Below are 143,074 nucleotides of genomic sequence, written 5' to 3'. Positions count from 1 at the left end.
GCCTGAAACGTTGATAGAGAAACCACCAAAGCCACAGTAACTGAGGCCACACTATGAGGTCAGCCTCTTTTTCCCCCCAGGTCTTTGAGGTGACAGTTTAGACAGGAGGTAGGAATCTTGCTAATGAAAGGAGAGCCTCACCTTCAATTAAGGCGTCACCAGAGTGGGAAATTCATCAGCCCTGGTGATGGTGACTTACGCCACACTTGAGCCTTGCAAGTCCAGGATGACACAACCCAAGGCAGAAACCATGAAATTAGAACAAAGGTCTAAGTAGTAAGCAGATCTGGGAGTTCCATCCAGGTGAGCAGGGCTGTTGCTCAGCTGGTGAGCCTGCCCCGCCATGGAGACTCAGCGCTAGAGTGAGAACCACATCTGCTCACACCAGGGGCCCGAACCTTGCTAACCCCACAGAGGGGGTTCTCACAGCCAAAAGCTCTTGTGACTCTTCCAATAATAGCAACTCCCGCCCAGCCCCTTCTCTCCAAGAGCAGGGCTTCTCAAACCACATTGTGCACATGAATCAGCTGGGATGTTATTAGAATGCATCTTAAGGCCACGGCTCATGCCTGTAATCCCAACATTTTAGGAGGCTGAGGCGGGAGGATCACTTGAGGCTAGGAGTTTGAGACCAGCCTGGGCGATGTGGGCACAAGACCCCGGTCTCTATACAGAAATATTGGTTTTTAATTAGCAAGGCATGGTGGTGTGTGCCTGTAGTCCCAGCTACTCAGGAGGCTGAACCAGGAGGATCGCTTGAACCCAGGAGGTCCAGGCTACTGTGAGCCATGATCATACCACTGCTTGGCAACAGGAAAAAAAGAAAAGAAAGAAATACAGCTTAAGCTTTAGTGGGTCTTGAGATTCCACATGTCTGACAAGCCCTCCATGGATACAGCTGGTGAACAACGAGGGCCTTGACTTTCCTTGGGCCCCACAGACACCTTGGGTTGCCCTTCACCAGGTAGACCTGGGAACCCTGATCAGTTTGTACTCCAAGATTTAGGATTCAAGCAACCAACAGCACAACTATAAACTGGATCCCTCATGATTTCTTTGGAGGTTGAGGGGAAAGGGTAGGATACAAAATGAATTAAACAGAAACATTTGTGGCAGGATAACTTATTGTAAGGTGATTTTTTTTTTTTTTTTTTTTTTTTTTTTTTTTTGAGACGGAGTCTTGTTCTGTCACCCGGGCTGGAGTGCAGTGGCGCAATCTTGGCTCACTGCAACATCCGCCTCCTGGGTACAAGCCATTCTCCTGCCTCAGCCTCCCAAGTAGCTGGGACTACAGGCATGCACCATCACGCCCATCTAATTTTTGTATTTTTAGTAGAGACGGGTTTCACCATGTTGTCCAGGTTGGTCTCAAACTCCTGACCTCCGGTGATCCTCCCACCTTAGCCGCCCTGAGTGCTGGGATTACAGGCATGAGCCACTGCGCCAGGCCTTTTTTTTTTTTGACAAAGTCTCACCCAGGATAGAATGCATTGGCACAATATTGGCTCACTGCAATCTCTACCTCCCAGGTTCAAGTGATTCTCATGCCTCAGCCTCCCAAGTAGCTGGAATGCGCCATCATATCCGGCTAATTTTTGTATTTTTAGTAAGGACAAGGTTTCACTATGTTGGCCAGGCTGGTCTACAACTTCTAACCTCAGGTGATCTGCCCACCTTGGCTTCCCAAAGTGCTAGGATTACAGGTGTGAACCACCATGCCTGGTCGCAAGGTGAATTTTTTTTTCTCCCAGCATACTGCCCTTTCCCCAACACACACACACCCTTTTCAGGTAGCAAGACCCTTTGATGTCTTCTTGCCACAGAGATTTTTAAATTTCAACTAATTTCAGAAGTCAGGCGCGTTTCTTTAAAAACAGAGGGCTCCGGAGGGCTCCATCCTCTCCTATCACTCCTACTCCTCACTCCCAGTTTCAGACATCCCTACTGATATTTAGGTAAAGGTATTTTAAAAGAGAGATGTTTGCAGGATCATGTTGGATTGGCTCTTCCTTTCTTTTATTAAAAATATATAAGCCGGCCAGGCTTGGTGGCTCATGCCTGTAATCCCAGCACTTTGGGAGGCCGAGGCGAGTGGATCACCTGAGGTCAGGAGTTCAAGAACAGCCTGGCCAACATGGGGAAACCCCATCTCTCCTAAAAATACAAAAATTAGCCAGGTGTGGTGGTGTGTGCCTGTAATCCCAGCTACTCAGGAGGCTGAGGCAGAAGAACCGCTAAAACCTGGGAGGTGGAGGTTGCAGTGAACCAAGGTCATACCACTGCATTGCAGCCTGGGTGACAAAGCAAGACTCTGCCTAGATACATATATATGCACCCAGGGTGTCAGGGGGGCAGAGGGGACAGTGGCTGCCCCTTCCCATCTTGTATAAGATGTAGTTACAGGGTGGAGGTAAGTAGTGACAGCACCAAAGGGAAGCTTGGGGGTCTTCAGTCTCCCCATTAACTTCACCAGGACCCCTTCCCCTAATCCCTGAGCATAGCTAACCACAGTACTCTGGAGATGTGGATCTCAGCGCACGAGGGGAGATTCCCTCCCACAGGGATGAGCCCTGTACTGGGGAGCAGGGGTGTGCTCTCCACTGAGGCAGCTGGGCAGGGCTGAGCTCAGAGGGGCTTCCGGCTGCACCCAGCTCCTGTCTCAAGCACACTGTTCCTGGAAGCAGCCCCCACAGACTCCCAGGACCCAGAGATCAGGACTCCCAGTATCAGAGACCATGGCATGGAAATGCGGGGCCCCTACCCCCAACTTTGGGTGAGTTTCCCATCGTGGTGACACGACACCTGGGAGGGGGAGGGGCCCTAAAATTACTGAAGAGGAATTTATGGCCACCTCTCTAAGGGAGCTTGGGGATCAGACCTAGGGAGTATCAGTAGCATTTTAAAAAGTGGTATCATACCTCCTGCATATACTTAATGATATTCAATATTTAGGAATGCATTTCCTTTTTTTTTTTTTTTTTTTTTTTTGTGAGACTGAGTCTTGCTCTCCACCAGGCTGGAGTGCAATGGCATGGTCTCGGCTCACTGTAACCTCCACCTCCCGGGTTCAAGCGATTCTCCTGCCTCAGCCTCCTGAGTAGCTGGAATTACAGGCGCGTGCCACCACGCCCGGCTAATTTTTTTGTATTTTTAGTAGAGACAGGGTTTCACTGTGTTAGCCTGGATGGTCTCGATCTCCTGACCTCGTGATCCGCCTGCCTCGGCCTCCCAAAGTGCTGGGATTACAGGCGCGAGCCACGGCGCCCCAGGAAGGCATCTACTTTTAAAGTAATATACATACTATAGCTTAGCAACACATTATCAAATAAATTATTTGATGAAAAATTGCAAAAGGTTACCATCTGTGAAAATAATCTCCCAGTACTGTTTCTTAGTGGAGCTCTCCTGGTCTTAACTATTCTAGACTGGGAAACATTGGTTTGTCCCTGAGCAAACTGCACTCCCTGACATTTTTTGAACATTAAAAAAATATATATCGCAAAAGTTTTGCACATTATACAATTCATTCATTATTCAGTAAACTCTTTACCTTGATCCTTTTTTCAAAGTGTTAAAATTCTGAAGTATCTGTAAAATAAAAATACCTTTAAATTGTATTTATCTATTATTTTATTTTATTTTTATTATTTTTAGAGACAGGTTCTCGCTCTGTTGCCCAGGCTGCAGTGCAGTGGTACCATTATGGCTCACTGTAGCCTCAACCCCCTGGGCTCAAGCAATCCACCCACCTCAGCCTCCTGAATAGCTGGGATTACAGGCACACGTCACAAGCCCAGCCAATTTATTTTTTATTTTTTATTTTTTATTTTTGTAGAGACCGGGTCTCACTGTGTTGCCCAGGTTGGTCTTAAACTCCTGACCTCAACCGATCCCCTCACCTCAGCCTCTCAAAGTGTTGGGATTACAGGCATGAGCCACTGTGCCCTGCAAAAATACCTTTAGGTGCCATCTAGACTGGGTGTCACCTATTGGTGTCTCCACTGCATGCAACTCTGCAGAGGCAGTCATTCATGAGCTATGCTCAAACCTTTGCCATCACTGCTGCCAATGCCCTTTCCCAAGGAGGTAGATCTGAGAAACAGAGGGAGATCCTTAGACATGGTATTCAGGAGGAAAACAAAATGCAACAGAAAAGCTGCTTTCTCGTGCTTTCCTCTTTGCTAAGACTGGCTCCCTTCAGGCCCCTCCTTCCGTGAGTAAGAACAGAGGCGGGTTCTCTCTTTTGTTCTAGGTACAGTCATGGGAGAGATGCTGCCTCTTCCCCAAAGGCACAATAGCACCAATATTTGAAGAGTCAGTGATAGACGATTTCATCAGAAAGTTTTGGCAACAGAAACTAGCGAACGACTTATTTGGAAACAAAATGGAAAATAGGAAAATCCAATCAGCTCATTGATCACCAGGGAGAAAAAAAATGAACGTGTGTTTCTTGTATCTCAGCCTGCTCTAAAAGATGAAACTGGAATGCATTTCAGAAAGCAGCAAAGATGTGAGTATGGAAAACTAAAGCACTATGATAATTTGATAGTGCAATTTTCCTTTGTGGATTTCCTGTAGTGACCAATATTAATATAATAGGAGTTAACATCCACTGGGTACTTATTACATATTAGCATTTTCTATGGTATTTTATTAGGTTACAGAACAACCCAATAAGGAAAGTGATTCACCCAAAGTTTTGAGTGATTCACCCAAAGTTTTATGGCTAACAAAGCTCTATTCCAGCCCGGGCGCCATAGTTCATGCCTGTAATCCCAACACTTTGGGAAGCCGAGGCAGGCAGATCTCTTGAGGTCAGGAGTTCAAGACCAGCCTGGCCAAAATGGAGAAACCCTGTCTCTACTAAAAACATAAAAATTAGCCAGATGTGGTGGCGTGTACCTGTAACCCTAGCTACTCAGGAGGCTAAGGCATGAAAATGACTTGAACCCAGGAGGCAGAGGTTGCAGTGAGCCGTGAGCACGCCACTGCACTCTAGCCTGGACGACAGAGTGAGACTCCATCTCAGAAACAAAAACTCCATTCCAGCTTGGGCACCTCTCTCCAGGCCCTCACTTCCAACCCAGAACACACTAGATTCCAGAGTGAAACCCAGTCGCCAGCCTGAAGCTGGCATTCAGGTTGCACTTCTCAGGGAACTCAAAGGTTGACGTGAGAATTTTCTGCTTTCTTTGTTTTGAATCAGGGCCTCTGTCGCCCAGGCTGGAATGCAGTAGCAAGATCATGGGCTCACTGAAGCCTTGACCTTCCTGGGGTCTAGCGATCCTTCCACCTCAGGCTCCCAAGTAGGTGGGACTACAGGCATTCCACCATGCCCGGCTAATTTTTGTATTTTTGGTAGAAACAGGGTTTCACCGTGTTGCCCAGTCTGGTCTTGAACCCCTGGGCTCAAGAGATCCTCCCACCTCAGCCTGTCACAGTGCTGGCATTACAGGTTTGAGCCACTGTGCCTGGCCAGTGCAGGCATTTTCTCCTTGGCCTATATCAGCTTGGTGGAGCTAAGAGCATTATTTTCTCCTGATGAAGAGCTAAGCCTCTGGGCAGAAGTTGAGCAGCCCAAGCAAGGTCAAAAAGGGAATGAATGGTAGAGATTTTCTGGTCTCAGACTGCAAATTCCCTCTGTCTAAGTGAACTACCCCAAAAGGCACAAAAAGAAAACAGAAATGTACCCTCTTGCTCCAAAACCATTCTCCTGGCTTTCTCAGCCCTTTATGGGCCATCTCAGCCCTTTATGTATTTTTGTTCTTATTTTTTTTGAGACAGGGTCTTGCTCTGTTGCCCAGGCTGGTGTGTAGTGGTGCCACCGTAACTCACTGCAGCCTCGAAATCCTGGGCTAATGCAATCCTCCCACCTCAGCCTCCTGAGTAGCTGAGACTACAGGCACACACCATCATAACCTGCTAACTTCTAAAACTTTTTTGTAGAGATAGGGTCTTGTGGTGTAGCCCAGGCTGGTCTCAAACTCCTGGTATAAAGTGATCCTTCTGCTTTGGTCTCCCAAAGTGTTGAGATTACAGGTATAAGCTACTATCCCCTGCCTCATCTCAGTCCTTTAAAGATGCATCAGAGGCTCTACTAGTCTTTAGAAACCAGTGTGTATAGTGGTGTGTGTGTGTATGTGTTTTGCAACGGTGACAGAGTTGGGGAGTGAGGGCAAAAACCAAGGAATTCAATCAACTCAATAGAGAAAAACATTACAACACTGACAAGGTAGCAGCAGGGCCAGGTGGTGGCTCACGCCTATAATCCCAGTACATTGGGAGGCCAAGATGGGTGGATCGCTTGAGCCCAGGAGTTCGAGACCAGCCTCGGCAACATGGCGAAACCCCATCTCTACTAAAAACACAAAAATTAGCCAGGTGTAGTGGTGCGAGCCTGTAATCCCAGCTATTCAGGAGACTGAGGCAGGAGAATCGCTTGAACCCGGGAGGGAGAGGTTGCAGTGAGCCAAGATCATGCCACTGCACTCCAACATGGGTGACAAAGCGAGACTCGGTCAAAAAAAAAAAAAAAAAAAAAAAAAAAAAGAAAGAAAGAAAATGTAGAAGCCAGATGAGACTAGGTTGCCATAGCAACCATTTAACTGACATTTTCATTTTCCCAGCATTTGTTCTGGGCAGGTGTGGGCAGACACGTGTCTTCAGGGATGTGCAGGGATGAGGGTGTGTCTGTTTTCCCCATTAGTCTTCATAATTGGAGGGGTTGGTCCTGCTCCTAGACAAGGCCTTGGGAATCGGGTCTTTAACAGTGCACGGAAAACCCCCTGTCTCAGAACATCCACACAGGCAGAGCCAACCTCACCGTGTAAAGGCAGTGGAGGTGATGGTGAACTTGCTTGCTGTGTGGATGGGACGCTGAGGCTCAGGTGGAGAGCCATACAGAGTGGCCTTGGCAGAGCCCAGCCCAGACCCAGGTCAGCTAACTCCTGGTGGGCCACACTGGCTTGAAACCACACTGGCTTGCTGAACCAGGGTCAAGGAGCTGGGGTTAGGGGAAAAAATATAAGATGAGGAGGAAGCATAGCACAGCTTAAATCCATCAAGAGTGCAGAATCACCTTTCATCTTCTGAAGGAGCAACTGTTTTCTGCACCAAACCACACAATGCAAGCAAATCTGCTGCCAAAGAACAAAGAGAAAAATGCAGGGAACAAGCCGCCTCCCAAGCCTCGCAGCCGGGGATGGAATTAAACTCGAATTCACCTGCAAGAGCAGCGGATGGTTCAGCTACAAACCGCCTCCAGGCAGCCTCTGAGATTCAGAATTCATGCACCCTGCAAACTGCACAGCATATACTAGTGGCAGCCCTGGCTGGGTCCTCGCAGCCACGCAATTTTTGAGGATGACACACATGGAATACTAAACACATCCCGGGAGTTCCAGACACAGCCACCTGGTTACAGCCCGGCCTGCTCTTGTCTGCAGCAATTTTTCTCAAAGGCGCGGCTTCATACACATCTATTACCAAGCACATGTAGACAAGACGGTGTTCGGAAAGCACAGCCCTGAGTGGGAAACAGGAGCCATCAGCAAATCATTTTCACAGGGAAAGGAAAATCTTTAGGTGGAAAATATTGCTTTGGGACTTCCCCGGGAGGAAAAAACGAGCTGAAATTGCTGTGGTGTTGCAGCTTCCATTTTCCAAAAAGCAAAATGCTTCTAAGAAGACCATCAGGGTTATGCTTGATCATAGCTTTGCTTAATCCATTTCTTCACGGGTTTTGCCCTTGTCATCTTTGCTTCCTGAACCACTCCTGCACCTTAGAGTCACCACAAATCCTATCCCATAAAAATCTGTAGCGTCTCTGCGTGTGGAAATCAAACAACAAAAAGGCACCGCCGTGTGGAGCTGCGTTACGCTTTTGGTGGAAAGATGACGTGGATGAAATGACCCCTGGGAAACGTTGGGAAGGCCTGACTAGCAAGGTGCAGAGTGGGGGATTAGTGGGGAGATACACAGGACCTCTTACTAAAACTGAGAATAGCATTCTGTTAAAGAACCCTTATTGTGAGGCTGGGCACAGTGGCTCATGCCAGTAACACTGTAACATCAGCACTTGGGGAGGCTGAGGTGCGAGGATTACTTGAGGCCAGGAGGTCAAGGCTGCAGTGAGTTATGATCAAGCCACTGCACTTCAGCCTGGGTGACAGAGGGAGACCCTGTCTCTAAAAAAATTAAAAATAAACCATATTTGGGGTGATGATATCCCTCCCCTAAAATAATAAGGATTAGCTGGGCACAGTGGCTCAAGCCTGTAATCCCAGTACTTTGCGGAGACCAAGGCAGGAGGATCCTTTGAGCTCAGGAGTTCAAGACTAGCCTGGGCAACATAGGGAGACCTCGTCTCTACAAAATGGAGAAAACAAATTCCAGGCATGGTGATGCACACCTGTGGTCCCAGATACTTGGGAGGCTAATGTGGGAAGATCACTTGGGATTGGGAGGTGGAGGCTACAGTGAGCCATGATCATGCCACCGCACTCCAGCCTGGGTGACAGAGTAAGACCATGTCTCAATAATAATAATAATAAAGATTATTTATAAATGTCTCTGTAACTCAAACACCCCCTCAAAAAATTTCTATAAATTGGAGACCTCACCCATCATCGTTCTCTTCATTTTATTTTAAATTTCATTGAAATTTATCCTAAAGCACTTCCTATGACTTGAAAATACAGGCATTTTGGCTAATATTATTATTCATTGCTTTACATTTGAATGTAATAAACGTATCAGGTTTATTTATCTGAACTTAAATCTAAGTTTTAGTGTATTTTTTCCCCCTGGATCTAAAATTCCATCATCCTTGAGCAACTCGTAGTTGTCAATTTGACAGCTTCTCCACTATTTTAAGCATTTTCCTGTTCATCACCATCCACTTCCATTGACAGCTCCACTCTCCGCTGCCTAATAGACTCCTGGAACTACTCCTCAAATTGGATTGTCCCCTCACTGGCCCATTCCTCCCCAGCCTTCCCAGTCTCAGTAAATGGCCGCAGTTGCTCTAGTCAAAAAACCTAGCTTAGCCAGCCGAGGTGGCTCACACCTGTAATCCTAGCACTTTGGGAGGCCAAGGCAGGTGGATCACCTGAGGTTAGTTCAAGACCAGCCTGGCCAACATAGCAAAACCTCGTTTCTACTAACAATACAAAAATTAACCAGGTGTGGTGGCACGCACCTGTAATTCCAGCTACTCGGGAGGTTGAGGCAGGAATATCACTTGAACCTGGGAGGTGTAGGTTGCAGTGAGCTGAGATCGAGCCACTGCACTCCAGCCTAAGTGACAGAGAGAGACTCTGTCTCAAAAACAAAAACCTAGCTTGCCAGACACAGTGGCTCGTCCTATAATTCCAGCTACTAGGAAGGATCCTTGAGCCCAGGAGTCAAGACCAGCTAGGGCAACATAGCAAGACCCTGTCTCTAAAAAATAAAAGTTAAAGGCCGGGCGCGCTGGCTCACGCCTGTAATCCCAGCACTTTGGGAGGCTGAGGCGGGTGGATCACCTGAGGTCAGGGATTTGAGACCAGCCTGACCAACATGGGGAAACCCCATCTCTACTAAAAATACAAAATTAGCCGGGCATGGTGGTGCATGCCTGTAATCCCAGCTACTCAGGAGGCTGAGGCAGGAGAATCACTTGAACCCAGGAGGCAGAGGTGGCGGCGAGCCGAGATCTCACCACTGCACTCCAGCCTGGGCAACAAGAGCGAAACTCCGTCTCAAAAACAAAAGTTAAAATAAACCTAGCACAGGTTCTCTCCCTCCTCACCCCAGCTGTCACCAAGTCAAGTGGGTCCTACATGCAAGACAATGTCAAACCTGGCCACCTCCCACATTTGTCTCAGATGTCTTTGGAAGCCTCCTCACTAGCGGATACTAGGCTTCCTGTGTCCACACTCTGGCCTTCTGGCAAACCTCCTCCACCAGGCAACCAGAGGGACCTTGTGAAGGCACAACTTCAACCCTGTCATGTTCTCCAGTCTCTCCTTCTGCAAATATTTGCACACCTACTCTGGGCAGCGCTGTTCTAGCCCTTGCTGGACCTTGCATTATCGGCAGAGAGAGAACAATAGACAAAAATGAAAGAGTGAAATTTAGAGTGTGGTAGAGGACCATAAGAGTGGTGGAGAAAAATAATTCAAAGGAGGACATGGAGGGATGGGTGGCTGAATTTTTTCCAGCTCTTTAAGTAGGGAGTTGTCATTTCTAGTAGGGTGGTCGAGGAAGGCCCTGCTGAAAGGGGTATCTGAGACCTGAAGGAGGTAGAGAAGTGATCCATAAAACACCCAGAAGAGCTGCCACCCTCCTAAAGTTCCCTGTTACATTAAAATGAAACCCAGGCCAGGAGCAGTGGCTCACGCCTGTAATCCCAGCACTTTGGGAGGTTGAGGTGGGTGGATCGCTTGAGGCCAAGGAGTTCAAGACCAGCCTGGGCAACATGGTGAAACTCCATCTCCACTAAAAATACAAAAAGTTAGCCGGGCGTGGTGGCACGTGCCTGTAAACCCAGCTTCTTGGGAGACTGAGGCAGGAGAATTGTTTGAAGCCAGAAGGTGGAGGTTGCAGTGAGCTGAGATCGTGCCACTGCAGTCCAGCCTGGGCAACAGAGCAAGACTCTGTCTCAAAAACAAAAACAACGACAACAACAAAACCCAGAATGAAACCCAAACTCTTTCCCATCACCCATGAGACCCTACAGTATTTGCCATCGGCCTCTCAAATGCGCGCTGCCCTCAGTTCCAGCTCTCAAGCTGCACAAGTCTCTTGTGTCTGTCGCATGCCAGGCCCTCCCCATTTCAAGGTCTTGGCTCTGGCTGTCCCCCTGTTGGGGACACCCCATCCACCCCACTACACAGCCCCCATCCCCACCTCCTCCCCTATTCTCAAGGGTGGCTCCTGTCTTTCTACCCTTAGGCCTTAAAAATGTCACTTCCTCAGAGAGGCCTTCCCTGACCACCCCCACCGGCCATCTCCTGCCTTCTTCCTGAGTTTGAATCTCCTCATGCTTCCTTAGCCAGGCATGGTGGCGCGCACCTGTAATAGGTCCCACCTACTCCAGAGGCTGAGGCAGGAGAATTGCTTGAACCTGGGAGGTGGAGGTTGCAGTGAGCTGAGATCGTGCCACTGCAGTCCAGCCTGGGCAACAGAGCAAGACTCCGTCTCAAAAAAAAAAAAAAAAAAAAAAAAATCTCCTCATGCTTCTTAGCGCGTCTGAAATGATCTTGTTCACAAACTGCCTCCCCCACCTGGAATGCAAGCTGCAGGGGGTCAGAAATGTGCTGGCTGGACCAGGGTCAGAGCTCCCTGTGTCTGGAACGGTATGGAGTGGACATTCACTGCATATTTATGGAGTGAAGAAATCAATCCATCAAGTAGAACTAGATAACAAAGTTGTAAATAATTCATGCAGTCCAGTGCAGCAGAGCGGGAAACACTCAACAACTCACATCCAAGGCCAGCCTCGGGCTCCCACCATTGTATCAACAATGAGAACAACCATAGCAGCAAACATAATTCAATAATAATTCAATAATTCAATTTCGTGACTCAGTAACACTGTGCAGTCAGACTAACAACCTGGGCATTGACTCAAAGCCCCTGTCGTTTGCTTTCTCTTTTCATCCCATAACAACCCATTATTATATTATCTTATTATAACAACCTAATAATAGCCCATTATTCTCATTTTAATAGGTCCAAAAACTGAGGTTTAGGAGATGTTTTGTGACTGAGAGAGTTCAGATCCCAACCCTAGGCCACACAATTGTGTTCAATGTCCTCTAAATAAATATCATTGAGCAGCCGGGCACAGTGGCTCATGCCTGTAATCCCAGCACTTTGGGAGGCCGAGGCAGGCAGATCACCTGAGGGACAGGAGTTCAAGACCAGCTTGGCCAACAAGATGAAACCCTGTCTCTACTAAAAATATAAAAATTAGCCAGGCGTGGTGGTGCAAGCCTGTAATCCCAGCTACTCGGGAGGCTGAGGCATGAGAATCACTTGAACCCAGGAGGCAGAGGTTGCAGTGAGCCGAGATCACACCATTGTACTCTAACCTGGGCAACAAGAGTGAAATTCTGTCTCAAAATAATAATAATAATAATAATAAATATAAATGTAAATAAATAAATCAATAAATATCATACAGCACCTACTCTGTGCAAGGAACTGTATATAAAAGAAACTCACAGGCAAATCAGGGAAAAATATTTCAGATAAAAGGATTTTCAATTAATTCTGAACCACTTGACAGAGATTCAACTACGAGACAATCAGAATGTGAACACTGACTACCCTTTATTGGGCACTTCCTGCCAAGAAGGCCTTGGGCCATGCACCTCACCTGCCTCGCCTCATCACTACTTACTGTTGGCCCATTTCACAAAGGAGGAAACTGAGATAAAGGCTGGTCCAGTGACTTGCTCAAGGCCCTTGCCAGGAACTGATGGTGCTGGGTTCTGATGCCCTGGTGCCCTGGCTGCATAGACACTCATCATTAGAAAAATGGGGTGCTCAGCCTGTCATCCCAGAACCTTAAGAGGCTGAGACAGGAGGATCACTTGAGCCCAGGAGTTCAAGACTAGCCTGGGCAACACAGTAAGATCCCACCTCTACCAAAAATAAAACACAAACAAAATCCCTGGTGCTCAGTGAGACAGATCTAGGCAGTTGGCAGGAGCTTCTGAGAGTATAGAAAATACTGGAAATACCGGCCGGGCGCGGTGGCTCAAGCCTGTAATCCCAGCACTTTGGGAGGCCGAGACGGGCGGATCACGAGGTCAGGAGATCGAGACCATCCTGGCTGACACGGTGAAACCCCGTCTCTACTAAAAAATACAAAAACTTAGCCGGGCGAGGTGGCGGGCGCCTGTAGTCCCAGCTACTCGGGAGGCTGAGGCAGGAGAATGGCGTAAACCCGGGAGGCGGAGCTTGCAGTGAGCTGAGATCTGGCCACTACACTCCAGCCTGGGCGACAGAGCGAGACTCCGTCTCAAAAAAAAAAAAAAAAAAAAAAAAAAAGAAAATACTGGAAATACCTAAATTGAATAATCTTCAGACGTGTTTGCAAGGCCTAAAGGAAAATGTCTATACTCCACCCTGGAGATGTTTCTTTCCTTGGCTGGCCATGGTGACTCACGCCCATAATCCCAGCACTTTGGGAGGCCAAGGTGGGCAGATCACTTGAGGTCAGGAGTTCCAGACCAGCCTGGCCAACATGGTAAAACCCCATCTCTACTAAAAATACAATGATTAGCTGGGCATGGTGGTGCACACCTGTAATCCCAGCTACTTGGAAGGCTGAGGCAGGAGAATTGCTTGAACTTGAGAGATGAAGGTTGCAGTGAGCAAAGATTGCACCACTGCACTCCAGCCTGGGTGACAGAGTGAGAATCCATCTCAAAAAAAAAGAAGTTTCTTTCCTTGATCTAAAGGCAGTGTAGGCTGGGTGCAGTGGCTCACGCCTGTAATCCCAGCACTTTGGGAGGCTGAGACGGGTGGATCATGAGGTCAGGAGTTCGAGACCAGCCTGGCCAGCATGGTGAAGCCCCATCTCCACTAAAAATACAAAAATTAGCTGGGCATGATGGTGTGCACCTGTAATCCCAGCTACTTGGGAGGCTGAGGCAGGAAAATTGCTTGAACCCGGGAGGCGGAGATTGCAGTGAGCCAAGATCTCACCATTGCACTCCAGCTTTGGGTGACAGAGCAAGACTCAGTCTCGGGAAGAAAAAAAAAAAAAGGCAGCGTAAACCTATCAGCAAGGTCTGGTGCAGGTCCCTTACCTGAAAGCCATAGCCTCGTGTCTCTGAGATCAGGATGCTCCCTGGGGAGGGGGATTGGAGTTCAGCAAGAATATCTTCATTGGAGGTGCTGGGGCTGCGCCAGTGCCAGCTGGGGGCCTCCTCCTGGCCTGTGCTAGGGTCTCTGTCCCACTCTCTCCACCGCCCCCTCCGCAGGCCCCAGGTGTTTGAACAAAGCCACACCAGGGCTGGAACTACAAACATGGCAGCCCGCAGCCCATCCCACTCGGACAGTCTACGGGAGCACAGTCTTCTACACTGGAGCCCACAGCAGCCTGTGCCCTGGAATTTTCTGCTTGGTTCACCAATTCCTAGCTGGAGCCTGCAGCGGCTGTGGTGTCGAACAAGGCAGGCATTCAGTCATTAGTTCAGCAATTAAAAGGCTTAGAGGACAGGATCTTTAGCTTCCAGGGACCGACCCAGGTTACCAGCAAGGTTCTTGAAATGATACCCTTTGGGTTCTTTAGCCAGTGCGTCTCCTCTGCAGCCCATATGGTCTTGAGAAGAATTAGAATTTTTATAGCAGGGAGACAAAAATTAAGTGAACTAGACTCCTGATATCCAAGAGGGCATTCAAGATGTCCACACTGGAAGTTTGATTTTCATTCACCACAAATCTGGTTTCTCCTTCAGCCTTCTCATCCCAGCTAATAGCAACTGCACCCTTTCAGTGACTCCGTGCAAACTCTGCAGGCATCTTGTTATGACTCCTGCCAGCACTACCTTCAAATATTATCCAGAATCTGCCCACTTCTCACCATCGCCAGTGTCCCCACAATCCCTCCCTGGACTCTTGCGATAGTCCTTGACCCGCTGCAATCATCTCAACTCAGCAGCCTGAGTGACCCTGTTAAAACCAAAGCCAATCACATCACTCATCTGCTCAAAGCCGTCTGTGGCCCCCATAGCGCTTCAAGTAAAAACCAAGGTTTTGCAGTGGCCCTCAAGCCCTCTCTGCTCCAAACCTCCTATCCCTCCCGACACCTTTGCTCTGCTCCTAAAATCTGCCAGACACCCTTAGGGCCTTTGCATGGGTTCTTCCACCTTGGACACTCTTTCCCCAGATATCCACAGGGCTCCCTCTCTCCCTCCACACCTGCTCAGGCACCTGTTCCTCAAGGAGACTCTCCCTGATCTCCTTAGTTAAAAATCACAACCCACTCCTCATCTTCCACCTCTGCCCCAAACTCTTTACACCCCTTACTCTGCTATTTGATTGGTTGGTTGGTTTTTGTTTTATAGTCTTCGCTCTTAACACCTTCCAACAGACAAAATGTCGATGTATTTTTGTGCCTATTATTTATTCCGTTTTCCTCTGTGAGGGAGAGTCACCTCTGAAAGGTGGAGATCCTTTTCTATATTGTGTGCCAACATCTCCCGGGCACTGGTAGAGTCTGACACTTACAGGGGGTTCTGTAAAGTTTTGTGAAAGGAAGGGGCTGCCCCAGAGCTGTGGGGTTTTTGTCAAAACAAAGATGAGAAAGAGAACAGATCAGAGGAAATGCGTTTGACTTCCCCGCCCCTCAGGAGATGAGATGAGGGAAGAGTAGACAGGGCAAGGGGCCTGGAGACCCACCCCTGTCAGACACTTACAAACCTGTGCCCACTCCCTCCCCACCAGAGCAGGAAGGGGCTGGACCTCCAGGGGCTGGTGGTAGCCAGGTAGAGGGAGAATTCCACCCTGTCCCTGGGTTGGGTTGGGCAGTAGAGGACCACACCCTGGGTGTGGCCCAGACAGCACTGTGGGGCTCCTGGTTCCAGACCTGAAGCCAGGCGGGGAGAAGCAGACAAAGCCATGAGATACACAACCTTTCCCTACCTGTGGCCTCCCGGCTGCCTCCAACCTGGACACAGGGCTTTGCAAGCTTTCTAAATGAGAATCCTGATTGCTGAAGAAGGCGGATGGTGGAGGGTGACCCTAACAGAAGTGAGCTCTCTGCAGACACTGGAATGCAATGTTCTGCTGGGAAACCCAGCCACCTGGGCGGAGATGCCTGGACGGCACTGTTCAACCCAACAGGTGCAAATTCTCATGTTAAACCCTTTAAGGAAGCTGGTCACAGATAGCCCATCCTCCCTCTTTTCTCCCCCACTCCATCTGGTTGTTAACAAGAATGAGAAAAGCAGATTAGAAGTGTCACCCCTGCAGCTGGTTCAAGGCTGTACAACCAATCCACTTTCATTTCATTCTGACAGGTACAATTTCTTTCCCAAACACTCAGGTATTGAGTTTTGAGAAACCTACTTATATTAATTTCATGAGCTTGACTGTGACCTGGGATAACCCTTTTATGAGCAAAACAAATAAATGACCTATAAAAAGAAGTTTGTTTTCCTTTGTGATTCTGTGATATAAGAAATATATTTAGGCCCGGTGCAGTGGCTCACGCCTGTAATCCCAGCACTTTGGGAGGCCAAGGCAGGCAGATCATTTGAGGCCAGGATTTCGAGACCAGCCTGGCCAACAAGGTGAAACCCCATCTCTACTAAAAATGCACAAATTAGCCAGGTGTGGTGGCGAACACCTGTAATCCCAGCTACTCCAGGGGCTGAGGCATGAGAATCTCTTGAACCCGGGAGGCAGAGGTTACAGTGAGCCAGATGGTACCACTGCATTCCAGCCTGAGGCAACAGAGCAATGATTCTGTCAAGGAAGAAAGGAAGAAAGGAAGGGAAGGAGGGAAGGAGGGAGGGAGAGGGAGGGAGGGAGGGAGGGGAGGGAGGGAGGGAGGGAGAGGGAGGGAGGGAGGGAGGGAGGGAGGGAGGGAGGGAGGAAGGCAGGCAGGCGGGCGGGCAGGCAGGCAGGCAGGCGGGCAGGCAGGCAGGCAGGCAGGCTGGCTGGCTGGATGAGGTGGCTCACACCTGTAATCCCAGCACTTTGGGAGGCCGAGGTGGAAGGCTTGCTTGAGCCCAGGAGTTTGAGACCAGCCTGGGCAACACAGTAAAAATCCTGTGTCTATAAAAAATAAAAATTTTAAAAAATTGTAGGACATGCAGCTGGTGTCACAGAGAATTGATTGGTGTGGGGAAGAAACCACACACATTTGGTGTTAGGAGTGTTCTATGGATAGAAAAAGATTAGAGATTCTACAAACTGATTCTGTCAGTCTGTGGAATTACACACATACACACACACACACACACACACACACAGAGCCCAATTTTCTGTTATAAGCAGGGGAGGTGAGTCCTGAAAGAGATATGCAGATGGTATAAATGCATAAGAGAACATTGAGACTTTTCTTTCCCTTTGGCCTTATTGTTCAAGAATATATTTTTAGATTAAGTCCAGATGCCAGATGAATTTTTGTTTTGTTTTGTTTTTTTTGTTTTGTTTTGTTTTTTGAGACCGAGTCTCACTCTGCCGCCCAGGCTGGAATGCAGTGGCACAATCTCAGCTCGCTGCAACCCCTGCCTCCCAGAATCAAGCAATTCTTGTGCCTCGGCCTCTCAAGTAGCTGGGGCCACAGGCGCACACCACCACATCTGGCTAATTTTTGTATTTTTGTAGAGATGGGATTTCACCATGTTGACCAGATGGGTCTTGAAATCCTGACCTCAAGTGATCCACCTGCCTCAGCCTTCTAAAGTACTGGGATTACAGGTGTGAGCCACCATGCTTGGCCTGGATGCCAGAAGAATTATTTGCAAAACAATTTTTAAATACTCTGAGAAATTATTGTTGTAGCATCTTTGTAAAGAAGCCAAAGTTTTATTATTGTTATTTTCCGTCTAGTGCCTTGAAGTTGCCATACATTTTGGAGATTCTATTAAAGCTATAAGCTCGTTTTGTTCAGATGAACATTCATTTGTTTTTATGATCAAGCAAACAGAGAGTGGTTTAACTGACTTAAGAAGGACCACACGGAAAGCCGAAATCCAGGACCAGCATCAAGATGCCAGCATGGAGACCCTGTGTGGTGGCTCATCCCAGAATTCTGGGAGGCCGAGGATTGCTTGAGGCCAGGAGTTCCAGACCAGCCTGCACAGTGTAGCGAGATCCCATCTCTACAAAAGCTTCTAAAAATTAGCTGGGCGTTGTGGTGCATACCTGTAGTCCTAGCTATTGGGCAGGCTAAGTCCGGAGGATGCCCTGAGCCCATGAATTTGAGGCTGCAGTGAGGTGTGACTGAGCCACTGCCACTCCAGCCTGATGGACAGAATGAGATCTGTCTCAAAAAATTAAAATTAAAATTAAAAGATGCCCATAGGAATCTAATCTCCAATTCTGTGTGCAGACTACTAAAATGTCTCTCTTGCTAAAAGGAAGCCCTAAGAATGGCTACACAGGGTTTTTAAAGATTTAGCATGTCTTAGGACTCACTATGTGTGACACCTTCAGGCAGCCATAACAAAAAACTAGAGGTTTTCTGTAAATATATGAATAAAAATAAGGAATTTAGATTCCCTGGCAACTATGACCTTAAACTTTGTTTTCAAGGTGAAAAATATTCACATAAAATTAAGCTTTATGAGAACATTTCTATGATGATTTAATTTCTTCTCTCATCCCCAGTTCCACTTAAACACTAATCCTAGAATCCTAAAACTGTTCTTCCTGTAGATGTCATGGTAAGTACCACACTTTTTATGTGCTTTTCCATGAGCAGAGAACAATAGTAGCTGAGTGATCAGACAGTACAGAGATTAGCAGAGGAGTTAGTAAGAAGCTTTAGAGGTTTATATCTGTGGCTCTACTTGTCTAAATTTAAGCCTTTTTGGAGACAGAAACCCAGTTAACCAATTTAAGGCAACAACCATAACAGTTTCTTGATAATTGGTGATCTCAGTAGAAAGGGTACGTTGTAAATAAACAAAGCAATGAAACCCAGATTTCATTCATCCATGTATCCCCTACAGACCAGTTTAATGGAGATAAATTACCTTGTAGATAATGACAATGCAAACTTAACACACATCAGATCGATTGAGACAAACTGCTGTGTGTGTGTATCTGTGGCGGCCTTTACTTTGTTATCACAGATTTAGTTATTCTAAAACCCTTATTAAGTGCTCTGTGGGTTCATGGTGGCACTTCTCTAAAAATCTAAAAGTCAATATAGTCTTTTAAATTACAGAGTTGGTGCCCTTTGTCTTATGAAGGGAAGGAGAACATAAACTCACTGCCTCTAGAAGATATGGGTAGAGGTGTTTAGTAAATAGTTAATGGGTCCAGGTGGCTCATGCCTGTAATTCCAGCACTTTGGGAGTCCGAGGCGGGAAGATCACCTGAGGTCAGGAGTTCAAGACCAACCTGGTCTTGAACCACCACGCCTGGCTAATTTTTGTATTTTTAGTAGAGACGGGGTCTTGCCATGTTGGCCAGGCTGGTTTTGAACTCCTGACCTCATGTGACCTACCTGCCTCAGCCTCCCAAAGTGGTAGTCCTACAGGAGTGAGCCACCACGCCTGACCACAAGAATGGGTCTTTTTCATACATTGTACTGAGTTCTCTGCAGGCCCTTCCAGTGCTTCAGCTGTGGGAAGTTTTCCTGTGTTGTTTCATTGATATTCTCTGCCCTTTCTTTGTTCTCTCTGGAATTCCTTGAAATTGCTGATTTGATTTTAACTCCTTTCCCTTCCCTCCCTCCCTCCCTCCCTCCCTTCTTTTTTTTTTTTTTTTTTTTTTTTTTTTTTTTTTTTTTTTTTTTTGACAGGGTCTTGCTTTGTTGCCCAGACTGGAGTGCAGTTGTGCAGTCATATCTCACTGCAGCCTCAAGCTCCTGGGCTCAAGCCATCCTCTCACCTCAGCCTCCTGAGCAGCCAGGATTACAGGAGTGTGCCACCACACCCGGCTAATATTTTTTTAATGTTTTGTAGAGACAGGGTCTCATTATGTTGCCCAGGCTGGTCTCAAACTCCTGGGCTCCAGTGATCCTCCTGCCTTGGCCTTCCAAAGTGTTAGGATGACCAGTGTGAGCCACCATGTGTGGCCTATTATTTTTCATCTCTCTCTGTTTGTTCTAGTTCCTGGGAAATTTCCTCAACTTCATCTTCCAATCCACTTACTGATTTTTCCCCTCACATTAAAAACAGAGATTTTTCTTGTGTTTGTTTTATTTTATTTTTCCTTATCGCTGGGAATATCTGGAGATTTTTTTGGTTTTGAATATTCATTTATCCAATAGCATTTCAAGAGTGTAATTGCCTCTTGTCTCTGAAACTATTACAATATTCGTTTGTTCTTTCTTTTTTTTTTTTTTTTTTTTTTTTTTTGAGACAGAGTCTTGCCCTGTTGCCAAGGCTGGAGTGCAGTGGAGCAATCTTGGCTCACTGCAACCTCCGCCTTCCAAGTTCAAGTGATTATCCTGCCTCAGTCTCCTGAGTATCTGGGATTACAGGCATGTACCACCACACCCGGCTAATGTTTGTTGTGTGTGTGTGTTTTTGTTTGTTTTTTTTTTTTTCCGAGACACAGTCTTGCACTGTCACCTGGGCTGGAGTGCAATGGCGCAATCTTGGCTCACTGCAACCTCTGCCTCCCAGGTTCATGCAATTCTCCTGCCTCAGCCTCCCAAGTAGCTGGAATTACAGGCACACACCACCACCCAGCTAACTTTTTGTATTTTTAGTAGAGACGGGTTTTCTCCACGTTGGCCAGGCTGGTCTCAAACCCCTGACCTCAGGTGATCCTCTCGCCTCAGCCTCCCAAAATGCTAGGATTACAGGTGTGAGCCACACACCCAGCTCGTTCTTTCCTTTTTTTATTTCTTCCTTTCTTTCTTTCCCTAGATGTCTATTTTGTCTCTTTTTTCCTGCTTATTTTATTTTGGTCTCACTTTCACTTTAGAGACAAACTGTGGGATTATCCTTGGCTTTCTGTTCATATTTAAGATGAGACACTAACAGTCGGTCGGACCTATATGTGGGGGTGGCGCTTGTGACTGGAGGACTTTGCTGTAGGGTGATGGACCGGGGCCTTGGAGCACTCATTGGAGGATCCTCATTGTCAGTTTTATTAGTTCCTTTCTCCAGAGCTGATCTGTTTCCCCAGAAGTGAATCACCCCATCTCCTGCCGCATCATCAGCTGTAACCCTGGCTGCCAATGTTCGGAGACCTCAGAGAGGGCAGAAGGCCAGAGGTCTCAGTGTTCTGAGTGAGTTTCGCGTCATCCCTGGGTTTCGGGTGTGGTGCTTCTTCAGCTCCCACCTCTGGGCCACGTGTTCTGAAATCCAGATTCCTTAACACCTTTTGTCTACTGTTCTGTTCCTTTTCTATTCTCTTTACCCTTGTGGGTTTTTACTTTTTAAATCCTTTACAATCATTTCATTTGGGTTCAGGAAGGGATGGAAATGAATGCAAATATTCTGTCTTCAACTAGAAGTCCTATACATTAATATTTTACTTCAAGAGGTTTAGTTCAAAGCACATCTAGATTAGGAGTAAAAATTGTTCTGTAAGCCCCAGTGAGCCAAACTAGGGAGACTAAAGGAACCTATTTAGCAAAAAGATTCTATATTCCACTTAAAGGGATCAAATAGCAATTCTAAGTAGACTGTCAAAAGCTAAATATGTATATTGTAATTCCTACAGCAATTTTAAAACTTTCTTTGTAGAATTTCATTTTTGTATAGGAGAGAGAGAAATTTTTTGTAAAGAACTAAAATTAGTATGCTATAGTATATTTCTTTGTATAGAATCACTATATAAAGAAATATATACCTAGAAAATCCTGAAGACAAGGAAAACAAGTTAAAACAATTTTAAAATAAGAAATATAATCAAAACCCAATAGATAAATTAAAATGGTATACTAAAAGTATTCAAATAATCTGCCCGGGCATGGTGGCTCACTCCTGTAATCCCAGCACTTTGAGAAGATGAGGTGGGTGGAACACCTGAGGTCAGGAGTTGGAGACCAGCCTGGCCAACATGGTGAAACCCTGTCACTACTAAAAATACAAAAATTAGCTGGGCATGGTGGTGCATGCCTGTAGTCCCAGCTACCTGGAAGGCCAGGGCAGGAGAATCACTTGAACCCAAGAGGCAGAGGTTGCAGTGAGCTGACACCATGGCACTGCACTCCAGCCTGGGTGACAGAACGAGAATCCATCTCAAAATAAAATCAAATAGTATTCAAATTATCTAAGAGAGGATAAGAAAGGGCAAACAGAAACAACAAATAGAGGGAACAAACAGAAAACAATTCAATGGTGAACCCAAATTCAAGCATATTAATAATCACGTTAAGTGTAAATAGTCTAAATATACCAATTAAAAGACAGAATGTTTAATTTTAAGTTTTAATTTTATTTATTTTTGAGACAAAGTCTCGCTCTGTCACCCAGGTTGGAGTGCAATGGCACGATCTCGGCTCACTACAACCTCCACCTCCCAGGTTCAAGCGATTCTCCTGTCTCAGCCTCCTGAGTAGCCGGGATTACAGGCACACGCCACCATATCCAGGTAATTTTTTGAATTTTTAGTAGAGATGGGGTTTCACCATGTTGGCCAGGCTGGTCTCGAACTCCTGACCTGAAGTGATCTGCCCACCTTGGCCTCCGAAAGTGTTGGGATTACAGGTGTGAGCCATCGCACATGGCCTTAATTTTTATTTGATTATTATTTTTTGAGACTGGGTCTCATTCTGTCACCCAGGCTGGAGTGCAGTGGTGTGATCATGGCTCAATGTAGCCTCGACTTCCCAGGCTCCAGCAATCCTCCCATCTCAGCTTCCTGAGGAGCTGGGACCACAGGTGCACACCATCATGCCCAGCTAATTTTTGTATTTTTGGTAGAGATGGGGTTTCACCGTGTTGCTCAGGCTGGTCTCAAACTCTTGAGTTCAAGTGATTCACCTGCCTCACCCTCCCAAAATGCTGGGATTGCAGGCATGAGTCACCATGCCCAGCCGGAAATTGTTAAATGGAATTTTTTTAAAAACTCAACTCTGTGATGTCTATAAGAAAATCCACTTTATATGTAATGATATAGGTATGTTAAAAGTATAAAGATGGGGCCAGGTGCAGTGGCTCATGCCCATAATCTCAGCACTTTGGGAGGCCGAGGCAGGCAGATCACTTCAGGTCAGGAGTTTGAGACCAGCCTGGCCAACATGGCAAAACCCCATCTCTACTAAAAGTACAAAAATTAGCCAGGCATGGTGGCATGCACCTGTAGTCCTAGCTACTGAGGCAGGAGAATCACTTGAACCTGGGAGGTGGAGGTTGCAGTAAGCTGAGATCATGCCACTGCACTCCAGCCTGGGTGACAGAGCAAGACTCCGTCTCAAAAAAAAAAAAAAAAAGAAAAGAAAATTACCACAGATATAAACGTGAGCAACACCATCAATCAACTGGATCTAATTGACATTCCTGGAATATTCTACCCGAGAACAACAGAATATACATTCTTTTCAAGTGCCCTGGGTCATAAACCAAACCTCAACAAATTTAAAAGAAATTAAATCATATAAAGTTATTCCCTGACCACAAAGGAATTAAACTAGAAATCAACAGAAAAGTATCTGGAAAATCTCCAAGTGCTTGAAAGTTACACAACACACTTCTAAATAATCTGTGAATCAAAGTGGAAGTTTTGGCCAGGCACAGTGGCTCACACCTGTAATCCCAGCACTTCGGGAGGTCAAGGTAGGAGAATCATTTGAGGCTTGGAGTTTGAGATGAGCCTGGGCAACACAGCAAGATGCCATCTCTACAAAGAACAAAAATTAAAAACAAAATTTAAAAGGTGAAAGGGGCCCCCCGCCCTCTTCTATTTTTCTTTTCTCTCTCTCTTTTTTTTTTTTTTTTTTTTTTTTTTTTTTAAAGACATGGTCTTGCTCTGTCGCCCAGGCTGGAGTGCAATGGTGTGATCTTAACTCACTGCAACCTCTGCCTCCCAGGTTCAAGTGATTCTCATGCCTCAGCCTCCTGAGTAGCTGGCATTACAGGCATGCTCCACCACACCCGGCTAATTTTTGTATTTTTAGTGGAAATGGGATTTCACCACATTGGCCAGGCTGGTCTCAAACTCTGGGCCTCATGTGATCTGCCTGCCTCGGCCTCTCAAAGTGTTGGAATTACAGGCATGAGCCACCGCACCCAGCCAAAAAGTGAAAGTTTGGATGGAAATAGGAAAATATTCAAACTGAATGAAAACAAAAGTACAACATATAAAAATTTGTGAGATGCAGGTAAAAAGTACTTATCAAATGCTTATCTTAGCAGAGAAAAAAAGCTAGATTTCTACCCTAAGAAACGATCATAAGAACAAAATAAATTCAAAGCAAGCAGAAGCAAAGAAATTATAACTTTAAGAGCAGAACTTGACCAGGTGTGGTGACTCAGGCCTGTAATCCTAGCACTGTGGGAGGCCAAGGCGGGTGGATCACTTGAGGTCAGGAGTTCAAGACCAGCCTGGCCAACATAGCGAAACCATGTCTCTACTAAAAATACAAAAATTAGCTCAATGTGGCGGCACACACCTATAGTCCCAGCTACCAGGGAGGCTGAGGCAGGAGAATCACTTGAACCGGGGAGGCAGAGGTTGCAGTGAGCTGAGATCATGCCACTGCACTCCAGCCTGGGTAACAGAGTGAGACTCCATCTCAAAAAAAAAAAAAAAAAAAAAAACTAAACTAACAACAACAACAAAAAAACAAAAACATTAAGAGCAGAAATTAATAAATGGAAGTGGAAATACGGCTGGGCGCAGGGGCTCATGCCTGTAATCCCAGCACTTTGGGAGGTTGAGGTGGGAGAATCACTTGAGCCCAGGCATTTGAGACCAGCCTGGGCAATACAGCAAGACCCTGTCTCTACATAATTAAAATTTAAACTAAAAAAAAAAGTCTGGGCACAGTGGCTCATGCTTGTAATCCCAACACTTTGGGAAGCCAAAGTGGATGAATTGCTTGAGCTCAGGAGTTTGGGACCACCCTAGGCAACATGGTGAAACCCTGGCTCTACAAAAAAATACAAAAATTAGCTGGCATGGTGGCACACCCCTGTGGTCCCAGCTATTCAGGAGGCTGAGGTGTGATGATTGCTTGAGCTGGGAGGTGGAAGTTGCAGTGCATTCCAGACTGGGTGACAGAGACCCTATTTAAAAAAAGAAGGAAGGAAAGAAAGAAAAAGAAAAAGAAAAAGAAAAAGAAAAAGAAAAAAAGAAAAAGAAAAAAAAAAGAAAAGAAAAGAAAAGAAAAGAAAAGAAGGAAGGAAGGAAGGAAGGAAGGAAGGAAGGAAGGAAGGAAGGAAGGAAGGAAGGAAAGAAAGAAAGAAAGAAAGAAAGAAAGAAAGAAAGAAAGAAAGAAAGAGAGAGAGAAAGAGAGAGAGAAAGAAAGAAAGAAAGAAAGAAAAGAAAGGAAGGAAGGAAGGAAGGAAGGAAGGAAGGAAGGAAGGAAGGAAGGAGGGAGGGAGGGAGGGAGGGAGGGAGGGATAAAAAGAATAGAGAAAAACCAGTAAACCCAAAAGCTGCTTCTTTGAAACAATCAATTAAAAGTGCTAGCTAGACTGACAAAGAAAAAGAGGGAAGACAGAAATTACCAATATCAGAAGGGAAGAGTGTATATAATAAAGACCTCACAGATGTTAAAAGGATAATAATGAAATATTACAAATAACTCTGTGCACGTTAGTTTGACAATTTAGATGAAATGGACCAATTCCTTAAAGCCACAAACTACCAAAACCCACCCAAGAAGAAATAGACAGACTAAATAGTCCCGTTATCTGTTGAAGAAATTGAGTTCATAGCTAAAATCCTTCCAAACAACAAAACTTAGGTCCAGATGGTTTTCCTGGTGAATTCTACCAAACATTTCAAGAAAATATAACACCAGTTGTTCACAATCTCTTTCAGAAAACAGATCAGGGAACACTTCCTAACTAATTTTGTGAGCCCAGCATTACCCCAATACCAATGAATCTGACGGATTGCTGTTTATTAGTAATGCCTACAACTGACCACATATCACAAAATCCACCCGCAAAAGATACAGCAGTGCTTTAACTCCAAGGCAGAGCAGCACAGGCCCACTCTCCCTGTGTGTTGTGTGTCTTCCAAGGATCTTCAGAGAAGGATATATTCTTCTGGTTTCTGCCAACATCCTCAGGAAGGTGTAAACGTGAAGGTCAGGAATCGCCATATGTAAGATACTGGCTTCTTCTTTAGCACAGCCTGTTTCCAAACCTTGTTCCAGGTCCCCTGACTTCAGCTTGGCCTTCTGAGACTCTTAGCCCATTTCTGACTTTCGTAAGTCTCCCAGAACCCCGTAAAACTTTTCTTTTTTTTTAAAATCATACTTCAAGTTCTGGGATACATGTGCAGAACGTGCAGGTTTGTTACATAGGTATACACGTGTCATGGTGGTTTGCTGCACCCATCACCCCGGCATCTACATTAGGTATTTCTCCTAATGCTATCCCTCCCCTAGCCTCCCACCCACTAACAGGCCCCAGTGTGTGACGTTCCCCTCCCTGTGTCTGTGTGTTCTCATTGTTCAACCGCCACTTATGAGTGAGTACGTTCAGTGTTTGGTTTTCTGTTCCTGTGTTAGTTCGCTGAGAATGATGGTTTCCAGCTTCATCCATGTTCCTGCAAAGGACATGAATTCATCCTTTTTTATGGCTACATAGTATTCCATGCTGTATATGTGCTACATTTTCTTTTTCTTTCTTTTTTTTCTTTTTTCTTTTTTTTTTTTTTTGAGACAGAGTCTCTCTCTGTCGCCCAGGCTGGAGTGCAGTGGCACAATCTCGGCTCACTGCAACTTCCACCTCCCTGGTTCAAGCAATTCTTCTGCCTCAGCCTCCTGAGTAGCTGGTACACGCCACCATGCCTGACTAATTTTTGTATTTTTGGTAGAGACGGAGTTTCACCATGTTGGCCAGGCTGGTCTCGATCTTCTGATCTGTGATCCACCTGCCTCAACCTCCAAAAGTGCTGGGATTACAGGCATTAGCCACCGTGCCTGGTCCCACATTTTCTTTATCCAGTCTATCATTGATAGGCATTTGGGTCGGTTCCAAGTCTTTGCTACTATGAATAGTGCTGCAATAACTTTCTTTCTTTTTTTAACTTTCCTGATACTGCAAAGAAATTTAGCTTCTTTTAGTCTAAGAGCCTCATTGCAACCCAAATGTCCATTATATGTCTTCCCGGGCGCAGAGCACTTTGCCCCTAGGAGAAGCCTTCCCTTCCCCGGAACACAGAAGCAGCTGAAGCCAATTTTAGTTTTTTGTTCTATTTTTGCTTTTTGTTTTGTTTTGATTTTTTCTTCCTGTCTAATTTCAGTAATAGCAGAAAGACATCCAATATAAAGTCCATGAACCATTTATAGAAAATTAAAGTGCACATCATGACAGCCAGCGTTGTCTTTCTCTGGAGTTCTGCTCCAGGTGTATAATTGCATGTCATTAACTTTCTATAGCTCACTAATTCACAAACATACCTTTTTTTAACCATCCCCTCCCTTAACAAATTTAAATTTACATAATTGAGGCTGGGTGCAGTGGCTCACACCTGTCATCCCAGAACTTTGGGAGACTGAGGTGGACGGATCACTTGAGGTCAGGAGTTCAAGACCAGCCTAGCCAACACAGTGAAACCCTGTTTCTACTAAAAATACAAAAAAAAAAAAAATTAGCTGGGCGTGGTGGCACATGCCTGTAATCTCAGCTACTCAGGAGGCTGAGGCACAAGAATAGCTTGAACCTGGGAAGTCAAGGCTGCAGTGAGCTGAGATCACACCACTGTACTCCAGCCTAGGCGACAGAGTGAGACTGTCTTAAAAAATAAAAAAACAAAATACATAATTGAATTCACAAAACAAATTTAATTTCTATGTATATGAAGACAGACAAATGCAAAGAAAAATATTCTATGAAGTATTCTTTGGTTTTATAACAAAAAAGGCAAACAGATACTTTTTACATTCTTCTTGTCTTAATGTAATACATAGGACCATACCCACCTCTTTATTTGAGAAAGTATTTGAACAGTTTCTATTCTGGAGGATTAGAGATTTCCTTGAAGCCATGACTACCCTACAACTTTACACTGTGGTGGGCAGCAAAAATAATATTGTGCCTGATCCCAAAGAGGAGACACAAGCCTTTCCAGAAATGTCTACACCAAAGACACACACCAAAAATAGTTTACTAATGTATATTCTCAGCTTGAGTATGTTGTCTGCTTCCACTTCTAGACTTAAGAAAAGGCCGCGTTCCTCACCCTCCTTCCTCCAGCATTTGCTTCATGCAGTTAAAATGGAATGAATGACTTTAGTTAAAGCATAAAAAGAGTCTCACTAAGGAGATACTAATTATAGCTGTTTTCACAAAGCTCTCAGAAACTCCAGCAGGGGGCTCATTCATTCCTGCTGAGCTGCTACAGACCCTGAGATTATGTTGTCTACATCAGCCTTAGAAATTTCCCACAGGCAACACTTCTCCCACACCCGCGGAAGTCATACACCAGTTACAGTGGGAGGGCAACTGTGTAGGTCACTACAAACGGAACCATTAGTTTCATCTCCATGTTCCCCACAAACATTTAAAATAAAATCAAGGCCAAATGCAGTGACTCACACTTGTAATCCCAGCACTTTGGGAGGCTGAGGCAGGCAGACCACTTGAGGTCAGGAGTTGGAGACCAGCCTGGCCAACATGGTGAAACCTTGTCTCTACTAAAAATACAAAAATTAGCCAGGTGTGGTGGTGCATGCCTATAGTCTCAGCTACTCAGGAGGCTGAGGAGGAAGGATGGCTTGAACCCAGGAGGCAGAGGTTGCAGTGAGCTGAGATTGCGCCACTGCACTCCAGCCTGGGCAACAGAGTGAGACTCTGTCTCAAAAATGAAATAAAATAAAAACAAGCGGGGCAGATGGAGCTCCCTTAATTCCTCCCTAGGAAATTCTATAAAGGCAGAGTAAAATTTAGAAAATCAAACTGGGGCAGTGGCTCACACCTGTAATTCCAGCACTTTGGGAAGCAGAGGCAGGTGGATAACCTGAAGTCAGGAGTTCAAGACCAGCCTGACCAACGTGGCGAAACCCCATCTCTACTGAAAATACAAAATTAGCTGGGCATGGTGACATATGCCTGTAATCCCAGCTATTCAGGAGGCTGAGGCAGGAGAATCGCTTGAACCTGGGAGGAGGAGGTGGCAGTGAGCCAAAGATCATGCATTGCACTCCAGCCTGGGCAACAAGAGTGAAACTCTGTCTCAAAAATTTTTAAAAATTTAAAAAAAGAAAATCAAACTGGATATCCAAATGATAATTAAATTACGTATGTTCATTCATTACCACTGCTGTTACCAGAAAATGGGTCTTGTCCCAGACTCCAAGAGTGGGCTCTTAGATCTCACTTTCTCGGGAAAGAATTCAGGGCAAGTTGCAGAGTACAGCAAAGTTAAGATAGTTTGTTAGAGACTATTATGGAGTAGGGCTTCCTCAGAAAGCAAAAGGAGGAATGCCCCTACTTTAAAATTTTTATTTATTTATTTATTTATTTAGATACAAGATCTCACTCTGTCACTGAGGCTGGAGTACAGTGGCACTATCATGGCTTACTATAGCCTCAATTTCCTAGGCTCAATCAATCCTTCCACCTCTGCCTCCCAAGTAGCTGAGCTACAGGTACACACCACCATGGCTGGCTAACTTTTGTATCTTTTGTAAAGATAAGGTTTTTTCATGTTGGCCAGGCTGGTCTTCAACTCCTGAGCTGAAGAGATCCATCCATCTCAGCCTCCCAAAGTGCTGGGATTACAGGCGTGAGCCACCATGCCTGGCCAAGAATGCCTCACCTTAAACATAGTGCTTGCTTATATAGGTTGTTAAGAATAGCATACTTCATTACAAAGACTTTTGATCAGCTTGTGACGGGCTATTAGTATTGTTATTTTCCTATGTTACTACTGATTTCCACAAGAATTTATGTGTGTACTATTATCTTTAAAGTAAAATCTATTCTTAAACTAAGAATGCTTTTTGTTCTTGAAATATTGGGACGTTTCCATAAGTTCTGGGTCTTTATTTGGTAAGTTAGCATCATTAACTCATCCCCTCAACCATAAATATCTTGTGACCAACAGTGTCAACCCCCTGGGAATGCTGCCCAGCAGGATTGGCTTTACTTAGCCTTTATTCAAGATGGAGTCTCTCTGGTCAGGACATCTCTGACACTATTAACCTTCTATCTCAATGTCTTTCCCTCTCTCACCACGCAACCTTAGATAATTAATTTGTTAATTACCAATCTCATAAATGAAACAATGCTGACCAGGGCAAATGGCTGGTCTGGATGTTCCCAAGGATGTATTGCAGGCGGCAGGAAGGACGATGGACCCAGCATCCACTTTACCCGGGGACGATCATAAAACAATTTGCACCATGGTACTGAGGGCCAGAAGGCCAGAAGACAGCCATGTGATCAAAATAATCTTTCCTAGGCCGGGCGCGGTAGCTCACACCTGTAATCCCAGCACTATGGGAGGCCAAGGCAGGTGGATCACTTGTGGCCAGGAGTTCAAGACCGGCCTAACCAACACGGCAAAACCCTGTCTCTACTAAAAATACAAAAATCAGCCGGGCGTGATGGTGTGCACCTGTAATCCCAGCTACTTGGGAGGCTGTGGCACGAGAATCACTTGAACCTGGGAGGTGGAGGTTGCAGTGAGGCAGGATTGTGCCACTGCACTCCAGCCTGGGCAACAGAGTGAAACTCTGCCTCAAAATAATAAAAATAATAACAATAATGTTTCCCACAGGTAAAATATTTTCAAGCGGAAGGAGTGGAAGTACTAGCCAGTCATATATATAGATCATCAAGGAATAAGGATGAGCTTCCGGAAGCGAATTCTGGCAGCTGGGCTTACCTGCTACTCCCTGGGAGCTTTTTGGCGCCTTTATTATTATTATTATTGTTCTTTAATTTTCTGTCCTGAATAGCTGGGACTACAGGTGCACACCACCACATATGGCTACTTTTTTTTTTTCTTTTAGTACAGACAGGGTCTTGCCCAGGCTGGTCTCAAACTCCTGAGCTCAAATGATCCTCCCACCTCAGTCCCTCAAAGTGCTGGGATTACAGGTGTGAGCCACCGTGCCTGGCTGAGATTTCATCAAGCTACTTAGAACATCATGCAACTTAGAATTTATGAATTGTTTATTTCTGGAATTTTCCATTTAATATTTTTGGACCTTGGGGCCTAACCAACACGGCAAACCCTGTCTCTACTAAAAATACAAAAATCAGCCAGGCGTGATGGTGCGCACCTGTAATCCCAGCTACTTGGGAGGCTGTGGCACGAGAATCACTTGAACCTGGGAGGTAGACGTTGCAGTGAGGCAAGAGGGTTACTGAAACCTCAGAAAGCAAAACTGTGGATAAGAGAGGATTACTATACTGCCATAAAGTTGCATTTTTAAAATAATTTCAAACATTGTATCCAAGTAATATGTGTATTCAATTAAAATTTCATCCCTTCAGTGTTTTATAAGTAATTCAAATACCAGAGTGGTAACCATCTTCTAGGAATATTAGCTACAATCCCAATCACTGTTTTTCAAAAAGATGTTGTCAGTCCTGCTCCTGAAATTTCTCTCCAACAGGTCTCCTCCTCCCATTCCCACTGCCCCAACCCAGCCAGGCCCTTACCTCGCACTGCTCCGGGACGCCAGCCTCCAATCTGAGGCTTTCCTGGTGTCTGGGCTTCCATGCAGCTGTCAGAGTGTTCTTCCTGAAAAGAAACTCCATCCATGCCATTTTCCAAGCAATACGCTTTACTGGGTTGTCCTGTAGCCTTCAGGATAAAGTACAGATTCCTAAGCATGACACCTCGGATGAAGTATTTTCCAGTCTGTTCCCTCCTTTCCAGATTACCACCTGCCCCTTTGACCCTGCCCTTTGGTCATTAGCTACAATCAGCTGCTCTCTCCAGCAAGCCTCACTAGCTCTCCAAGCCTTCCCCCATGATGCTCTCTGCCCGGACTGCCCTTCCTCCTGTTCCTCTGCCTACAAGATCCGACGTGCCCTTCAGCCTCCAATGTTAGTTCACCAAAATCTTCCCTTTGAATTACGAATGCAGCTGGCTGCAAACTCCTCCAAGTGACCAGAGTGTCCTATAATCACCTCTATGATAGCATCTTTGATTTAGGGGGTGATTTTTCTTTTTTTCTTTTCTTTTCTTTTTTTTTTTTTTTTTTTTTTTTTTTTTTGCATTTCTGAATTTCCTAAGAGAATGTGAATTCCTAGAATCCTAGGAATTCTCATCTGATTTTTATTCCCAACATAGCACCATGCAAAGCAAAAAGTAGGTACCCAATAACTGCTTTTGGAATGAATGAATGAATCAATGAATGGTACCATGCAGCTGCCAAAGTGCTTTCTGCAAAGCAACTCTGACCTTGTTGCTCTCTGAGCTGTGCTCCTTCCTGGGTGATGAGGTAACACTGGAAGCTATTAACAGATAAGAGAGAAAAAAAAAGGAGGGGAGAGATCTCTGGGGCTCTGACAAATTACTTATTTTCACTGAGTTTCTGTTTCCTCATTTGTAAAACAAAAGTGCTGCCCGGATGAGCTCTGAAGGCATCTTCCAGTTCTCAAATTCCAGCCTGCTTGGCTCCCAAACAACTTTCCTGGAGTCTCTGGCAGCTATAACCCAAGTCTTAGCACCATCTAGTGATAAACAGGCACACAGCTGGGAGGGAAGGCCGGGGAGTGGAGAGGGTGGATAAGAGAAGGAATGCCAACCTTAATTATATTATGAGCTGGCAAGGAATTAGGTCAAACCTGCAAATACGAAGTTAAAACTAAGAGGCCTAACTTTATCCTGGGGATGGAATAACTAATTAGCTTCAGAACATGGATGAAGTAGACAATTATAGAATGCCTGAGACATGGAAAAGACAATAAAACAATTCCTGTGTACCCTGGCCCTCTGGTTCTTTTATCAATTTACTGCTTGTTACTGTAATTAAAGTTTTCTTGGGAGGACATGTGCTTTTGAAGGGCCTATGGCATGGGACTCTAATAACTCAATAAAACCACAAATTTATTAAGAATATATATGTATTTTTCAAATTTCTTCTTATTTATTTATTTATTTGAGACAAGGTCTTGCTCTGTTGTCCAGGCCGGAGTGCAGTGCCATGATCATGGCTCACTGCAACCTCGAACCCCTGGGCTCAAGCAATTCTCCCACCGCAGCCTCCTGAGTAGTGAGGACTACAGGGATGTGCCACCATGCCCAGCTAATTTTAAAATTTTCAGCCAGGCACGGTGGCTCACGCCTGTAAATCTCAGCATTTTTGGAGGCTGAGGCAGGTAGCTCACGCAGTCAGGAGTTTGAGACCAGCCTGGCCAGCATGGTGAAACCCCATCTCTACTAAAAATACAAAAATTGGCTAGACATGGTGGTGTGTGCCTGTAATCCCAGCTACTCAGGAGGCTGAGGTAGGAGACTCTTACCCCGGGAAATGGAGGTTGCAGTGAGCCGAGATCCTGCCACTGCACTCCAGCCTGGGCGACAAAGCGAGACTGTCTCGAAAAAAAAAAAAAAAAAAAAAAAAAAAAAAAAAAATTCTTTTTTTCAATAGAGATTGGGGTGGGGGAGGTCTCACCATGTTTTGCCCAGGTTGGTCTTGAACTCCTGGCCTCAAGCGATTCTCCCACCTTGGCCTCCCAAAGTGCTGGAATTACAGGTGTGAGCCCCAAGTTCAACCTCTTTACCTTTATTGGAGTATAATAAGACCAAAATATAACTAATTAACACTATAGGAAATAAGGATAATTCTGAGAGAAGCAGCAAAACAGTAATAAGATACTAGTGTCCACATTCTTTTCTTTAAAACCTGCAGACCTACACATTTTTATTAACCTAATATTTGCTAAATGACTTTCTAGTTGCCAAAAAACAAGAATCAACAAATCAACTGAACAAATGACAAAAGATAAACAATTGAGCATTGAGTAACAGAAACTATGTTGAGATTTTGCTATAATCTGTCCCCAGGGCTGTCCTGAGACCATTTTCTGGACAAAGCACACATGTAAAGGGGTAGGTACTTTATAGATACATTGAGCAATAAGGGTCCTTAGGCCAGGTATGGTGGCTCACGCCTGTAATCCCAGAACTTTGAGAGGCTCAGGTGGGAGGATCGCTTGAAGCCAGGAATTTGAGACCAGCCTGGACAACAAAGCAAGACCACATTTCCATAATTTTTTTTTTTTTTTATTAGCCAGGCATGGTGGCGTGCACCTGTAGTTCCAGCTACTCAGAAGGCTGAGGTGGGAATATCGCTTCAGCGCAGGAGGGTGAGGCTGTAGTGAGCTATGATTGCACCACTGCACTCCAGGCTTGGTGACAGAATAAGACACTATCTCAAAATAATAATAATAAAATAGGCTGGCGCGGTGGGTCACGCCTGTAATCCCAGCACTTTAGGAGGCCAAGGTGGGTGGGTCACCTGAGATCAGGAGTTCGAGACCAGACTGACCAATATGATGAAACCCCATCTCTACTAAAAATACAAAAATTAGCTGGGCGCAGTGGCACATGCCTGTTGTCCCAGCTACTAGGGAGGCTGAGACAGGAGAATTGCTTGAACCCGGGAGGCAGAGGTTGCAGTGAGCCGAGATTATGCCACTGCACTCCAGCCTAAGCGACAGAGCGAGACTCCGTCTCAAATAATAATAACAATAATAATAATAATAATAATAATAAGGACCTGTGAGTGGGGAGCAAGTGAAATCAGTCCTACATTTAGGCCATTTCTAAAGTGAGATTCCATTGTAATGCATAATTACATTTGCAAGTCGTAATAACCTATGTCTGCATGTACGTTACCTTATAAACCTGTTCTTACTCATCATACCTCTTTGGAGTCTAATGGAATCTGTGTAACCATTTATTGACTGATACATTATATATGCAGTAATGATTATTGCATAACCCCAAGAACACAGAGAGTATAAACCTGAAACTGGACCATTTTACTGCAGTGCCATATTTTCCAAACCCAAAATAAGGCCACTTGTACTGACAAGAATGTGCATACAACAAAAGGAAAACGAGGTCTGATAACACACAGCACCTCCAGGTGATTTCTCCCTTGGCACATTTATAACCTAGAAGTGTTTGAAAGAGGAAGAAACTGCAGAGGGAAAAAGCAAGTCAGCAATTTTTTTTTTTTTTTTTTTTTTTTTTTTTTTTTTTTTTTGCCTGGAGTCAGAATCCAACGGTTGGGTTTTGGAGACTTTGAAGGAAAGTCTCCAAAGCTTTGAAGGAAAACGATGACTTGCTGGGCAGGTGCGTTTCAGACACTAACAAACATGAAAAAATGTAGGGAGTTATGGGTGATAGACTCATGAGACAGGTCTGTGCCTGATTTTTCTATTTTACCTGCTATTAACTATATGCCTCAACCTGTAAGCTTACAGATGCATCTCTTTTATGGCTGATACAGTTACATAAAGAATGATATGTTTCATTTGGATAAACTCAATTTTATCTGAAAAATTCAAAAGCATTTCAAACATACAGAGCTGAAAAACAAACTTTTTTTTTTTTTTTTTTTTTTTGAGACAGGGTTTTACTCTGTTACCCAGGCTGGAGTATAGTGTCGTGATCGCAGCTCACTACAGCCTCTACCTTCCAGGCTCAAGGGCTCAAGATATCCTCCTAGCTCAGCCTTCTGAGTAGCTGGGACTACAGGTGTGTGCCAACAAGCCTGGCTAATTTTTGTATGTTTTGTAGAGATGGAGCCTCAGTACGTGTTGCCCAGGCTGGTCTCAAACTTGTGGGCTCAAGCAATCCTGCCCTCCCAAAGTGTTGGGATTACAGGCATGAGCCATCGCACCTGGCCAAAAAACAAATTTTAAACAAATAATAATTTTTAGTTATAATAATGCTTAAATAGGTAACCAAAGTACTTCAGGAGGTGATCCATTAGCCCAGAGCAAAGCCATCAGCTTCATCATAAAACCTTGGCAAAGAAAACACCTGCAATTCATTTCATGCCTTGTGATTTAAAATATATTACATTAACGTGAAAAATTATCTTCTGAACTCGCACTCATTGAAATGTAAATGTGCCCTCCTTTCCCCACGCCCCCGCCACTTCCCCATTTCATCCTGAAATTCCATTTGTAAATTCTGTACATCCAGAGATGCTGTAGTCATTACCTCGTTTTTTGTTGATAAGTCTTCTCTGCCTAGAGGTTTTTATAGGAGTTATTTTTCCTGTAATGAATACTCAGCAATTCAGGCCCGTCTTTTCAGCTGGCTGGATGCTAGTGTCCCTTGATTAATGGACCTGCCAACTCGATGAGGTGATACCACACCAACAAAAGCTCATCCTAGAAAATGTCACCTCTTATCCTGGTTGCCCAAGCACTTCTGTTTTATGAGCTTTGTGTGCCTCCCAGATGTGCCTAGTATTTCATTTTTGGCTTTGTTAATAAGAAGACAAGTTAGATGGAAGCAGGTAATTGGATTATTTAATGCAGTAGAAAGAATTTCTTTTGTTCAAATAATGTGCTTCATATGATAGACTATTTTTTTTCTATTTTTCATTCCTGTCAGCTAAACTGCTAGTTAACCATTTAAATCAATGTATAGGTCGATACAAACAACATTCTTTTTTCTGCCTGGAGATAAAGCCTTACAGTAAGAATTGTTTGAGAAGAAAAAAAAAAAGTCCTCAAATAAAAATATTTTGCTTTTTAAAAAATTTGCTTTAATAAGACAAAGACATGGAAACCCTAGTTAAAAGTTAAAGTTGTATACTTTGGTAGCAAATTTGGCTTCTACATTTTTTTATAGAGACAGGGCCTTACTATGTCGCCCAGGCTAGAGTGCAGTGGCGTGATCTCGGCTCATTGCAACCTCCACCTCCCAGGTTCAATCGATTCTCCTGCCTCAGCTTCCCGAGTAACTGGGATTACAGGTGCCTGCCACCATGCCTGGCTCAAATTTTTGTATTTTTAGTAGAGATGGGAGGGTCTCAGTATGTTGCCAAGGCTGGTCTCGAACTTGTGGGCTCAAGCAATTCACCCATCTTGGCCTGGCAAAGTGCTGGGATTATAGGCATGAGCCACTGCACCCGGCCTAAAAAATATATATTTTGCTTTAATAAGATAAAGACATGGAATCCCTAGTTAAAAGTTAAAGTTATGCCTGGGCATGGTGGCTCACCCCTGTAATCCCAGAACTTTGGGAGACCTGAGGCAGGCAGATCACCTGAGGTCGGGAGTTTGAGACCAGCCTGACCAACATGGAGAAACCCTGTTTCTACTAAAAACACAAAAATTAGATGGGCATGGTGGCAGGTGCCCATAATCCCAGCTACTCTGGAGGCTGAGGCAGGAGAATCGCTTGAACCTGGGAGGTGGAGGTTGCAGTGAGCCGAGATCGTGCCATTGCACTCCAGCCTGGGCAACAAGAGTGAAACTCCATCTTAAAAAAAAAAAAAAAAAAGTTGTGTACTTTGGTTTTTTGTTTGTTTGTTTGTTTTGTTTGTTTTGTTTGTTTATTTGGAGACAGGGTCTCACTATGTTGCCCACGCTGGAGCGCAGTGGCTATTGATGGGCATGCTCAGGACACACTGTACCCTTGAACTCCTAGGCTCAAGTGATCCACCTCAGCCTCCCAAGTAACTGGGGCTACAAGTACAGGCTCCAGGTCCAGGTGCATGCGCTTTTTATTTATCATTATTATGGCCTAAGATGGTTACTGAATGTACTTTTTATGTTGTTGATAAGATTCCATTTCTTTTTTTTTTTTTCTTTTGAGACAGAGTTTCACTCTGTTGCCCAGGCTGGAGTGCAATGGTACGATCTCCACTCACTGTAACCTCCGCCTCCCAGGTCCAAGCAATTCTCCTGCCTCAGCCTCCAGAGTAGCTGGGATTATGGGCACCTGCCACCACACCTGGCTAATTTTTGTGTTTTTAGTAGAAACGGGGTTTCCCCATGTTGGTCAGGCTGGTCTCAAACTCCTGACCTCAGGTGATCCACCCACCTTGGCCTCCTAAAGTGCTGGGATTACAGGCATGAGCCACCGTGCCCGGCCATATTCCATTTCAGTAGAAGAATCCTAACTCTCAGATTGTAAATAGACAAAATTATGTGCTACTCCAAGCTTCTGAATAAAACATTCTTAAGAAATTACTCAGGGCCAGGCGCAGTGGTTCACACCTGCAATCCCAGCACCTTGGGAGGCCAAGGCCAGAGGATTGCTTGAGTCCAGAAGTTTGAGCCCAGCCTGGGCAACATAAGGAGACCCCTGTCTCTACCAAAATTTTAAATATTAGCCAGGCATGGTGAAACGCGTGTCTATAGTCCCAGCCAATTGGAAGACCGAAGTGATCGTTTGAGCCTGGGAGGTCAAGGTTGCAGTGAGCCATGAATGTGCCACTGCGCTCCAGCCTGGGTGACAGAGCAAGACCCTGTCTCTAAAATAAATAAATACATAAATAAAGTAACCATGGAGCAGAATAAATTTCAAGGGGATTATGAAGACTAATGATCCCAAAGTTATAAAACAATGGACTGCTCCCAAAAAGGTATTCCACAATTTGAATAAAGGAAAGTACTTATGTAAGCACAAAATACCACGCTGGGGCCCTAATAAAAGAAGGAAACTTAAAAAAAAACAAAAACAAAACAAAAAAAAAAAAAACACTTCTTTCAATGCCTAGGGGGATATATGCAAAATATAGGCCTCAAAAGAAACAAAGAGTAGAGCATGAGTATATAATTTCCATAACCATACAAATCTAAAATGTAATAACATTTTTAAGAAAGGGTGGGCCAGGCGAGGTGGCTCACACCTGTAATCCCAGCACTTTGGGAGGCAGAGGCAGACAGATCACTTGAGGGCAGGAGTTCGAGACCAGCCTGGTCACCATGGTGGAACCCCATGTCTACTAAAAATATAAGAATTAGCCAGGTGTGGTAGTGCAAGCTTATAATGCCAGCTATTCGAGAGGCTGAGACAGGAGAATCGCTTGAACCTGGAAGGCAGAGGCAGAGGTTGCAGTGAGCTGAGATTGTGCCACTGCACTCCAGCCTAGGCGACCAAGTGAGAGCTTGTCTCAAAAAAATAAAAAATAAAAAAAGGAAATAAAGAAATAAAAGAAAGAGAACATAAGCCCAGAACCAAGACAGCTAGACACAGCGTCCAATGGAGAGGAGGCTCTGAGGTCTTCCAGGGCTGGCAGAGGTGCATCAGCGTGGCCAAACACAAGGACCAGAAGGCTAAGAGAGAAGCAAGGACATCCAGGTCCCATACATACCAAACTTGACCAACATCAAGACGAAATGTCCAAAACCCAATTTAAAAAACCAGTGGGCCGGGTGTGGCGGCTCACGTCTGTAATCCCAGCATTCAGCAGTTTGGAAGGCTGAGGTTGGTGGATCACCCAAGGTCAGGAGTTTGAGACCAGCCTGGCCAATATGGTGAAACCCTATCTCTACTAAACATACAAAAAATTAGCTAGCTGAGTGTGGTGGCAGGCACCTGTAATCCCATCTACTCGGGAGGCTGAAGTAGGAGAATCACTTGAATCCAGGAGGCAGAGGTTGCAGTGAGCCAAGATCACGCCACTACATTCCAGCCTGGGCAACAAGAGTGAAACTCCACCTCAAAACAAAACAAAACAATGACTAAGATAAATTACTAGAGGGAGTTATAAAAAAAAAAAAAAAAGACAACATATGAGGTGTTGACAATATCATTCACAAACATTCCAATGGTAATGAGAACAACAGTATGCGGAAAGCATAAGTAATAAGACACTCAATTGAATGTAGTATGAGAAAACCATACTTCAAACCATGTTGAACACATCACAGAATGCAGCTTCCTAATGCATGGAATATAGGATTTAAGCCAGCCGGGCTTGTTGGCTCATGCCTGTAATCCCAGCACTTTGGGAGGCAGAGATAGGCAGATCACTTGAGCCTAGGAGTTTGAGACCAGTCTGAGCAACATAGTGAGACCCCATCACTACAAAAAAATACAAAAATTAGCCAGGCGTTAATTAGGTGGCGCGCGCTTATAGTTCCAGCTATTTGGGAGGTGGGTGGTGGAGGGATCACTTGAGCTCGGGAGTCAGAAGTTGTAGTGAGCTGAGATCACCCCATTGCACTCCAGCTTGGACAACAGAGTGAGACTCTATCCCAAAAAAAGGAAAAAAAGAAAGAAAAAAAGATTTAGGCAAGCCGTCAGAAGAAACCAAAGTTTATAATACAACAAAACATTGAAGAAATGCAGTCTCTATAGCTGACCACTGCCTCGTTTTGTTATATTGTCCTAAAAGAGTAATTGCCTCTAATTGTTCTAGAGTGAATCTTCTGCTAGGTGTTATACAAACACTATAAAGAAATTGCTAATGAAATCTGTCAATAGAACTAAGAAAAAAAAGAAAGACATTGCTAAGTAGAACAATTCTAAATCCTCAAACATGCATAACTCTGAGCGCTGTTAGTTGTCTCCCTCAATGTCATATCAATTTGCTGACAAATTAATAAGATAGCCTCATTTTTTTTCATATTAACAATCTCATGCAGATATTTTTAGGGTCCTGCTCATTAGAACTGGGTAGATGCCCTTTCACTTCCTTCTAAGCAAATCTGAGAAATTCTGTGATTCAACAAGCATTATTCTTTGTTTCAGTTTATTGTGTTTAGAGGCATTACTCATATCTGGAGGAATTATCCCAGATTGCAATGGATAATTCAAATCTGAATCATACCAAGGTTCTAATCCCCTTTTCTAGTCTTCAAATAGTGCTTTTCTTTTTTCTTTTTTTTTCTTTTCTTTTCTTTTTATTTTTTCTTTTCTTTCTTTTTCTTTCTTTTTTTTTTTTTTTTTTTTTTTTTTGAGACAGAGTCTTACTCTGTCTCTCAGGCTGGAGTGCGGTGATGCGATCTTGGCTCACTGCAACCTCCGCCTCCCGGGTTCAAGTGATTCTGCTACCACAACTTCCGGAGTAGCTGGGACTATAGGTGTGTGCCACCATGCCCGGCTAAAAGTAGAGACAGGGTTTCACCATGTTGGCCAGGCTGGTCTCAAACTCCTGACCTCATGTGATCCACCCGCCTCAGCCTCCCAAAGTGCTGAGATTACAGGTGTGAGCCACCACACCCAGCCCAAAAAGTGCTTGTCCATGGTCATCGTGCAATGCTCCTGTGGAGTGATTAGAAATAAAAGACCTACAAACACATTCAGTTGTATCCTTTCAAGTAAATTTAGATTCAGATGGAATGCAAAGTATTATCACTGGTGCAAACTTTTGTGGCTCATACTTCCTCCTGGCAGCTTTGTTTGTTTGTTTGTTCATTTGTCTTTTGTGGGTGCTGTTCATGACTAATTTGCCAAAAGTCATCTAATATATTATCATATTATCCTTCATTGAATTGAGGCCAATCTAATTTTTTTTTTTTTGAAACAGGGTCTCTCTCTGTCCCCCAAACTGGAATGCAGTGGTGCCATCACAGCTCACCGCAGCCTCGACTTCCTAGGCTCAAGCGATCCTCCCACCTCAGCCTCCTGACTGGCTGGGACTATAAGCATGTGCCACCACCCCTGGCTAATTTTTGTTGTGTATATATTTGGTGGAGATGGGTTTTCGCCATGTTACCTATACTGGCATCGAACTCCTGGGCTCAAGTGATCCTGCCACCTCGGCCTCCCCAAAGTGCTGTGGTTACAGGCATGAGCCAGCGCGCCTGGCCCTGATTTTAAAACTTATTACTTATATTTGACTTATACATGGAAGTTTTCCATGGTATCTGAATTATTCTTTTGAACCTGTCTGGAAACACTTCATGTCACCCCCTCCTCTACCCACTTTTCATTAAGGAACAAAACACTTGATTTCAGAAATTTGGAAATGTGGCCGAGCACGATGGCTCACGCCTGTAACCCCAGCACTTTGGGAGGCTGAGGCGGGTGGATCATTTGAGGTAAGGAGTTCAAGACCAGCCAGGCCAACATAGTGAAACCCCATCTCCACTAAAAATACAAAAATTAGCCCGGCAGTAGTGGCGCGCGCCTGTATTCCTAGGTACTCTGGAGGCTGAGGCAGGACAATTGCTTTTGTCTGGGAAGCTTAAGTTGTGGTGAGCTAAGATGGCGCCACTACACTCCAGCCTGGGCGACAGAATGAGACTGTCAAAAAAAAAAAAAAAAAAAAAAAAGGAAGGGAGGGAAGGAGGGAGGGAGGGAAGGGAGGGAGAGAGAGAGAGAGGGAGAGAGGGAGGGAGGGAGGAAGGAAGGAAGGGAGGGAGGGAGGGAGGGAGGGAGGGAGGGAGGAAAAAAAAAGAAATTGGAAATGTGAAAGGTGGGGGCCAAGGAAGGCAGGAAGGGAGGGAAATAAATTTGGAAATGTGAAAGGTGGAGGCCCAGTCTCCCGAGACTCTTGATAACGCCTTCTGGAGCCATTTGTCTAGTTAACTGCCTTCATCAGAAAGGATCCTAAAGCTTCTCTCGCCTCCCTCCGGGAGAGGGCCAAATGGCCACAGCCGGGCCTAGGTCTCTAGGCTAGCTCCAAAGTGCGGGGAAGACTCCGGCACTGTCTCCCTAGGTATTTACATGTCAAAGTGAGGAAATCCCAGAACTTGAAGACCCCTCCAGGTGGTTAAAGCTGAGACACCCGGGGCTATCTAGTTCTGGATGAGGCTTTATTTACATATCAAAGAGCTGGGGTTAGGTTTCGGGCCCATTAAGTTTCCAAGGAGACCCTTTCAAAAAGGGAGGGGAATAGCTACCTCCTTCGCCTTTATAAGCAGGGAAACCTTGTCCTTCATCTATGGAGTGTCCGGCTACTTGCATAGGACATTTCCTGGCCAGGAGTAAGGCTTAAGGGGAGGCTGGGAGTGGGGGCTATGTACTTATTATTTGCTAAAAGGTAATTAATATGAAATCTGTCTCTGATCCCAAACACCTGTGTGTGTGCATTCAGGATAGAATTAATAAAGATAAATATTTAAAAACCATTGGCAGGCCAGACGTGGTGGCTCACATCTGTAATCTCAACACTTTGGGAGGTCAAGATGAAAGGATTGTTTGAGTCACGGAGTTCGAGACCAGTCTGGGAAACATAGGGAGACCCTCCCCCGGGACTTGTCCCCTCCACCTCCCCATCCCCCATCTCTACAAATAATTAAAAAAAAAAAAATTAGCCAGGTGTGGTGGTGCGTGCCTGTGGCAGGAGGATCACCTGAGCTCTGGAGTTCGAGGCTGCGATGAGCTGTGATTGAACCAATGTACTCCAGCGTGGGTGACAGAGCAAGACCCTGTCTCAAAAACAAAAATAATGAAACACTGACAGGCTGGACATGGTGGTACATGCCTCTAATCCCAGCAAGGAGGCAGAAGGATTGCTTGAGGCATGGAGTTCTAGACCAGTCTGGGCAACATAATGATACCCCATCTCTATAAAAAACAGAAACCACTAACAGCAGCCTGGGGTGGGTGCTTTCCCTCTTCCTCCACCAATCATGACTGACTCTGGAGAAGGGGGGTGCCAGGATAGCTCTGGCCCAAGGTTGGCCCTAGAGGCTGTAGCCCTAATTGCTCTGGGCCCAAGACATTCATCCTCACCTTGCAGAATTGCCAGATAAAATACCGGGCACCAAGTTGGATTTGAATTTTGGATAAATAACATTTTTTTTAGCCTAAGTATATCCCAAGTATTGCATAAGACATACTTAGGCTTTAAAAAAAAACACACACACACACACACACTTAATTTTTTATCTGAAATTCGAATTTACGTGGGCTTTCTGTATTTTTACTTGCTAAATCTGGCACTCAACCATGGTGACCAGGGAAGAGGACCCCCTGGAGATGCCAACACCTTATGCCCATTGAAAGAATAATATAAGGGCTGGGAGCAGTGGCTCACGCCTGTAATCCCAGTACTCTGGGAGCCCAAGGTGGCTGGATCACTTGAGGTCAGGAGTTCGAGACCAGCCTGGCCATCATGGTGAAACCGCATTTCTACTAAAAATACAAAAACTAGCTGGAAATCACTTGAACTCGGGAGGCAGAGGTTGTAGTGAGCTGAGATGACGCCACTGCACTCCAGCATGGACAACAGAGCAAGACTCCATCTCAAAAAATAAATAAATAAAATAAGGGCACTCAGGCCTTCTTTCTCTTCATTTCGGAAGAGATATTGAAGGAGATAGTGCTCAGGATGTTGAATCTAGGAAATGTTACGCTACAATTTTTTGGTTACGGTGAGTTTATTAAACATCCTTTGAATCTTCTTCTTTTTTTTTTTTTTTTTTTGTTTTTGACAGAGTCTTGCTCTGTCACCCAGGCTGGAGTGCAGTGGCATGATCTCAGCTTACCACAGCCTCCACCTCCTGAGTTCAAGCAATTCTCCTGCCTCAGCCTCCCAAGTAGCTGGGACCACACACGCGTGCCACCATGCCCAGCTACTTTTTGTATTTTTAGTAGAGATGGGGTGTCAGCATCTTGGCCAGGCTGGTCTTGAACTCCTGACCTCATGATCCACCCATCTCAGCCTCCCAAAGTGCTGGGATTACAGGCATGAGCCACTGCACCCGGCCCTGAATCTTCTCATAACAACCTGGAACGATTATTTTCTTCCTCCCAACTTAGAGATGAAACACCTGAGGCCAGAAAGCAACTAGAACAGTGCTTGGCACAAAGAAAGAATTTTTTAAAAAAATATTTATTCAATGAATGAAAGTTACCCAGGTACGACTGCACTGCAGGTTGGTGGCAGAAGCAGAACAGTGGCCTTCGGGGTCTTTTCTCATGAGACTGTTTCTGTCTCTAGCCAAGGTGCTGATTCCCTGAGAATAAATCCCTTTGCCTGTCTTAAGTATGAATTTCCTCATCTATTATTTGGGTCTGATCATTTGCTTCATGATCACGCAGCAGCGTGGACAAGACTAACCGAATGGGAAAAAGGTTTCCAAAGCCCTAAAGCACGGTCACCTTTGTTCTCAGTCCAGTAGTAAAAGGCAGCAGCAAGGCAGGGTGTCCAAAGGGTTGTTGATGAGGAGGGTTCTGTCCCAGGGCGCTTCGCTGTGGTGTCAGGACAGGGAGGGAGCCGGGGAGTACCTAGGGGGCATGAGGCTTGATGCTCCAGTTCTCCTTGCTGGTGAATCACTCTCTCGCATTGGGCTGGCCATCCACAGACAGGTGTTTTAATTTCATCGTGGTCAAAACAGCCCCCTCAGCCGGGCATGGGGGCCCATGCCTGTGATCCCAGCACTTTAGGAGGCCAAAGTGGGTGCATCACCTGAGGTCAGGAGTTCGAGACTAGCTGGCCAACATGGTGAACCTCTACTACAAATACAAAAATTAGATGGGAGTGGTGGCAGACACCTGTAATCCCAGCTACTCAGGCGACTGAGGCAGAAGAATCGCTTGAACCTGGGAGGCGGAGGTTTCAGTGAGCTGAGACCGCGCCACTGCACTCCAGCCTGGGTGACAAAGCGAGACTCTGTCTCACAAAACAAAACAAAACAAAACACCAACCAAACAAACAAAAAACAGCCCCCTCTCTCCTCTAATCCCTTTTCTGAGGGGATCTTCCTGAGGTCGGGATTTAGAAACCACAAGTACCTATGCTAGAGCAAAAGTCACACCCAGAATGGGTGGCCTAGATCGTGAGTTTTAAATAATCAGGAAATTCCCAGAAGTACTTTTGTCTGCATCGGTTAGGTTTCTTTCATTGTGAACAACAGAAACCAACTCTGACCAACTTAAGCAGAAGGAAGATATACAGGGTAGCTTGTGTCATTGAAGGAAAGTCGACTAGGCCAGGAAGGGCAAGAACATAGGAGTAACAAGAACCTGAGCAGCAGGAACTCACGTCCAGTGTGATCAGGGGGCTGAAGTTTTGAAGTTGTGATGCATCTGTTCCCATTTTCTTTTTTTTTATTTTTATTTTATTTTATTTTATTTTATTTTTTGAGACAGGGTCTCATTCTGTCACCCAGACTAGAGTGCAGTGGCACAATCTTAGCTCCCTGCAACCTCTGCTTCCTGGGTTCTACCAATTCTCATGCCTCAGCCTCCCGAGTAGATGGGATTACAAGTGTGAGATACCACATCTGGCTAATTTTTGTATTTTAAGTAGAGACGAGCTGGGCATGGTGGCTCATGCCTGTAATCCCAGCACTTTGGGAGGCCGAGGCGGGCAGATCATCTGAGGTCGAGAGTTCGAGACCAGCCTGACCAACATGGAGAAAACCTGTCTCTATTAAAATACAAAATATTAGCCAGGCATGGTGGCGCATGCCTGTAATCCCAGCTACTCGGGAGGCTGAGGCAGGAGAATCGCTTGAACCCAGGAAGTGGAGGTTTCGGTGAGCCGAGATCACGCCACTGTACTCCAGCCTGGGCAATAGGAGCGAAACTCTGTCTAAAAAAAAAAACTAACTAACTAAAAACAAAGTAGAGACGAGTTTTCACCACATTAGCCAGGCTGATCTCAAACTCCTGACCTCAATTAATTAGGAGTTCAAGACCAACCTCAGCCTCCCAAAGCACTAGAATTACAGGCACGAGCCACTGCACCCGGCCTCATTTTCTTCCTTTCCTTCTCCATTTCATTGCTGCTTTTACATTTTTAAAAATAATTATTTTTAAAATTGTTTTTAATGTATTTATGTTTGAGACAGGGTCTCACTCTGTCACCCAAGCTGGAGTGCAGTGACACACTTATGGCTCATGGCTCACTGCAGCTCTATCTCTTTGGGTCAAGCAATCCTCTCAACTCACCCTCCCTAGTAACTGGGAGCACCACAAAGTCTGGCTAATTTTTGTATTTTTTGTAGAGACAGGGTTTCGCCTTGTTGCCTAGGCTGGTGTTGAGCTGCTGGGCTCAAGTAATCTGCCCACCTTGGCCTCCCAAAGTGTCGGAATTACAGGTGTGAGCCACCACACCTGGTCTCTTTTTTTTTTTTGGACAGAGTCTTGCTCTGTCGCCAGGCTGGAGTGCAGTGGTACCATCTCTGCTCACTGCAACCTCTGCCTCCCAGGTTCAGGTGATTCCCCTGCCTCAGCCTCTCGAGCAGCTGGGACTACAGACACGCACCACCATGCCCGGCTAATTTTTTTTTTTTTTTTGTATTTTAGTAGAGATGGGGTTTCACCATGTTGGTCAGGATGGTCTCAATGTCCTGACCTTGTGATCCGCCTGTCTTAGCCTCCCACAGTGCCGGGATTACAGGCGTAAGCTACTATGCCCAGCCGCACCTGGCCTTTTTTTAGAGACAGGGTCTGACTCTGTCACCTAGGCTGGAGTACAGTGGCACAATCATAGTTCACTACAGCCTCAAACTCCTGAGCTGGAGTGGTTCTCCTGCCTCAGCCTCCCAAGTAACTGGGACTAGAAGAGTGCACTACCATGCCCAGCTATTTTTTTATTTTTTATTTTTTTGTAGAGACGGGGTCTTGGTATGTTACCCAGGCTGGCCTCAAACTCCTGGGCTCAAGTGGTCCTTTTGCCTCAGCCTCCCAAAGTGCTGAAATTATACCATGCCTAGCCCATTTCACTGTTCCTACATCAGGATGTTTTCAGCTGCAGGTAACAGAGACAATATGAATGGCTTTAAATAATAAAGATATTTCATTCTCTCATATAGTGAGTAGTCTGAACACGCGTGGTTTCAAGGTTGATTTGGCAGCTCACACATGTCACAGGCTGCCTCTCTCCAATTTTTGGCTGTTCAGTCATGAGATGGCTGCTGCAGCTCCAAATACATTCTCACTTCAGTATCCCAGGCAGGAGAAGGACAACAGCAACAGAGCGCTTTCCATACTTGATCAATTCACAGGTTGAAACTGGGTCACACCTAGCTACAAAAAAGTCTGGAAAGGCAAGAATTAGGCAAAAAAGAACAGAGAGCAGTGATTGGCTTATACCAGGGGCTTCATCTTCTGGGGATGGGCATGCTGCTGTCCAAAGCTAAATCAGGGCTCTGTTAGCAAGGGAGGAGTGGGCCATCCTTCTTAAGATTCACCTTCCCAGCAAAGAGAGCCAACGGGCCTGGCTTAGGTCATTGTGTTGGAGTCACTACACATGACTGAAAGGTAATCTTCCAAAAGGGGAAGCAGAATTCTGGGGCTAGAAGAAGAGAGACGGAAGCTGAGTGCACAAAAGACATCTTTACCTCCTTCAACCACTGACCATTTCAGATACTGCGTAGTATCGCGACCCGGCCAGGACAGGCTATATCACCTGTGGGAACCAGTGCAAATAAAATGCAGGACCCATGGCTCCAAACTTATTCAGAATTTCAAGCACAGAGCGCTTCTGGACACAGAGTCCTATGTGACTGCACAGGACACAAGCCCACGAAGACAGCCCTGGGCCTAGCCCAGAACTGGAGTGATTGCCCCAAGGAGAGTAAGCCTTGCTGGGGTGTTTTAGGGTCTGTTTTGTTATAAAATTGGGTTAAATCATTAATTGATGGTAGGGAAATCTGCGATTTATATTGTTATAATTAACATGTGTCCAGTCCTTTGTACAAACACTGTTAAAGAGTCAAGAAAAGAGGTGATCAAAGCCCTCTGTGTGTATAACCCTAGGCAGAGTCAGAGTTCCGAGAAGACAGAGCTATCCAGAGGCTTCCAGTCTACACCAACTATCAGAGTAAGAGGGGTGGTGCGTTGCTTTTATTCCTCATGCCCACTCAAACTTGGCAATTTCAGTCTATTACTTAATTATCACGGTGGCCCTGTGTGACTCAAAGTATTATATCCATCTTATAGATGAGATCATTGGGGCTCAGAGAGGTCCATGGTGTATGATCAAACTGGGATTGGAAGCCAGGCAGTCTGAATCCTTGCGTCCATGTTTATCAGCACTGTGCGTCATTGAACAAATCTAATGGGCTGGGGAAATTGTAAGTTGTCTTATAATAGATGAGATGGCACAGACATAAAGGGGCTTTTAACTTGAAGGGCTTAGAGTCCTAGAGGCCATGAAGTCTTTTGGGTTTTTTGTTGTTGGTGGTGGTTTTTTTTGAGACTGAGTCTCACTCTGTTGCCCAGGCTGGAGTGCAATGGCACGATCTCAGCTCACTACAACCTCTGCCTCCTGGGTTCAAGTAATTCTCATGCCTCAGTCTCCAGAGTAGCTGGGACTACAGGCGTGAGCCACCATACCTGGCTAATTTTTGTATTTTTAGTAGTGATGGGGTTTCATCATGTTGACCAGGCTGGTCTCGAATTCCTGACCTCAGGTGATCCACCCACCTCAGCTTCCCAAAGTGCTGGGATTACAGGCATGAGTCACCACACCTGGCCCTATTTTTTCTTTTCTTTTTCTTTCTTTTTTTTTTTTTTTGAAACGGAGTCTTGCTCTGTCACCCAGGTTGGAGTGCAATGACACGATCTCGGCTCACTGCAGCCTCCGCCTCCCAGTTTCCAGTGATTCTCCTGCCTCAGCCTCACAAGTAGCTGGGATTACAGACACCCGCCACCACACCCAGCTAATTTTTTTGTATTTTTTTAGTAGAGACGGGGTTTCACCATGTTGGCCAGGCTGGTCTCGAACTCCTGACCTCAGGTGATCCGCCTGCCTCAGCCTCCCAAAATGCTGGGATTACAGGCATGAGCCACTGTACCCAGCCTGTTTTTTCTTTTAATAGAGTTGGAGTCTTACTATGTTGCCCAGGCTGGTCTTGAACTCCTGGGCTCAAGCAATCCTCCCACCTCAGCTTCTCAAAGTGGCCATAGAGGTTTGATAAGAATATCATTCCAGCAATAGGAATGCAGGATGGATTAGAACCAGAAGGATGTCCGTAGGACATTTGCTAGAGTGCCTGGGCCAGGAAATTTACATAGTTTTTCTCACAAAGGTGTCTGTCACCCATGGCTGATTTCTGAAATGAATCCTCAAGCCAGGAACGTTTGTCTAAATACTTTAATTAAATGCATTGTAATATGAAAGGCAGAGTGTAAATAAAGTGTTCATGTTTACTAAGAAAACAGACTAAAATATTCCAGGTAGCTGAACACACTTTGATAATAAAATTTGAAACAGCTTCTTGGTTTTCATTCTATTTAAAATATTTATGTAGTTAAAAAAATATTGGCTATTTGTTTTCCATCTAAATGCAGGAACTGCTGAGACATTTTAAATAAGTAGAGATTGAACATACATAAATAAGGGTCCTGTTTCAGCTACAGAATTATAATGCTTCTAAGCTGTTCCATTCATACCTCAGCAAACAACCAGTCCAATTCAATTTGGGGAAGAATGCCAGCCTCAAATTCAATTTATGTAATAACTAAGTTTTGTGAAAGTACTGCGTTAAAGGAGTTATCTCAGCCAAATTAAAACACTGCAAATCTCATTTCAAAATCAATTTTCTTTCCAGGACAATTCTTGGGAACCTCAAGAATCTCTTGCTTTATATCATAAGGAGTACATATTCAAGAACTGATATCTAAAAGAATAAGTACATTCGTATAAAAAAGATTCCTTATAAAATAGGATCTCACAGGGAAGGTGCTGTTGAAGCATTTTGCCATTTACTGAAAAGCAATGTGTTTGTTAGCACATCTGAAACACTTGCTAATGGTGGAAGCATTCTCTGTGCTTCGATCTTAGACTATGTGGTACAAATATACAAATAGTAAATGGAGACGAAGGAAAAATAACTGCCTAAACTTGCAGAGTTCCCCCATTTAAAAGATATTTACCAGTGAAATTATGTCTGCACAAGATTGTTTTATTGCAGCATTATTTTTAACAGTGTAAGATTGGAAACAACACAAATGCCCATCAATGGGAGAGTGGTTTAAATGTTATCATACATCCATACAACAAACTAGATTGCTGTCACCAAAAAACAAGCATGCTCTTTAAGGATAGGGAACCATCTCCAAAGTAAATTAAGTGAAAAATAACAGTGGTTCTAATATGTGTTACCACTTCTGTTAAAATTAAAAAGGAAGGGAAGAAGCAGTTACATATTTCCTTGTATAAGCATAAAATAACTCTGAAATGATACAGGAGAAACTGTTAACAGTGGTTGCTTCCAGAGAGGGAACCAAGGAAGCTGGGTACCAGGGCAGGATGAAGAATTTTTATTGGATATCCTTTTGTACCCATGTAAATATGTTATTGTCTATTAAAATACATTTTAAAAGCTTTTTTTTAAAAAAAAAAAAAAAAAGGAAAATAATAAGGTCAATCACTATATTCAATGTGATGATTACCCGGATCATGTGACAAGCCATCAACTAGACAAATCTGTTTGTGACTCTGGGATTTGGAAATGCTTAGACCAGCCTGGGGACTCCCACATTCTTTCAATTTTCTGCAATGGAAATGAATGTTGTTTTTAGTGGATGGACAAATACATATAGACATTTGCAAACCTTAAAGGCCTCTGAGCAGCTCACGTTTTCCTGTAATTTTATATAAAATGGGCAGGACCTATTGGAATTCCAGGTCCTTTATGTTCACTGTTGCAGGTGGAAACAAATGGCCTAATACTAGAATGCTAGATTTTATTTTTAATCACTCACTCCCCCAAGAGCCATTCAGTATGCAAATAAAATCCTCTCGATAAATATTCATTCCCTGAATGATCCTTTTTTCTTTCTTTCTTTCTTTTTTTTTTTTTTTTTTTTGTCTGAATCATAAAAGCAACATGACATGATCTGGAAAGCTTTAGGGAATGTAAGTGCTGTCATCAGCTGGGAGATTTCATTTTCTAGGATTAATTGAAGTTGCTGCCACCATCTCTACAGCGAGAGTGTCAAAAGTGAGTAACGGACTGATCCCTGCTGGCGAATGGGGTTTCTCAGGATGATAGGCAGAGGATGCTCCTACCGGGCTGTCCTCCTGGCAGAGGCAGAAACGCTAGCAGTCCCTGGCCAGTAAGTCCATTTCCCTTCTATTTGTTCTGAGATAATGGCATTGCACTGGAATTGAATAGAGTCTGAGGAAGATAAGCACTAACTACCCTAATGGGCATCCAGCCCCCTAGTGTGATTGCCCGCAAAAGAAAACAGTGTCCCAAGCTCAGCTCAGAACCAGGCAATTCTCAGCTGAACAGCTCGGCTGCCCTCCTTTCTTTGTTTCTTTGTTTGTGTACGTTGTTGTTTGCTTTTGTTTCTGCTACTGTTTTGTAGAGATGGGGTCTCAACACGTTGCCCAGGCTGATCTTGAACTCCTGGTCTCAAACAATCCTCCCATCTCAGCTTCCCAACGTGCTGGGATTGCAGATGTGAACCACTGTGCCTGGCTATCTTTTAGTTCTTTGAGACAAGGTCTCACTGCGTCCAGCTCACCACAGCCAGAAACTCCTGGGCTCAAGCCATCCTCCTGCCTCAACCTCTCCAGTAGCTGGGACTACAGGTGCACACCACCACACCTGCCTATTTTGTTTTGTTTTGTTTTTGTTTGAGATGGGGTCTCGCTATGTTGCCCAGTCTGCTCTCCAACTCTTGGCCTCCAGTGATCCTCCTCCTTCGACTTCCCAAAGCACTGGGATTATAGGCATGAGCCACCATGCCCGGCCATGAAGTATTTTCTATCCTTGAAATGTGTTAGACAAATTCCTGAGGGGAAACCCCACACATTCAATAACCCTTTACTTTTTCAACAAAGCTTCCCATATATTGGAGCCTCATTTTATCCCCCACCCATGAACTTTAAAAGTGGAACATCATTTTGTTCTTAAAAAAAGGAACAGTCAGGAAAAGGCTGGGCTCTCAACTGATACTGAGAGCTCAGGGACTGGAACACTTGATGAAATGTGTCGAGCTCAGGCCCAGCCCGCGAGGAGCTGAGTCGGGGCTGGCGTACTGGCAGGGCGGTCAGAGCTGCAGCCACTGAGGCCACGACTGCGGAAAAACATCTCCTCTTGGGCCGTGGGGGAAGCTGGGGCGCAGGGGCGCAGCGGGCATTGGGGGCACACCTGCCGGAACTGCGCGTGGGAGCCGCCTCACCACACCTTACTCCACCTTCTCCTCCTTTTCCTCCGGCATCTCCACCGACAGGATCTGCTCGCCGGGCTCCGGGCCTGGGCTCATGCGGATCCTTACCGAGTGCTCCTCAGGCTGGGCCGCCCCCTCCTCTTCTCCCTCGGGCCTCCCAAGGGAGGCAGGCGGTGGAGAGCGCGGTGGAGACCCCAGGGGTTCGGGGGGCGTCTGGGGCGCGGGTGGGTCGGGGGTGGCCTCCTTTGGGGGCGTGGGCTGGTCTAGGGCGGCCGAGCCTTCCTCTCCCTTGGCGTCTTGCGAGCTCTTGGCCTGGAATCCAGAAAGGGTGGCTCCTGAGGCACAGACTCTGGGAGGGGTCTTGGAAGGGTCTTGGACACCTCCCTGTTCCAGCCTTTTTGGGCCCCCAAAGAGGACAGCGGAACACAGAGCGGGTGAAATCTAGTGGGTGGGGTGGAGCCGCATGGGGGTTATTTAGGAGAAACAAAGTACATTATGGGGAAGTGTACAGATTAAAAGTCCCGGTTGGATTTCATGGAAAGTCTTGGCATGTCTTAGATCTAGGCTGTGGGGCTGGAAGCTGGGATGAGGCTGTTGTTTCAAGCACAGGGCCCCTCCCCCGAGCTGCTGAAGCAAGCCAGGCAGTGACTCTGAGGGAGTACCCACAAGGCCTCTGCAAAGGCTGAACCATCTGTTACCAGGGATGGGCACTCCTGGAGTGGATGAAAAGAACTCCAAGCAAACAGGGTAAAAAGTGATGAGGGGAGAGGCTGCTGGGGCTGGGCCCCCTTTCTGGAAGGTCTCAAAGGTTGAGATCTTCAGGGATAGCCTAGGACTGGGTACCCCTGGTATTGGGCTGCGCTGACGCTGTATGTGGAGACTTGATGGATACCTCCAGCCTCCAGCCTGTGCTGCCTCCCACAAGCGATGGCCATGGGCTTCGCATCAGTAGGGGACTGGGTAATTAAACCAAGCCTTTGTGGATACCTGTGGCCCCTCCCACTCTGCCTGATCCCATCTCTGCAAGGAAGGAAACTGGAGAGGGAGCAGCCCCCAGAGGAGGCTGGAATGATCCTCAGCTGCCCAAGACCCGTGTGAAGTGGTGCTTGTGAGTTTCAAGTGAGAGCAGTCAACGTGCTTGTGTGAAGAGACCTGCGCCATTTGCTCAAGTCGTAGGATATTGAAAGAAAAAAATGGAGAGGGGGCAGCCAAAATGCTCCGAGAGCCCAAGGCCTCTCTTGGGATATGCTTCCCCTTCTGTCTCAGTATTTCTGTATGTTTTGGTGCCCCTGTCCCACCCTTCCCTGTTACCCTAAACTCTATTCCTTTCCTTTCCTTTCCTTTCCTTTCCTTTCCTTTCCTTCCTTCCTTCCTTCCTCCTCTCTCCCTCCCTCCCTCTCTCTCTCTTTTTTCCTTCCTTCCTTCTTTCTTTTCTTTTCTTTTCTTTCTTTTTCCTTCTTCTAAGACCGAGTCTTGCTCTGCCACCCAGGATGGAGTGCAGTGGTGTGATCTCAGTTCAGTGCAACCTCTGCCTTTGATCAAGCAATTCTCCTGCCTCAGCCTCCCAAGTAGCTGGGATTACAGGTGCATGACACCATGCCTGGCTAAGTTTTTGTATCTTTAGTAGAGACCGGGTTTTACCATGTTGGCCAGGCTGGTCTTGAACTCCTGACCTCAAGTGATCTGCCCGCCTCGGCCTCCCAAAGTGCTAGGATTACAGGGGTGAGCCACCTGTGCCCAGCCCACCCTAAACTCTTGACAACGCATTTCCAGGGCAGGATGCTCAGATGGTGAGCACTGTGGGACTTCCTGAAGCATGGCGCTCTGGCTGGAACCAGCAGCATCATGGGAAGTCAGAAAAGTGCTTTGCTGTGTTCAACATGCTTTTCTAAAAGGCCTCCAAGGTATCCTGCTTGATCTTTACGACCTCCTGAGGCAACCCTCAGTAATTCAAGTCTCAAAAAGCTTGAGGGGCTTCCTGGGTCATGGAGCTAGTGGTGACAGAGCTTGGATTTGGACTTGGGTCTCTGGATGTCTAGTTAAGAGCTCCCTGCACTCTGCCATTCTGCCCTGGTTGTTCTGATTTGGAAAGGAAGTGCCTTTTAATGGAACACTCATGCAAGTTTAATTCCCATCTTAAAGCTGCCTTGTTGAAGAGCTACCACTTAGGAGCCACAAGCCCGCCCCAGCTGAAGCTCTCAGTGTGCTGAGGGCACCCTTGGAGTTCCTGTCTAGTCAGCCCTCACAGCAGCCAGCGCTGAAGACCCCCATTTGCCAGCTCCACCTTGACCTTGACAGTTTGTGAGCCAGGCGATCACATCTTTCCTCAGTCTGGGGCCATTGGTGGCTATATCTGGAGAATGTCTTGGTACCCCAGATGGCTTTGATGTCACTCACCAGACTTCTACTGTCAAACAACCTCTGGATGGGTCTCCTGGACTCTGACACCAGGCTGGATTGAGACTGAGTTCACTGGGCTCCTTTGAACTCTGCTGTGTAGACTGTTAACCCCAGTCTGCCTAACCCCAGTCCCTCTCCAGTTCCCCAGCAGCCTTCCTAAGGGACAGCCATGAACAAACATAATTAGTGTAATTGTTCTACTTGGTATTCTTGGCTTTGGTCACAGAAAAAAGTCCCAGAACTAATTTTAATGTCCCCCATAGATTTATGGGGGTGGGAACACTAGGCACTGTGCCTGTGTGAGAGGATTTTACTTTCAAAGTTTTATTTTTCATTTTTTGAGACAGGGTCTCACTCTGTCACCCAGGCTGGAGTGCAATGGTGCAATCATAGCTCACTGCAGTCTTGACTTCCTGGGCTCAAGTGATGCTCCCAACTCAGCCTCCCAAGTAGCTAGGACCACAGGCATGTGCCACTAAGCCTGGCTAATTAAAAACAAAAAAGAAAAAATTTGTAGAGACAAGTTCTCGCTATGTTGTTCAGGCTGGTCTTGAACTCCAGGCCTGAAGAGATCCTCTGCCTTGGCCTCTCAAAGTGCTGAGATTACAAGTGTGAGCTACCATGCCTGACCCAAATATCTTAAATTGCCACAGATACAGTATTAAATATGAGAACACACTGTCTTCTGGGGAGGGACATTTGCTTCTCACACCCTCTCCTCTAACCTCTGCAACAGTATCAAGACTGTCTTTTAGAGATCCTGCTCCCAGCCTACTCTCAGTCCAGGGGTGGGTATGTGACCCAGGCCTCTTTAGAACACCACAGGGCCCTGGTCACACCGAATGGCTCAAGAATTGGCATGTGACCCAATTCTGTCCAATGACAGTGAGTCCCGGAACTTTTGCTAGAATGCCTGGGAAAGAGGTGCTTTCTTTCTGTTGGAGTTGCTATGCCAGGAGGATGTCATCCTAGAACTCTTGAGAACCTGCCTGGAGATAAAACCATCGCTGAATAAAGCAGAGATGATACAATGGGAAAACTCGTCCTATTGGCATCATTCAGGCTTTTGGATCCAGGCTTTCCTGAACTTTTCGATTACTTGACCCCTAATTCCCCTTTTTCTCAAGCTGATTTGAGCTTGCACTCTGTCACTGGTAACCAAATGAGTCCTGACTGATAGAAAAAGGACGGGAAAGACCCTAAAACTAAATGTGTGGCCCACTCTTGGAGACCCCTCGGCCTTCTCCCTGGCACATATCCAAAATGGATGTGGTGGCTGGGTTCCCAACCACATTACCTGTTCCAGCAACTCTTGCTGCTTTGCAGCCGCCTCCAGCGCGGCCAGTTCTTTGAGCCGGGCCCGGAGGTGAGCAAGTTTGCCGCCTTTTGCCCCCTTGTCGCCCATCTTTCCTGTCATAGCGAGGGCAGCGCTGAAGAGCTTCGGGGTGCCCGCCCGGGGCGGAAGGATCAGCACGCTCTTCTCCTCCTTGGGCTTGTTGTTGTTTTTCAGCATACGCCTGGAAGAAAGCAGCATCCACTTACATCACAGACGCACGCTGGGGGAAAAGAAAGGCTCGCTTGTGTAGCCTCCTTTAAGCTGGAGCGGTGTGGTGGTGGTGATTTTGGCTGGTGATTGTAGAGAGCCAAGTGTCGTGTTTAGTACTTTATGCACTGCATCTCATTGAAGAATCAGAACAACTGTAATGAGGTGGGTCTCACTGTCTGTTGTACCTTAGAGATGAGGAAAGTGATGCTCAGAGAGGTTCAAGAATAACTTGTCTGAGGTCACACAGCTAGGAAATTCTCTTTCTTTCCTTTCTGTCTCTCTCTCTCGCCTCTCTCCTCTCTCTTCTGAATCCTCTCCTCTCCTCTCCTCTTCCTCTCTCTCTCTCTTTCTCTCTCTCTCTCTCTCTCTCTCTCTCTCTCTCTCTCTCTCTCTCTCTCTCTCTCTCTCTCAGGGTCTGGCTCTGTCACCCAGGCAGGAGTGCAGTGGCGTGATCATGGCTTACTGCAGCCTTGACCTCCATGGCTCAAGCAATCCTCCCACCCGAGTAGCTGGAACTACAGATATGCACCACCACAACCACAATTTTTTATTTTTTTTGTAGAGACAGGGTTTTGCCATGTTGCTCAGGCTGGTCTCAAACTCCTGGGCTCAAGCGATCCGCCTGCCTTGGCCTCCCAAATTGTTGCAATTATAGGTGTGAGCCACCATGCCTGGCCTCTTTCTTTTTTTTAACCAGCAGAAGAGTTAGGAAATCCTGAAGGACACTTTCACATAGGGAATTGGGAATAAGATGCCCAGGTGGAAAAGGAACCAAAGCTCTTTCCTTCTCCTTCTGCTTCACTGTCTCCTCCCCATTGTTACCATCACAATTATCAGCATGTATTGAGTGTCTATATGTGCCAGGCCCTCTGCTCCATCCTTTACAGGCACCCTTCAATGGCCCCTATTACCCCCTTCCTGGTGTTCATGCCTCTGTGTGGTCCCCTTCCCTTGAGGATGAGTGGGGTATGTGTCTTGCTTTTAACCAATAGAATACAACAAGGGCTATCACTGGTGGAATATATCACACAGGATTGTGATAGAGCTCTGTCTTGCAAGGGGACTCTCCCTTGCTGACTTTATTTATTTTTTATTTGATTTTTATTTTAAGTAATAGAGACGGGGTCTCCCTGTGTTGCTCACGCTGGTCTTGAACTCCTGGGCTCAAGCGATCCTCCTGCCATGGCCTCGCAAAGTGTTGGGATTACAGACATGAGCCGCGGTGCCTGGCCTCCCTTGATGACTTTGATGTAGGGAGCAGCCGGCTGTGTTGGAGAAGGTCCACATGGCAAGCACCTGAGGCCAGCTACTGGCCAATTGCTAGTGGGAACTGGAGCCCCAGTCCTACAACCCCAAGGAACTGAATTACACCAACAGCCATGTGATACTGGAAGTGGGTCCTTCCCCTATCCAGACTTGAGATGAGAGCCTGCTTGGAAGACACCTTGATGACAATCTTGCAGAGGACCTAGCTAAGCCATGTCCAGACTTCTGACCCACAGAAACTGAGATCGCGAATGTGTGTGATTTTAAACGGTTAAATCTGTGGTAATACTGTTATGCTAATACATACTCTCTCATTTAAGTCTCACAACAATCCCCGTAAGTAGGTCTTATTATTCATCCTTATTTCCAAATGAGGGTATAGAAGTTCAGAGGGGGTGAGTAACTTTCCCAAGGCCACACAGCTAAGAAGCAGCAAAGCTAGAATTCAAAGCCACACTTCTGACCCCGGTGCCCCAGATATTAATGATTACAAAGCGACATTACATCATTATCTTCCTGGACACTGACAAATACTCCTGTGATATGGGAAGGGCTGAGATGACTATGCCTCTGACAGTTGGGGAAATTGAGACTCAGAACAGGGGGAGTGATGTGCCCAAGGTTACCAGGAAGTGGCAGAAGCAGAATTGCCACCCACGTCTAATGGTATGTACCCCCCTGTTTCTCTAGATAAGGGTAGATTTTTCCATCAAAGAGAGCCCTACCTTTTTACCGGGAATTTTTCACACTACAAACATGTGGTAAGCAGTTTGTCTCAAGAACAAATGAATTCTGCCTGCAACCAGCGGGCCTAGACAATGAATTGGCAAATTCATTCATCGGGGCTCCAGCAAAACTTGTTTGTTTAAAAATGAGGCCATTACTGGCTGCTTATCTAATCAGAGGCAATGGGTTTAAATGGTGCATATTGATATTAATTGCCCAAGATTTGCATTTCTAGCTGGAGATCCCCCAGGAGAACACAAACATGATAATTCACCAGACGCCTCTGACACGCGCCAGCTCGGCACCGTCCCCCATGTTATTTGAGTCCATAATTCACGATGTGACAGCCCACAGGAAGGCTGAGGGTGCTGTGAAAATGAACTATCTTTTTCTTTCTAACAAAATAACTATTTATAGGACCTTTGCTGATTGCTAATAGCTGTCTCTGTTTGGAAACATTGAGCTGGCTTCTGGGGCATTTCCAGATTAGGGAAATTTGTCCTCATTTTCTGATAATGTATGCTTCCCTATAACTGAGATTGAGCAATCAGCCTGGAGCAAGTGACCCACATAAGACCTCTTCATTCTCTTTCTTGGAGTGGTCAAGCCAGAGATCTGAGCACTTCACTTCTTTGGGGACTCGGGTCCCCCATCTGCAAAGCAGGGAGCTTGGACAGAATCCCACACGTGGCCCTCACCAACTGAGATGTCCCCAGAACTATGGTTCTCAGATAGTGTATCTCCCCTGATGAGCAGAGCTCACACACAATCCCCTGCCTCTCTGGTCAAGCTGGCCTGGCCAGCAAACAGCCACTCTGATGACTCATGGCTGGGCCCCCCATCCCACGCCCCACCATGTTGCTCTGAGGCCTGTTAGCTCCACTCCTTCGCCTGGCTGCCTCCCACCCACACCTCAGCCTTCTCAGTATGGACACAGGTGCACAGGCACTGTCAGGAATGGGGGCCTCTGCACGGCTCTCGGGAGGGCCTTTGGGGTCCCATCTGATTTGCCAAACTCTTGCCTAACCCACCCAGGATGATGGGATAACAGCTAAAAGCATGGCTTTCCTGAGCTTTGTTCCTCCTGGTGGGGGCGGGAGCAAGAAGAGAGGGTGGGGAGACCTGGCACCAGTTTTCAGCCACAAGCAGAGTTGAATCTCATGATTTGTAGTAATTATATCCTATGAGATCTCTGGGAACACCGAATTAGCAAATACGGAAACATTGTTGCTAGGGGAAATACAAGGCTAGATTCCTACAAATCTCTCATCACAACATTCGTCAACCATAATACATAAACTTGGCCAGGCGTGGTGGCTCACACACAGTCCCAGAACACTGGGAGGCCAAGGCGGGAGAGCTCTTGAGCCCAGGAGTTCGAGGTTGCAGTGAGCTATGATCATGTCACTGTACTCCAGCCTGGGTGAAAGAGTGTAACCCTGTCTCTAAAATTAATAATAATAAACTTGCCTTATGTGTGTTTCTTTTTAAAGACATTATTATATTATTATTACTATTATTATTATTATTTTGAGACAGAGTCTCACTCTGTCACCCAGGCTGCAGTACAGTGGCATGATCTCAGCTCACTGTAAACTCTGCCTCCCAGGTTCAAGCCATTCTCCTGCCTCAGCCTCCCGGGTAGCTGGGATTATAGGTGCCCACCACCACGCCTTGCCAATTTTTGTAGTTTTAGTAGAGATGGGGTTTCACCATGTTGGCCAGGCTGGTCTCGAACTCCTGACCTCAGGTGATCCACCTGCCTCAGCCTCCCAAAGTTCTGGGATTACAGGCGTAAGCCACTGTGCTGGCTAAAGACATCTTATTAAATATAGATCGTTGTTTTATTAACATTGAACACACAGCCAACAGCACTATAATTCATTCCTGAATGAAACTTATCTAACACACATATTCACTGTGTAAGGCACATCGCAGACTTCTTGTGCTTAGGAACACGAGACGGCACTTCAGCGTTATGCTTGGGGGCCATTTTAAACAGTGCGATCGCCAACAAAAAGCACAAAAATGAAAAAAAAAAAAGTGGCATTAAATGGACCATAAAAATACACCTGTTTGCAGTACAAGAGCTGAAACCAGAAGGCAGAACTGGGACTTCAGCGGGGAGCGTGCACTTGGGGTGACTCAAGTATTTTGCTGCTCTGGGCATGTCCTTGAATTACCACAAAAGCCTGTTAGTATTGATCTTGGCGTTACGAGCCCATTTCAGTGAGGAGGCGAATTTGCAAATATGGAGTCCATGAATCACAAGGGTCCACTCTACCTCCCTGTCCCTCAGGAGAGGAGGCGCTGGCACGCACCACTGATGTGGTGGGGAACGTGGGGAGATTTGGTGGGAGAAATTCAGATAGACCCGGGTTTTGGAAGGGCCCAGTGGGTTCCTTGAGAGCAACCAGGTGAGTTTTGGGGCAGCTTCCTTCCCCAGGGGACCTCAGTGTCTTGTGTGCATGATGCTTGGACATCAAAACTGCCTCCTTTTACCTTGAAGCTGCTAGAGGGCTCCTGTGAAAACCTAAGGAACTTCAAGTCACTCCTCTGCGTAAAACTCGCCGTGGCTCCCATCTCTCTCTGAGGTCCGACCCAATCTCTTCCCCTACACTCCTCTGATCCCACACCAAGCTATGCTAATTTTCTCGCTGTTGTGCCACCCACACACTAAGCCTGCTCCTCCTCAGAGCCTCTGCACATGCTGTTCCCTCTGCCCAGAATGCTGTTCCCAGCCATCAGTCTGCCAGCTCACTCCTTTGCTTTGTACAGGTCTTGTTGAAATGCCAACTGCTCAGAGCAGCTTCCCCAACCAGCTTATCTCAGGCAACACTCCGTCACTTCCCGCTCCTCCCGTGGCTTTGTTTCCTCATAGCCAGACACATCACATCATCACTCATCTTTCCATTGTTGGTTCCCTGACTAGAATGTGAGTTTTGTTTGGTCCTTGCTGTGTCCCCAGAACTCAGCACTGTGTACTCGATACATCACTGTGCTGTAGGAATGGATGCTGGTGAGTTTCTTCCCTTTATTATGGCAACTCTCTGTGCAGTTTATTTCTGGTGTCATTGTATAGAATGAAGGGGAAGATAAGAATATGTGATACAAGACAAGGAGGAAAACCCAGATATGTGGATTAAAAAGGTTTTAGCCAATTGAAAAATTATAAGGTGAATTTGATGGCTACAGAGGAACAATTGCTTATTTATTTTAGAGACAAAGTCTTGCTCTGTCACCCAGGCTGGAGTGCAGTGGCATGATCATAATTCACTTTAACCTTAAATTTCTGGGCTGAAGTGATCCTCCCGCCTCAGCCTCCTAAAGTGCTGCGATTACAATCATGCGCCACTGAACCTGGCCTGAAGTGATCGTTATTAACATGCACTGAGCTCTCTGACATGACAGGCACCCCACCGGAGACATTCCCACACACTATTTGATTTTCACAGCAGCAGGCCAAACACAGTGGCTCACACCTGTAATCTCAGCACTTTGGGAGGCCGAGGCGGGCGGATCACCTGAGGTCAGGAGTCCCAGACCAGCCTGGTCAACATGGTGAAACCCCGTTTCTACTTAAAATACAAAAATTAGCCGGGTGTGGTGGCACATGCCTGTAGTCCCAGCTACTGGGGAGGCTGAGGCAGGAGAATCCAATCGCTTAAACCCAGAAGGCTGAGGTTACAGTGAGCCAGGATTGTGCCACTGCACTCCAGCCTGGGCAACAGAGCAACAGTCCATCTCAAAAAAAAAAAAAAAATTACAGCAGCAAAGTAGGGGTTATGACCTTTATTTTACATAGGAGACAACTGAGACCAGAAAAGTTAACAACTTCCTCAAAGTCACACAGCCAGCACCTCACATGGAAGGGACCTGAGCCCTGCCAGCATCCCAGACCTATTGTGGGGTTCCTGCCACACCACGATGCCTGTCGCTCAATTTGAAACCTGATCTTAAGGGTTTGAAAACAAAAACTGGCTTTTCTAAAAAGAGTGACGTGTTCCCCAACAATGCAAAATACAGATGCACACAGTTATTCATTGCACCACTGTTTGTAATTGCAAAATTTTGGAAATACCCTAAATGCCCATTTACAGGAATGTTCTGCCACTGTGGAAAGGAATGAGGAAACTGACTCTGCACTGATAGACGATGATTTCCGGGTTTTGTCGTCATGTGGAAACAAAGTAAAGTACAACAAGAATCTACAGCATGCCACATTTTGTGTAAGAAAGAAGAAATAAGAAAATGTTTGGGCTGGGCGTGATGGCTCACACTTGTAATGCCAGAATTTTGGGAGGCAGAGGCAGGCAGATCACCTGAGGTCAGGAGTTCGAGACAAGCCTGGACAACATGGCAAAACTCCATCTCTACTAAAAATACAAAAATTAGCCAGGCATGGTGGTGGATGCCTGTAATCCCAGCTACTCAGGACGCTGAGGCAGGAGAATCGCTTGAAATCTGGGAGGTGGAGGTTGCAGTGAGCCAAGATCAAACCACTGCACTCCAGCCTGGGCCACAGAACGAGACTTGATCTCAAAAAAGAAAATGTTTGTGGATCTGTCTATTTTTGCAAAAGTAAGCAGAGGAAAGAAAAGGCAGAAATTGATGCAACGAATCACGTAATAACGGGGGTTGCAGTCAGGGGGCAATGGGGACAGGGAGAGTTGGGACACTTTTCTGAGTGCCCCATTTTGCAGAGTGCTGACCTTCAGGAACATGTTAATGTTCTACATACTTAAAACAAGAAAAAGTCAACAAAGATCAGGGTGGCAGGAGCCCTAAATGGAATGTAAACTGAAATAAGTGAACCTACCTGTATTTCAGATGAATAAAGTAACCACATTAAAGGGTGGGGGAGGAAGAGAAGGACTCCAGATAACTTTGAACATAACACTTACATCATATATACTCGGGCTAAAGACAGAAGAGCTGCATCCAGTACTGAACTCTACCTAGAAGACTTACTCTTTGTTTTTACAGTGACATGGGCTGGAAATTCTGAAATGAACTTCTCTGTACTGCTCAGTGTTGGAGAAGAGATTTACAAGTATGAAAAGGGAGAATATTAGAATGAATTCTAATATGTGGTAGCAGGGCACGGTGGCTCACACCTATAATCTCAGCAACTTTGGGAGGCCGAGGCAGGCAGATCACCTGAGGTCAGGAATTCGAGACCAGTCTAGCCAACATGGTGAAACCCCATCTCTGCTGAAAATACAAAAATTAGGCAGGTGTGGTGGCACATGCCTTTAATCCCAGCAGAGGTTGCAATGAGCTGAGATGGCGCCACTGCCACTGCACTCCAGCCTCGGTGACAAGAGTGAAACTCTGTCTCAAAAAATTAAATTAAATTAAAATTTAAAAATAATTAATTCTGTGGTGCTGGATTGAAATTGTTTTATAGATAGATCAATCAGTAGAAAAACAGAAAAATTGATGTTGGCATATATATGTATATGTGTGTGTGTGTATTTTATATATAGATATTATATATGTATTTTATATAAATATATTTGTATTTACACATCCTGGTGTGTACGTGGGTGTGTTTCTTGGTTCTGTCTGCTGCAGAGGCCTGTAGCACTCCAGTAGCAATGAGTGCTCCTACGACTCAGATCTTGGTTTCTAAAAACCATCCCGCAGTAAAAGGAATCAAGGCTCCTTGGAGAAAACTGCCATTTCCAGGATACCACAAGGGATGTACAAGATGAACCAGGGCATCTGGTTGTGGCTTACTGTTACTTGAGTAAGCAAGGAAGTGCTCAAATATGACAGGGATATCACAAAGGTCACAAATGAGCCACCTTGAAAAAGTGCCCAGGGCCAAATTGGACCAATTTGAGCATCAAAATAATAATTATTAACAGAGTGTTCATGGAATCAAGTAAATCCATGCCGATATACGTTGAGAAATGAATAAACAAGTGGGAGAGAAGAAAAAGTTCTTCCATACAGCTGACCGCGAGTTAATAATCAAGGAAGGAGTGGAGTTACAAAATTACCATTTTACAACTATCATAGCAATCTCTTTGTAACTATCATAGAGAGGAACCATCAAAGGATGCTAAAAGTGGTGGGTAAAAGTTTGATGGGGAACAGGATATCCTCATAGTCTGAAGGTGACTCCCCACTAATTACTTAGGAATTAGGTTTAAGGGAAAATAGGTTCATAGTACAGAAACCTTAACCAAGTAATCAAAGTGAAAATAATCGATATTGGGAGTAATCGGCATCATGTGCCTCTCAGTACATTTGCTGCAGAAGCGACATCACTTCCGAGTTCTTCCTGCCAAAAATGCAGACTCTAATGGTAATCACGAGAAAACCATCAGACAAACCCCAACTGAGGGGCATTCTATAAAATAACTGGCCTGTATGGGCCAGGTGTGGTGGCTCATGCCTGTAATCACAGCACTTTGGGAGGCTGAGGTGGGTGGATCACGAGGTCAGGAGTTTGAGACCAGCCTGACCAACATGGTGAAACCCCGTCTCTACTAAAAATACAAAAATCAGCCAGGCGTGGTGGCATGTGCCTGTAATCCCAGCTACTCAGGAGGCTGAGGCAGGAGAATTGCTTGAATCCAGGAGGCAGAGGTTACACTGAGCTGAGATTGTGCCACGGCACTCCAGCCTGGGCAACAGAGCAAGACTCTGTCTCAAAAAAAATAAATAAACAAATAAAAAATAACTGGCCTCTATGCTCAAAAGACATCCAAGTCACTAAAGGTTGGAAAAGCCTGAAGAACTATCCCAGATCAAGGAAGACTAAGAATACTCTGCACCTTAATTACAATATGTGATCCTAGACTTGATTCAGGCATGGAAAAGAAGAAAAGGTACAAAGGATATTCTTGAAGAATTAGCAAAATCTGAAGATGGATTATGAATGAGATAATAGTGTTGTTTCAATACGAAATTTCCTTATTTTAATGGCGCAGTGGCTCACACCTGTAATCCCAGCACTTTGGGAGGTCAGAGCAGATCATGTGAGCCCAGGAGTTTGATACCAGCCTGGGCAATGTAGTGAGACCCCAGCTCTAGAAAAAACTTTAAAAATTAGCCGAGCATGGTGGTATGTGCCTATAGTCCCAGCTACATGGGAAGCTGAGGCAGGAGGATCATTTGAACCCAGGAGGTTGAGGCTGTAGTGAGTCATCATCACTCCAATGTACTCCAGCCTGGGTGACAGAGCAAGACGTCATCTCAAAAAATAAATCAATAAAAAATAAAGGTACTGTGGTTACGTAAGAGAAATTCATTGTCCTTAGCAATTTTCTATTAAATGAAAGAAAAGTTACATACCTGGCTTTCTTCCGGAGTAACTTCTGAGACTCAGGATAATGCACCAAAATCTCATTCAGGTCCTTCTTATCCAGGATGAAGAGGTTGGTAAACCCGTGGGCCACCACGTTGGCCGTGCGCCGGTTCCCACCCCCAACAGCCAGCAAGCTGGGGCAGAAAAGGGAGGAAGGAGACCCTTCAGAGACTGTGATTTTGGTCACATTCAGATCTTTCTTTCCCATGTGTGGAGCACAGTGGTGGCCCCACACAGATGAGAGCCTTCCCCCACCCCCATCCCCACATACATCAGCAGGTGCCAGTGCTGCATCTGCCAAGCCATAGACACTCTCACTGCCCGCTGGCCGCCTCCTTTCCCAGCGCTTGCCACAGGCCCCTCACTTTACCCCAGCTGCCTCTGACCTTATTTCTCCAAACACAGATCCAGCTTTCAGCGTCACCAGCACAGATTTCCCATCAGGGCCGCCCAAGACCTGCACTTGCCCTGCCTGGATGATGTACATCTCACGGCCGATCTCCCCCTGAAACAGAGAAGGGACAAGTCCCTCTGTTCATCCTTCAATGTCACCAGAGAAGAGCCAGGGTTGGATCCAGAGGCTGGAGGTCCCGCAAGGAGGAACCTAGGCACTGGTGTCCAGCCCTGCCACCACAACTTGGCGTGTTGTATGGGGGCAGTCACTTCCCGCTTGGGCCTCAGTCTCCTCATCTGTAGACTTGGAGGAGTGACTACCCTATGTCCTGCATAACTGTAGGGTTGCAGTGGGGGAGTTAGTGATGTCCTGGAATGGGAAGTGCCAGCTAACCTGGGATGTGCAGGTATAATGGAATTCTGCAAATTTCCAGTTAGACTCACTGATGGAGGCAGGGTAAATCAGATAGCAGTTCCCACCATCAAATGATATCTACACCTGGCATATTTCAGGGGCTCAGGAAGCATTTGCTAACTGCAACAGGAATGGGAATAACAATAATGATAGTATTCAAATTGCCTTTTTTTTTTTTTTTTTCTGAGATGGAATCACTCTGTCGCCCAGGTTGGAGCGCAGTGGCATGATCTCAGCTCACTGCAACCTCCGCCTCCTGGGTTCAAGCAATTCTCGTGCTTCAGCCTCCCAAGTAGCTGTGATTACAGGCATCATACTTCGGCCTCCCAAGTAGCTGAGATTACAGGCATGTGCCACCGCGCTCGGCTAATTTTTGTATTTTTTAGTAGAGACAGGGTTTCGCCACGTTGGCCAGGCTGGTCTCGAACTCCTGGCCTCAAGTGATCTGCCTGCCTTAGCCTCCCAAAGTGCTGGGATTATAGGCGTGAGCCACCATGCCCAGCCCCAGATTGCTTTATGCGGTGTACTACTTAACCTCAACAACCCTCGGAGGTGAGAGCACTCTTTGCCCAAGAGCTGGGATCTGCACCCAGACAATCTGGTTCCAGAGTTCATGGTTGTTGTGGGTTGAATTCTGTACCCCTCCCAAATTCTATGTTGAAATCCTCATCCCCAGTGTCTCAGCATGTGACCTTATTTGGGAATAGGGTCATTGCAGATGTAATTCCTAAAGATGAGGTCCTTCTAGACCTAATCCAATAGGACTGGTGTCCTAATGGAAATGTGGACACAAAGACAGGCATAGAGACAAGAGGATGTGAGGAGCACACACACAAAAAAACCGAGATGGCCACCTACAAGCCGAGGAGAGAGGCCACCCAGCTTGTGGTGTTGTGCAGTGTCCCGTGGCAGCCTGGCAAATGCATACAATGGCCTTAATCCCAAGACAAACCAAATGCATGCATGAATGAATAGCTTGCTTTGGACTATAATTAGAAACACCTAGTCTGCCACGCGCCTTCCAATCCTCATGCCTTCACGGGCCTTGTCCTGGCCAGCTACCTGTGAGTCACATGTGTTTAAAAGGGGAAGAGGAGGTCTGTAGAAAATAATAATAATAATAATTAAGGGAGGCCGAGGCGGGCGGATCACAAGGTCAGGAAATCGAGACCACAGTGAAACCCCGTCTCTACTAAAAATACAAAAAATTAGCCGGGCGCGGTGGCGGGCGCCTGTAGTCCCAGCTACTCAGGAGGCTGAGGCAGGAGAATGGCGGGAACCCGGGAGGCGGAGCTTTCAGTGAGCCGAGGTCGCGCCACTGCACTCCAGCCTGGGCAACAGCGTGAGACTCCGTCTCAAAAAAATAAATAAATAAATAATAAATAAATAAATAAATAAATAAAATAATAATTAAAAAGGGGGCCGGGTGTGGTGGCTCATGCCTGTAATCCCAGCACTTTGGGAGGCCGAGGTGGGCACATCACCTGAAGTCAGGAGTTCGAAACCAGCCTGGCCAACATGGTGAAACCCTGTCTTTACTAAAACTAAAAAAATGAGCTGGGTGTGGTGGCACATGCCTGTAATCCCAGCTACTTGGGAGGCTGAGGTAGGAGAATTGCTTGAACCCGGGAGGTAGAAGTTGCAGTGAGCTGAGACAGTGCCACTGCACTCCACCCTGGGCGAAAGAGTGGGACTTGGTCTCAAATAAACAAACAAACAAATAAATAAATAAGGGATCCGGGAAGTGACCAAGGGCAGTAACTGTCACACTTTTGACTTATTTGACAGAAAATTCCTGCGCATTTCACACATGCGTGACCTCCATAACAAAAAGGAAGAGAGGTTTGCCTCCCTGTTTCTGTTTAGTTTGACAAGAGTGAAAGGGTGAGGGGACCTTCACCTCACTAACCAGCGCCCAGGGTGTCTCAGAGAGATCGCTGCAGAGCAAAACCAGACAGCAGAGGGCGCCCTTCACACGTGCTCACCAAGTGCTCAATTTAATTTGCAATCACAGACTTTAGATTCACTTTTTCTCATTTGAAGCAAACTCTGCATCACCCACGAAGATAACAGCAACAGCACTGGCACCTGCTGTGTGGCAGGTACAGTGTTAAGCTCTGTATGCACATCTTATTCAGCCCTCACAACCACCCCATGAGGGAGGTACTATCAACATCCCCCACTTTATCCACGAGATGAGGAGGACTCAGAGAGGGCAAGCCACTTGCCCAAGGCTGCACAGCCAGAAAGTGACTCCAATGTCAGGCAAGTCACTCTATTGTTCCCAGACCCCTCTTGGCCCCTAAGGTTGCAGCTTTAAATCCTCAGCCCTCTGAAGCATCCTTTTCCCCTCTTCACCCTGGCTCTCTGCTTCCAGAAATTTCACTGCTGCACAGCATATAACCTGGAGACAGGGACCTTCTTGGGGACAGGGGTGCCCAAGGCTTGCAGAGCCTGCTTGGGTAATGTTTTCCCCCCTGTACGCACACCCAGGCTTATTAACAGCTCTGGGCAAGAGGACTGAAACCTGGGTTCCTGATCCTTCCCCTCACTCACCAAGTACCTTGATCTCACCTTGAACCCCAAGGACAGGGAGCAGAAAGGGCTCTAGACATTGTTAGACCCCAGGATTCAACCCCAGACGTTTTCTGGGATCAGAGGGTGAAGCTGAGCAGGGAGGGGGTTCTAGGGTGGGGCAGTGGGGAGCGGTGGGAGCTGTGGCATCAGGAAGGGACACAATGTCCCCCTTTGGGGCAACCTTTCCTCCACCCCAGCTGGCTCTTGCCATTTGGGAAGTGGATCCAGTGCTGGCAGATTGTCTCTTTTCAGCCAGAAATCTGAATTTTTATATGAAATCTTCAAATTTTTAAAGGTTGGGGACCAATTCTACATTTTCTTAAAATTAGAAAGAAAAAAAAACCCACGGAATACCTGTGTGCTGGATCTTACCCAAAGGCCACCAGTTTGCAACCTCTGACCTAAGCCCACCCCTTCTCCTGCCCCATTTTCCTGATGGGAAGATGGAGACCGCAGAAGCAGTTCCAGCTACACAGTCAAGGCCCTGCCCCTCTTCAGGCTCCGCGGCTTCTCTTTCTGTAAGGTGCGGGGGTCTTTGTCCTGGACCTCATGGTCCTGTGTCAATGGAGCTGAGGAAATGCTTTGCAAAGCCAGAGGCACATGTGTGCTGATTGCATAGAACTGGCAAAGCCTCCTAATCCGCTCCTGCTCTTGGATCTGGTCAGGTCACTGCAGCACAAAGCTGCAGACACTCCTCTCCCTCCCCAACAATCTCACTCTGCCCTGGGCTGGCAGGTTCCCCTCCAGCTCAGCTCCTTGAAAGCCAGGGGGATCGTGAACCCCAGATCCAGCAGTGGCTGCCGGGACAGCTCACCTTCTTGCACACATAGTCATTGGGCAGGTAGACAACAGAGCGAAGCCTCTTCAGCATGTCAAAGATCATCTGCCGGTCACAGCCCTGTCCCAGTGAGGAAGGGAAAGGAACGCTGTTTAGAGAAGATTGGGTTTGGAGCCTCACACAGCCCTGAGGGTGAGGGCACCAAAGGGTGTACCTGAAAGAGTGCGACTTTGCTAACGATGTTGTAGTTCACGTCGATGGCGAGGTCCAGCCGCATCTTGTCTGGAAGCTGCACCATCAGCTCTGACTCATCTGTGAACAAGGCCTGGCAAGGGTTAGAGGCAAGGCCAGGCCCCACCCCAGGCACACATATGGGCCAAGTGCCCACCTACCGGCTTATCAGGGCACACCGTTGCCCTGCCGTACAGAACCACTCTAGATTTGTAGAGCGCCCTCTCTCAACTCCAGCCTTTGCCAATACCGTTTCCTCTGCCAGGAGCATCCCTGTGCATTTCCCAAACTCCTACTCATTCTTCAGAACCCAGCACTAATGTCACCTCCTCCTGGAAGCCTTCCTTGACATCCCCCACTCAGTTACTATGTTAGTAGCCCCTGCACTGTTGCAATTATCGATCACCTGTGTTCCCAGTGTCCTGTAAGGACAACATCAGCAAGAACTAAAGTCTCTGGAGCACTTCTATGAACCAGTGAGCCAGGCACCTTTTTTTTTTTTTTTTTTTTTTTAAGACAGAGTCTCTCTCTGTCGCCCAGGCTGGAGTGCAGTGGCCGGATCTCAGTTCACTACAACCTCCACCTCCCTAGTTCAAGCAATTCTCCTGCCTCAGCCTCCCAAGTTGCTGGGACTACAGGTGCCCACCACCAGGCTGGCTAATTTTTTGTATTTTTAGTAGAAACGGGGTTTCGCCAGGTTGGCCAGGCTGGTCTCCAACTCCTGACCTCAGGTGATCCACCCACCTGAGCCTCCCAAAGTGCTGGATTATAGGAGTGAGCCACCACACCCAGCCAAGCCAGGCACTTTTTAATAGAGTGTTTTATAAATATTATCTTAGTTTTTAGTTTTTATTAAAATAAAATGTTTTTAATACTTTGAACCCTGAGAAGCTAAAAAAAATTTTTTTCTTTTAGAAACAAGGTCTCACTATGTACCTCAAGTTGGTCTAAAAACTCCTGGGCTCAAGCAATCCACCCACCTCAGCCTCCCAAAGCGCTGGGATTACAGGCATGAGCCACCGCACATGGACTTATTTTTATTTTTCTGAGACAGGGTCTTGTTCTGTCACTCAGGCTAGAGTGAGTACAGTGCAGTGGCACAGTCACAAGTCACTGCAGCCTCAACTTCCTCAGACTCAAGCGACCCTCCAGCCTCAGCCTCCTGAGTAGCTGGGACTACAGGGATACACCAACACGCCCAGCTAAATTTTTTGACTTTTTGTAGAGATGGGGTTTTGTCATGTAGCCCAGGCTGTTCTTGAACTCATGGGCTCAAGTGATCCTCCTGCCTCAGCCTCCCAAAGTGCTGGGATTAAAGGCAAAATTATTTTACTAAATCCCCTAGGCAACCCAAGAGTTGCCCCACTATAATCTCAACTTTACAGATGAGGAAATGGCAGTGACATGCCCGTAGTCTTGTAGCTCAGGGGATGAACTCAGGACCCCAACCTGGCTGTGTAGCTCTAGAGCTGCCCCAGGATATCCAGGGCTAAGCCTGCTGCGCCCGTCATGGGGCGTGCAATGTCCTTGAGAGAAAGAGAGGACAGAGGAGGAAGACAGAGGGAGGGAGGGAGAGAGAGGAAGGGAGGGAGGAAGAGACAGAGAGTCCTTCTTCTTCTTCTTCTTCTTTTGTTTTAAAATTAAACTGCACTTCGGCCTCACACCTGTAATCCTAGCACTTTGGGAGCCTGAGGCTGGTGAATCACCTGAGATCAGGAGTTCGAGACCAGCCTGACCAACATGGTGAAAGCCCGTCTCTACTAATAATATAAAAATGAGCTGGGCATGGTGGCACATGCCTGTAATCCCAGCTACTTGGGAGGCTGAGATAGGAGAACCTGGGAGATGGAGGTTGCAGTGAGCCAAGATTGCTCCACTACACTCCAGCCTGGGTGACAGAATGAGACTCCATGTCAAATAAATAAATAAACACACAAACACACACACACACACACACACACACACACTGCATTTCACTCTTTTTTTTTTTTTTTTTTTTTTTTTGAGACGGAGTCTCGCTCTGTCACCCAGGCTGGAGTGCAGTGGCTGGATCTCAGCTCACTGCAAGCTCCGCCTCCCGGGTTTACGCCATTCTCCTGCCTCAGCCTCCTGAGTAGCTGGGACTACAGGCGCCCGCCACCTCGCCCAGCTAGTTTTTTGTATTTTTTAGTAGAGACAGGGTTTCACCGGGTTAGCCAGGATGGTCTCGATCTCCTGACCTCGTGATCCGCCCGTCTCGGCCTCCCAAAGTGTTGGGATTACAGGCTTGAGCCACCGCGCCCGGCCTGCGTTTCACCCTTGCATGGGGATGCATTTCAAGGTGGGTGAAGCGAAGGGGGCAGGCACACAGAAGACAAGCCCCCCAAGTCTCCAGGGATCTCATGACAGCCCTGCTAGGGGACCCACTGGGCCCCTCTCACACCAAGGTTGGGGACACAGCCAAAAGAGGCCCCAGTACTCAGGGCCTCAGAGACACAGAGGACAAGGGAGGTGCCCCGAAGGCAGGGCACCGGGCACCAGGCAACAGGAGTTGGCTGGGAGCTGGTGGCTGTCAGGGTGTGACCATCTTACCCAGCATGCCTTGCGAGTGCCAGGTGTACTCGTACCAGGTCTTGACGCGGTTCTGCACGGACTTGGGGATCTTGTAGAAGTTCATGTACTTCACCGTGCTGTCCATGCAGCTGCGGTAGTAGGTCTGTCCCGCGGTGGCGGCCCCTACCACATCTCTCATCTAGGGGGAAAGGTTAGGGGAGGTCAAGGAAGCCACTGGGTCATGGGAGTGGGGGCTATTCCATGGGTTTGGGATGTGTCACTTCACACAGACTAGGGGCATGTGCTCCTGGCGGGGCACTGGGAGCAGGGAAGGCAGATGTCCTCACACAGAGAAAGTTTTACTGACGGGAAGTTCTGCCTTCAGCATGGATGTGGGGAAGAGGAAGGGAGGGAGACTGCCAGCACCTTGGTGGCCTCAGGTCCCTGGGACCACACCAGTGGGGAAAGCTCCTTGGGCTGGGCTGATTCTGGTACAACACAGTCCCTCGGTGACGGCGGCCACTTTGACTCCATGTTGGAGGAAATAGGAAGCTAGTGTGCTGTTCCTCGGGGCGGGGCCCTTTAAAGGTAACGTTGAGGACCTCTGACTGTCACCTCGTGTCTCGACCACAATGTAAGATGCTGCCCCGGCACACACCAGCTACACCAGGGGTTTCTCCCTCAGTCTCTGTAGAAGACCATTCAGCCCAGTGCACCCAGAGGAACGGTCATTTCAAATGAGAACAACCTCAGAGAGGGAATAGGGCCGAGTTCACCACCACCCCCTCCACCGCACAGAGCACAGTGCGCCAGGCCCCTGATTCTCAGTCCAGTGCTCTTTCCCAGGCTTAATCCAAAAGGAACGGCGCAGAGGGTGACATTTCTGGCAACAGTAGGAGGGGGCCCTGCAGTCAGGTGGGGTGGGACGCCGGGCTGGTGCCCCGATACCTGTCCAATCATGACAGAGAAAGCAAAGACGCCCGTGAAATAATTCAGCAGCTGGAAGACAATTTCAAAGAGTGTCTTGGGGTCAGGCAGCCCCCCGATGGTGATGAGGGTCTTCACAGCAAAGTAGTAACAGCGAATATAACTGGAGAGAGAGGAGAAAGGGAACATGGGTCATCATAGGCCCCACTCTGCCGCCCCTGAGTGGTCTGGCTCAGACGCCTCTGATAGATGCACGTTGTGCAAAAGACAGAAACCCTTTACAGCTCATCTATGCAAGAAAAACCACCTCCTGCACGCGTAGAGCACGTTGCCATTTGCAGAGCAGGTTCACGAATACTATTAGGTGCGGTTGTGTCTCTAGGGATATGTTGCCATCCCCATTTACAGATGTGGAAACTGAGGCTCTAGGGGATTGCCAGGAAGAGTTGGCAGGAGGCCAGACCAGGGTCTTCCAACTCCTAATGACTGCGCTCCCTTAATTTCCTTCAGTGTTCCTTCAATTTCCAGTCTTTTCATTTGCTGTCACCTGCCATGTTGGCTTAGGAAAAGCAAAAGCAACATCAAGTTTGGAAGATATCTTGAGGATGACTTTTTCTGACCCACCCCTCCCCAGCCCATCCATTCTCCAGATAGTGAAACTGAGGCCCCCAAAGGGAAAGGGCACACCCATGGTCACTAGTTGGTAAGTGCAAGAGTTGGGCGCTGTCTGCTTCTCTGAGATGTCATCCACCAGCAGTTAACCCTCTGACACAGGTTTGTGAACCTTCTGGAAGGGAGGTATGGGGGAGGCGGTCCTACTGTGTGGTAAAAAGCATAGGAAATGCCCTGAGTGCTCTAGTCTGAATGTGTCCCCCGAAATTCAGGCACTGGAAACTTAATTCCCAGTGCAATGGTGTCGGGAGGTAGGGCCTTTGGGCGCTGTTTAGGCCTCGAGGGCTTTGCCCTCATGAATAGATTAAAGCTGTTACAAAAGGTTCTGGTGGAAGATTTCCACGTCCTTTGGCCCTTCTGCCTTCTGCCATATGAGGACAATGTTCCTCTCCTCTAGTGGACACTGTGGCATTCAAGACACTGTCTTAGAAGCAGAGAGCAGCCCTCACCAGACGCCAGAACTTTGATCTTGGACTTCCCAGCTTCCAGAACAGTGAAAAGTAAGTTTCTGTTCTTTATAAGTTACCCAGTCTCATGTATTGTACTATAGCGGCTCAAAAGGCATGAAGCCGCCAAGCTTGTGTGTGATTATCACAGAGCAGCAAGGGTCCCTCTGACACCTGTCCACCCCTCAGGCTGAGCCCTCCCCTGGGTCAGCAAAGGTGAGGTCAGAAGGGCCTAGAGACCAGGCAGTCCCCGCAGGCTTTCCTGCACCAGCTATTTATGCAGTGTCCTAGATAGAACACGGGCTCTGGACCAGGCTGGCTGGGCTCAGCCACCTTCTAGCTGCATAACTTGGACAAATTTCTCTCTCTCCAAGCCTCAGTTTCCTTCTCCATAAGATGGGGATGGCAATAGAATGTCCCTCACAGAAGACCATGAGGACAAAATGAGATGCTAGAAGACAGCCTGGCACATGGTGGACTCTCAGCAAGGGAGCTGTCAAAGCCTTCACAGCCACTGTTGTCTGCCGTACGCAACTGAACAGACTCGCCCATATCCTCAAGAAGCTCGCGGTCCACTGTGAGGACAGGCAGGTAACGTGCAATGCGTGCAGGAAGGAGGAAGCAGAGGTTGCTGGGGAGTGTGGTAGAGGCTCTGCCTGTGATAGCTGCGGGGCCTTGGGCAGGGCTGCGGGCCGCCCTGCATCTCCACATCACCTGTTGCCTGCAAGTTTCAGAACCCAAAACGGGCCGATCAAACCCCCGTCATACTGGTTCTGGCCATCAGAGGGCGCGCGAAGCAGCGTTTAGCGGAACGGAGCAGCACCCCCAACTCTGCAGACCCCTGGGCTGTCCGGGAGCTGGGTACTTATGCGGCTGGGCCACCAACAGAGAGAGGACATAGGCGCGATGTCCACAAAACTCTGGCTTTACCCCAAACCGTTCCCGGCTGGAGGAATCTTCCAACGACATGGCACACAGTCTCCTTGTCTTCCACGCTGTTGGGTCTGTGGGGACCCTCTGTGCTTCAGGCTGGGCAGAACGGGGCAGGAGAGCACTAGGGCAGGATGCAGGGCCTAGCATTTGTAGGAGCTCGGGCCCGTGAGCCCCTGGCACCCAGCAAGCACTCTACAAATGCTCACTTTGTAAACGTTGTTATTCTTCATGCTACTGGAATTTCTAAGGAATCCTCCTTCATTACTCGTACTTGGCTCACATGTTGCGGTTCCCTGCAGGATGTCATTTGGGAAGGAGTATTGCTGCCAAGGAAGCGTGCCCTTCCCACTGCTGGGCAGCTCGAGCTCCTCCGGCAGAGGGCCCTGCAGAAGGAGGTCCCAGACAGCTGTCCCCCTGCCCCGCCCCCGCCCTGCTCTGCTTACCCTCCCTTCCCCGAGCTGCCCAGTGACGGATGTGCCAGTCTTAGCCCCAGGGAGTAAAGTTCTTAGTTTATTGGGGCACAAGCCCCTTTGAGAATCTAGAGAAAGCCAGCTCTGTTTCCCTAGAAAAGCCAACATATGCTCAAATTTTAGGTCCGATGTCTGGGGGGTTTGTGACCCCCTAAAAGCTCTATACCCCCAGGTTATTAACTCCTTTCCTGCCATGCTAGCTTCCCCCCTAACAATAGCCATAGCTAGGCACAGGGGTCACTGACACCTGTTCAGGCCCAAGCTAGACATGCCACACATATTTATTTATTATTTCTCATAAGAAATCTGGATGTAAGATACCCGCATTGTGCCTGTGGGAACACTGGGTCTCAGAAAGGATAAGGTCACAGAGCTCAATTCCATGCAGAAATTGTGTTCTCCCCTTTGCAGAGAAAGAGCCTTCAAATCCCTCTCTGCCTCCTTGTGATGGGTTAAATGAATGAGGAAGTGAATGAATGCATGGCCTAGTCAAGGCTCAGGAGCGGAGCTGTGAATGGGAATGGGTAACAGGACCACTGGTGACGTGGGGAAGCGTTAGATCTTGACCCCATCCCTGATACTCTCCACCCCACAGTGGCTCTCAGGGACTCCCCTCCTGCCTGCCTGGGCTGCCCTGGCCTCTGGCACATCTCTTTCGAGACAAAGTCTCGCTCTGCCGCCCAGGCTGGAGTGCAGCGATCTCAGCTCACTGCAACCTCCAACTCCCGGGTTCGAGCGATCTTCCCATCTCAGCCTCTTGAGTAGCTGGAATTACAAGCATATACCACCATGCCCAGCTAACTTTTGTATTTTTTTGTAGAGGGGAAGTTTCGCCATATTGCCCAGGCTGGTCTCGAACTTGTGAGCTCAAGCAGTCTGCCTGCCTCAGCCTCCAAAAGTGCTGGGATTAGACATGAGCCACCAAAATCAGCCTGGGACATCTCTGTAAAGGTGTGGTTCCCCCTCAGGGCAGGGCTCACGGCAGAAGGCGACGGCTGTAGCCATGGTGGCTGAGGTTAGGGCATCTATACTGGGAGGAGATGTTCAGTACAATTAACCACTCTACGAAGCTGCCACCTTGAATGCAAGCGACCCACCTGTTCCCAACTGGGAGCAAGGGCCTGGGGGTGGACAGCTGGACCACGGGCATTTTGTGTCACTAGTGGGCACAGCCCAGGGTGAGGTGAGACACCCTTCGGTGAGTAACTCCCCACTGGAACTTTCCTTCTTCCACCTTCTCATCCTCACTGTGGCTGACTGAGCGCCCACCGTGCCCAGGCACTGGGGCAGGGGCTCAGAGGCATCTACTCCTCAGTCACCTCTTTAGGGTGGGACTCCCATTTGCAGCCCCATTTTGCAGGTGAGGGAACCGAGGCCCAGAAAAGAGAACTGGCCTGTCTCTGCTGCCAGGGGGCAGCTCTAGGAGTCATGCTTGGGACTCCTCATCCCTCATCCCTCAAGCCTCCCTTCTGACTCTGCAGGCCCAGCCCCCATCCTGTGCGCATCCCTCCTGCCCACATCCCTCCTGCCCACCCTGACCTCCGTCCCCTAGGTCAAGCCACCTGTTGGTCTGGAGGGTTTGCAGCTGTCTCTGACACAGCAGCGCCCCTTGCTGGCTGTCTGCTGCCTGCTCTCACTCCCGGTGCACTCTCCCATCAGCGCCAGGGTGGGCTTTCCAAGAACCCTCCCTCTGCTCACTCTCCTGCTTAAGGCTTTTGACAGGGCAGGGGGGAGAGTGTCATCTTTAACACCATCCAGCCTTAAAATGAGGCGCACACCTGTAACCCTAGCACTTTAGGAGGCCAATCGCAGGCAGATAGCTTGAACTCAGGAAGCCGAGACCAGCCTGGGCAACACGGTAGAACTCCATATATCCAAAAAATACAAAATTAGCTAGGTGCAGTGGCATGTGCCTGTGGTCCCAGCTACTCGGGAGGCTGAGGTGGGGGGATCACTTGAGCCCGGGAGGCGTAAGTTGCAATGAGCCGAGATCATGCCACTGCACTCCAGTCTGAGCAACAGAGAGCAGACCCTGTCTCAAAAAATAATAACAATAATAATAATGGAGGTGGCATATATGTGGGAACTGTCTACTTTCCAATGGACCTCTCTATAAACTTCAAGCCACTTTTTAAAAAATTAAGTCTGTTCATTAAAATAATTTTTAAACTTTTTTTTTTTTTTTAAGACGGAGTCTCGCTCTCTGTTGCCCAGGCTGGAGTACAGTGACATAATTTTGGCTCACTGCAATCTCCCCGATCCAGGTTCCAGTGATTCTTCTCCTGCCTCAGCCTCCCAAGTAGCTGGGATTACAGGCGTGCACCACCATGCCTGGCTAATTTTTGTATTTTTAGTAGAAATGTGGTTTCGTCGTGTCAACTAGGCTACTCTCAAATTCTTGGCCTCAAGTGATCTGCCCACCTCGGCCTCCCAAAGTGCTGAGATTACAGGCATGAGTCACTGTACCTGGCTAAAAAAACTTTTTTAAATGTTTGTAACTTTTGATGACTTTTGGTGAAATTGACAGTGCTCATGCCCACCTCCCCTGCTCCCTCTGGCCACCAGATTGGCACTTTTCCTTTTCATTGAGGCAGTTAGGACTCTGTGGCCATGACACCTGGGTTCAAATCCCAGCTCTGTAACTCATGAACCGTGTGACTCGCATCTGCTACCTCATCTGTAAAACGGGGATGGTGCAGTACCTATCTGATGTGATAGTTGTGAGTTACTGTGTTCAGTGCTTTAAACAGGGCTGGCACGAAATAGGTATCCTACAAGCCTTGCTGCTATTATCATCACTGCTATTATCATCATCATTGTCACTATCATCACCATTGTAAACCAAAAATAAATTATAAGGCCCCCAACCATCGGAACAGACCCCTCCTCTTGGCCAAGGGCTTTCCAGAGTTATCTGAAAACCTAATTCAGGCCGTGAAGGAAGAGGGGGTCGGACATGCCTCATTATACTCCTCCAGCGTTAACATCAACACAGACCTTAAGTCCGGTAAGAAACATTACAGTCTCTTTTCTCTAAAGCCCACTACTTAGAGGCTTCATCTGCATGAAAATACCTAGCTCACCACAACCCCTTATCATAACCCAGACATTTCTTTCTACTGATAACTCTTTCAACCAATTGCTAAGCAGGGAATTTTTATTTATTATTATTATTATTATTATTATTATTTTGAGACAGAGTCTTGCTCTGTCACCCAGGCTGGAGTGCAATGGTGCAATGTCATCTCACCACAACCTCCACCTCCCAGGTTCAAGCAATTCTTGTGCCTCCGCCTCCCGAGTAACTGAGACTACAGGTGCTGCTACAACGCCTGGCTAATTTTTGTATTTTTAGTAGAGATGGGATTTCGCTGTGTGGGCCAGGCTGGTCTCAAACTCTTGATCTCAGGTGATCTGCCTGCCTCGGCCTCCCAAAGTGTTGGGATTACAGGTGTGAGCCACCAAGCCCGGTCTTTTTTTGTTTGTTTGTTTTGTTTTGTTTTGTTTTTTCCAAGCAGAGACTTTTAAAATCTACGTATGCCCTGGAAGCCACTCCTCCCTTTGAGTTGTCCCCCTCTTCCAGATCTAACCAATATAAACCTTACATGTATTGATTGATGTATTCTGTCACCCTAAAATGTATAAAAGCAAGCTGCACCCCGACCACCTTGGGCACATGTCATCAGGAACCGCTGAGGCTGTACCATGGGTGTGTCCTTAACTTTGGCAAAATACACTTTCTAAATTGATTGAAACTTGTGCCAGATACTTTTTGGTTCACACGTCATCATCTTCCCTTTGGCAAGTCTCATAATGGATGGCGGCTCTCTGATTGGCAAGTGGGTCTCACCTTGTTCGCCAGTGCCTCCATGGTAGCAGTGCCTGGGGAGCTGTGCTGGGGAGTATTCTCTGGCCTCGTTCCCTCTTGGCCGTGCCCGGGGAAGCAGGAGTAGATGCACACATACAATGTATTTGCACACCCTACTAGAATTTGGATGCGGAAAGGTTCTGTCTAGCAAGTCTTGTTCACACCAGTACCTCCAGTCTGACACATGTAGTTGCTCAGGAAACCTTAGCTTAGGGAAGACGTGGTGACCTGGCTCTTTTTCCGTTTGTTTTTTTATGGTTTTTTTTTTTTTTTTTTTTTTTTTTGAGACGGAGTTTTGCTTTTGTCGCTCAGGCTGGAATGCAATGGCACGATCTCGGCTCATTGCAACCTCCGCCTCCTGGGTTCAAGAGATTATCCTGCCTCAGCCTTCCCAGTAGCTGGGATTACAGGCATGCATCACCACGCCCAGCTAATTTTTGTATTTTTAGTAGAGATGGGGTTTTACCATGTTGGCCAGGCTGGTCTCTAACTCCTGGTATCAGGTGATCCACCTGCCTCAGCCTCCCAAAGTTTTGTGAGCCACTGCAACTGGCCCAAGACGTGGCTCTTGAGCCTTGTCATGCCAGTGATTGCTTAGGAGCAAAGTGGCCTTGCCAATACAGCAGCAATAAGACTCCTTCCCGGAGTCTCTGTGCTGTGAATTATAAAGAACAGGAAGGTCCCCCAGGCGTGGCCCTTGGGGGATGACTGTGGCTCACCTGTTTCCCACGCCATCGTAAACCCAGTGAGTGGAACCCAGGCCCTCATAGGCCGATGCCCAGTAATAAAGACAGGAATTCAAGTGCAGGCTGTAGAGAAGGTAGGCTGTGGTCCTGATGACCCTGCAGAAGGAACGTAGCATGTTAACACAGTGGTGGAAGAGGGTGGTGAGGGATAGACACCTGGCCAGAGGAAGCCAACCCATGGGTGGGCTGGCCCGACTGGATGCTTTGTTGAGATTGTGCCAGTTAGGAAGGGCACAATTCCTAACTTCAATGCTTGAATGGGGCGTTGTAACGACCTGGGGCTAGAATTGGCACAGAGGTAGCAGAGCTGACTGTGCACTGGGGGAGTGGAGGGGCCAGAGGGGAAATGTGTGTTGGGGGAGGAGCAGGGAGGGACTGATGTGTGCAGAGAAGTTGAGTTGAAGATGGGGCCATGTCGCCCCAGGAGAGATGTGGACAGGAGCCTTGCTCCCTAGCACGGCCTGGCTGGTCTTGCGCCTCATCCTCAGACGTCTGTGAAATAGCCACCGCCGCCTTACAGCTGTTCCCGTTCTGTTAGAGCTGGCTGCGGGCTCCAGTTCCCTGAGCTGAGGCCAAAATGAGGCCTAGCTCACTGCAGCGCTGGTAAGCCCCTCGTGCCAGCCGATGTGTGCCCTCATCACAATGAAGGGTATGGGATATGCCTGGTTCTCTAAATAACAAACATTTCTCTGGGAAAGAGGAGGCGGGACCAGAAAGATGCCTGGCTTCCAGTGGAGATGGGGCCTGGAGGTCAGTGGGGGTAGACAATGCCTTGCTGCCTGTTCTCTAGGTACAAACTTCCTCTGTTGTGTGTGTGTGTGTGTGCATTGTGTGTGTCATTTGTGTCGTGTGTGTGCATTGTGTGTGTTGTGTGTATGTGCACTGTATGTGTTGTCATGTATGTTGTTTGTGTTGTGTGTGTCATATATCTGTTGTGTGTGTGTTGTGTGTGTTGTGCGTGTATGTGTTGTGTTATGTGTATTGTGTGTGTGCATTGTGTGTTGTGTGTGTTTGTGTGTTGTGTGCCTGTAAGTGTGTGTTGTGTGTGTTGTTTATGTGTGTCATGTGTGTTGTGTTGTGTGTGTTGTGTGTGTCGTGTGTGCTGTCGTGTGTGGTGTGTGTATGTCGTGTGTGTTGTGTGTGTATTGTGTTGTGTGTTTGTGAGTGTTGTGTGTGTGTGCATGCACGCACACACAGGGGGAGTCTCACCTGTACACGTAGGCTTTGCTGAGGATGGATTCCAGGCGGTTGTTAAACTCGAAGAAGGCCATGTACTGGAGGGAGAGCAGGGCATGAGAGCAGCCCACCGCCTGCGGGTAGCATGCTGCTCCCACGCCCACGGGCGCCGGGACTCAGGGCTCTTCCTGCAGCCCCCGGGAGGAGGGAACAGGACGGTGAGCATTCAAAATCAGAAATCCTCCGCCCCTTGACGGGTAGGGGCCAGAAACTCCATTTAGGAATCTGAAGAAAGTCATAGCCCATCTTCCCTTGGAAATGACATGTAATCTTGTTCTTACAATTTGCATATAATTTCAGGGGACTCCCGGACGCTCTGAGCCCTATCATGAGACTTTTAGGGGTACATGCATCCAGGTTAAAGATGCTGTTTTTAATGTTTCTTATAAAGAAAACAATTTAATAAAGAGACAGCATCCCTAACACCCCACTCTTATATCCTTCAAAGGTTTATTTATAATAATAGAAGTATATTAATAACTACTTTTCTTTATTGAGCACCTACTATATGACTGGCATATGCCTTTTTTATTTTTTTATTTTTAGAGACAGAGTCTTACTCTGTCACTCAGGCTGGAGTGCAGTGGTGCGATCATAGATAACTGCAGCCTCGAACTTCTGGGCTCAAGCGATTTTTCGGCCTCAGCCTCCTAAGTAGCTGGGACTACAGGGCACACATCACCACTTTTGGGTAATTTTTAAATTTTTTGTAGAGACAGGGTCTCACTGTGTTACCCAGGTTGGTCTCAAATTTCTAGGCTCAAGTGATCCTCCTGCCTCAGCCTCCTAAAGTGCTGATATTATGAGCATGAGCCACCGCACCCAGCCAGCATATACATTTATATACATTACCTTATTCCTTATTTACATATGAAGGATGTATTATCATTCTCCTTTGACGGAAGTTGGTGCTCAGGGAAGTCCAATAACTTGTCCAAAGCACACAGCTGGTATGTGAGAGAGTCAGCATTCAAACCCAGGCCAGACTCAAAGCTGCAAGCTCTCTCCTTATGTTATACCACCTCTAGATCTTTGCATTTATTTTTTGATATTTGAAAACAGTATTTATGAAGATTCCCTAAGGGATATTCCAGTTATCATCCATGTGTTCATTCTAATTCCAGCCACAGTTTAAACTGGAGGCAGAAAGAACAGGGGCTTGGATGGCTCACTCAAAGAGTTTTGTCCACTGAGGGGTGTTCAATGTTAGGCCTGTGAGTTATGCCCCCTCACTGGGGCCACCATGTGAACCAAGATATGGATCTCACCTCTAAATCTGGGGTGAAACTTGGCCTGTGGACCCAACGTTCCTCACTCTGATGTTTGACTCTAAAGCAACCTCTGCAGTCCCTCGGAGGCTGGTATGTGTCAAATAAGAATGGTGCCACTTCCACTTTCCCTCTTCCTCTTGGCAGCCAGGAAGCTCAGAGGCAGCTTCCATGCTCGATTCCACATAGGTGTGCTTTCTTTTGATCAGGGCACTTGCATGCCCACTTTCTCTGGGTTGTTCATGGTATTGCATTTGCCTTTTTTGTAAATTCCTTCAGTACTGTTTTCAGAAAAAGGCACCAAGCATCATTTCAGGAGAGAGATGAATGTGATTGGTTGGCTACCAAAATCCATTTGGGGGATCCTGAATGTTCTGAGTGGCTATCCACCCTGGTCACATGACAGGACCATGGCCAGCTGTGGCAGCCAGACCATCCTGGAGACTTTGGCTCTGTCCAGTGAGTGGCAGAAGGAATGGCTGGAATGACACTGAGGCCTGGCCAATGATGAAACGGGTGTCTGGCTGTGCATTCAAATCCATCCCTGGCAGTTCCTTGCTCCTGCGACCTAGGGCAAGTGCCCCCGCCTCTCCAAGCACCAATGCCCCCATTTTTTAGACAGAGACCATCATAAAGCAGAAACCCCCTCTTGAGAGTGTCTATAATCACCGAGAGCATAAACAGTGGAGTCGGATGACCTGCATTCGAATTCGGGCTCCACTCCCTCCTGGCTCTGTGACTTTGGGCCAATTACTTAATCTCTCTGGGCCCCAGTCCCTTCATTTGCAAAACGCTGGCAATAACACTACCTAACATGCAGCACCACCAAGCACTAGCAATTGTAATGAACTTTCCACTGAGACACACATGGAATAAACACATCTCCCCTCAGGCCATCCCTCAAGGATGCTCCCTCCCCAGTGCTGCTGGGGGCAGACAGGAAGATGCCAGTGCCGGTGCAGAGCAGGGATGAGCTGAAGGCCTGGGGTGGGGGGCCCAGCAGTCCTACCTTTAAACAGCGGGGCAGGCGGAGGAGGGGGTTCACGCCGACTTTCAAATAGAGAAAATCCAAGGGCAGGAGGCTGAGCAGGTCCATCTGAAATCCCCATGGGACACCACGGGGGTAAAAACGGGTGACCCCAGGGTTGAGGGTGAGGGGAGAGGCGGAGTCTTTCCCTTCCATGGAAAGGTGAGGTTAGAATGCCCCAGGAGAGCTTCAAACTAGAGGGCAGAAGGTGTCCCACCAACAAGCCTTTGTTTGCTTCAAAGCCCATGTTGCCAGCCCCAAGGGCAGTTTCATTATCCCCGATAGTGGCTGCTGTGCCGTACAGTAGGAGCGGGAGTGGGACGGACACAATGAAAGGTGGCTTCTGACCAGGTGCGATGGCTCATGCCTGTAATCCCAGCACTTTGGGAGGCCAAGGCGGGCAGATCACTTGACATCAGGAGTTTGAGACCAGACTACCCAACACAGTGAAACTCTGTCTCTTCTAAAAATACAAAAATTAGCTGGGTGTGGTGGTGCACACCTGTAATCCCAGAAACTAGGGAGGCTGAGGCAGGAGGAGCGCTTGAACCAGGAGGCAGAGGTTGCAGTGAGCTGAGATCACACCACTGAACTCTAGCCTGGGAGACAGAGTTAGACTCTGTCTCAAAAAAAAAAAAAAAAAAAAGAAAAAAGAAAGGTAGCTTCTGGGGGCCACCCAGCCCGTGCTGGTCTCCTGGGGCTTGTGGCTTGGAGGACACTCCCACAGGGACCAGCATCCCTCCGTGTGGCAGAAACCACATCTCATGAGCCCCCCAGGGCCCTCTGAGGCTCCCCCTTCTGAAACTTGCATTCCGGCACTCACCTTGAAGCGGCGAGACTTCAGGTAGTTATTTCGCATGTCGTTTTTGTCCGTCTGAAAGAAAGGGAATAATGATGGTGAAATGGCCTTAGAGCTTAATCCCTCACCCTGTGGGGAGCAATTGTGAAATTTCCCGAAGAACCCCACCCTCAAATGAGCATAACAGCTCGAGGACCATCTGAGCCTTGGTGAAAGCCTTGAGTTTTATAGGTGGAGAGGCCCGGCCCTCAGGGAGGAGAGATTTGTTCTAGTCACCTAGCTAGATCCTGATTTCTTGGGTGGAAATCGAGGACATTAAGCTTATTCTCTCTGCCGACTGGTCTTACCTGGGCCATTTGCACATCTGTTTTCTGAGGAATTGGTAACCACTCTGATCAGGCCAGAAAAGAGGTTCTCCAAGGAAATCTCTTTACTTTTTACTTTACTCCCTTTAAATCTCTCCAAGGAAAATTGTTGAGAGGCAAAACCTCAGCTCGTCTGCACACAGCAAAACAGGCATTGCCGGGGTGGAATTTTGGAAAGTGACCCACACTGGGAGACAGGGACTGTGTCTCCTGTTCCTGAGAAGTCACAGTCAGGGCCTCAGTTTCCTCCCTGGTAAGGCGGGGGTGGTGCGCGGGGCTGGACCAGAGGCCAGGGTCTCAAACTGGCCCAAGTAGGAGAGCATCAGTGTGTTCTTTGCAGGACCCTTGGGAGAAGTCAATTGCCAGCGGTTACCTGGGCTGAGCGCCCTGCATGCATCGTTTCAACCAATCCTCATGGCAACACTGGGAGGTGGAAGCTATTACTATCCCCATTCTACAGATGAGGAAACAGAGGTGATTCAGCTAGCTGTGGTGGAGGTGGGATTCAAACCAGGTACATCGTCACTAAAGACCATTCTCTGGACCACTTCTCTATCTTTGATTCCGTCAAGTGGTCCAGGAACTATTTCACCTATGAGCAATATGTGATGTGTGTAATTTGAACATATCAAAGGCATGCAAAATAAACAACCATGCTGTTGAACAAGCACTGCAGCCATTTTTGAGATTTCCTTACTCACTTATTTTGTCATCTACGACAGCATCAGGGGTCAGTGCCCTGAAGGCTCTGGCTGAGCGGTCTGCCCGCAGTCATCCCAACACCACCTGCCTGTGACTCACAATGATGTCCCCGCCTCTGACAAACTGCAGGCGTATCTGGAACACGGTGATGTCCAGGAAGTAGATGAGGTCACACAGGTAATCTATCAGCAGCCAGAGGTGGATGTTGTCCGGGGTCTGGTAGGGGAAGGCCCAGCGCACGGGAATCAGCCAACAGTTCCAATTCCAGGCCATCACCACAAAGAACAGCCACAGGATATACATCAGGTCTGTGGGGAAGATGGACGGGGCCGCTGGAGTATCAGCCAGGCAAGGCTCTTCACCAGTTGAATCAGGTGGGGCTTTGTTCTTTCTACATTTCCACACTTTCCGTCAACTACTACATGTGGCACTTTTGTAAGAGTGTGTGTGTATATATGTGTGTATATATATACATGTATATATGTGTGTATATATGAATATATGTATATATGTGGGTATATATATGGGTGTATATATATGTGTGTGTATATATATGTGCGTATATATATGTCTATATAACTCTCTGCTTTAGGAGCCAGGCACAGTGGCTCATGCCTGTAATCCCAGCACTTTGGGAGGCCCAGGTGGGAGGATTGCTTGAGCCCAGGAGTTTAAGACCAGCCTGGACAACATAGCAAGACCCTATGTCTACTTTAAAAAAAGAAAACAACTATCTGCTTTAAAAATAAATCACTGATAAGCCCTAATAAATCAAATACTCTCAGGAGGGAATATGCTGGTATTATAAGATAATAGGCAGCCAACTAGAAAACTTTCATTCTTCTTTAATTGTTTTCATTCTCCTTTAATTTTTTTTCCCAAAATGTATTTTCTGCCTTAGTAAATACAGAATAATAAATAATGCATGAAGGATGGACAGATAGATGGACAGACAGGTGAATGCATGCATGGATGGATGGGTATTCCAGATCATCTGGTTGGCTATTTGTTTATTTGTTTATTATTTTTGTAGAGATGAGGTCTCACTATGTTGCCCAGGCTGATCTTGAACTCCTGGGCTCAAGCAATTCTTTCACTACAGCCTCTCACAGTGCCAGGATTACAGGTTTGAGCCACTGCACGCAGCCCACCAGGTCATTTGAGAAATCCAGTGGACACCAGGGTTGAAGTCCTGTCCCCCAAATGTGTGACCTTGAGAAAGTCCCTCTCTGGCACCTGCCCTCTTCTGAGAAATCACAGGAAAAGGTCAGATAAGAAAGGCAGGGAGTCCGCTGTGAACTCTAAAGTGCTACGCACGTATGAAGTGGTGTTATTTCTGAGGAATATGAAGTGGGCTTAAAGGGAAGCAATAGGAATTCACACTCCTGCCCTTTTTCTGTTCAGAGCAGGAAAAGGCCAGCACGACCAGAGTGAAAAAAGGACTTGGCCAAGAGTCAGGAGTCCTGGGTCTGCACTAAGTAGTTGCATCTTTACCCTTGCTGACTTCTCTGTGCCTTAAGTTTCCTCATCTGTAAGACGGGTGTGATCTTATGTTCCTATTCCAGGGACTTTTGTTGTTGTTGTTGTTTTTAAGACAGAGTCTCACTCTTTCACCTAGGTTGGAGTGCAATGGTGTGATCTTGGCTCAGTGCAATCTCCACCTCCTCGGTTCAAATGATTCTCCTGTTTCAGCCTCCTGAGTAGCTGGGATTACAGGTGTGCACCACCACACCCAGCTAATTTTTGTGTCTTTAATAGAGGCAGGGTTTCATCATGTTGGCCAGGCTGGGTTTATTTTGAGAATCAGGCAAGAAACTGTGGAATGGTTTTGAAAAGTATAAAAGGTCATGAACCCAGGTCATCTGTGACTTCCCATCCCACCTCTTGAATCCCCTGACCCTCTTCCTATCCCGCTCCCACTCTCCTGCCCTCTCATGTTACACAGTGGGAACACCCATTCCCCAGGACTCACTGGTCAGTGGGTCAATGCTCTGGGGAAACTGGTACTTCTTCCAGGGGCGGCGTTTGAACTTGCAGCAGAGCATGTCGCAATAGTGCTCCTCTTCCACTGGCTCGGCTTCTGCGGGCTTCGTGGCTGGAGCTGGCTCTGGGGCTTTCTTGGCTGGGGCTGTGGGATGACATTGGTGACTATCTGAACCAACCCTGAGGCCCACATAGAGGATGCAGAGAGAAGGGTCCCAACTGCAGATCCTGGATCCAGAGCTGAGAGGACCCTGGCACCATTATGCAAGCTGCTGCAAGCTCTGTGTACAGAATCCAAGTCGCTCTCCTGGAGTGAACTCCACAACTCCCTCCTCAACAGTAACAGCAACCCAGGTGCCCACCCAGAAACTCTTACCAACTACCAAGCTGGAACTGCTTCTCAGAAGCTGACCCAAACGAGTTGTTTCTGGGCCAGTTGGATGTTTCAGTGTCTGCTTGTGTGTCTATGCATAGACCCCCTTAGTTCCCTCTGATGAGATGGAGGCATTTTGTACCCAGTGTTTCCAGTACCCATGGTTGGAATGCTGAAGGGCCTAACAAAATCAGGGAAGTGTTGCTCCAGGTTTCTGAGATGGAATCTCAGCTCCTTCATCTCTAAAAACAGAGACCAGATGGGATCACAACAGCCTCCCTGTGTATCTATGATGATACTTTTGGTGACCCAGGGATTGGCTCTTATAGGTTCAATACGGCTATGTTTTCTAGCTTCAAGACTGTGACATCAGGCTCTGCATGGCCTGTTGTGGGCACCATGATTTCCAAGATACAGCCTTCCTCTGGAAAGATCTAAAAAATCTCCCTGACAAGAGATCATGTGTCTTACTTCCTCCCAATACCTTGAAAGAAAAGAAACATTCGGATAGCGTCAATAAGAACTTTCAAGGCACTGACATCTCTGAAAAATAAGACTGCCTAGTTCCAGAGCAGGCTGTGCACACAATCTGAGTGTAAGACCATAAGATACAGTTTGGGCGGCACCACCCACCTATCAGTAGGAAAGGGATGGAAGGGTCAAGGAAGGCACTTCCCCGTGGGAGAGAGGGCCGAGTGCAAGTGGATTGTTGGCCAGAACTTTGATCTTCCCACTCTTGGGTACCTATCTCAACCTACGGACCCCAAATCCAGAGAGTGGGGATCTGGGCTTCTCTCATGGACCTCAACCATTTTCTTGGGGCCACCCTCGCCATGAGTTGACAGGGGATTTTGGAGGCCCCACCCCATCCCCGGCCAAGTAAGACCCCTCCAGCTCCAGACTCACAGGGCTTGGGGCTCTCCTCATCAGAGGTGACGTCAGGGTCGATGAGTTTCTCCTTCACTTTCTCTGTCCGCTCCTTGAAGAGCTTCACCAGCTCCTGGAGCCGGTCGTTGATGATGGCGCTATTTGTGCTGGCCGCGGAGGCCGCACGGTCCTGGCCGCTGTGGGAACATCACCCAAAGCTGAGCAGGCTGAGCCTGGAGGGACCCCTGCACCCCCAGGCCAGAGCTGTGCAGCGTCTGTGTCCCACCTTCTGGCAGAGCCTGAAGGAGGTAAGTCCTGCCCCCGTCTCCTTCTGACATCAGAAACCACAGACCCACTGTAATCTCCTAGGAGGAAATTCAGTCCGGGAATAATGCCCAGGTGTTCTGGCCCAGCTTTTGGAAAATGTACCACGTAGGCTCTGATTCAGATGGGCAGTTCTGGAAAACGCGTGACTCCACTTGTAATTTAGGAGGAAACTCTTGGAACTCAGTTTAGAGTTCAGCAAAATTGGGCTGTTCATCCCAGTGCAGGATTCACATGAGATACGTGTCCAGGGGCAGAACAGAGAGAGAGCAGGCCTACTTTTTTAGGCTTAGGATATAACTGCTGGAAAAAGCAGTGCAGATACATTCTATATCCCTTTAACTTACAGGAATTAAAGTTTCTGCACTGTCAGCAAAAGAGAGAGCGAGAAACAGAGAGAGACAGAGAATGAATGAGTCTGCCTAGCGTTCAACTCAGTGTGGGGTGTGTGCCCTGGGTGCATTGAAGCAGGCCTGTGAATGCGCTTTCTTTCCTCTGAGTGGCCTCACTGAGATCATCTTGCTGAGCTGAATATCTTTTTTATCTTTTTTTTTTTCATACATTAAGACACAGAAACTGCAGTTGACTACTCTTTTTGAGCTCAACTGAGGAAGCAGGGCTGGAGAAAACAAGTGTATGGCTCTTTTTTTTTTGAGATGAAGTTTCACTCTTGTCGCCCAGCTGGCGTGCAATGGTACGATCTCGGCTCATTCAACATTCACCTCCTGGGTTCAAGCAATTCTCTTTCCTCAACCTCCCGAGTAGCTGGAATTACAGGCACAAGGCACCACCCCTGGCTAATTTTTGTAGTTTTAGTGGAGACGGGGTTTCACCATGTTGGCCAGGCTGGTTACGAACTCCTGACCTCAGGTGATCCACCTGCCTCGGCCTCCCAAAGTGCTGGGATTACAGGCGTGAGCCACTGTACCCGGCCAAGTGTGGGGCTCCTAATGAGAGCTGGCATACAGGTGTGGTGGGGACATGAGCTGCTCCCCTACACTCATTCTCTCCTGTGGTGCACACTCACTGGGATACAGCCACCCAGCCAGGGACCACGTGCCAGGCTCTCGCTATTGGAATGTCAGCTCTGAGGCACAATACATGCAACTAGGGGCCTCCTTGCTGAAGACAGGCCTGGAGTTCTCCCTTTCTAGTGGTGACCAGTGGGATATGGGAAGGTACATGGAGAAAGTGGCAGAGCACTGTCATCTGGGTCCCTAAATGATTGCATGGAGCAGAACCTTCTGCTGACCTGATGCATGCAACTAGTGAGATGACGATGGCATATATGATACATCGTGTTCCTTAAGCCACTGAGCCTTTGAGGTCCATTTGTTACAGCAGCCTAGCCTGCCTAGCTAATACATGGGTCTCCAAGTTGACCTCCTTAAGACTTTTCAAGAATAGGTTTTCTCATTATACTTCATTTCTGCCTTCGTTTCTGATATTAAACCCTACCTCTACCCCTACCCTACCTCATAAAATGTGAGTCCACTGCATGCTACAGTGGCCAACTGGACTGAGGTTGGGGTTGGGACTTCTTCTTGCTTATCTTTTCTAACTTTCCACAGCTCTGTTAAGCACAAACTGCATAAAATTGTGGATAGGAAAAAAGACCGGAAGGAGGAAGGAATGCCTGCTGTCTCCTGTGGCTCATCCAGGAGTCATGGCCAAGGACTGTGATCGGGATTCCAGGCAGAGCCCAGGGCTGGGGCATTCGCCATCCACCAGAGCTTCTCAGATCCTTCAGGAAGATACCTCCCACTGGCCCAGCCCTGGGGACAGTTCAATCTCTGAGACCCAGGTCCCAGTGCCATCGCAGTGGTTTCTGTCTTTCTTTATTTTTCTTTTTTTTTTTTTTTTATGGAGTCTCGCTCTTGTCACCCAGGCTGGAGTGCAGAAGTGAGATCTCAACTCACTGCAACCTCTACCTCCTGGGTTCAAGCAATTCTCCTGTCTCAGCCTCCCAAGTAGCTGAGATTACAGGCACATGCCACCACACTCGGCTAATTTTTGCATTTTTAGTAGAGACAGGGTTTCACCATATTGGTCAGGCTGGTCTCGAACTCCTGACATCAGGTGATATGCCCACCTCAGCCTCCCAAACTGCTGGGATTACAGGCATGAGCCACTGTGCCCAGCCGTCATCATAGTGGTTTCTAAACATTGTTCTGCAGGCCAGCCGCACCACATCCCCTGGGGAGTTCAGAAAATGTGGACTCCCCAGGCCCACTGTCTGCAGCTCTGATCCAGTGCAGCCAGATAGGGCCAGGGAATCTTTTTTTTTTTTTTTTTCATTTTTCACAAACTCCCCAGGGCAGAACCCACTGGAGATCCTGGTGGTCCTCCCTGTCCCCACTGACCTTTCAGAAGTTCAGCAGCAGGAGCCCTGCTGGCAGCTCCCCTCAGCCTCTCATTCACAAGGGGACCTCTGCCTAGAGATCCCTCCCTCTCTGAGCGCTGCTGGCCATGGACACACCTGGGCCCAGAGGTTGAGCCCACTGGATTTTACAAGACTCCTGGGTCAGCCAGAAGCAGCCTGGGCAGGAGATCGATCCTGACTTACTGCCGGGAAGCCACTGGCAAAGTCTGCCTTATAGTGGAAGGTTCTAAAAGCATCCACACTAGCCCCCCCACATCCCTCCCCCTCCCCCAAGTCTTTCAACTTTCTGAGACCCCAGAGGGGTCTCACTCAGTGTCCTTCGGGGTGGTGGGGTCCGACCAGGCAACCACTGGGGACTCAGCTGGTGACAACGCCTTGAGTTCTTCAGCCTCATCATCCTCAGAGGGCAGCTTCTTTCTGCAAAGACACAGATGTGGAAGGGGCCTTCAGCAAGGGCAGAGGCCCCAGGGAGAAGTGTCATGACTTTGATCCCTAAAGATCACCTAGAGCCAGTTCCCAGATAGAGGACGGGGCGGAGCATGAACTTCTGAGTCCTTATTTCCCTGGAGGGAGGGAAAAAGGCAGAAGAGAGCGGCAGAGCCACTCTCTAGACCTCAGTCTTCCCACCTGTTAAATGACTTGGCCTAAAGGTAATAGCATTGACTTCGTATTGCACCCCAGTCCTGCCTCTTACCAGTGTGTGGCCTCAGCAAATTACTAAAATACTCTGAGTTACCTCAGTTTCCTCCTCTGTAAAATGGGATTAAATCTACCCAAGTAAATGAGATTCTTATCACTTAGTTCTCAGCTTAAACTTCCTTCCCCCATCCTGCTCCCAGTCTAAAGTCACCCACCTCATTCCCCTCTACTCTCTATCACACCACCTTTTCAGCTATCAGAGAAGCCGTGGAATCCAGTCTCCAGCTTACGGTGTGACCTTGGGTAAGTCCCATCCCCTCCTGAGCCCCAGGCTCCCTATCTGAAGAATGAGGACTAAACGATCCCAGGGTCCTCCATCAGTCAGGAAGTCCAAGTCTGCCATGGAGTGCTGCATTCTGGAGCCATTAGTGTCTTGGTTAATGGTGTCTAGATCTGTCCTGAATTTCAGAGACAAGAAGGTTCTCGCTCAACCTGCCTCTGGCCTGACATCAGCAGGTTTGAGCCTGGGCGTCTGACTAGGTGGAAGAGGTGCCTCTGATACTATTTTACATTGGCATCTTAGGGGCTAAGTCTCTGGATTTTCCCACCCTCTACCCCAGCAGTGAGAATGAATTGGTTTCCTGAGGAACGCGAAAGCCTGGGAAAGAGGAAAAAAGATCAAGAGAGACAAATTCCTTAATACCACCAAGAAAGCAAGCTCCACTGTTAGAGAAAGAATCCTGTTTAAGATAGAGTAGAACTAGCTGATGTAGAAACACAAAGATTGCGTCTGGAGGACGCTGCCCAGGCCAATATCTACCAATAGGAAGAGCATTTCATACGTCTATGAATGAAGTCCTGGTGGAGAAGAATGGTCATTCTTAATGACTTCCATTAGCATTTAAAACACAGAAGGCTAAGTGTTAGCACACAAAACCAAGAGTCTGGGGACATGGGTATGCATGTCACACATGAAAGCATATGTGTTGGCTCATCAGGATGAGCATCAGTCAGTCAGTAGCATGAAGATGAGAGTTCAGGACTTGATATGGTCTGGCTTTGTGACCCCACCAAATCTCATGTTGAATTGAAATCCCCAGTGTTGGAGGTGGGGCTTGGTGGAGGTGATTAGATCATGGGGGTGGAGTTCTCATGAATGGTTTAGCACCATCCCCTCTTGGTACTGTATAGGGAGTGAATTCTCACGAGATCTGATTGTTAAAAAGTGTGTGGCACCTCTCCACTCTCTCAGTCCTGCTTCTGCCATGTGAGAGCCTGTTCCTTTTGCCTTCCACCATGAGTGCAAGCTCCCTGAGGCCTCCCCAGAAGTAGATACTGCCATGCTGCCTGTACGCTCTGCGGAACAATGAGCCAATTAAACCTCTTTATTTATTTATTTATTTATTTATTTACTTACTTACTTATTTATTTGAGACAGAGTCTCGCTCTGTCAACCAGGCTGGAGTGCAGTGGTGCGATCTCGGCTCACTGCAACCTCTGCCTCTGCCTCCCGGGTTCAAGCAATTCTCCTGCCTCAGCCTCTCGAGTAGCTGAGATTACAGGCATGCACCACTATGCCCAGCTAATTTTGTATTTTTAGTAGAGACGGGGTTTCACCATGTTGGCCAGACTGGTCTCAAACTCCTGACCTCAGGTGATCCGCCTGCCTTGGCCTCCCAAACTGCTGGGATTACAGGCATGAGTTACTGCGCCCGGCCATGATTACTTGACCAGGGCCTTCACTTCCGTGAGGTTTGATCAGAAATGGAATCCATAGGCAGGGAGCTTCACCTTGGGACCAAGCCTGACAAGGATCTTCAGTGATTAATCTGCAATTCCCAGCAGAAGCTGAAAACTCCAGCCAGTCCCCAAATTCCACCCTTTCCCCAGCTGGAGTCAGGGGAGGAGCCTCCCTCGGGTTCCTTCTCTGGGAACACAGCCTGGGGCCAAGCCCTGAGCTGCCCAAACCTGCTGACATCTGCACATCTTCCCAAGAAGCTCACGTCAGCAGAGGTTCCTACTCCAGCCCCTGAGGGCCAATCACAGAGTTGGGCAGGAGGACGCTGGGGGCAGGGGTCATCACCGTGCAGACGCAACACTCCACTGGGACCCAAACCTGAGTCTGCCAGGGTTCCAGGCCAGCGCTCTTCCCCAGCCTCACCACCTTGACTCCGGATTCCACCACTAGGGTTTCTAGGGGGATACAGAGGGAGGGATGTGTGGCATCCACCTTGATTCCAGAAGGCTCTGAAATGATCCTGTTGCTTTCTGCCAACTCACCTAGGATGGCAAAACTCATGGATTCACTTTTTCACACTGTAATTAACAAGAACAACCCCACACAAGAAGACTGGGGCCAAAAATCCCATTGCTGGGACCCAACGTCAGTCCTCCTGTGCCCAGCACAGAGCACTCTCCTGAGCCTAGAAAGTGCACACTGCCACCGGACACTGAGGCTCATGCCCGTAATCCCAACTTTGGGAGGCTGAGGCGGGCTGATCACTTGAGGTCAGGAGTTCAACACCAGCCTGCCCAACATGGTGAAACCCCGTCTCTACTAAAAATACAAAAATTAGCCAGGCATGGTGGCGGGCACCTATAATCCCGGCTACTTGGGAGGCTGAGTAGGAGAATCTCTTAAATCCGGGAGTCAGAGATTGTAGTGAGCTGAGAACACGCCACTGCATTCCCGCCTGGGCAACAGGCAACAAGAGCGAAACTCCACCAAAAAAAAACACGAAAGTGCAAGCTGCCCCAGAGAAGCCAGAATGAGGGCCTAAGCTGGCAGCCCCTGGCCCCCCAGCACTGCCTGTGTCTGGCCCTGTGCTCAGTACCTTAGGGTGCAGTAGCTTGTTAAATTCTCACAATTCTAGTAACCAGGTGGTGTTTCTTTCCTCGTCTTACATGAGGAAAATGGAGGCCTAGGGAGGTTAAATGACCCGCCTTAAGACCCACATCTTACAAGTGGTGCTCTGGGATTCATCCTAAGCGATGGCCTGAAGCTGGAAGGAGGGCCTTGCCCAAGCTCCTCTGTGGCTTTTTGGCCCTCGTCAGTTGCTCCCAATGTTCATTCTGTCCCTGCTCAGAGTCAGCCCCACTGGCCTCGGCCTCCACAGAGAGGCAGGCCTCAGAACTCTCACCTCTCAGGGTTGGGCTCAGGCAGAGGTTTCCCGCCCCGTTTCTCACAGTCACATTCAACCTGGCACTTGCTTGTTTATTTGGTTACTTGTTCATTGTCTATCTTGGCCCCTCTAGAATGTCAGCCCCATGAGGGCAGGCCCCTGCCAGGCTTCTCCCTCATGTATCCCCAGCATCCACGGCAGAGTTCAGCACATACAGATGTTCAGTACATGCTTGTGAATGCACGAATGACAGGGACAAGAGGAGCCTCACAGACTCAGCTCGCAAGCGGAAGTACAGAGGCTTGGATTTCAGCCCCACATGATCTTGGTCCCTTCTCTCCCCTAAATATGCCACCCCCTACCCAACCCAGCCTGCGTCGTTTCCCTGCCCATATAAAGGGAACAGGGGTAAATAGAGCAGACGTCTACAAGCGGAGCCATTTCTGGATTCCTTAATGGGCTTTGTACATAATTCAGTGAACTAAACATAAGAACGGATGAAGTTGTGAGCTGTACCCCCAGGCCCAGTGGAACTGTGTCTCTTTTCTCTACGTTAAGACCTCACAGCCCTCAGTTTGCTACACCTAGCCATCTCCATTCTGACAGGCTTCTGACCTCAGCTGAGCAATTACTCAGGAGTTCATGGATGAGAGCAAAAGTTAGCTAAGAAGAAAGAACCATCGCTCCATCCAGCCAGTGCAGAAGAGGCACAGACAGCTCCCCTTAGCTTAAAAATCGCTGTCCTGTCCTTGGCAGTTTGCCTCCAGCTGCACACAGAGCCTTCTCCCGGGCACCTGGCTTGAGTTGTTCGAAAGCAGCTCTAACCACTCAGCAACAAATTTATCTGAAGAGGTGTCAAAATGTGGACCACCTTGACTAGGAGTGTCACTCTTGAGAAAGGAACCCAAGGGTAGAGAGCAGAAGACCAAACATGTGATCATGGTACCATTATGGATAGGGCCCAACAAGAGCAGATTTGTTAAGTTCATTCCAGCCCATGGAGCTGGAGGAATACCCAGCAGCCATCATAACTGAGCATTAAGGAGACAGCCCAGCAATATGGAAAAGGGTTCATGGAATGAGACAGCACCGTAAACTGGATCCCTCCTCCAATTAAAACCATTCAAGCCCATAAGCCTAACCAAGGCATAGAGGAGAATGCAGAGCAGTAAAAACACCATCTTGGGTGGTGGAATTTAGATGATTATTTTTCTAGTGTTCTGTGGTGTTTCCATTATACTATCTATTATCTTTTTTTTTTTTTTTTTCTTGAGACAGAGTCTCAATGGCATGATCCTGGCTCACTGCAACTGCTGCCTCCCAGGTTCAAGCAATTATCCTACCTCAGCCTCCTTAGTAGCTGGGACTACAGGCATGAGCCACCATGCCCAGTTAATTTTTGTATTTTTTAGTAGAGATGGGGTTTTGCCATGTTGACCAGGCTGGTCTCAAACTCCTGACCTCAGGTGATCCATCTGCCTCCGCCTCCCAAAGTGCTGGGATTATACGCATGAGCCACTGTGCCTGGCCCACATTATGTTATCTAATAATACAATGGGTGGATGACACTGAAAGCACAGGTAACAAAAGCAAAACATAGACAAGTGGGATTATCTCCATCTAAAAAGCTTCTGCATAGAAGGAAACAACAGAGTGAAAAGAAAGCCTGCAGAATGGGAGAAAATCTTTGAAAATTATATATTTGATAAATAAAAGAAACTCCTACACCTTAATATGAAAACAAACACACACATTACCTAACTAAAAAATAGGCAAAGAACTCGAATAGACATTTCTCCAAAGAAGACATACAAATGGCCAGCAGGAATATGAAAAGCTACTCAACATCACTAATCGTTGGGTGTATTAGTCCATTTTTACACTGCTACAAAGGACTACCTGAGCCTGGATAATTTACAAAGGAAAGAAGTTTAAGTGACTTATAGTTCCACGTGGCTGGGGAGGCCTCAGGAAACTTACAATCATGGAGGAAGGCAAAGGGGAAGCAAGGCACATCTTACACAGCAGTGAGAGAGAGAGAGAGAGAGAGGGAGAGGGAGAGAGAGAGAGAGAGACTTTTTCTTTTACATTTATAAAGAAAAGAGGTTTAATTGACTCACAGTACTGTAGGCTTAACAGGAAATATAACTGGGAGGCCTCAGGAAACAAACAATCATGGCAGAAGGCAGAGGGGAAACAGGTACATCTTCCCATGACAGAGCAGGAGAGAGAGAGCAAATGGGGAGGAGCCACACATTTTTAAATGCCAGAAGCGCCACAGTTTTAAACCATTGGATCTCGTGAGAACTCACTATCATGAGAACAGCATGGGGAAAACCATGCTGTTCATGATCCATTCACCTCCCACCAGGTCCCTCCCTCGACACATGGGGATTACATTTCGAGAGGAGATTTGGGTGGGGACACAGAGCCAAACCATATAATCAGGGAAATACAAATTAAAACCATAATGAGATATCATCTCACATCTGTTAAGATATCTGTGATCCAAAAAAAAAAAAAAGAAACCAGAAAATAACAAGCATTGGCGAGTATGTAGAGAAATAGGAAAAATAGTATAGTCACTGTGGAAAACAGCATGGTGGTTCCTCAAAATATCATAAATAGGACTGCCATATGATCCAGCAATCCCTCTTCTGGGTGTTTATCCAAAATAATCAAAATCAGGATCTCAAAGAGATATTTGCACTCCCATGTTCATTGTAACACTATTCACAATGGCCAAGAGATGGAAACAATATAAATGTCCATCAACAGATAAAGAAAGAAAATGTGGGCTGGGTTGTAATTCCAGCACTTTGGGAGGCTAAGGCAGGTGGATTGCTTGAGCTCAGGAGTTTGAGACCAGCCTTTGTCAACATACTAGGACCCCATCTCTACAAAAAATAAAAATTAGCTGGGTGGTGGCACGTGCCTGTAGTCCCAGCTACTTGAGAGGCTGAGAAGGGGGAAATGCTTGAGCCTAGGAGGTTGAGGCTGCAGTGGGCCAATATCATACCACTGCACTCCAACCTGGGTGACAGAGGGAGATCTTGTCTGAAAGGAAGAAAGCAGGGGACGGGAGGGAAGGGAGAGGAAGGGAGGGGAGGAGAGAGAGACGGGGAGGAGGAGGGGGAGGGGGAGGGGGAAGGAAGGAGAAAAGAAAAGAAGAAAGAAAAGAAAATGTGGTATATCCATACAATGGGATATTACTCAGCCTTAAAAAGGAAGAAAATCCTGTCACATGCTACAATGTGGATGAATCTTAAGGACATTGTGCCAAGAGAAATAAGCTAGTCCCAAAAAGATAAATACTGCATGATTCCACATATATGAGATATCTAAAGTAGTCAAGCTCATAGAAACAGAAAGTAAAATGAAAAAGTAGAATGGTGGCTGCCAGGGGCTGGGGCAGGGGTGAAGGGAAGAATGGGGAGTTGCTGTTCAATGGGTATAGAGTTTCAGTCATGCAAGATGAAAAATTCTAGAGATCTGCTGTAAAATAATGTGCATATAGGTAACAATACTGTACTGTACACTTAAAATTTAAGAGTTTTTTTTTTTTTTAAAAGACTTGGTGAGTTATAATCATATGCAAGTTTTAATAGCATCCTGTCGAAGATGAAATAAAATAAAATGAGGAGGTAGAAATCAATTCTGTAACATTTATTATATATTACTATGTTATTTATTTATTTAAAAAAATTTTTTAAATTATTTTTTGAGACAGATTCTTGCTGTGTTGCCCAGGCTGCAGTGCAATGGCACCATCCCAGTTCACTGCAACCTCTGCATCCCAGGCTCAAGCAATTCTCATGCCTCAGCCTCCCGAGTAGCTGGGATTACAAGAGTGTGCCACTATGCCTAGCTACTTTTTTTGCATTTTTAGGAAAGACAGGGTTTCGCTATGTTGGCCAGGCTGGTCTTAAACTCCTGGCCTCAAACAACCCTACCTCAGTCTCGCAAAGTGCTGGCACTACAGGCAGGAGCCACCATGTCCCACTATTACTATATTATTTATTATATTATTCCTTCTAACTTATAGCTGAGGGCATTTGGGACAGGGCCTCCCATGAGAGCTTTTATAAGAGCCCTAAGCCAGGAGTAAGGAAAACCAGGAAGGGGCATCATAGTCCCACTTCTGACACCAACTCGCTGTGTGTGATTTTAGTCCAGCTGCTTCTCCCTCTGGCCTCAGTCTCTTCATCTGCCAGATAAACAGGTGGCATAGTGCCGAGAAAAGCCCAAGAGAAGCATAAAAGGTAACCTGTGTGTCCCCAAGGCTGAGCTTGGGACTGCGAGGGTGTCGGATTTGGCAGGAGACGGTGGCGGCAACACGGGTGAGGGTGGATTCTTTTCTACCAAGAGGGGGCAGCTATCAGCATCCGTATCTTCCACCTGCACTTCCGGGTGCTCTTTCGTGGCAGGCACTGGGGGAGAGGAAGGAGAGGAGAAAGTCAGAGAGAGACAAAAGCCGGGTCCCAGTAGTCTGGCTGTGTTCTTGAAGAAAACCACAGAAAGCATGTTTGGAGGGGGCTCTGATAGCTTCACTTCCCAATGGGGCACACAGAAAAGCTCCATGCAGGGGGTACAAGAACATGGTGCCTGGGGTCCTCTAAGGGTCACAGCCACCAGCCCAGGAGCCATGAAAGAAGCCACAGAAGCCATAGGAGCTCCCCTACACAGCCTGGAGCCCAGCTCTCCTAGCTCTCAAAGCCCAGTTTGGTTTCCCTGCACTTGAGCAAGCTCCAAGAGCTGAGGCAGTGGCAGCCTCCAGAGAGGGCATGGGGAGCCAGAGTCCTGGCACCTGGCCTAGCACAGCCTGAGTCAGCTGCTTCCCCCACTCTGAGCTTCAGTTTCCCCACCCCAAGTTAGGGTGACCATGCCTTCCCAGGCATGCGGGGAGGAGCCAGAAGGCACAAGTCCTCACATTCTTAAAGATTTTTTTTTTTTTTTTTGAGTCGGAGTCTTGCTCTGTCTCCCAGGCTGGAGTGCAGTGGCGCAATCTCAGTTCACTGCAAGCTCCGCCTCCCGAGTTCATGTCATTCTCCTGTCTCAGCCTCCCAAGTAGCTGGGCTCGGCTCACTGCAAGCTCCACCTCCCAGGTTCATGCCATTCTCCTGCCTCAGCCTCCTAAGTAGCTGGGAATACAGGCACATGCCACCACACCCAGCTAATTTTTTGTATTTTTAGTAGAGATGGGGTTTCATCATGTTAGCCAGGATGGTCTTGATCTCCTGACCTCTTGATCCGCCCACTTTGGCCCCTCAAAGTTGCTGGGATTACAGGCGTGAGCACCCAGCCAAGTCCTCACATTCTTTTTAAAAATTATTTTATTTATTTGTTTGTTTTTAAGACAGGGGGTCTCACTCTGTCACCCAGGCTGGAGTGCAGTGGCACAATCGCAGCTCACTGCAACCTCTGTCTCCCAGGATCAAGTGATCCTCCCAGCAGCCTCCCAAGTAGCTGGGACCACAGACGCACACCACCATGCTCAGCTAATTTTTGTATTTTTTGTAGAGATGAGGTCTTACCATGTTGCCCAGGCTGGTCTCGAACTCCTGAGCTCAGGTGATCAGCTCAGGCTGGTCTCGAACTCCTGAGCTCTTCCTAAAGTGCTGGGATTATAGGCGCAAGTCACTGGGCCCGGCTGGCCTCACATTCTTGAAGAGCATCAAATGGAGACATTGACGGGGTCCCTCCAATCAAGGGTAACAGACTGCGTAGTGTGTGCTACTCCCTATTTGGGTACCTGCTTGGGTATGTCCTTGTTCTTGTACATGCCAGGGGCCCCCAAATTCATCAGCTAGCCTAACTCTGGACCTCTGAGAGGCCCTGTACTATGTCCCACATTCTGAGAATCGGGTCCTCTCCAGGGAGCCTGGACATGGCCCTACCTTGGGCTCCATCACCCACCTCAGGGACTTCAGGGACAGGTCTGCCCCACGTCCAAGGTCAGAGGATACTGAGAGCCTGGGCTGGTATTCCTCCTTCTCCCCCACATCTAGGGGGTCTACCCAGTAGCAGCCGGGCACAGGTGTGGGCACCAGCAAGGCAGGCAGGGATACACCCCCAAAAGAGGGAAGCAGGGGGATTTTGAAATAATTATATATGCGCTTTTTCTTTCTTTTCTTTTTTTTTTCTGAGATGGAGTCTCACCCTGTCACCCAGGCTGGAGTACAGTGGTGTGATCTTGTCTCACTGCAACCTCTGCCTCCCAGGTTCAAGCCATTCTCCTTTCTCAGCCTCCTGAGTAGCTAGGATTACAGGCCCCTGCCACCACACCTGGCTAATTTTTGTATTTTTAGTAGAGACGGGGTTTCACTATGTTGGCCAGGCTGGTCTCGAACACCTGATGTCAGGAGATCTGCCAGCCTCGACCTCCCAAAGTGCTGGGATTACAGGCATGAGCCACCACACCCAGCCAATATGTGCTTTTTTTCAAATGGCCTTTATGAGAAAATACAGCACTCTGTTAAATTGCTTACACTTACTCTATAGTTTGATGGATCGAACCGTAAATCCTCTGGAGAAGAGGATGAGCAGGACTAGAGAAGTTGTTAAAAATGTAAGGGGAGCCAGGCACAGTTGCTCATGCCTGTAATCCCAGCACTTTGGAAGACTGAGGTGGAAGGGTCCCTTAAGTTCAAGAGCAGCCTGAGCAACATAGCAAAATCCCACCTCTACAAAAATACGAAACTCAGCTGGTCACAGTGTTCCTCCTACTTGGGAGGCTGAGGTTGGAGGATAGCTTGAACCTGGGAGGTAGAGCCTATAGTGAGTCAAGATCGCGCCTACTACACTCCAGCCTCGGCGACAGAGCGAGACCCTGTCTCACAAAATAATAATAAATAAAATAAAATGGAAGTAATGTTCTTACTACAGCTTCTTATTACCTTGTCTGTAGCATCTAGAATAATCATATGCTCTAGCACAGCTGGGTCAGCCCCCTGTGTCAACGCGTCCCCGGAAACATTTCCCCAAGTGTGGGGCTCCCAGAGACTGGGGAGGACAGGAGATGTTCTTTGATGGTACAGACAAAGCAAAAGATAACCTAGAATAAGAATGTTACTCCCAGTCAGGCGTGGTGGCTCACGCCTGTAATTCTAGCACTTTGGGAGGCTGAGGCAGGAGGATCACCTGAAGTCAGAAGTTCAAGGCCAGCTTGGCCAACATGGCAAAACTCCATCTCTACTAAAAATACAAAAATTCCCCAGGTGTGGTGGCATGTGCCTATAATCCCAGCTACTCGGGAAGCTGAGGCAGGAGAATGGTGTGAACCCAGGAGGTGGAGCTTGCAGTGAGCCAAGATTGCACCACTTCACTCCAGCCTGGGCAATAGAGCAAGACTTCGTCTCAAAAAAAAAAAAAAAGTTACCCCTCTTTTAGTGAATAGCCAGAGAGGAAGTCTCAGGTCGGTGCCTCTGTGGCCTCAGAACCTCTCTTACACAGCCTAATCCCACTTGCAGCTAAGAGAGCAGGCCCCAGATTTGCACCTTCAGTGGGCCCATCCATCTCATTAGAAAACAGCAATACCATTGTGTTTTCATTGTATTTGAGGTTATTTTTATTTATGCCTCTGTTTATGGCAAGCAATGCTGGTTTTCCATTTGAATAGTAATAAGAAGTTTTCCTATTTAAATATACTTAGTTAAATAAAAAAGAGAATCCACTGAAAGAAAAATAGTAAGCAAATAAAATTAGAGTTGGGGGTGGGCACAGTGGCTCATGCCTGTAATCCCAGCACTTTGGGAGGCTGAGCCAGGCAAATCACCTGAGGTCAGGAGTTCAAGACCAGCCTGGCCAACATGGTGAAACCCTGTCTTTACTAAAAATACAAAAATTAGCCCGGCAAGGTGGCACACACCTGTGGTCCCAGCTACTCGGGAGGCAGAGGTTGCAGTGAGCTGAGATGGTACCACTGCACTCCAGCCCGAGCAACAGAGCAAGACTCCATCCCCCTCCCCCATCCAAAAAAAATAATAGAATTGGTACAGATTTAGCAGTTATCAGGGAGTGGCCTGTGGAGGTGGGAACTGGGGGATGCTTTGAGGTCTTTTATTTTGTTTCCTTTCTTTTCTTCTTCTTTTTTTTTTTTTTTTTTTTTTGCAATTCAGTATCCTCAATGATAGGGGTAGGCTGCTTTGGCATAGTAGATTCAAGGCTTGCCTAGAAGGTGGAGGCCGGGGTGGCACCCCTTACTGTTGGATGATCTGTGTGCCATCTCACCTCCTCTCTGTGCCCACCTCAAGCCAGGGAGAGGAGAGAAGGACAACAGTGGATGTCTTCCCATGAAATGTTCTGTCCTGCCTGACTGGACTGATCTCAGAGGCAGCCCTGCACCATGTCAACCACAGATAAACAAGCCAATCAAAAGGGAAAGCAGGCATGTCTGGCTTGGGTTAAGTCAGAAAGTGGCAGGAGTTAGTCCGGGGTGCCAGTATGTCCCTGAGCTCTTTGTCTTCAGGCAGTGAGCAGTGGCAGCCCAAAGGCCACTACGGGGATCTTGTCACAATCAATGGATCCAGACAGCCCTCGCTCCACCCTAGCCTCTGAGGATGCCTGTCTGCACCTGGAGCTTCTTTCCTGAAATGGAATTTGCTGAGCGGCAAACTTAAGGTCAATGGGTTCTATCTGCAATCAGCACCCACATTACTCTTCTATTCCATTTCCCTCCTTTCATTCCCCTCCAGTCTGATCCCAGACTCCCTGTCCGAGCCTCTTGGCCTAGAGATCTGAGCAAGTGACTTGTTTAAACTAAGGTGTGAATGATTACCTATATAAAAATGATGTGCCTAAAGAAAGAAATGTATGTTTAACCCGAAAAAATGAATTGCTGGCCAGGCACGGTGGCTTATGCCTGTAGTCCCAACACTTCGGGAGGCCGAGGTGGGCAGATCACTTGATATCAGGAGTTTGAGACCACCCTGGCCAACATGGCAAAACCCCGTCTCTACTAAAACACAAAAAGTAGCCAGGTGTGATGGCGTGTGCCTGTAATCCCAGCTACTCGGGAGGCTGAGGCACAAGAATTGCTAGGAGGCAGAGGTTGCAGTGAACTGAGATCACGTCACTGCACTCCAGCCTGGGTGACAGAGAGAGACTGTCTCAAAAAAAAAAAAAAAAAAAAAAGAAAAAAAAAAAAAAAAAGAAAGAGAGAAAGAGGAAGAGAGAGAGAAAAAATAAATGAATTGCTAATTGTAGTGGAATTTTAGGCATGAAGAGAAGGGGGCTAAAACCTCTCAAGTCACTACCACAAAGCAGGATGAAGGTATTGATCGGCAGAGGAAGAGGAGATGGTTTTCCATAAGCACAACTAGTGGTCCACACCATGACCACAGCACCCAGGGAAGAAGACAGCCCCAGCCATGCAGAAGCACATGCCACAGATATGAGCATGCTGGGTGGGGCAGGATCGTGCTACCTAGTCGGCGGATGGAGCTCCTGGTCTCCTTGGCGAAGCTGGAGTTGGACAAGCTGGTTCTCCGGGAGGTGAGGACAGGGATGCGGGTGACTGGGACACGGTAGCTGGGCACATTAGGGAGATGCTCTACCAGGTTTTGGAGTGCAGAGGCAGGGGCCACCTGACCAGGTAGCTGGTCCTGGACTAGGCGATTCAGCTCCATGTTCTGGCCTGGTGTAGCCATGGTGCTGGGGCCAGAGGGTCTCAGGCAGAGGTGCGACCCTGGGGACTGCAATTAGGAGCACAGAGTTGAGGGAGATGATATGTGGGGGTCCTCCCACCAGCCTAACACGACCAGCCTGGTGCCTACCTGCATTTTCAGCAGTGCTACCCAAAGCCAGAAGCATGACTCTTGTCCCTGGAGTTCAATGTCTAATGTGTCATCAGGTCCTATGGCTGGCCACCCAAGAGCACCAAGGGACAGCCCAGGAGGCCCCCAACTTCTCATGCCCCCTCCACTTACCAACCACCAGCAGCATTTCCCAAAAATATTAGAATCAAAGAACCCAGAACTCACAGACTCTCAGATTCCTAGACCCAAAGAACCCAGGACTCAAACATTCTTAGTCTGGTAGAATTTTCCAGTCCAAAACAGCCCTGGAGGTCAATTAATTTCACTTCCAACCAGAAGCAGTAACTCTTCCTATGGCCCTGGTTCCCCAGCTGGGCTATGCATTGGAATCACCTGGGAAGGTTTGACGATTTCTGTTACCCAGGCCCATTCCCAGAGATTCTGATTTAATGACTGGGATGAGGCCTGGCAGCAGGAATTGTTAAATCTCCCCAGGTGATTCCAATGGGCTGTCAGGTTTGAGAACCAGGGCTCAAGGCTATTGCCCCTCAAACACACATGTGCAGACAAATCACCAGATCTTATTCCCACGAGGAATCTGATTCAGCAGGTCTGGACTGGGACCCAAGTTTCTCATTTCTAACCAGCACCCGGGTTACGCCAAAGCTGCTGGGTTTACGTCCATACTTTTTTTTTTTTTTTTCCTTGAGATGGAGTCTCGCTCTGTCACACAGGCTGGAGTGCAGTGGCGCGATCTGGGCTCACTGCAAGCTCCGCCTCTTGGGTTCACACCATTCTCCTGCCTCAGCCTCCCAAGTAGCTGGCACTACAGGTGCCCACCAGCACACCCAGCTAATGTTTTCTGTATTTAGCAGAGATGGGGTTTCACCATGTTAGCCAGGATGGTCTCGATCTCCAGACTTTGTGATCCGCCCACCTCGGCCTCCCAAAGTGCTGGGACTACAGGTGTGAGCCACTGTGCCTGGCCAGGCCCATACTTTTCAGTGCAAATGGCTATGCCTCAGCATTTCTCAGATGTGGGTCCCAGACCACCTGCTTCCAAATCACCTGGGGAAGGGGCAGAACCAGCCCCACCGAACCAAGCCTGCATCTGTTTGCTCCTGGTCTTTTTCATCCTTGTGGGGACCCAGCCCTAGGCCTGGACTTAGTAGGAATTCCTATAGATATGTGTTGAAGTTAACAAAGAACCCTTTTCAAAGACCAAGTAGGGAGCAAGCTCAGGACACCCAGGGTTAGGACACCCAGGGTTAGGACACCTGGGTCCAGTCCCATTTCAACCGCTCGCTGGCCGAGACACATCCTCGTCCCAATATTGACTCCTCCCTCAGTGCCAGCCACAGTTTGGGATGCCTTTGACCCATTGTCTCCCCTACTCTGCCCAGCAACCTGTGACCTAGGTACTATTAATGCTCCATTTTTCTTGATTTGGAAGTCATGGTTCAGAGAGGTCACAGAACTGGCTCTGGGTCACACAGCAAGGAAGAGAGAGAGGAGCCAGGAGTGAAATGTAGGTCTGTGCCTTGACCTCTTGGCCAAATCCGCACACACAGAACCTCAGCTTTCTCATCTGTAAAATGGCCTGTCTGCCTCACAGAGCAGCTGAAGACCCACGGGTGGGGAAGGTGGAGTGTAAGGCATGCAATACCCGCCGGCCTGGGGTTGGGGCCCGCCTGTCCCGGCTCCAGGGCCCAGCTGTTGCTGGACTCCTTGGGGCTTTTTCTCCGCCGTTGCTTGAGTTCTCAGGATTGAGGGCAGGGTAGTAAATCACAGCAAAATATATGTGCTGGGTACAGCTGGAGATCAGGAAAAGCTCAGAAAGAGACGTGGAGTCCAGGACACTCTGTTAGCAAGTTCTGGTTCCAGTTTTCACTCCACATGTGATGTCTGAGCCAAACCCTCACTGGGCAGTAGCCCAAGCGCTGCATCCTCATTGAGCAGAAATGGCAAGAGAGGCTGGCAGGAGGGACTGGCTGGGAGGGGCTGGTTAGGAGGGGCCTGCAGGAGGGGCTGGCAGAGAGAGGTTGGCAGGAAGGAGTTGGCTGGGATCGGGATTTCCCCGGCCCCACTGGGAGTCCTGGGCCTCAGTGCAATTCCTTAGAGCCTTTGAGATATATCAGTAGGCTCTGATAATGTGGCCCCAAGACACCAAGGATGGGATTTTCCTGAAGACAGGGTGGCTGAGGGGGCAATGGGGGGAAGGAGATGGAGGGAGAGGAGGAGGGGTTGACCCTGCACGGAGGCTGCCTCCAGCCTGAAAGGACCTCAGATATTCTTGTGCAAACCACCACCACCACCACCACACCTACCTCCTGAACTGGCAGCCTTGGCCTCAGCCTCAGGCTCCTCCTTGGTCTCCGCGTGGTCCTGGTGTTCCTTTTCAGTCTCCTCTTCAGCCTCCTCCTTGGCCTTCTCTTCAGCCTCCTTCTCGGCCTCCTCCCCAGCTTCCTCCCACAGCTTCTGCAAAGATAAAGTGGAAACAGGAACTGTAACCATCAGCCCCCAGCCCTAGTCTCAGCAGCTCCTGTTAGATCTGCCTTCAGGAGTCCACACGGGCCCAGTTCTGCTTCTTGCCCTGTCCAGCCAGTCAGGTCCTGCCAGCCCACCTTCTGGGCATCCCGGGAGTAGCCTACAACCTGTAGAGGGCAGCGCACCCAGGACCTACGGGTCCTAACAGCTGGACGTGTCACCTGTGATGAGGGACACTCTCTTGCAGCCTGGCACATGGGGGAACAAAGCATCCACAGCACCACACTTCACAGTGTGCGAGCCCTTTTGGGTCCTCCTACAGGGCCCAGGGAGGTATCTGTAGCCCCCTCGCACACAGGTGGCCACTGGGACCCAGAGTGTGGAGGTGACTTGCCGCAAGCTAGACACCCACAGGAGGACTCGAGCCGGGTCCACCCGACTCCCAACCCACGGCCTAGGCCACTATCTGACCCCTGCCAAGAAGGGGTCTCACAGGACCTGCCACCCTGCCCCCTCTGTCCTGTGGGCATCTTACCAGCCAAAACTCCCCTGCAAGCAAAGTAGACAAGGTCCCCATCCTTCCACCGATGCCAAGCCAGGCCTTAGAGGTGCCGGTGCCTGGTGCTTCTCATACCTGGTCTGAAGCGCTCTGGGGCCAGGTCCTGTCTTCTTCGCTCTGGCCCACGCCCACCTGCGACGCCACACAGCTATCCAGCAGCACCCTGTGACCCGAGGTGGGGTGGGGGTAGGGGGCAGGAGAAAAGGACTGGGTTACGGGTATTAAAGGTTTCATCAGCCCTGCTGAGGACCACACTCTGCCAGGAGTGGAGGTCACAGAGATGCCCAAGAACAGGTCTCACCCTCAGGAGCCTCCAGGGCAGTGTCCTGCTAACAATCTTCCCATCTGAGACGTGCACTCAGCAAGGCACTGTGAAGGACATGCCACAACTCTGCTAGGAAGGAGGGCTTCCTGGAAGAGGTGGCCTGTCACCTGAGCCTCCAGGATGATGATTTTACCACAGAGAATGGCGGGGAGGAAGAGGTTGTCCAGGAAACGGGAACAGCATGTGTGAGAAATGCATGGAAGACGGTTGGAGGAGCTGTCATCTGGGGTCTCCCAGTCTCCAGGCAGTCTTGATGATGGGTAGAGCATGACAAAAGTGAGGCCCAGAGAGGTGAAGTGACCTGGCGAAGTCACACAGCAAATTGTCCCAAACCACACAAATCTCAAACCCAAGCCCTGGTTCTTCTCATGCCATGAGATCAGAGCCACTGCAACTGCTGAAGATTTCATGGGTGCCGGGCCCAGGCAGCAGGCACATAGTGATAGGACCAGGGGTGAGGCTGCAGTGGGCAGGGAGGGCTGTGGCAAATTGGAGAACCCATGTCCATTTGAAGGCAGCAACCCCCACTCCACTGGAAAAGGGGGCCAGGTGGCCAGATCATTCACAGAGCCTGAAATACATGTTTCTAAGGTGAAGTTTTCTGATGTTTAGATGCTGATAATTCAAATTAATATATCTTTATTAATATGCTGTAGCCAAAAGAACCTGTCTCCTGGCTAAATTAGATGTCCGTGTGCAACCTCTGGGTTAAAATGATGACTCAGGACTAGGAACTAATGTGATTTTTGTAGTTAGGATTAGTTCCTGCTTCCTAACAGCCCCTCCCCACCCCTCAGACTCCTGTCATCCAGGGGTTCACAGAGGATGCTCTGGGTGTCTGCCACCCAGGAAACCTGAATGCATCATTCTCTACCCAGAGGGTCAAGTCTCAGCCCTCCCGAGCAAGGATGGTGGGGTAGGAAGGTGGGGACGGGATTGTTGCCTAGTCAGTCTGGAGCCAGCTGCTTGGCAGCAGAAATCAGTCGGTAATCACAGTGCCACAGCGGCTCCTGGGCTGTGTGCCAGGCACTCTGCATGCAAAGTCTCCCCAGATCCTCCTCCAAATTACCCTGAGAAATCTATAAATGCGGTACACCACAGCAACAAAATCATATGATCATCTCAACAGATGCAGAAAAAGCAATTGACAAAATTCAGCATCGTTCCATGATCAAATCTTTCAACAAATTACGTATAGAAGGAATGGACTGCAATACAACAAAGGCCATGTATGACAGGCCCACAGCTGACATCATACTCAATGGTGAAAAGCTGAAAGCTTTTCCTTTAAGATCAAGAACAAGACAAGCATGCCTACTCTCACCAGTTCTTTCTTTTTATTTTTCTTTTTCTTTTTCTTTTTTTTTTTTGTTTTGTTTTCTGTTTGTTTGTTTGTTTGTTTTTGAGACAGGGTCTTACTCTGTCATCAAGGCTGAAGTGCAGTGGCATGATCATGGCTCACTACAGCCTCAACCTCCCGGGCTCAAGTCATCCTCCTGCCTCAGTCTTCTGAGTAGCTGGGACTACAGGCATGCGCCACCACTCCTGGCTATTTTTGGTTTTGTCTTGTTTTGTTTTGGGTTTTTGGTATTTTTAGTAGAGACAGGGTCTTGCTACATTGCCCAGGCTGGTGTCAAACTCCTGGCCTCAAGTGATCCTCCCGCCTTGGTCTCCCAAAGTGCTGGGATTATAGATGTGACCCACCACGCCTGACCCACTCTCACTTCTATTCAATGTAGTATAAGAGGTCCTGGCTAGTGCAATTAGGCAAGAAGAAGAAATTAAAGGCATCCAAATTGGAAGGGAAGAAATTAAATTGTTCCTCTTTGCAGATAACTTGATCTTATATATAAAAAAACCCTAAAGATTCCACCACAAAAACTATTAGAACTGATAAACCAATTCAGTAAAGTTGCAGGACATAAAATCAACATAGAAAATTCAGTAGCATTTCAATATGCTAACAATGAACTATCTGAAAAAGAAATGAAACAACGCTATTTACAATAGCTATAAAGTAAAATAAAAAGCTTAGGAATAAATTTAATCAAGAAGGTGACAGAACCGTATGCTGAAAACTATAAAACATCAATGAAAGAAACTCAAGAAGATTGCTGGGTGTGGTGGCTCATGCCTGTAATCTCAGCATTTTGGGAGGCTGAGACAGGAGGATTGCTTGAGCTCAGGAGTTCGAGACCAACCTGAACAACAAGGCAAAATCCTATCTCTATAAGATACAAAAACTAGCTGGGTGTGGTGGCATGTGCCTGTGGTCTAAGCTACTTGGAAAGCTGAGGTGGGAGGATTGCTTAAGCCTGGGAGGTGGAGGCTGCAATGAGCTGTGATTGCACCACTGTACTCCAGCCTGGGCAACACAGCAAGACCCTGTCTCAAAAAAAAAACAAAAAACACAACAACAACAACAACAACAAAAAACCCTACCCACATTGATTGAACACTACTTAAACATAAAATCTGAAACTATAAAACCACTTGAAGAAAATATAGGGGAAAAGCTCTATGACATCGGTCTAAGCAGTGATTTTTAAAAATATGAACCCAAGAGCACAGGCAATGAAAGCAAAAATATACAAAATGGGATTACATCAAACTAAAAAGCTTCTGCACAGCCAAGGAAACCATCAACAGACTGAAGAGACAACCTACAGAACAGGAGAAAATACTTGCGAACCATAAGTTGAATAAGGGGTTAATATCCAAAATATATAAGAAATTCAACTCAATTGTAAGAAAAAACTGATTTAAAAAAATGGGCAGAGAATCTGAATAGACATGTCTCGGTGTCTCAAAAGATGACATACAAATGGCCAACAGGTATATGAAAAGATGCTTAACATCATGAATCATCAGAGAAATGCAAATCAAAACCACAATGAAATATCAACTTCTCACCTGTTAGAATGGCAATTATCAAAAAGACAAGATAGGCCGGGTGCAGTGGCTCACACCTGTAATCCAAGCACTTTGGGAGGCTGAGGCGGGCAGATCATGAGGTCAGGAGTTCGAGACCAGCCTGGCCAACATAGTGAAACCCTGTCTCTACTAAAAATACAAAAATTATGCAGGCGTGGCAGCACGCTCCTGTAATCCCAGCTACTTGGGAGGCTGAGGCAGGAGAATTGCTTGAACCCAGGACGCGGAGGTTACAGTGAACTGAGATTGCGCCATTGTACTCCAGCTGGGGCAACACAGTGAGACTCTGTCCCCCGCCCCTGCCCAAAAAAAGACAAGCTAGCAAGTGTTGGTGAGGATGCAGTGGAAAGGGAACACTTATATGCTGTTGGTGGGATTGTAAATTAACACAAGCATTATAGAAAAGAATACGAAGTTCCTCAAAAAGTTAAAAATGGAACTACCATATGATTCAGCTGTTGGGTACAGATCCAAGGGAAATGAAAACAGTATGTTGAAGAGATGTCTGCACTCCTATCATTGCAGCATTAATTTTTTTTTTTTCAAGACAGAGTCTCGCTGTGTCGCCCAGGCTGCAGTGCAATGATGCGATCTCGCTCACTGCAACCTCAGCCTCCCGGGTTCAAGTGATTCTTCTGCCTCAGCCTCCCTAGTAGCTGGGAGTACAGGCCCATGCTACCACACCCGGCTAATTTTTGTATTTTTAGTAGAGTCAGGGTTTCACCATGTTGGCCAGGCTGGTCTCGAACTCCTGACCTCAAGTGATCCACCTGCCTCGGCCTCCCAAGTGTCTATCAACAGATGAGTGGATCAAGGAAATGTCCTATATATACACAAAAGAATTCAGCCTTTAAGATGAAGGAAACTTTGTCATTTGTGAACCTTGAGGACATTATGTTAAGTGAAATAAGCTAAACACAGAAAGACACATACCATATGATCTCACTTATATGTGTAGTGTAAAAAGGTTGAACCCACAGAAGGAGATAATAAAATGGTAGTTACCGGGGCTGTGGAGGGGTGAGGGTTGGAGAGATGTTGGTTAAAGGTACAAAGGTTCTGCTAGATAGAAAGCATAAATGTGAGAGATCTATTATACAGCATGTGACTCTAGTTAATAGCAATGTATTGTATTTGTAAAAATTGCTAAGAGTAGATCTAAACTGTTCTCACCACAAAAAATGATGAACATATGAGGAAATCTGTATGTTAATTAGCTCGATTTAGCCATTCCACAATGTATACATATTTTAAAACAACAATTATACACAAAAATATATACAATTTTTGTCAATTGAAAAAATAATTAGGCTGGACACGGTGGCTCATGCCTGTGATCCCAGCACTTTGGGAGGCCGAGGCGGGCAGATCACTTGAGGTCAGGAGTTTGAGACCAGCCTGGCCAATATGGTGAAACCCGCCTCTATTAAAAATACAAAAATTAGCCAGGCGTGGTGGTGCATGCCTGTAATCCCAGCTACTCGGGAGACTGAGGTAGTAGAATCGTTTGAACCCAGGAGGCAGAGATCGCAGTGAGCCAGGATTGTGCCACTTGACTCCCTGGGCAACAGAGCGAGACTCTGTCTTTAAAAAAAAATAAGCAAGAAAAGAAAAAATAATTAACTTTTTAAAAGAGCCTAGGAAAAAAAAAAAAAAAAACCAAATCTCACATAACCCTGACAGATCGGAACTGTTACTGCTCACATGCAAGCTGAGAAAACAGAGGCTCAGAGAGTTTGGATGGCCGATCCACGGTCATACCGCCTGTGCAAGCTGGGCCTAGATAAGATACGGCATCCCTGACCCCAAGGCCACGTGCTTAATGCTCTGTTTCACTGCCCGCCTGTGAAGTATTTTGGAGACTGTGCCTTCTACACTAAGAAGTCAGCCTTGCACAAATGGGTTAAAGACAGGTCTCCGGCTGCAAGGGGGATGACTGGATGACTTTCCTGAAATAGATACAGGGTCTGTCTCGGCTCTCTGCCTACAGCACAAAGGCTCAGAAAATGAACTGCCCACAGGCCCAGCCAGAGGCTTCCTGGGGTCCTGCTTATTCCAGTATCAGACCAGAAGCCACTGTATGGCCTTGGGCAAGTCACCTCGAAGCCCTTGGGCTGCCTCTGTCTGCTCATCTGTCAAACGGGTAGGATTTGCCTGGCCTGTGCAGCCTGACTTATTTGAGTAAGATCAGAAGGGCCAATGAGAATCTCATAGAAAAGTCAAAAAAAGGACTGCCAGGTGTTGTTCTGGTGATTCTTCCGGATTTGTCATCACTAAACATTGGGAGCAGCTTTCCTTGTAATGCCAAGAATCCCAGCTCTACACTTCAGAGACAGGGCCCTGTCTCTGAACCTCAGTTCTCTCATCTGTGAAATGGGATGAGAGAATAATAGAATCTGCCATTCAGGCTGCCTTAGCCATGAGTCGCATGGAAAAAAATTGTAAGTCAAATGGAAGCCATTATTATTGTTCTTGTCATTATTATTATTAATGCCAGAGGAGGCAGCGATCTGCAGGGTTATGAAATCACCCACGTGGACTGAGGAACCTTTTGCACAAACATCTCCAGCTATGAAAACACCTAAACAGCCCAGTAGTGGCGCTGTCAGCATCACCAGGGGCTGTCTAGGGACGATATACCAAAGCCACATGGCCCCTGCTTGACAGGGTGCCCAGTGCCTGCCAAGGTCCCCTCTTGCACAGCCCAGAAGCAGCAAGCCATCAACTTCCAGAAAGTTCCCAAGTCCCAGGGATTTCCAAGCAGAGAAACAGACAGATTGGTTGAGGTGGGCTTCCTGGAGGCCGCCCCCCACCCACACTTTCCAAGTTTAAGATCCAGGGAGCAGCAGTGGCAGCCAGCTCTCAAAAGCTTCCTGTCCACTCCTCCTCCCCTGTGCCATCCCGCAGGTCGTGCCCCAACATTACGGTCCTCACTGTCACCTTCAGCAGACTCTCCACCTGAAATCCCAGCCCCAAAAGCAGGAAGGAGGGAAGACTTAGGGAGGGGCAGCCACCTACTTGGGTCTCTCGGTCAGGGCCAGTCAGGATGCCCATGGTGCAGGGGTTCAGCTGAGGGCTGTGACGTTCATCCCAAGCCTGGGTGGGTGCATGCAAGTGGGAGCCCAGCTCCTGAGCCAGTGTGGCTCCAGTGGCAGAGGAGCCAGCAATCCTTCCTGCTTCTAATCAGATTGAGGAGATGTGCAGGGAACGGCAGAAGCATCCCCAGGGAGGCCAGGTGGAACCAAAAGGCCGTGGTTGCTAGGGAAAGCTGAGCTGTTGCCTGTAGAGACCGGGTCTCTAGGCGACCGGGTCTCATCTGCCCGTTACCGGGCCCTCATGTCATCAGTAACCTGTGTCTCTGCAAAGCTGGCCAAGAGCATCCTTCCCCAGCCAGTGACAGCCCAGTTTTGTTTGCCCTGGGCCTCACACCCTCTGACCCTGGCCCTGTGATCACCCACTCTGTCACTCCCTTGCCCCTCCCTGGGCCTAGAGCCCAAAAGTTTCCCGAGTTCAAAACTCTGGGTGAACATTTGTATGAAGACGTGCACGTCCGCAGCATCTCGGGTGACTCCGATGCATGTGCATGTGTGCAAGGCTGTCGCGTGCATGTGTGGAAGTGTGTACATGTGTGCCTGTGTGCACACACATGTATGAACATGTATGAGTGTGCTGCCTGTGCTTGTGCATATATGCAGGATGTGTGTGGGTATAAATGTATGCATGCCTGTACCTGTAAGTGTGTGCATAACCCAGCATATATGTCTGTGTCGGTGTGCTGGTGTATACGGGTATAGTGCAGATATGTGTGTGTGTGCCCATGTGTACTGCATTCTGAGAACATATGTATAGTTAGTGCTCGTGTGCACATGCATGTATGTGAGCATAGTTGATCACTGGCCTTCAAAGGGTGTCTCAGATCCAGAGCAGTGGCAAATACAGGGGTTTTCCAGCCTGGGTGTTAGGTGTGTAAGTTCAGCAAGGGAGCCACTTAGCTATGCACTCCACACAGAAGCATAGCTCCATAGAAGGCAGAGGGCAAAGAAGCTGCTCTAATGAAACCAGGCAGCAGCTAAGTTCTTCACCTTGCTGGGACTGCAGGGTGGCTCAGAAGGCAGAATTAGGACAAGTCAGGAAGGGATAGAAGCCACAGGAAAGCAGGCTTAGTTTTGGTGTAAGAAATAATTTCACAAGTCAGAGGGGAATATAGATGTAATGGACAGCCTTTGAGAGGTTGTGAGTTTCCCGTCACTGATGGTAAGCAAGTCGAGGCTGTGTGGCCTCCTGTCAAGGATGGAAAGAGTCTATGTGAACTGAGTAAGGATGGACTAAAAGCAGATGAGGCCATCAGCGGGGACGAGAACAACATTGGCCACCGATGGGGCACTTACTCCAGGCCTGGTCCTACCACTTCCATCATCACCACTGGCCCTGATGACCCCCTGAAGGAGGCTTGTATTATCCCCCATTTTACAGATGTGGAGACAGAAGCTCTGAGCGGGTACACCACTGGCCCTGGTCATTTCACTAACAGAAGCAAAGTGGTATTGGTGTTTCGGATGCCAAAGCCTGTGCTCCTAACACTCACAGTGCTATCATGTCTCAGGCCGTGGCCAGAGAGACAGGTCAGGGAGAAAGGATGCGGGTCATGAGGTACCTACGGTGGGCAGAGAGACAGGGACATAATGCCAGGGGACTGGAGCAAGGACAGAGTAACTTACTATCACCTGGCCCACCATAACAGTCTCCTCATCATTCTCCCTGCCTCAATCTTTCTCCAACACAGCTGCCGGATCATGCTAGTCTCCTGCTTATGAACCTTCAATGGCTCCCTATTGCCTTTGGAAAAACTAGTTCAAGGCTTTACAACCTGCTTTTGAGGCAGTTCTTCTTTCTTCTTCTTTTTTTTTTTTTTTTTTTTTTTTTTTTTTTTTTTAATAGAGATGGGGTTTTGCTACATTGGCTAGGCTGGTCTTGAACTCCTGGGTTCAAGTGATCCACCCGCCTCGGCCTCCCAGAGTGCTGGGATTACAGGTGTGAGCCACCATGACTGGCCGACCTTCTTGAAACACTAACTTGGCTTCCAGGCCCCACACTCTTCTTGTCTCTTCCCTGCTCACGGGTGCCTCCTCCTCAGTCCTTTTTGGTTCCTCATCTCCCCAACCTCTGGTCTTGTCCATGAGCCTCTCCTCTATCCACACTTGCTCCCTGGGCATTTCCTTGAACCCCATAGCTTTCAATGCCACTCACATGCCCAGAATCCCAATGTCACATCTCCAGCCCCACCTCTCCCGCTCCTAACTCCAGGCACAGGTGTCCAACTGCCTGCTCTTCCCCATGGGTATCCCCCTGTCCAGCCATTCTTCCACTCACCCTCCATAGTGTTTCCTGATCTCCAGTGTTTAACTTTTATTTTAACTGAGCTCTTCTGTGTGTTTAGCGTTGAAATCTATGGATGTGGGTGGACGATCGACCATTACTGGGCAGTAGAGTAGAACCCAGGACAGCCCTAGAAGGCATCAAAGGCAACCAAGGCGGGTGGATATGGAGGGGAGGCAGACTTGGCTTTGTGAATAATGGGAGAACTGGGAGTCCACTGCATATGCCCTTGCAGTCAACTAACATTTATTTGGTGCCCACTGTGTACCAGGCACCGTTCTAGGCTCTAGGGACATGGCAACAGGGGAACCCCAGCTTCTCCCAGCCTCTCTGGTCAAAGCCCAGCCTCACACAGCACAGAACAAGAGAAAGGAGCTCCCATGAGCAGCAAAGAGTGCCCAGACCCCAGGAGCTCAGCCAACCCCAGCCCCAGGACCATCCCCAGCCAGGTGAGCAAATGACTTACTCAGTCACCTCCTCCTCCTCTTCCTCCTCCTCCTCTTCCTCTTCCTCCTCCTCATCTTCTTTCTCCTCTTCAATCCTGGACAGCTCTCTAAGTTGGGGTTAGAGGCAGGAGATGAGTCCCCCTGAAGCTGCCCCGCTAAGTCTACCTCTTGCCCCCATTTTCTGTAGGATGTCCCATGACTCCTGAGCCCAGACCTGGACTTTCCAACCAAGGCTCAACCTGGGGAGCCCCACCTGAGCAACTCTGAACTCTCTCTGGCAACAAACCCTCTCCTCTGCATGAGGGGACTGTCCCAGCCACTGTCCTGGTGGTGACCCTAGGTCAGCCTCCGATCCTCTCTGGGCCTCAGTTTCCCCATCTTAGCTATGTAAGTTATGGACTTCAGAACCCGAGACCTCCCACTGTCACCAAGCATCTCTAGTAGGAACAAAGATTGCGACATCCCTATGGAAAGCGACTTGGTGGTCATGACCACAAATCCACATTCTCACGACCAATGACCCACAATTCCCCTCTAGAAATCTCCTGCAGATGTATTCACACATGTGCAAAGACATGCATATAAGAGTGCCTGTTGCAGAATCGTTCATAATAACAAAAATTTGGAACCAACCTAAATGTCCATCAATAGTGAATAATAAATTATGGTACAGCCATATGATGGAATACTATGCAGCAGTGAAAAATGAAGATGCTCTCTATATCCTGAATGTGGAAAGACCTCAAGGTATGTCGCTGAATAAATATAGCAAGGTGCAGATAGGTACGTGTGCTATGCTACCTTCTGTACAGAAAGAAAAAAGGAGGGAGATGTTAGCTTGCATATGCCCAGACTGTCTCTAGAGAGGCACATAAGAACCTGGTAGCCATTATACCCATGGGAGAAGGATGGCTGTATGAAGGCAGGGGGAAGCAGGTTTGGTTCCTGCTCTGTGCCTTTTTATACCTTTGGGATAAGGTACTGCATGTTTGGTACCTTCTCAAACAATAACTAATCTTTTAGGGTCTTCTCAGACTCCCCACCTCGGCATCTTTTCCATGGCTTTGTTCTCCTCTTCATAAGCTGGAACCAACTCTGTACCCTGCGAGCTGGCACTGACATCCTGGTGGGCATCCTCCCAGTGCGGTTCAACCTCTTCTAGGACGAGGTCAGGCTCCACCTGCCCTCCAGGAAGGATGCTGACTGCAGGGGACACAGGAAGAGCCATTTATGGGATGTGCAGGGGAGTGGGCTTGGGCCTCCGAGTCCCAGGGACCCCGCAGGGAGCCCTGGCTGTGGCCAGCAGTGCCTCAGTGCTTAGTCAGGCAGTGGGGAAATGGCACTTTCCATTTTCAGCGGGACCAGATTGGTGTTCCGGTGATGGGCTGGAGCCTGTGCTCATTCACTCTGTCTCCATCATCTTCCCCCCTTTTCCTCTTGAGACAGAGCTTTGATTATGGTTGAACCTGTTTCTCACTGGGGCCTCCTTCTTAAAGGTTTGTGCAGAGGCAGAAACAATGTTTCCAGTCACAGCATCACAGGGATGCTAAAAGGCCCAGGTTCAGGGTCCACCTGGCCACGTCCAGGTGCAGGTAGCCTGGATTGTCCTGAGGGATGCAGAGAGAGCTTCCTGCTCTGTAGATGTCACCCCCTGGTGACAGCAAGCCCATATGCTCAGCATTTGCTTCTGAGAGTCCTTCCCTCCCTCCTGGGTCTAGAGGCTCCACCCTCCAGGGAAACTCCACTTCCTCATGGGGGTGGTCCCGCCTTCAGATGGGAGTCTAATTTTCAACATTTCTTCATCTATCCTGGTCCTTGACAACGAAAACACCCTGGGCCTGTGAGCTTGGCAGATGCTCAAAGGGAGTGCAGAGCAGTCCATCAGGAACCTACGCCTATCCCCAGGCTGGTGTCAGTGACAAAGGACAACGCCTGGACGCCAGGTGTCCCCCAAAAGCTCCAGGGATCTTGGTGGCCCTCAGCCAAACATAAATTAGTAATAGTGACTTTTTTGTGGTTGAGACAGGGTCTTGCTCTGTCGCTCAGGCTGGAGTGCATGAGTGCAATTATGGCTCACTGCAGCCTCGACCTCCTGGGCTTTAGCATTCCTCCCACCTCAGCCTTCTGAGTAACTGGGACTACAGGCATGAACCACCATACCCGGGTAGTAGTAACGATGACTTTAAATGGAAGCTGGCCTCAAGTCTTATCCTGAGACTTTGGCTGTTATTGTTCATAATGTTGCATTAACAACAATAATAGTAAGAGCAGCTGCATTTTTGAGCACTTCCTATGTGCCAGGACCTGTGCTGAGTGGTTTACGTGGAATAACTCGATTAGTCCTCACATCAACATTTCGAGATTATAATTAGCATCCCCATTTAATTTTCCCTCGTTTATATTTTTCTCCCCATTTTACAGATGAGCAAACTGAGACAGAGATAAACACCTTATTTTATGGGGTGCTTCCTATTGCCAGGCATGTATCTCCCCACTTCTAGGTACAGATATTAGCCCTATCTCACAGATGAGGTGCTGCCTGCCCTCTAGGGAAGCCCCAAGCGCATCCCGAACTAGCTGTTTCCAGGTTGCTTCCGGCTCCTCTGGCCCTGCAAATGCCACTGGGGTTTGGTCAGGGAGGCTCCTCCAAGTGTGACCCTGAATCCGGTGGTGGGACGCGTTGTCCAGGTTAGTCTATGCTGCTGTCCAGCAATGGTGCAGTGTCTCCACTCTAAGCAGCCCCTTGGGGTGCCAGTTCCTGCCTGGGCATAGCGGGGAACATGCAGGGAACAGAACATCTTGCCTGACAGCACGTGAGCTTTCACAGCAGCCCCAAAGGGCAGGAACGGCACTTTCCCCCTTTTAAAGAGAGCCAGCTCAGAGAGGCTGAGTGTCTTGTCCCAGGCTACACAGGAAGGTGGAGGCAGAGCCAGGTGCCCTGACTCCCGTTTTCCCAGTACACTATCCCAGGTGACAAATGTGTCCCATGAGCGCCTCATGGCATCAGCGGCCACTCCTTAAGGGGTGCCGTCCTTAAGAATTGATGCCGTCCTTGCTTCCACACTGCCTTTCCTTTCCATTAACCTTTTCTTTTTAGGTCCTATTTAGTGCATGGGTGTTTTATAAGCATTTCTTTTTTTTTTTTTTTTTTTTTTTTTTTTTGAGACAGAGTCTCACTGTGACACCCAGGCTTGAGCGCAGTGGTGCGATCTCGGCTCACTGCAACCTCCACCTCCCATTCAAGCGATTCTCATGCCTCAGCCTCCTGAGTAGCTGGGATTACGGGCTCTTGTAACCACATCTGGCTAATTTTTGTATTTTTAGTAGAGACAGGGTTTCACCATATTGGCCAGACTGGTCTCGAACTCCTGACCTCAGGTGATCCACCCACGTTGACCTCCCAAAGTGCTGGGATTACAGGCAAGAGCCACTGTGCTCGGCCTCATTTCCTCCTCTCATCTCTGCAGCAGGCCTGCAAGACGTGTCCTATACTGTTCCCATTTTACAGCTAAAGATTCTGCAGCTCTGAGAGGAGGACAGTACCCAAGATTACCAATCTGGAAGGGGAGGGATGGGGTATGCTGCTACACAGCCCCCAGGGCAGGCCCCCAGAAGGCCTGGTGCAGGAGCTCCTGGCCCACCCCTGGAACTCTGACCACCCCTCTCTACAGGTGTCTGAGTCATAGCTCGCCCAGCTTCTCTGCGGCCCTACCGAGGTGTTCAGGAGCTATGAGTGCTACAGTTCCCATAGAAACTGCCACTCCACCCTGGCATGCCACCTCTTGGTCAGTGGCCTCTCTGCCCTCAGGGCCGTCAAATGAGGTTCTGACCCTGGCCGGTGAAAGTCAACAGTCTTGGTCGGACGCAGTGGCTCACGCCTGTAATCCCAGCACTTTGGGAGGCTGAGACGGGCAGATCATGAGGTCGAGAGATCAAGACCATCCTGGCCAACACGGTGAAACCCTTTCTCTACTAAAAATGCAAAAATTAGCCGGGCGTCGTGGCATGCGCCTGTAGTCCTAGCTACTCGGGAGGCTGAGGCAGGAGCATTGCTTGAACCCGGGAGGTGGAGGTTGCAGTGAGCCGAGATCGCACCACTGCACTCCAGCCTGGTGACAGAGCAAGACTCCATCTCAAAAAAAAAAAGAACGAAAGTCAACAGCTTCATGTGGGAAGGAGCGCCTGCTTCCAGGATCAGCAGGCAGGAACCTGGGCACATGAATTCTAGGCTAAGGCACCCACCTGGACCCCTGGGTCTCTGTCAAAGCCTGAGCCCTAACTCCAAACCTCCACCCTTTCTGGCAGGCCTGGGTCATGATACCTCCTTCCTCTGCCTCTCCCTGGCCCAGGCTCACATCTCCTCCCACCTGGCCCCAAAGCACTAACCTCTCACTGGGTGTTTCTCAAAGTATGGTCCCAGCCTCTCCCCGTCATCAGAATCATCTGAGAAAGCAGGTGCTTCTCAATAAAGCAGATTCTTCCATAAACATTACTTGGTCATGAAAGAGGAGAGGAGAAGGGAGGGGAGGGAAGGGGACGGGAGGAGAGGAAAGAGGAGGGGAGGAGAGGAGAAGGGAGGGGAGGAGAAAAGAAGGGAGGGGAGGGGAGGGGAGGGAAAAAAACAGAACCAGATTCCCAGTTCCCAGTACTCTTTAATCACAAAGTCTGGGGTAAGACGTTCTTCATAGTTGGCCCCAGGTGCCTTGGAAGGGTCCCTGCTTTGATTGCTTTCCCTGTCTTCAAAGCTTGTTCAGCCTCAGAGTAATCTTTCTGAAGTTACTCCCCTGCTCAATCACCTTCAATGGCTCCCCATTGCCTACAGCCTAGTCTCCTAGAGTCAGGCTCCAACTTCTCTAGTTTTATCTTCTGCATTAAGGATGCTGGGCTCCACATTAGCTGAAGTCCCACTACTCTCCTGTATACCACACTTTATTTCCTCTACTGGGATTGCCCCACCTCATCACCAGTTTGAGACCTCAGGGATCTCGAATCCAAAGACCTGCCCAGCCAGTGTGGTGATGTATACAAATGAAGGGGCAGGTGCCACCTGCCTTCAGGTGCCAGCAGCTGCCCAGACTGTCCTCACAAGCACCGTGTGGGCCCATTACAGCCAGGTCTACCCAGTTTTCGAGAGAAGCCGGATTTTTTCATGTAAAGCTACCTGATTTTTAAATGTTGGCAATCAATTCTAATTTTTAAAATCACTCCATGGCCCAAACAGACACGTGTGGGCCAGCTGGGAGCCAGGACCCCCGGCTCAGGACCCCTGGCTAATTCCTCCCCTCCTGCAACTCAATACCCCAAGCCCAGGGCTATTCAGTCCACCCACTTTTAAAATCTAAACCCTTCTTTTAGCTTTATCCTAAGCAATAATATCATGCAATCACAGGTTTGATGTGCTCATTTACGCTCTTTTAATGTTAATGAAAACGTTTGTTGCTGCTCACTGGCGTCCCCAAGCCTTGGAAGGAGAGAGTGTGGCCAGGCCTAGGGAGAACCTCTTCTGGAAAAAACTGTATCTTGTCGAGGTGCTGACTGTGCCAGGTACCACACTGGGAGCTGTGCACGCATCCTCTTAAAGAGATGCTCAATACTGAGTCATCCATCCATGGGGCTTTCTAATTTATTAATTAAAAAAAGGTTTTTTAGAGACAGGGTCTCAGTGTGTTGCCCACGGTGGTCTCGAACTTCCGGGCTCAAGCAATCCTCCTGCCTCAGCCTCCCAAAGTGCTGGGATTACAGGCGTGAGCCACCACGCCCGGCTATGGGGCTTTTCCACAGCCCTCTGGGGGTAAGTCCTGCTGTCTAGCCTAAATCTTGCAGGCTGCGCATGGCTGGCCTTCCCCTTGTTCTGGTCTGGGAGGCTCTGGGGCTGGTGCAGGTGACGCTGGCTCCCCTTGTCCTGCCTGGGAGTGTGTGGACAGGGAGGGGTTCGCTGTTCAAATAGGGTGGGGTGTCAGTGGCCACCTCCCCCCGGAAGGTCTTCTCTTCAGGGCATCCTTCTTTCCTTCCATCCGTGTGTCCATCTGAGCTCTCCCAGATTCCCTTCTCCCTTATTTCAGAGACCTCCAGCTCCCATCACCCCTGAAACAAAGGAGAAGACAGGGTGGGTGGCTGGGTGGACAGGCGGAAGGAGTGAGTGAGTGAGTGAGTGAGTGAGTGAGTGAGTGAGTGAGTGGATGAGTGAATGAATGGGGAGGGTAGGGGACAGATAACCCCCAGCCCCTCAGAGTCTCCCCATGACATGGGACGTGAGTGGAACAGTGTCTCCCAAAAAGATAATTCCGAGTCCTAACCCCATTACCTGTGAATGTGACCTTATTTGGAAATAGCTTCTTTGCAGGTGTGATTAAGTTAAGGATCTCAAAGTGAGATCATCCCGGATTTAGGGTGGGCCCTAAATCCAATGACTGATGTCCTTTTAAAAGAACGGAGAGGGAGGCTTGACACACACAGACACAGAGGTAAAGGCTGTGTAGAGACGGAGGCAGGGACTGGAGGACAGCCAGAAGCCAAGTTTCGCCAAGGACCACGAGTGGCCAGCAGGAGCAAGGAGAGCGGCACGGGCATGTCTCGCTCAGAGTCCCAGGAGGAGCCGACCCTGCCAAAGCCTTGACCCTGGACTTCTGGCTCCTGCACTGTGGGAGAATCAGTGTCTGTTGTTCTAAGCTGCCCAGTGTGTGCACATCAGTTATGGCAGCCCTAGAAAAGGAAACCAAGCCAGCTCCCCACCCTGTCCCCATGAGCCTGCCCACATGGCCACCCAGCATCCACCCATAACCCACATGCTCCAGACATTGCAGGGAGGCCCTGGCCACAGCTGGCGGAGAATCCCGCCTCCTTCCAGAGGGGAAGAGAAGAGGGTTCTGGTTCCTCAGATGCAGACCCTCTGGAGGCTCTCTGCCCCCAAGGAAATGTTTTTAGTTCCTTTAAGCGGAGGCTGCCAGGCCAGGTGGACTCGATTTGCTCTGTGACCTTGGGCAGGTGCTTTTGGTTCTCTGAGCTCTGCCCCCTGCGTGCCCCAACAGCCATGAGGGTCTCTGCTCTGTTGCCCCAGGTTGGCCACGAGCTTTCATGAAAGACTGCGTATGCCCTGCTTTGAGACAGGCCAGCTCTCCTCATGTCATCGCCATGATTACCATCAACCCTAACGCCCCCCATGCCTCTCCATCAGACCTGAGCTCCACAGTGCACTGGCCAGTGTGTGCTCCAGGCCACAGCGGCCACCCCCAGCTTCAGGGCACTCATGGAGACCACCATCAGCATAGTGGGGCTGGGGCTGGACACAGCCTTGCAGACACAGGGCAGAACTCAGAGCCCTGGGACACCCTGAGGCCTGTGGTTGAAGGGCTTGTGTCCAGGATGGAACAGGGGACACCACCACCCACAGCCCCTGAGCTCTGCTCACAACTAGAACCCATCACAGGCCTGGCACATAGTAGGCTATCCTTAACTATGTACTGAATGAATGGATGGATGGATGGATGGATGGATGAATGCCTGTTCACCGCATGCCTCTCTGGAGGCCATGAAGTGAAGAAAGAACAGATCCTGCCTCCAGCCCCTTCCTGGTCTCAGTCCTCTGTCCCCGATTCCTGGCTCGGGACTGGTCTCAGTCCTCTGTCCCCGATTCCTGGCTCGGGACTGGTCTCAGTCCTCTGTCCCCGATTCCTGGCTCAGGGCTGGGATAAAGGGCATCACATGCCTCCCCAACCCAGCCGCAGGTGACAGGGACCCCTCCAGCTCAAGGGAGCTGGAGGCTGTGGGGCCTGATTCCTCCAGTGAGACCCCCACCCCTCTCCATTCAGCTTGGCCAAACCCATTTGCCCAGCTGCCAGGGGATGGGAACTCTCTGGGCATTACCAGCAGGAAGGAGAGCTCATCTGACTTAGCCCTGGGACTGTTTGCTCCGGAGAGAAGCTGGACATCAGGCTCCCGGGGCCTCCAGCCACCATCTGGCTCTGGGCCAGGCTCTGGCTACCTGGCCAGGCTGAACAGAGGTAGGGCCTGCAGAGCACAGGGCTCTCTCAGCTCCAGCTCAGGAGACCCTAACTGCCCCCTGTGTGAGTCCAGGTCTGGCCAGGGACAGCCCCCTTGCCCACATACAGTCAGACCCAAGGACACCAAGCAACCCTTCCTAATATGCACATGGGGACCCAGTAATGTGTCACTTACTGGTCTGCACATCACATATCCCAGGGGAGTCAGGCTCCTGCATGGAGAGAGAAAAAAGGGAAAATCCTGCCATGGCCTCTTCACCAGCCTCCCCGTTTCGGCCACCCCTTCCAGCACATGACCTTGACCCACATCTCCAGGCCTTAGTTGTCCCACGGGATGGAGAAGACAGTCCCTCTGTGCCCAGGGCCAGTGAAGGATTTGAGGTGGGGGGAGGGGGCTTTGAGAGCTCGAGCCTTGGCTCAAGTGAATCAAGGTGAGGGCGACCCCAGACAGCCACAGCAGCGGGCACCTGCTCAGAAGAGCCAGGCCGAGCCCTTCAGTGACACAAAGACCCAGGACCTGGCCAGGCCTTCCTGTCTCTGGGGCCTAGACAGCTTTGTTTACAGAACCGTTTACCTCCATTCTCACAGCCCTGGGTATGAAAATGCAGGTAAAGAGTTCTGTAAACAACTGACCATTGGTCAGCTGGGACAACTGAGGTTCTGAGAGGGGCCAGGGCTGAGGCCACACAGCCAAGAGAGAGATTAGGCTTCCCACTTCCCAGTTCCAGGTGCTTCTATAAAGACGTTCAATTGCACCCAAGAAAAAAGGGCCAGGTTCCTGGTTCATGAGGAAGGAGAGGAAAGGGTGACGGGGTGCATGAGTGCTCTCCCTGGCCACTCATGTTGGAGCCCTAGGCTATCAGGAGTGCACATAGGGCCTGCCGGCTCCTGTGAGCCTTACTTCTTCCCAGAATCTGCGTATCTCCGGACCTTTGCAAATGCTTGGAGGCCACCTCCACTGGGAAGCCTTCCTTGATGCTCCCAGGAGGCTCCATTTCTGTGCCCCATGTCCTCTCTGCTCCCCCATGGAAGGACCTCCCCCACTGACTGTGAACCCCTGGCAGGAGGGGCTGGGCCACCACGTCTCAGGCCTGTGGCCACTGTGCCTCAGAGCGGGTGGAATGAGCGTGGGCCATGCAGACAGGAAGGCTGGGGGAGCTGGGCTCCTACCCAGGGTCCCTTCTTCCTGCTGTGCCTTCACACCCCAGGGACACAGGCCAACCATCCTGCTCCTTACCCGAGTTCCCAAGACCCCTCCTACCACCACCAAGGCCCCCACTTCATGCGCCCAGCACTGACCTGTTCCCCTATCTTCCCATGTAGCACTGGCTGCGGCAAAGCCATCTCCAGCCTGTGCAGGACCCACGCCACCAGCCTGCGGGTGGAAGAGAGTGTGCTGTGTCCAGGTGGGAAGGGTCGTGGGGAAACTGAGGCCAAAGTCAACTCATTCACAAGGCAGAAAACAAGCCTGCCAAAAGGCAGAGCCTGCCAGGAGCCAGAGCCCAGGTTTCCAGCCTGAAAACCATTTCCCCCGCCCTCCACCCTCCCTAAGTGAGCTTCTGGCTACTGTTCAGGCCCCAGCAGGTAGCTCAGGCTCCCCCAACCCTCCCACCCATCCCCAGAAGGGAGTGCATTTTGGGCATCTCACACATGGAAAGTGGCAACACCTGTCCTGATTTCCTTCCCTCCTTCCTTCCTTCCCTCCTCTTTTTCTTCCTTCTTTCTTTCTTGACTTGGTGGCCCAGGCTGGTGTGATCATAGCTCACTCCCATCTCAGCCTCCTGAGCAGCTGGGACTACAGGCACATGCCATCATGCCCGGCTGTTTTTTGTTTTTGTTTTTGTTTTAATTTTTTTGTAGAGATGGAGTCTTGCTATGTTGCCCAGGCTGGTCTCAAACTCCTGCTCCCACAGCTTCCCAAAGTACTCAGATTACAGGCATGAGCCACTGCACCCAGCCTGTATCCCATTTTAAATACATGTATCCTCTGGCCCAGGAACTCCATTTCCACTGATTTATCCTCCAGATTTACTTGTGTGTGAACCCAGTGATGCATGCACGGGCTATTGATTGTGGCAAAAGAGTGAAAACAAATGTAAATGTCCACTGAGTAGTTAAATAAAAACTGGTGCATCCATTTAATGCAGCTGTCAAAGAAAGAATGCAGTAAGATCTGTGTGGATAAAACAGCTTCTAAGACACATTTTTCAAGTTAAGAAAAAAAAAGAAGCAAGCCAGACGGGGTGGCTCATGCCTGTAATCTCAGCACTTTGGGAGGCCGAGGTGGTCAGACTGCTTGAGGTCCGGAGTTCTAGATCAGCCTGGCCAACACAGTGAAACCCCCATCTCTACTAAAAATACAAAAGTTAGCCGGGTGTGGTGGCCTGCACCTGTAATCCCAGCTACTCAGGAGGCTGAGGCAGGAGAATTGCTTGAACCTGGGAGGCAGAAGTTGCAGTGAGCCAAGATTGTGCCACTGCATTCCAGCCTGGGAGACAGAGCAAGACTCTGTCTCAAAAAAAAAAAGTAAAGTGCAGAAGAGTAGGTATAGTTTGCTCCTGTCAGGTATGTGTTGAAGAAAAAAGAAAAAAAAAAAAAAAACACGTACCCAACGCTTGAAAGCTTGGACATGCATAGAAACGTGGGAAAGGGCACGAAGCTGATGTGGCTGCCTTGGGAAGGGGTCTGCACACGTCCAGTAGAATTTTCTTCCAGGTTTCCTGGAGGTTAGGTGTTGGGCAGGGACTAGGTACTCATCCTGCTCCCTGGTGGGAGGCGCAGCATTGAGGGTGGCTCACCTGGCAGTGTCCCTGGGTGGTGGCAGGGAGGAGGCCTGGGCCTGGGAGCTAGGCTGGGGCTCTGGAGCTGGCACCTCCTTGGGTTCCTCCTTGGGCTGCAGGGGGATGGCAGTGGGCAGGGGGGCGCTCTCCCGGGCCTGCAGCTTGGGCCCTGTTTCCTGGGGGCGTCCTGGAGGCACTAAACAGCGGGGAAAGCAGGAGCTAGAGATGCCGTCCCTTGAGGGCTTCCTCCAACCCCTCAAGGGCACAGGGGCCAGATTCAGGCACTAACAGGACTGAATGGGGAGCCCTTTGGGACCACTTCACCCATTCCTATCCTCAAACAGACCAGACAGACAAGGGAACTGAGGCCCAGGGAGGGGAAGGGACTTATCCAAGACCCGCACGTCTCTTCCAGGACTCTGGCTTCCCAGTCTGGACTGGGGAGGGGATTCTGGTGTCCCCTACAGCAGCCTGCTCCTGGCAAGCCCTGAACCCCATCCTAGTCTGGGTGGGGGCTAAGGGCCTCCAGGGGATTCTCCAGGGCCCAGTTGACCCCCGAGCCCAGCCCGTGACCATCCCAGGCAGCCCCCTCCTGAGCTCCCCTCCCTGTACCTGGGTCCGAGGCAGCACCTGTAGCAACTGCAGGCTCATCTCTCCAGACCTGGGTGACAAACAGGGCACAATGTCATGGGCCATAGCAAGCTCTGTGCACTTCCCCAACCCCCACTACCAGCTGTGCACTGGCCCAAGGCTGGTGAGTGGGGGGCTTGGGGGGTCTCTCCTTCTGAATCCCCGCCACCTCTCGCAGTCACTCCTCCCCATCTCTCCAAGGGGGGCATCGCCCTCTCCTGAGTTCCAGGGGGGTGGGGACAGCCTGCTGGAGGAGGCAGGCCCTCCTGGGGCCCCAGAAACCCCCCCCATATACTCAACTCCCTGCCCCTCCCTTCCTTGGCTCACCTCGGAGGATCTGGGGGGCTGAGGAAGCACTCTCTCCAGATTCTGCTCCAGCCACAGGAGCAGCCGTGACCCGGGCCTGCAGAGGGGCCAGTGGTCAGCAGAGCGCCCTGAGGGAACAGGTCAGTGCACTACCTAACAGCCCACCGCGGGGCCCGCCCCGGACCAGCCCTTCCATGGCCTCCACCACTGCTCTGCGTAGTGGCGGCCTTGTCCTGGAAACTCTCAAAGGGCCCCAAGGCGGTGGGGAAATCCTGCCAGACTCCAATTCTGAGCCAGGGCTGGACCAGGCTCTGGAACCACAGCCGTGGCTTCCTGAGGCATCAGAGGAGAGGCAAGAGCCGCTTGAGGACCTGAGTGCAGTCCTGGGGGCTCCCTGTGCTGGAACAGACAGGGCTGGCTGGCTGCACGGGAGTGTGACCTGTGCCATCACACAAGGCCTTAGACTTAAAAGGACCTGGTTTTGGTTTCATACTCTGCTGTCACAGTCTGAAAACATTTTTTAAAAAATTTTAAGGGGCCTGCATTTGCATTTGCCTGGGGCCCCGCAAATTAATTATGTGGCTGGTCCTAAGGTCAAGCATTGGATCCCAAATCCATCTGGCCTCTGGGAAGCCCCACTCTCTTCAGGGAGGCACCATGTTCCCAGGACAACCGGTTCCCCCAAGTATGGCCCAAAAGAAGGCTGGTGAGTCCTCTAGGTGCCCTCATCCTAAATTGCTTTCATGGTCTTTGGAATCAGCAGCGCACATCTCAGAAGGAAGTAGGGGACCAAAAGACACAGAGAGCAAGCTGCAGCAAGGAATGAATGAATGAATGAATGAATGAAGTGTGTGATTATATACAAGTATGTTCATTCATGCATGCATTTGTCCTGTGTGTGCTGAGTCCTCACTCTGGTAGGTGCTGTGCCGGGCACCAAGGGTTCAGTAGTGACCAGGACAAAAGCCCCTGCCCTCAAGGAGCCAGCAGTCTAATGAATGAATGAGTGAAGGAATGAATGAATGGGGTGAATGGGGTGAATGGAGATGAATGCATGTCTCTGGATTTCCAGCAGAAATTACAAACTGGGAGCTTCAAGCTTACTTTGGAAGTCTACAGTGTCCTGAAAACTTCTTGATTAAAATTTGAGGGGTTTACATAAAAAGCTAGATTTCTAGCTTCTCTTGAAAACCTGGAGGACCTGGCCACACAGGGCCTAAACACCTGCAAGGAAGAGGCAGTTGAAACTGAGCAGGACCCCTTCTCGGAGCTCCCTGGCTCCCCTCTTTGCCAGAGTCCCCCCGCCAGCCTGCCACCCTTACTGATGGGGCAGCCACCCCTCCCTGAGTCAGCTCTGAGAGGTCAGACACTGAGGCCAGCCTGGGCACCCTGATGTCCCCCACAGTGAGCCAAGCCCTGCTTCCAGGCTCCACACGGAGCCTACTTACATGAAGCCCACCTGTGAGGAGCTCATCCCTGCCCCTCCCCATTCTCAGAGGGTGGCCCCACCCAGGGGCCTCTCAGTCATCCCTGGGTGCACCCAGGGACCTTCTGCCACAAACTATGAGCAGCACACGGTCCACTGTCCCCATTCTATGGCTGGAAACAGGCATAGAGGAGACGGGAGGCACATCCAAGGTCATACCCTGAGGTGGTAACAGACCCTGCTCCTGAACCCAAGGCCCTGTTACTCCTACCACATACATACAGATGACAGTGACACTCAGGGACAGGGACTCACCTCATGTATTGGGCCTTGAGGGCCTCATTGGGTTCATCTGTGCACCCTGCAGGGTCAGAAAATACAGAAAGGCAGTCAGTAGCAGACCTGCCCCAGCCCCCTGGGCAGCCTGGAGTGGGCACCGAGAGCCCAACTCAATCCCAGGCTCGAACTCAGGGTCGATCAGATGAGAAGATCTGGCCTGGGCAGAGGCTCCCAAGGGGCAGGGCCCATCCCAGCAACCCCTCAGCCCCTCAGCCCTGCCGCTGAAAAGCTATCCTGCCGCTTGGTCTTACCTGTGTCCCCAGTGCTGCCGTGCCCCAGGATCTGCCAGGGACAGATAGATAGACATGGGCGGGGAGCCCAAGGGCAGCCTCCCCACAGCCCCTCTCCGACCCAGCCCCTTCAGCCTCCAGCCCCAGCAGTACCTGAGCCGGGTCCTCTGTGACGCTATGGACAGGCTGTGGGATCACCTTCTCCACGCCCTTCATGAGCCAGGTCAGCACCCTGCGGCTGGGACTGCGATGGACAGAGACACCAGCCTGCCGCCAACTTCCCCTAGCTCAATGAGGCCCTCGAGGCCCAAGACACTAGGTGAGTCCCCGTCCCTGAGTGTCACTGTCATCTGTATGTGTGTGGTGTGGTTATTGGAAAGTACCTACATGTACCACTGGCCCAAGGCAAGTCCAGTGTCCGAAAGAACTTGGCTTGAATCCTAAACCACTGTCTCCCCACTGGGAGATTCAGACCCATCTCCTCCCCAAGAAACTCCATGTGCTTCTCTGGAAAATGGGGGATGCTGCTGCTTCATGAGGCCAGGCAGACCGGGTGCCATTCGGAGTCCACCCCCATGGATGCTTAGGACAGAGCAGCTGACTTTCCTCTCCTCCTGCCTCCCACTGTCCTGCTCTGAGCACATATCATGCTCCCAAAGGGCCAAGGTTTGCTGCCAGTGTAATGCTGTGGCAGAGGCTGAGCAGCCTAAATGTGAAGGTCACAGCCTCCCTGCCTGAGGCCAGCCCAGCCCCAGCCATGCTCAGGCCCCAAGCACCATGGTGTGAAATGTCTGAACCAACTGGGAGATTCCATGCAAAAGCCTGGATTTCTGGCTTCTCTGGGAAAAGCAGAAGTTCTGACCCCATTGGGCCTGCATCTCACCCGAGCACTGAGAAACATCCGGCCCCCTGTACAGGGGCGCTCACTAGGCAGCTCTGACCCACTGTTTCTTTTGGTCACATTGCCCTGCCCTCAAGGAGCCAGCAGTCTAATGAATGAATGAGTGAAGGAATGAATGAATGGGGTGAATGGAGATGAATGCATGACTCTGGATTTCCAGCAGAAATTACAAACTGGGAGCTTCAGGCTTACTGTGGGAGAGCCCACCATCCACCTGAAGCTCACTTCAGCCAATTCCCAGGATGTCCCAGGGCTTTCCCCAGAATGACAGCAGAGCTGAGGGCAGTACTCATCCACCCCCCATCCCTAGGGCTCCCTAGCTAGGAGGGGAGTCGGGGGCAGGTTGGCCCTGAAGAGAGGGGAGGGTGGTAAAGTACCTGTTCATTTCAGAACTCTCAGCACCCTGGGCCTGGAGAGATATGGCAGAAGTAAGGGCAGCCTCCTTGGTCTCTGGAAAAGAATCTCTCATCCTTCAGATCTAGGGCCTCAGAGAGGCCCATTTCTACCCTGCTTGGGGAGATCAAGTCAGGGAAGCAGAGAGAGCCCCCAAGGGGTCAGAAAGCCAGGCTCCAGCTCAGATCAACTGAAGTCTCCGGGAGCCCACCCTTAGCTTCTCTGAGCCTCAGTTTCCTTATCTGCGAAATGGGTCTGCCAACCTCGTGGGCTCTGCGAGGCTCCAGGGGGAGAATGCCGGCCCTCCTGCCCTGCCAGCCTGGGCTTCCGCACTCTCACTCACCCTGAGGACTTGGGTCCGCCACAGCCACTTCCTCCTCCTTGAGTGACTCTTCGGGGGGCTAGAGGGTTCGAACACGGCCAGGTAAGCCCTAGGTGAGACCAGCCTGGTTTGGACAGGGGCAGCCCCTGATTCTCCCTCAAGGGATCCCTGCCCCACAAAAGACCCGAACAGCTCTTTCCTCAGCATGGTCTCTGTAAATCCTGGTGGCCTTACCTTCCACCTGGGATACTCCCTTCCTCCTAGCCCCAGGGACCCCTCATCTGGGGCTGGGGGCCCTCACAGCCCCCAAGGTCCAAGGTGGCCTCCCAGCCTCCCAGGCCTAAAATATCCCCAGGAGGCTGCCCCACTTTAGTGGCCTGAGAGGGGAGAGGACCATTTAGAGATAGTTATGAAGTCTTGAGGCAGGCTGAGGGGAAGAGGGAGATGGGAGGAGTCCACGCCCCTCATCCCCCACCAGGGCGCTCCCTCTCCTTCTGGCCCAAACTTTCCATTCCTCCCTAGTAGCCAGCTGGAGTTTGGCCTCTGCTATCTGCCTTTCACCTGCCTCTGCAGCTACACCTCCTGCTACGACATGCACATATGTGTATGTACAAACAAACATACATGCACACACATACACACAAATGTGAGCATACTCACTCTCATTCACATACATACATGAACAGACATACAATATGAGCGTATGTACACATACATATGCATACATACAGTGACACACAAATATCAACATGCATATATACACACATGTGCAGACACAAAAATAAGTGCATGTGCACACATGTACAGGCAAAAACATATGTACATATACATGTGTGTGTACATATGCATACATGCCCCAACACACATATATGTGCATACAGTCATATGCAAACATGCATATACACACATGCATGCATACAGATACACACATGCATATGCCTGCCGGTGTAGAGACACACAACATGCACATATGCATAGGTACATTGCATATGATTACAAGTGCAGAAATATGTGTATACACACATATGCTCAGTCACACACTTGCATATTTGCAAATACACACAAGCATGTGCATATGGATATGCACATACACACAGATTTCTGCATCTAAACATACATGAACATCCATGCACAGACACAAAATGTGTATATATACACATGTGGAGACAACTATGTGTATATACACATACACATGACACAGTCACAGACACACAAACATGCATACACATAGAAATACATGAGTACACTCACATACTCAGAAATATGTAGACACATACACATACACACTAGCATGTCACACAAACACATGGAACCACAGACATACTAATACATGTGCACAGAAACATATGTGCAAACACATACACATGCATTCATGTACATATATGCTCACATACATTGTCATGCACACCCAATTTGCAAATACATATGTGCAGACACAGACATACCAAGAGCACACTACACATATATGACATATACGTGTATATACATGCAACATATACACATGCATACACACACGCTATACCTGTTTCCTAAACACACCCTGCCCTTCTCTAGTAACAGCCTTTCCTCTGCCAGGAATGCCCAGCATCACCATCTCCCTGGGTTAAAATTCTGCTCCATCCTCTGCGTCTAAAAAGCTCTCCCCCATCAGCCGCCAATCTCCAAAGTGAAGATGACTGTCCCTCTTCTGAGCTCCCACTGTTTGATCTGACACACTTTTCTGGCTCCCCAAGAAGGGGAGAGCTGAGGCCAATGTTGGGGCTCACCACATTCCCTCCTCCCCACCTGTGTCTCTTGGCAGAATGAACTGGCTGGGCTCTTGTCTGCTGACCCCCCGGGGCAAGGCCTATTCATCTTTATGCTTTCAGCACTGACCACAGGGCCTGGCATCAATTAGAAGCTCAATCACATCTGTCGAATTGAGCTGCTGAATTAGTTGTCATCCACCTCCTGAATGGATGGGTTGCAGAGGAAGAGTTCTCCACAGTGTGGCCTATGGATCCATGCCAGTCTGCAAATTGTTAATGGTCCATGATGATTAAGCAGTTTGCACCAGAATGTTTATCAATGCACTGCTTCCTTCATTGAGAAAGTCTTGGTACAAAATAAATAGCAACTAAACTAATCGGTGTACTTAGCTACAGAGTAGATTTACATTCTGGTACAAACTGCTTAACCATCATGGACTAGTAATAAACAGTTCATGGACTGGCTCCTGTGAGTAGCTCTGTTCTGAACTCCAGAGGTTAGCAAAATACGGCCTGTGGGCCAAATCTAGGCTATTGCTCGTTTTTATAAATAAAATTGTATTGGAACCCAGCTATGCTCATTCATTCATGCACTACCTATAACTTTTTTCACACTATAATCGCAGAATTGAGTAATTAACAGAGATAGCATCACCCACAAAGCCTAAAATATTTACTATCTAGCCTTTTACAGAAAATGTTAGTCTTGGGCCAGCCCTATCCACTGTCTGAACCTGAGTTTTCTCATTTGAACAAGTGTGGGACCCTGTGACCCTCACTTTTCCTTCTGATGCTAACCTTTTCCACTGTAGAAGGTCCCTGGAGAGCAGGTGGCCCAAACTGGGAAGACCCTGAGCAGCAAGGCCGGCCTGCCCCTCCTCCCCCTCCACCTCTCACCATGGACTCGGACTCTGTCTCAGCCTCCTCAGGGTTTGGCTCTGGTTCCACCTCTGCCTCCAGCTCTGGCTCTGGTTCCACTTTCTCTTCCTCCTGCATCTTGGTCTTCCGAGGGGTTCCTGGGGGCTGAGGCAGCACCCTCTGGACCCAGCCCAACATCCTGACACCTGTAGGAGACAGTGTCCTTAGCCCTCCCTGGAGCACTCACAGTTGCTCCCGCCACTTATGGACCACTCTTGTGAGTTGTACATTTCCTTTTCCTTCATCAACTTTAAAAATATTTCAACTGTGTGCGGTGGCTCACACCTGTAGTCCCAGCAATGTGGGAGGCTGAGGTGGACCGATTGCTTGAACCCAGGAGTTTGAGATCAGCCTGGGCAAGATAGCGAGACCCTCGTCTCTACAAAATATTTTTTAAATTAGCCAGGTGTAGTGGCTCACTCCTGTAGTCCCAGCTACTCAGGAGGCTGAGGTGAGAGGATCATTTGAGCCTAGGAGGTCGAGGCAGCAGTGAGTCATAATGCACCACTGTACTCCAGCCTGCGCAACAGAGTGAGACCCTGTCTCAAAAAATATATAATATATATACACACATATATATTTGATATACATATACACATATATATTACATATATACACAGATATATGTGTGCATATATATTTCTGCAATTTTATCTCTAGGTATTTACCTTATAGAATTACTCAAGGCCATAAATATATGTGTACAAAGAAGCTGGTTGTTATAGCAAAAATGAAAAACACCCAAATATTCATCAAGAGGCGATTGGTTATTGGAAAGTACTTACATGTACCTAAATGTTCATCTGTAAGAGAGGCATGTATTAAGTAAGTTACACTATATCCAATAATGGACTATTACGGGGGCATTAAAAAGAAAGAAGCAGTCTAACCGAGCTAGCAAGAAGATGTGCCTGCTCTGAAGTCAAGTCATGAGCAGATCACTTAATGTCTCTGTGCCTCAGTTTGCTTGTCGGTAAAATAGGGATATTAATAGTACCTACCTCATGGGTTAATTGTGAAGATAAAATGAATTGATAAGTGTAACATACTTAGGCCAAGCGCAGTGGCTCACGCCTATAATCCCAGCACTTTGGGAGGCCGAAGTGGGCGGATCACTTGTGGCCAGGAGTTCCAGACCAGCTTAGCCAACATGGGGGAAGCCTCATGTCTACTAAAAATACAAAAATTAGTTGGGCATGATGGCGGGCACCTGTAATCCCAGCTACTCAGTAGGCGGAGGCACAAGAATCACTTGAACCCAGGAGGTGGAGGTTGCAGTGAGCCAAGATCGTGCCACTGCACTCCAGCCCGGGTGACAGAGTGAGATCCTGTCTCAATAATAATAATAAGTGGAACATACTCAGAACAGTGATTGGCACATGCCAAGGGCTTAATAAATGTTGGCTATGACTATTACATGGTATCAAATGAAAACATTAATTGTGTAATATGCATGTACTGCATAATTTCATAAGTAAAAATATTCATTATGAGTAATACATGAGTGGAAAATCTGTTTTAAGATAAAATTAACCTATGTTTATCATTTTTAAAATTTTTAAGGTAAAATGGGCTGGGTGCAGTGGCTTATGCCTGTGATCCCAGCACTTTGGCAGGCCAAGATGAGAGGATCACTTGAGCTCAGGAGCTCAAGACCACCGTGGGCAACATAGCAAGACCCTATCTCTATTTAAAAAAAAAAAAAAAATCTTGCTGTGGTGGTGTGCACCTGTAGTCCCAGCTACTCAGGAGGCTGAGGCAGGGGGTCGAGGCTTCAGTGACCATGCCACTGCACTTCTGCCTGGGTGACAAAGCAAGATCCTGTCTCAAAAAAAAAAGAAAAAAAAAAAGTGGGCCTGGCATGGTGGCTCACTCCTGTAATCCCAGAACTTTGGGAGGCCAAGGCAGGCAGATCACCTGAGGTCAGGAGTTTGAGACCAGCCTAGTCAACATGGTGAAACCCAATCTCCACTAAAAATACAAAAATTAGCTGGGTACAGTGGTGCGTGCCTGTAATCCCAGCTACTCCGGAGGCTGAGGCAGGAGAATCGCTTGAACCCGGGAGGTAGAGGTTGCAGTGAGCAGAGATTGCGCCACTGCACTCCAGCCTGGGTGACAGAGTGAGACTCCTCCAAAAAAAGAAAAAGGTTGGGCGTGGTGACACACACCTGTAATCCCAGCACTTTAGGAGACTGAGGCAGGCGGATGGCTTGAGCTCAGGAGTTCAAGACCAGCCTGGGCAACATGATGAAATCCTGTCTCTACCAAAAATACAAAAAGTTAGCCCAGCATGGTGGCACACGTCTGTAGTACCAGTTACTCAGGAGGCTGAGGCACGAGAATCACTGGAGCCCAAAAACTGGAGGTTGCAGTCAGCCAAGATCTCACCATTGCACTCCAGCCTGGCCGACAGAGTGAGACCCTGTCTCAAAAATAAAATAAAATGCTTATAGTGCTATATTTTAAAAAAAGAAAGAAAAAGATAAAATGCCAGGTAAGCCTTTTTTCATGGTTTACTGTGTTATTTCAGTCCTATCTTATACAGGTTGTTTCTGGTTGATTTCTGTTTGGGGAATGGGGAGCCCCAGCCCTTATGACTGAACCCCTGCAGGATGGCCTGGCCAGTGGGCAGTGTGCAGGTCAGTGTGTGCTAACTCCTAGCCCTAGATGTGCTCTTGTCCCACATGAGTGTGCCCCACCCCTCTCCCAGCCATGGGCAACCCAGGCTTTGGCAGAGTGTCTGTATGCCCCTTTCTGCCAGGGACCCTGGCCCCAGCTGAAGAGGGCAGCCCAGGCCAAGCCCAGCTCCCCAGAGCCCGCGGCTATGCTGCCTGCGCTCTACTTACAGCCCTGACCTCTGTTCCCGCTCTGGCATCAGCAGCGCAGCCTCTCCCATGAGAGGCTGTGGTGGGAACAGAGCTCTAAGTGTCAGATCCCTGGCTGAGCCTCCCAAAAAGTGAACTTGGGGCAGACATGACCCCTCCGGTCTTCCATTTCCCTGAAGGTGGGGGCGCAGACACAATGTTTTCCCAAGTCTGGACTGCCAGAGCTCACACGTTGGGATGGCAGATTTCACTGACCCCAGCCAGCCACAGGCAGCCCCAAGAGCCAGGGCTGAGCTAAGTGCATTCTACTCACGATCATACTCATCCTCGCTCTCACCACCACGCCCCGCCCCTGCACTCAGTAAAATAAGAATTTTCATTATGCAGCACAGAAAGGTCAACAGAATCGCCTGAAGCAGCACAGCCAGCAGTGGCCAAGCTGAGTTTACACTCAGGTCTGCCCGATTCCAGCTGCCCCACATCTATTCCCAGGTGGTCGTGGCGTTTGCCGAGTGTTGGCCTCCTCTGCGGGCCAGGCCTGTAGACCCTTCCCAGCAGGCAGCAATTCTGGCTTGCATTTCTAAACCTTCTGGAAATGACTAAGGAAGCCTCCCTGATCCCCCATTTTTCTTTTTCCTCCTAAATGAGAATTTTTACAGGTCCCTCCCATCTTTCTCCCGTGTCCCTGCTGACCGCACTTTGATGAGGGAGGCTCAGGAGGGAAGGGGGCCCACGAGTGGCAGCTTGGGGAGCTATGGTGTTGCACCACCAGTATTTCCAGAATCTTCTGGAGAGCTGATGAAAATACAGATTCCTAGGTCCCTCAAGCCCTCCTGGGGGACCTAGGAATTTGCATTGCACAAGCTGTCCTGAAAATTCTGCTGCACGCTAAAGTCTGAGCTCCACCAGAGAGAGGGAAGCCGCAGGTTTCCCACCATGCCAGTTTGGTCCTGCCTAAATGCCTTTCTAGAGGGAGAACATGGGGATCCCCTCGGGGTCCCACCGAGCCTCCCCCTCATCCTGAGTTACCTGCTCAGATGCCAACCGCCAGCCAGGAATTGCCTTCTCGCTGCCACTAGTAGCTGGCCCCTCAGACACAAGGAAGATTAATTGGCAGTAGCTGGGCCGTGTGCAAAGGATTAGCGGGCGCTGAATGGGGGCAGGGGAGAAAAGAGGCTGTTGATGCCCAGGAAACCAGCAGCACCCTCCAACTCCCAGGGTCCAGCAAGGATGTGGGCCCCAGGGAAGGGCCCCTGCATGGCCCAGGTTTGGAGCACCATGGGTTGCCAGGGGACCTGCCCGGGTTACCAGGGGCCTGGCTTCCCACACACCTTGGCCAAGACACAGAGTGGCTGATGGGAGAATAACAGCTTGGAGTTCCCATGTGATGCCTGGAGACTCTTCAAGGTGGCAGGGGCTTGTCAGCTTCCACTCAGCCGTGGCAAGAGGCGTATCCCAACTCTCCAGTCCCCAGGCCAGGACGCAGGCAGATTCTTTCTGGCTCCCCTGCCTTGGGCTCTGCCAGAAAGGCTGTGTCCCAGGGCTAGGCCTTGAGGATGAATCCAAGGCCTGGCAGATGACTGAGGCATCTGACCTGCACTGTGAACTGAGGCTGGACACTAGAAGGGATACAGAGATCTAGGAGGAGAGGGCACAAGGGGACAGGGCCCAAGGAAGAGGGGCTCAGTGTGGAGGCTCTGAGGGATATTTGGCAAAGGCGAAGGACTTGATTTAATTACCTGAACCATTTCTAGAGTTCCTTCTTTCCTTTCTTTCTTCTTCTTTTTTTTTTTTTTTTTTTTTTTTGAGACGGAGTCTCGCTCTGTCGCCCAGGCTGGAGTGCAGTGGCCGGATCTCAGCTCATTGCAAGCTCCGCCTCCCGGGTTCACGCCATTCTCCTGCCTCAGCCTCCCCAGTAGCTGGGACTACAGGCGCCCGCCACCTCGCCCGGCTAGTTTTTTGTATTTTTTTAGTAGAGACGGGGTTTCACCGTGTTAGCCAGGATGGTCTTGATCTCCCGACCTCGTGATCTGCCCGTCTCAGCCTCCCAAAGTGAGGGGATTACAGGCGTGAGCCACTGCGCCCGGCCTCTTCTTCTTCTTCTTTTTTTTTTTTTTTTAAGCCACGGTCTCTCTCTGTCACTCAGGCTAAGTGCAGTGGTGGGATCATGGCTCATTGCAGTCTCAACGTCTCAGGCTTAAGTGATCCTCCCATCTCAGCCTCCTGAGTAGCAGACGACTCATGTGTGCTGCCATGCCAGGCTAATTTCTATTTTTTTTTAGAGACAAGGGTCTCGCTGTGTTGCCCAGGCTGGTCTCAAACTCCTGAATGCAAGCAATCCTCCTGCCTCAGCCTCTCATAGTATTGGGATTACAGATGTGAGCCACTGCACCTGGCCTAGAGCTCTTCCTTTGTGCCTGGCAGTGTGTCAGCCTTGGCACACTGAGCAAGACAGACATAGGCTCTGTCCTCATGGAGCTTACATTCCAATGGAGGAGATTACTGACAAATAAAGAATATTGCAAATTATGCTAAGTGCCATAAAAGAAACAGGGCAGAAGCGTGTGTTGTGGAGGGCAGTGGGGGTAGGTAGGCAGGCCCCTATGATGAGGTAGATGTATATTTGAGCTGAGACATGAAAAGCAAGAAAGACTCAGCTGTGAAAAGAGCTGGGTGAACGGTGCTCCAGACCAGGGACACTGCAACGAGAAAGGTTCTGAGGCTGGAATGAGCCTTGAGGAGCAGAATGGGGCCCTGGGAGCCTGGAGCTTAGTGGGTGCAGGGGAGAGTGGTGGGAGATGAGGTTGACAGGGGGCAGGGGCAGATGTTGTGAGGCCTATAGGCCACAGGAAGGAGTGTAGTTTTAGATGATGGTTTTGAACAGGGGCTGGGCATGATCTGTGTGGCTCCATGTAGCAGACAAGCATGGAAACAGGAAACTGGTCAGGAGGCTGCAGAGGGACAAGCCGATTGGCGACTGGATGAACCCTGACTTCCCCTCCAGTGCTGGGCTTCAAGACCTCTGATAATGCAACCTCCACAAGGCAAGTGATGCGAAAGAAAGTTCTTTCTGCCAGGAAGGCCAGACCCCAGTGGTAAAGCTCAAGGTACTCCCTGACCCTTCCCTACAAATATGCCAGGCTGCAAGGGTCAAAGCTCCTTCCCAGGGAACAGCAGCAAGCCCTTCTGCTCTGCCTGGGCCTGCGAGTAGCACAGGTGACATTCGCCCTTGCCTGCAGCCTGACGGGAGGGATGATGGGGCTTCAACTATGCTGGTGGGAGTACAGATAGGAGAAGGGAAAGGGGAGGAAAAAGGGGGGCATGGAGGGGCTCACCCAGGGCAACTGGGTGGCTGGTTTAGTGGGTGAACCCAGGCTGGTTTACACATGTACTGAAAAGAAGCAGCCTGGGGCTGGAAGTTTGGAGGAAGAATTTTGGGAGGAAAATAATGAGCACTACTTTGCTAAGATGTCTGAGAGAGGCTGGGTGCAGTGACTCATGCCTATAATCCTAGTACTTTGGGAGGCCGAGGCAGGTGGATCACCTGAGGTCACGAGTTCGAGATCAGCCTGGCCAACATGGCAAAACTCTATCTCTACTAAAAATACTAAAATTAGTCAGGCATGGTGGCAGGTGCCTATAATCCCAGCTACTCTGGAGGCTGTGGCAGGAGAATCGCCTGAACCTGGTGGGTGGAGGTTGCAGTGAGCCAAGATCACACCACTGCACTCCAGCCTAAGGAAAAAAAAAAATGTCTGAGAGATATCCAGGTTGAAATGTGACTGTGTGTGTGTGTGACTGTGTGTGTGTGACTTAGGGAGAGGTCTACTGGAGATAGAAATTTTGGAGGCCTCAGCCTGCAGATGATGCTTAAAGCCACAGGACTGACTGATATCACCTAGGAAACCCAAGGAAACAAAGGGGACCAGAGGTGGCACCTGGAACACTTGGGCTCACTCAGAGGATGCAAAAAGAGCAGGAGCTGGTAAAGGAGCCTTAAGGAGCTGCCAGGGATGGGGATGGAGAAGCAGAAGCATGGGGTGAGGTGAAAGCCAAGAGCAGTGGCTGTGTTGGAGTGAGGCAGTTATCCGAGGGGCCACTGTCTGAGCTGAGACTTGAAATGCGTCTCTGGGATTGGGCAACTTAGCAGCAGTTGGAGAACCTGCAGAGTGGGAAGGAGGGAAAGTTAGATGGGCCTGAGTGAAGAGAAATGGGATCTAGGTTGGGGAAAATGAGCAAAACACAGCCACACAGAGTGGCTAAAGTTTGGATGAATCTCATGTGCATATATGTGGAGGGAAAGAAGCCAGA

The 143,074-nt window shown here is 48.4% G+C and overlaps 1 protein-coding gene across 2 annotated transcripts; it reads right to left on the bottom strand.

Moving 5' to 3' along the window:
- Positions 1-50,948: 50,948 nt before the first annotated feature.
- CNGB1 (cyclic nucleotide gated channel subunit beta 1) lies at positions 50,949-140,449 on the bottom strand. 2 transcript variants are annotated; one of them, XM_050772874.1, is made up of 33 exons: positions 139,793-140,449; positions 135,918-136,084; positions 133,294-133,351; positions 132,935-133,007; positions 131,810-131,900; positions 131,678-131,708; positions 131,403-131,448; positions 129,683-129,758; positions 129,338-129,386; positions 128,744-128,921; positions 127,245-127,320; positions 126,121-126,157; positions 118,989-119,148; positions 117,966-118,052; positions 108,940-109,027; positions 108,146-108,296; positions 100,331-100,493; positions 92,612-92,719; positions 89,635-89,792; positions 88,345-88,500; positions 86,472-86,680; positions 85,330-85,380; positions 84,489-84,575; positions 82,185-82,249; positions 80,949-81,071; positions 73,862-74,003; positions 72,953-73,112; positions 70,365-70,462; positions 70,187-70,270; positions 66,374-66,492; positions 65,975-66,121; positions 56,426-56,645; positions 50,949-53,040 (listed from the first exon to the last, which is right to left on the bottom strand). In XM_050772874.1, exons 2-33 carry the CDS (start codon positions 136,074-136,076, stop codon positions 52,747-52,749), a joined length of 3,744 nt encoding a protein of 1,247 aa, XP_050628831.1. In that variant the 5' UTR covers positions 136,077-136,084; positions 139,793-140,449; the 3' UTR covers positions 50,949-52,746. The 2 variants fall into 2 exon arrangements, with proteins under 2 accessions (XP_050628831.1, XP_050628832.1); XM_050772875.1 differs by having other exon boundaries at positions 129,356-129,386.
- Positions 140,450-143,074: the final 2,625 nt, after the last annotated feature.

This window comes from Macaca thibetana, chromosome 20 (assembly GCF_024542745.1).
Source record: "Macaca thibetana thibetana isolate TM-01 chromosome 20, ASM2454274v1, whole genome shotgun sequence".
Lineage (NCBI taxonomy): Eukaryota > Metazoa > Chordata > Mammalia > Primates > Cercopithecidae > Macaca > Macaca thibetana.
This window is presented reverse-complemented; position numbering and strand designations above follow the sequence as displayed.

Excerpts from the sequence above, each read along its gene's own strand:
- CNGB1 (XM_050772874.1), bottom strand. The coding sequence starts at position 136,076 with ATGTTGGGCTGGGTCCAGAGGGTGCTGCCTCAGCCCCCAGGAACCCCT. Across the intron at positions 129,759-131,402 it reads CTCAAGGCCCAATACATGAG|GCCCGGGTCACGGCTGCTCC; the intron begins GTGAGTCCCTGT and ends GCCCCTCTGCAG. Across the intron at positions 119,149-126,120 it reads GATATGTGATGTGCAGACCA|TCAGCATCCTTCCTGGAGGG; the intron begins GTAAGTGACACA and ends TGTCCCCTGCAG.